Source organism: Thunnus maccoyii, chromosome 4 (genome assembly GCF_910596095.1).
Source record: "Thunnus maccoyii chromosome 4, fThuMac1.1, whole genome shotgun sequence".
NCBI lineage: Eukaryota > Metazoa > Chordata > Actinopteri > Scombriformes > Scombridae > Thunnus > Thunnus maccoyii.
Window position 1 is genome coordinate 17,980,137 of NC_056536.1, and position 115,117 is coordinate 18,095,253.

The 115,117-nt window shown below is 40.1% G+C and overlaps 9 protein-coding genes and 3 non-coding genes across 15 annotated transcripts; 6 read left to right on the plus strand and 6 right to left on the minus strand.

Moving 5' to 3' along the window:
• Positions 1-1,351: 1,351 nt before the first annotated feature.
• LOC121895448 (putative helicase mov-10-B.1) lies at positions 1,352-11,707 on the minus strand. 2 transcript variants are annotated; one of them, XM_042408604.1, is made up of 22 exons: positions 11,587-11,707; positions 10,104-10,315; positions 9,122-9,215; positions 8,750-8,897; positions 7,394-7,616; positions 7,015-7,101; positions 6,450-6,612; positions 6,196-6,350; positions 5,396-5,563; positions 5,129-5,235; positions 4,842-5,041; positions 4,349-4,452; positions 4,062-4,159; positions 3,875-3,973; positions 3,621-3,726; positions 3,345-3,462; positions 3,065-3,256; positions 2,736-2,804; positions 2,002-2,127; positions 1,785-1,873; positions 1,607-1,686; positions 1,352-1,475 (listed from the first exon to the last, which is right to left on the minus strand). In XM_042408604.1, exons 2-22 carry the CDS (start codon positions 10,298-10,300, stop codon positions 1,438-1,440), a joined length of 2,661 nt encoding a protein of 886 aa, XP_042264538.1. In that variant the 5' UTR covers positions 10,301-10,315; positions 11,587-11,707; the 3' UTR covers positions 1,352-1,437. The 2 variants fall into 2 exon arrangements, with proteins under 2 accessions (XP_042264538.1, XP_042264537.1); XM_042408603.1 differs by having other exon boundaries at positions 5,129-5,238.
• Positions 11,708-16,309: 4,602 nt separating this feature from the next.
• On the plus strand, positions 16,310-81,316 carry LOC121895445 (putative helicase mov-10-B.1). 3 transcript variants are annotated; one of them, XM_042408599.1, is made up of 26 exons: positions 16,310-16,423; positions 39,902-40,028; positions 60,005-60,216; positions 65,504-65,606; positions 68,919-69,100; positions 70,308-70,449; positions 70,580-70,826; positions 70,932-71,045; positions 71,177-71,357; positions 72,400-72,542; positions 72,638-72,814; positions 73,484-73,596; positions 73,913-74,109; positions 74,252-74,349; positions 74,501-74,598; positions 74,692-74,790; positions 74,982-75,084; positions 75,173-75,287; positions 77,581-77,772; positions 77,905-77,976; positions 78,058-78,183; positions 78,257-78,345; positions 78,489-78,601; positions 78,713-80,116; positions 80,939-81,062; positions 81,226-81,316. In XM_042408599.1, the coding sequence occupies exons 3-24, from the start codon at positions 60,145-60,147 to the stop codon at positions 78,772-78,774; spliced, it is 2,838 nt and encodes a 945-aa protein (XP_042264533.1). In that variant the 5' UTR covers positions 16,310-16,423; positions 39,902-40,028; positions 60,005-60,144; the 3' UTR covers positions 78,775-80,116; positions 80,939-81,062; positions 81,226-81,316. The 3 variants fall into 3 exon arrangements, with proteins under 3 accessions (XP_042264533.1, XP_042264531.1, XP_042264532.1); XM_042408597.1 differs by lacking the exons at positions 16,310-16,423; positions 39,902-40,028; positions 60,005-60,216 and adding exons at positions 65,170-65,406; positions 70,117-70,213; XM_042408598.1 differs by lacking the exons at positions 16,310-16,423; positions 39,902-40,028; positions 60,005-60,216 and adding exons at positions 67,651-67,828; positions 70,117-70,213 and having other exon boundaries at positions 65,516-65,606.
• Positions 26,136-39,434, minus strand: LOC121895466 (protein Wnt-2b-A). The gene is made up of 5 exons (XM_042408627.1): positions 37,197-39,434; positions 34,301-34,521; positions 31,154-31,431; positions 29,345-29,609; positions 26,136-27,017 (listed from the first exon to the last, which is right to left on the minus strand). The coding sequence occupies exons 1-5, from the start codon at positions 37,367-37,369 to the stop codon at positions 26,788-26,790; spliced, it is 1,167 nt and encodes a 388-aa protein (XP_042264561.1). The 5' UTR covers positions 37,370-39,434; the 3' UTR covers positions 26,136-26,787.
• On the plus strand, positions 81,077-83,294 carry fkbpl (FKBP prolyl isomerase like). Its single transcript, XM_042408626.1, has 3 exons — positions 81,077-81,393; positions 81,503-81,801; positions 82,570-83,294. The coding sequence occupies exons 1-3, from the start codon at positions 81,183-81,185 to the stop codon at positions 83,233-83,235; spliced, it is 1,176 nt and encodes a 391-aa protein (XP_042264560.1). The 5' UTR covers positions 81,077-81,182; the 3' UTR covers positions 83,236-83,294.
• Positions 83,295-83,828: 534 nt separating this feature from the next.
• On the minus strand, positions 83,829-83,901 carry trnaf-gaa. The gene has a single exon. It is a non-coding gene; the product is annotated as a tRNA-Phe (tRNA).
• A 2,506-nt stretch (positions 83,902-86,407) lies between these two features.
• Positions 86,408-88,829, minus strand: LOC121895475 (EBP cholestenol delta-isomerase). The gene is made up of 5 exons (XM_042408644.1): positions 88,660-88,829; positions 88,085-88,397; positions 87,940-87,976; positions 87,718-87,848; positions 86,408-86,971 (listed from the first exon to the last, which is right to left on the minus strand). The coding sequence occupies exons 2-5, from the start codon at positions 88,395-88,397 to the stop codon at positions 86,751-86,753; spliced, it is 702 nt and encodes a 233-aa protein (XP_042264578.1). The 5' UTR covers positions 88,660-88,829; the 3' UTR covers positions 86,408-86,750.
• A 788-nt stretch (positions 88,830-89,617) lies between these two features.
• trnah-gug lies at positions 89,618-89,689 on the minus strand. The gene has a single exon. It is a non-coding gene; the product is annotated as a tRNA-His (tRNA).
• A 2,195-nt stretch (positions 89,690-91,884) lies between these two features.
• On the plus strand, positions 91,885-91,956 carry trnae-uuc. The gene has a single exon. It is a non-coding gene; the product is annotated as a tRNA-Glu (tRNA).
• A 330-nt stretch (positions 91,957-92,286) lies between these two features.
• ccdc115 (coiled-coil domain containing 115) lies at positions 92,287-95,770 on the plus strand. Its single transcript, XM_042408645.1, has 5 exons — positions 92,287-92,524; positions 93,536-93,639; positions 93,754-93,869; positions 93,970-94,161; positions 95,209-95,770. The coding sequence occupies exons 1-5, from the start codon at positions 92,405-92,407 to the stop codon at positions 95,346-95,348; spliced, it is 672 nt and encodes a 223-aa protein (XP_042264579.1). The 5' UTR covers positions 92,287-92,404; the 3' UTR covers positions 95,349-95,770.
• A 279-nt stretch (positions 95,771-96,049) lies between these two features.
• On the plus strand, positions 96,050-101,089 carry si:dkey-109j17.5 (zinc finger BED domain-containing protein 4). Its single transcript, XM_042408610.1, has 5 exons — positions 96,050-96,595; positions 96,942-97,211; positions 97,364-97,623; positions 97,714-98,314; positions 98,516-101,089. The coding sequence occupies exons 1-5, from the start codon at positions 96,446-96,448 to the stop codon at positions 99,356-99,358; spliced, it is 2,124 nt and encodes a 707-aa protein (XP_042264544.1). The 5' UTR covers positions 96,050-96,445; the 3' UTR covers positions 99,359-101,089.
• A 935-nt stretch (positions 101,090-102,024) lies between these two features.
• On the plus strand, positions 102,025-105,245 carry apobec2b (apolipoprotein B mRNA editing enzyme, catalytic polypeptide-like 2b). The gene is made up of 4 exons (XM_042408636.1): positions 102,025-102,471; positions 103,363-103,543; positions 103,706-104,058; positions 104,237-105,245. Exons 1-3 carry the CDS (start codon positions 102,179-102,181, stop codon positions 104,054-104,056), a joined length of 825 nt encoding a protein of 274 aa, XP_042264570.1. The 5' UTR covers positions 102,025-102,178; the 3' UTR covers positions 104,057-104,058; positions 104,237-105,245.
• On the minus strand, positions 104,377-114,746 carry LOC121895443 (obscurin). Its single transcript, XM_042408593.1, has 19 exons — positions 114,123-114,746; positions 113,989-114,027; positions 112,924-112,971; positions 111,879-112,169; positions 111,507-111,779; positions 110,999-111,289; positions 110,220-110,480; positions 109,037-109,309; positions 108,501-108,773; positions 108,046-108,315; positions 107,582-107,872; positions 106,835-107,107; positions 106,643-106,757; positions 106,359-106,516; positions 106,170-106,271; positions 105,928-105,996; positions 105,679-105,738; positions 105,480-105,548; positions 104,377-105,333 (listed from the first exon to the last, which is right to left on the minus strand). Exons 1-19 carry the CDS (start codon positions 114,199-114,201, stop codon positions 105,269-105,271), a joined length of 3,300 nt encoding a protein of 1,099 aa, XP_042264527.1. The 5' UTR covers positions 114,202-114,746; the 3' UTR covers positions 104,377-105,268.
• Positions 114,747-115,117: the final 371 nt, after the last annotated feature.

A 115,117-nucleotide genomic window follows, 5' to 3' on the forward strand; every position in this document is an offset into this window, starting at 1 on the left:
ACATTGAACTCACAACACATTAAACGCAAATAAATTTTTCACATGTGGCCCTAATCCTCTTCCGTAGGTTTCTCACATTGGTTTGGGAAATTGTATTTTTAATAAAGCCTGTTTGATCTGGTTTTATCAGTGAAGGTAAAAACACCTCTAACCTCTTTGATAAAAGCTTGGAGAGAATTTGACTATCAACATTTGGTAGGATAATTGGACAGTGGGAGCTTCAGACATAAGGAGCCTTACCTTATCAGTGATATGTGTGCTGACTATAGTGATGGGGGGAGTGTACTTTTTTCGAGTGAGTGGAAATACATATTGGTGAGTGGAGTTTTCAGAGGATCTTGTAGAACTCAGGGCCATAATTATCCAACCCCTGGGCTTTCCCACTCTTTAGGGAGTTTATGCCATCTACCACCTCATCACTGGCATCATCAGCGAAACCCCTGACTGTTGTTTTAAGACAGACATGGAAAGTTGTGAACCTATCCTTTAAATGACTGAATGTGCAGCAGAAGATGGTCTCAGACACATTAAGTTGTAAAAAAAGGCCAATGACATAAACTGGCAAATTCTTAAATAACTGAGTTGTAACTATGTTTCTCATCATGCAGAAGATTCATAATTACAGAGTCATCATCACACTTCAGATCATTGCTTACTGTCGTGCCACAAATACAATTGCGGAAATTACCCAGCCCTCCGGAAGTAAAATGTCGACTCAAAATGAAACTTGAAACTTGATATATTTCTATATTCATTGCTTGTTCCACCACACTGACTATAAAGTGAGTCATTGTTTTTACATCCTTGTCAGTGGTCAGCAGCTGTCACTGATAGTCATTATGGAAATATGCTGTTCTCTTTGAGATTGTCTTGGTTTAGGTAAACTTGATAATCAGGCTGAATTGCCATTTTGTTTTCACTATTCATTTGAATTCATGGGTAAGCAATTCAGAGAAACAGTCAGTAGGTCAAAAATAAAGAAAGAAAGAAAATAAAACCGAGAGTGGCCCAACTATAGCCCAGTTTTACATAACTTACTGCTGTGATCAGGTTTGGGGTGTGCCATCAAAACAAGTGAGTGAGTATGTTGAAAAAAAAAACTGTATTCAACTGTATTCTATGATGGTAAATGTGTGTCTGTTAAATATGAGGCTTTTCCTTACAGAGTCTGGTTAACGGGAAACCTATTCAGCTAATATCCATCAGCTACTACATCCATATTTAAAAAAAGCCAAAAAAAACCCATATTGTGGAACACATATATTTTGGATGCATAATATACAAATACAGGCAGTACTGTCTTACATCTGTGTCCTGAATGAAAATGACATATGTTACCTCACACTTCAGGTTCAGTTTCTCATCTGGTTTTTTATTCTTACTCTTTTTGATGCCAAATACCGGAACTAAAGATGAGAGTGCCCCACATGTTGGTTACTACAACGGTGATTGCCGTGTTGTTGAATCACTCTTCGCTGTGGAGAGCAGTTCAGAGGACGAGGGAGGAAGAGGAAAGAACCCAGAGACCTGTTAGTCTTCAAGGTAATTTCTGACAAAGGAAAGACATACAGTACAGTGTGAGTGTATGTATGAATGTGCTTATTACCAGAGGCTTGGTGACTCTCTTCCTCTGCAGAGACTGTAATGCCACGGTAACCCCCTTCTTTGGCGCAGTAATGGATAAACCTAAAAAGAGAGTTCAGCATAGGAGGCTGTCCAACCCATTCTTCTCCACTGAAAGACTGTTAACACTGAAGACACTGAATTAGGACTAGTGGCCTTACTTGTTCCAAAGTTGGTCAGCTTTCAAGACTCTGGGGTCTCCCACCACAATCAGCAGAGCTCGGGCTCGGGTGATTGCCACGTTGAACCTCTGAGAAGATAATTTCAGTTTGTGCTCTACTGATGCTACCATAGTAGTTTAATAGAAATCATTAATATGCATCTGCTTTACTGTAAGAAATATATGTTTGTCTTGAGTTATTGTGTAATGTTTAATACCTTCTCATTATTAACAAAGCCCAGAGTGAATCGCTGCTTGTGCGCTGTCAGTTTAGGATTGCTGCGGACTGTAGACACCAGAATAACGTTGAACTCTTTACCCTGAAACTTTTCCACGGAACCAACCTATGAAAAACACGAATGCAAGGTTTGTTTAGTGTAAATCCAAAATCTCTCTTACACGTGTTTCACAACAAACATACAATTACTTTGTATCTCCATACTGTGGTGGAAGTAGACCGAATAAAGGAGACCAAGAAAGAGAAATTGGTCTTTTGTATATTTATTTATCTTTTGAGCAAAAGGACTGAAACCTACAAGGTGACAGTCAGCATCTGCCGAGGAAATGATCCAGAGTACCTTGTCATCAGAGTTTTTATACACATAGGAACAAAGACTCAATAGTTACACTCAACAAGAAAAACACATTGATGATTGATTAAGGCATTTCTCAATTGAAGGCTCACCCTTTGTCTCAAATTTGTGTGGGGGACAGTTAATGTTCAAGCTATGCTATATTTCAACCTTGCATCATTTTGCATGTAAAAGTGGTACAAGTCAGGCATTGTATGAGGGAAAGTCAGTTCATGTGCAGTATTAGAAGTTCGAGCAAAGTTCAGCAGAAGGGAGAGATTCAAAGGTCATGTATTAAATGATAATTGTATATTCAAGGGTTATACATTAAATGACAGGTTATGTATTATATGATACTTTAATTTTTCCTCTACACATACCAATATGTTTTCTAAGTTTTCCTTCCTGAGATCTTTGTCCATCTGAAGGGCGATCTGGATTTTCTCCACCTGTTAGCACACAAAAATTGGACGATGTGAACAAGATTGCCCTTATCGAAACCCTAATTTCCCGTTACCCGTGGTCACCATGGTAGGCACAGAAAGTACCACCAAAGGTTCAGTATTTGAACAAGATGTCGTTGCTACAAGGATAATTGCAAAGATTATTATTTTTTGTATGGCACTTGGCCTGTGGGAGGAAATGACAGCAAGCCTGACTAACAGATCCATGAACATATCCATAGATTATTTTAAGACAGTACACTCACTTGTTTTCTGTATGGTGCAATGATGCCAATTTCTCCTGGTCCAATTTGTGTGACACCCTTTTTGTGAAGATAGTCAATAAGGGCTTTTAAGTATTCCTTCAATACCTCCATCTCTGCTGTGTTGTAAACAGAGGGACAGTTGGCGGCACGTTCGTCAGTACCTGCCACGCCATGGAAGATCAAAGGGAAACCCTGAGACATAGAAAAAGAAATTAGACTAGGGGTGGACAGAGAGGGAGAGCATTGCATGTATGTTTGTGTGTGTGTGTGTCTATATTACTTTCTTGGGCAAGCGTTTCCATTTGCAGTATTGACTGCAATTCTCTTTAGGAGCATAAGGCTGAAGTTGTCCTTTATAAAAGAGCTCATTTGGAATTTTCAGAATTGCAGGATGTGACCTGAGACAGAGTGAAGAAGAAAAGAAGACCACTGAAAAAATGTGAACCAGGGACACGTTTAGAAAAAGCTTGGGCAAGTGGAGGGAGATCAATAAGTGGTTTAAAAGTAACGTTGAGGGAAAATATAGAAATAAAGTAAAGCATCACCACTACCACACCTGTAGTTCCTCAATAATTTTGTGACAAAACAGCTGTTGAACCCGTGTGTCTCATGTGACTTATACAGGTCGATGTCCCCCATCAGACGCTCCAACAGGGACACATCTGCACAGAGTAAATAGCTTCAAACTTCCACAGGTCCAAGCAATAATAAACAGCGTTCAGCAGTTAAGAGCAAATTAGTGATCATTTGAAAACTTCACACACCATATAGTGTTTAGCTGTATATTTTTAAGTTATCCACAGTGCTCACCCATGCCATGTTTCTCTGCCAACTTGGACGTGACGATGGGGCCTGACTGTTTAGGGTCTCCAGCCAGCACTACCTGGCATTTGTTTGGTTTTACTAAACCTTTGGAGCAAACACAGAAACAGTAAAAGGGAAAGCTTATATAGAATATCATATACGGTATGTTAAACAAGCTGAACTTGTTTGTCACCTGCTAACGGGATGATACACTCTGTTTCTGCAGCCTGGCCTGCCTCATCCACAAAGATATAAGTGTAATGACCTGGAGGAACCCCACCTGTCACTAGCCTGGAGAGAGAGAGAGAGAGAGAGAGAGAGAGAGAGAGAGAGAGAGAGAGAGAGAGAGAGAGAGAGAGAGAGAGAGAATGCAGCCATTAATAATAATATTAATTACTTCTGCACTACTTGTTACTGGGCAAAACTAAATTGTGATGTGTTACCACCAAACACAATAGCATAGTGCATTAACTACTGTACCGTGCCGCAGTCAGCAGTGTGGTGACCATGATATTATACTTCATCAGCTCCTCTTTAGGGGGCATCATAAGTGTTTTTGTCTTCTTGTTCAGGTTGCAGTTATGCTACAAAAATGAAAAAGCACATATGTACATATATAAACACACTTTAATGTGCAGCTGCCAGAATTAAGTTTGATAGCATAGATGATATTTAATGGAGGTGAATCTGCAGATTTCTTCATAAATCTGGTATGTGCTGGGTGAATTTGCATTTATATGTTCTGGTACAAATGTGCAACTGCAATGATGTCATTCAAGAGTTCATTCAGTTGTAAAATGTTTTAAACAATCCAGCAGAATTGAATGCCTTTGTGGAGCTACATAAATTAACCGTCTTAGAAACTATGGCATATGTGACATCTTGTCATATATTCATGTTGTCTTAATGCTGCTTCTTTAGGTTTGTTTATTTTTGAGGGAAATTACTCAAAAAATGAAAAAAGTATGCAGACCTTTATAATCTGGGGAATATTTCTCACGGAGCAATTTAGGGCGTACAAGCGATACAACTTGCGCTTGCCTATATTTCCACTCAGTATCTTTTCACAGAGGTGATCAGTTGCACTGTTGGAGGGAGCGCAGGCCAGGATATTGCAGGACATCTGAGTTTTCATTATCTGCTTGATGGCTTCCACCAAAGTCACTGTTTTGCCTGATGACCAATATATGTAAAAAATATATTATTCTAGATGTTAAGACAAATCATTAAACATCATTCACAAACATGCATGTACGCTACCTGTGCCAGGTGGACCAAATACCAGGTAAGGGGCAGGTTTTGCAGAAGCGGCTACAATGTGTTGAATGGCTATGCACTGCTCCGGGTTGTTCTCCGACTCCAACGGCCTGCTGACAGAGAAACAGAGGTGCAGAGGAGTAACATCAGAGCTGAGTCATCCTTAAGAGAGAGTCAGTGTTGACATGCACAGAGTGAACCAAATATTAGAGATATGATTAAAAGCACATGACTGTATCACATGGATTCTTGACCTTGAAGTATTCTGACCTGTGTACACATGAATGGTGCGAAGAAAAGTTTCCAGTAGGGAACAGCACCTCCTTCAATTTGTGCCTATGCACCAGCGCTGCTGCTCTATGCTGGATACGCAGAGGCAGACGGTTGACAATGAAGTTCACCTTGAACCTCATGCCCTCCTTGAAATGCCTCAAGAACCTGCATTCAAATTCAGTTAGTCATGTGTGGTGATAAGGACAGCATAACTTAACAAATACAATGGGTGAGCATTGTATAAAAAAAGAGTGATGTTCAAATAACACTGAAACCAAGAGGCCTTTCTAGATTGACAAGATCAGAAAAAAACTACTACTCCCCCTCCACCCCCTTTCCTATAATGCCTTTGAAAAGATTAAATGATCATTACTGTATCAGTCACTTTCCACTTTGAGAAAAATGTGAACATATTTAATTCCAGCCTTAAACTTGTAGCAGGTAAGTAGCTTCAAACTTGTAGTGCAGTGGTGAAACAAGTTTTTTTCCCATTTAATAAAAGTTCAGAGCCATATCTCACATTCAAAACATCTGTCTACTGTAAGTGTCAGTATTATTGTATATTTTCAGACAACTGACTGTGGAGAAACTGGTATTTCTGCCTCTTTTATGTTGGATTTCTTGCTGTTTAATTATTTAATGCTTATAGATCATATATTTAATTGAAATGGACAAATATACCACCAAACAACAAAATAAGGTCAGTGTCAGGGTCTTAGGGGATTCTTTCCTGTAAGAATTTCATCATTTAATCCCATTTGATCCCTCCTTGTTTTCACACAATGGGCTGTTCTTACTTTTCGCACAACTGCAGGTAGACCTGCTCTGCATCCTCATGTTGGATCCAGCCTTTGTAAACTGCATTTTCAAAACCTCCTGACTTGTCTAAAGGAGTCACCAGCACTTGGTTTCCAGGCAACAAGGATGAAGAGCTTCCAGTGACACCTGCAATCTGATGATACAAAAGGTTTGTGTGTAATTTATACAGTCATTGAGGTGAAAGTTCCAGCCAAAGCAATGACAGTACAGCATTTGTCTTTTGGTCTCTCACCCGCAGAATAAGAAGATTCTTGGTGTTTTTGTCTCTGAACATGGTCACATCATCCTGGTTGTACTTCTCAACCTCTGTCTTCAGCTGGAGCTCCTCGAGATGCAACAGCAGGTGGAATCTCCTGAAGTAGTTTTTCCAGTTCAGAAGTGTCTCCTGAAGGTCCCTGAAGAGATCCCAGTGACATGAAAAGGTGGATCAGGTTCGTGATCAGATTAGGGCATCATGTTTCCTGCCCTGATAGCGTATAGCGTATATTTTTCAAATCACAGCATTAGTGTGCCATGTTAGTTAAGACAGCATGTCCACTTAGCTTAAGATACAGTATTTTCTCCCAGTGTTTATGCAATGTTATGTTATGCAAACAGCTCCTTGCATAAGGTGGAGTAAGACTATTGCAAACATGAGTCATTATGCAATCACATACCATTGTATGTAATATATTGTCCTGACACGTGATTGGTTGACATGATGTCGAGTCAAAACCTGATTGACTCATAAGTAATTAAATCTGGTGCAGAGTAAACTCACATTCTCATTCAAAGTGTGTGCACATGAAAATACATACGTGTCTGCTTTTATCAAGTCTTTTGTGCTTTGGGGCATCGGATAGTCGTTCAAAGGCACTACAGACTTCAGCCACATCGATACAACACTGGAGTGGATAAACAAAGACAAAAGATGACTCGTAAAACCAGTGACTGATACATGTGGCAATCTGCAGAATTTAAATTGAGATGGGTGACAGAGTCCTCTATGTGAATGGAGACTATCAGAGGTATAAAGATACAGTAATTTAAGCCTTCGGTAATTCAGCCTTTTGTGGTAATGTATGTCTGAAAAAGCTAAGAGAGGATCATTGGATTATCTCATGAGCGATGCTGTACAGCATAATCTGCACATTAACAGATATGACATGAATATTACAAGATATTAACTTGTTATACCCTTTAGTAGACGTCGACTTCTCAGTTTGGAACTCGCACAGTGAGTTTGTGGCTGTGGATGGGAGCTCTTTATTAGAAGACGTATGATGTGTGACTTCCAAGAGGCGCATAATCTCAAATTTATCTGACGACTGCTTGCGCGTTTCAAACTTAAAGACCAGCAACTGTTCATAGAAGCCTGCGTGGACAGCGTGGAAGTGGACCTTGATTTTATAGGTCTCTCCTAAGAACAACATGAGAGTGGAGATGGTAAAGAGATTAGGCACATATGGATGGATTAATATGGAATAAAACTCAGCCTTTATGTCATTTATTAAAAAATAATACATTTATTTAACACCACATGAACTCACAATAACAGTAATATTTTCTCTCTCACATGTTGGATTAAAGCCACCTATTGTGTTGTAACAGTATCTGTGCAGAGTCTAACCCTGACACATGAACAACTTTATTCAAATGTATTGAACATGACAAATATTTTAATTATACAAAATGGCAAAAAGTACTTTATTATGACGAGTCAGTGAACCCTACTGTTTCTATTATGGCTACAGCTCAAAGTTTTTGTCTCTCTTTCTATAATAGTTATTACTTTTTTTACATTATTGTTTTATTATGTACCTTCAGCCTTTATTTTAGTCTTACAAAAATCCTCAAGTCAAAGTAAACAGTACACAGTCACTACCTATGCTGTTTATGTTCTTTTTCCTTGTGAATCAACAATTAAAAGTGGTGTGTATTGTACTCTTAAAAGGAATAGTTCAACATTTTGGTAAATATGCTTATTCACTTCCAGGCAGAGAGTTAGATTTGAAGATCAATACTGCTCTCATATCTGTCTGCTAACTATAAAGCTACAGCCAGCAGCCGGTTATGCAGCTTAGCTTACTATAATGAATGTAAACAAGGGGAAGCAGCTAGCTTGGCTCTGTTCAACAGTTACAAAATCTGTCTACCAGCAACAAAAGATCACTATATGCTGTTTGAGACCAGTTACTTCCTGAAGTCTCTGCTGGTTTCCTGGCAACTGCTCAGATTAATTTATACAGCATATTTATATTTTTCATATTTAAGAGTGGTATAATTCTTCTAATCTAACTCTCTGTAAACTGTAAAGTTTAGTTGTCTCAACAAGGAAGGACATGAGCTTGTAGCAATTTCCGGTAAACATGACAGAATGCCATGCTCGTCTCCAACATTGATGCGTGTGTTGACCATATGTTTAGAAAAATACATCCAACACATGTACTTTAATTTGCTCATTTGTCACTGGTGTCGATATCCAACAAGAACTGACAACGGTACAGACCCTCTTGCAGGTGTGGTTTATGATTGTGTGTGTCTTCTTCATACCTGGTCTAAGAGTGTGTCGCTTGATAGTCTTGACTCTTTTTCCATGAGAATCTCTGACAGTGAAAATGTTCCTTACGAAGTCAGAAGCCCGAAAACTCAAATAAACAGTTTTGACACCAGAGTTCTTCACAGTCAATGGCACAACTATCTGTTGGACAGGAAACATGTCATATTATTATCTCATACAAGCTCACACAATAAATGGGGATATTGATGTAAGCTCTTGTCTTTGCATTGATGAGACCTAAATGTTGAGCGACAAAATTTTTATTAATGTAAACTATCTGCTTCTACTCAGACTTAATGCACATGTTTAAGATAAAGGTGTTACTAAATTTATACTGATTTGCTAGTACAGATAGCACATCTTACCGTGTTTTCATATAGAGTGAGGCAGATCTTTTCCTCTGTTGAAGCAGGCTCTGAAGTTACGGTGACATTGTATTTATTGGGGATTAGCTGAGCCCTGTGTTGTTGGACAACATGGAATACATCAAGGCTTGTTTGAATTAAATCATACATAAAGTGGACTGCCACACACATACAGTAATTCTGCACACAGTCACAGAGATTTAATTACACTGAGTGAAGGGTGTTGGGCCATTACCCTTCCTGCCTTTGGTGCTAAACCAAAGTCAGCTAAAGAAATGTATGCTGCAGAGGTAGAATCAGTGTAAACGCCAGCAAGTAATGAAGACAAGTGGATGCACAATGAAGTTTGAGAGAGCAACCATTATGAAAGGAAACACTGTGACACTAGTCTTAACCACTGCAGAGGAACTTTGGTCTGGCTGGTAAGGTTTGAGGGCTTGGCAGTACAGTCATAGTTGATAAAAACCAAGGCTGAGAGAAATTACTTACTTGCAGTTTCCACAGGATACTGTTCATCTGCATAAAGATGTTACTGAGAATTTCCTACATCATGTGGGAAATTACTAATCTTGCTTTATAAAAATAATAACTTAGAAGGGGAAGTTATAAAGAAGAAATGGGACAAAGGAGCAGGGTACTTACCATTGATTTGTATTTGTTGTGCTTACTGGGTTGAAGTTTACATCATATTACTCATCTTTTGAACAGAAATGTTTCATGTGATTTTTGGGACTCATGTGATTCATGGGACATGGGACTTTTCCTTCATCAGGGTTTAACATTTCACTCTAACCAATCTGTGATGTTCTGCCTATGAGGACTTCAAATTAATAAAGATTGTGTGACTGCATAATAAATGAGTGTAATAAGCCATAGAATGTTTTGAAAGTCATGAAACCTGAATAATACGGTACCTTGTAATGTGAGTGATTCTAACTTTTAATCTGTCTGAGTTTTAGGTTCTAACTGAAGGCTTTCTTACCTGTATTTCTGGAACAACTTAGCCTTTTTCAGACGTGCTTGAATCTTTTTGCGGGCCTGCTGAGCCATCTGTGCTTCAACATCAAATGCATTTTGTGGCTCATTCAGGTGACCCGATGTACCTGGTTCCGTATTTTGGACAGACTTTGCTGCAGGCAACATCTGCAGCTGCTGCCGCTGCTTCTGGTGTTGGCTCATTTGCTCTTGATGGAACTGGTGAAGAACCAGACAGGATCATGAATCCATTGTCTTTCAATTTCACTCTCTGAATTTGCTGGAAAGTTTTTCATATCCCATAGACAGAGATTAAAGTAAAAGTACATTATCTACAGTACTGTGGAAGTACAATGGTTGTAGTCTATAATTATAGGAAAATCCCCCAGTTCTATTTGCTCATCATTCATGTGATTCCTAACACTGTGGCTTTTGATAGACTTGTTTGATGTGACATCAACCCTCCATCAAAGCTAAATCTCACCTGAATCCCAAAAATGTTATGGCCTGAGCTTACAAATTAAGTACTACAAGCAAATCCACTCCAGCATAGATATATCTGACCCTGTTGTCAGTACACTTGTTCCCTGGACAGTTAGATAACATGATTTATAGTATAAATAGTATAATAGTATTGAGTAAGTAAAGCATTAACCTTAGCTGTACTTAAATTAATCTAATTTTATTTTATAACATTAATTTAATTTAAAATCTAATGACAGAAGAGTTATGCAGTTTTTGCACATTGTGATATAAGTTATATAACTATAAATATAGGGCTAAAAATATCTTTAATAATAAAATTATGAATATCCTAATTTCAGTTAGATAATTGTTGCTACATGTATCCGCTAGGTGGCAGTGAAAGAAAAAAAAAAGACCCAGAGGGAAATTTATGGAGCACAAAAAATGACGTAAGCATAAATAAATAAATAATAGATACATTTTGGAAATGAAAAAGGATATAATTGAATTAATGTCTTGGATTTATTTGCTACCTTTCCACAAATAATCTTTTATTAAGGCTATTTCTGTATTTCTACATGTATTTATTTACTTATGTATTTCTACATTTATTTATTTATGCACTTATTTATTTATTTATTTATGCTAATGTCATTTTTTGTGCGCCATAGTAATTTGTCTTGGACACACGATGCTGCTGCTGAGTGTCAACAGAAACCACAGGCAGCTAGGTTAGCTTAAATGGAGCTGCAATTGAACCTGGAGGCAGAAATGAGGCAGCAAAGAGTGAAACTAATTTAAGTAATGTAGCTGTACACCTTAAGCGCAAAAACAACATAAGATAACAGAGTGTCTTGGTAAGTATAAGTTACCTGCTTGGTGTAGCCTGTGATTTCATTTCAACAGTATAAATGTAGCATTTAATTAATATTTGCAGTTAAATAAGTAGCATGCTAACTTTGCTAACTAACAGTAACATCGATCTTAAACAGTACACAATTTAGAAAATATAGTAGCTAACTTACTTTTACAGACGGACAGCAGGCAACAGTAACCTGTTTGAAACTAGCTCGACAAAGTGAATTTAAGTAAAGTTTTGATTTAAAGATAAACAGATGCTCAGTTTAAGTGTATCCTAGCAACCACAGCTTTACCTGTCTGTATGGAGACATGTAAAGATGAGTAAACATGAAGTGGTGGAAAGAAACTAAGTACATTTACTCAAGTACTGTACTTTAGCACAATTTTGAGGTACTTGTACTTTACTTGAGTATTTCCATTTGATGCTACTTTATACTTCCACTCTGCTACATTTCAGAGGGAAATATTTTACTTTCTACTCCACTCTGTTTATTTGACAGCTTTAGTTACTTTTTAGATGAAGATTTAACACAATGATTAATATAACAAGCTTTTAAATACAACACAGTGTTAAAGATGAAACCAGTGGTTTCCAACCTTTTTGGCTTTTGACGTCTTACAAAAAGCAGTGTGTAGTTGTGGTCACATTTCAGATGTCTATGAGTTGGTAACAGCTCCACCAAATAGTGGTTTTCCCTCAAAACTTTTCACATGGTCTCATTTCAATAAATGTTCAAATGATCCAATATTTCACCAAAAATGAAAGATTAGAGGGAAAGTCCCCTTTGTTTAATCTTCTTTCCTCTCCCATGACCACTCATGAGATGTATCAGGTGACCCTTTGGAGGGGCCCAACCCCTAGGTTGGAAACCACTGGACTAAACCAGCTAACTGTACATAAAGTATATCAAACTAGCTCCACCTCCAGTAGCTACAACAGTAACATGTTGCTTACATGCTGATGCCTCAGTTTTAATAATCTAATGACGTCATATATAATAATATATCAGTCAGAGGGACGAAATTAGTACTTTTACTTTAATACTTCAATACTACATCAAGCTGCTAAAACTTATGTACTTTTACTTAAGTAGGATTTTTCATGCAGGACTTTTACTTGTAATGGAGTATTTTGACATTGTTGTATGGGTACTTTTACTTAAGCAAAGGATCTGAATACTTCTTCCACCACTGTGTGAAGTGATGAGCTTAAGCTACTGCACAGTAAATCATTGATCCATCAATGTCAAATTTATTGCTCTCTCATTGCCACTGCTGAAAATAATATTTTCTGAGCAGCAGGTCTTTTGCTACCATGAAGAAAATTGTCAGCTAAGCATAAATCGTCCTATTAAATCATACAAGAAATGTATAAAATCTGTCTATTTTCTTTGAGCTAGTAATTTTAGATAAAGGCCTCCTCACTTTTTTGGCTTTGTCCAACAAAGTGGGTAGAGGAAATTGGGCACAGCAGGTGCCACAGAAATGAGGAGAGGGAATAGAAGGGTTTTTTTTTTTTTTACATTTCTTCTCCCTTGAGAGAAGGTGTGAAACTAGACTAAATCTCATTTGAATTCTGCTCATGTTGGCACCAAACAGAAAGAACTACGAGTCACTATGAATAACTCAGAAACTGCTGGCTTGTAGGTTTCGATGCTCATGTTTCAGTTTGGCCACTAGGGGTCAATACAGACCAATATTCTCTCAGTCTCTTTAAGAAGACACTGTTTGCTGACCTGACTGCCCAGCAGTCATATTTCTGATTAACTTGCTCTACAATCTTTTGCATCCTGGACATTTTGGTAGCCTGTATCTCTTTTGTTATTTATTGGTGAGGTACTTTGTTTGCAACCCTGAGAGGTGCAATATGAACTAAATTAAATTTGATTTGATTCAATTTGGTCTCTTTAGACTAAAGTAGCATGAGCACAGTAGCACCCATAAGCACTGTGTCTGCAATGCTTAGGGACCTTAGAATGACTATAATATAATTTTTATGGTGCCACTCTAATATTTCTGTAAGTACTAGAGTCCCCCTACACTCAAAAATATGTTTTGTTTATTGTTACTTAAGTTGGGCTTCGTCGTTCAGCATGATGTACGTGCAGAGTTTGACACTAAAAGGCCGTTTTCATGTGTATGTGCTGAAGGAGGAAAGTTTCTCTGTTCTCACCTTAAATCTCAGTTTAACGCATGCATGTATGAGCATGATCTATGACTCGTCTGGAAGCCAATTCTGGCTTTACATGAGTTTGATGTGGACATTTGAAGCCTCCAGTGCACGTTCACTGAAAATGGACTTTTCAATCAAGTAGGAGACATCTTTGTGTCCGGCAGTTAATTTTTAAAATGAACAATATTTGCATATTCATAGATTTTGTATTTTTCAATGAAGAAGAAGGAGGAGATGAATGATGAAGTAATTGAATTATGGGGGGAGAAAACATATCACACACAAATTATAATTCCAAGTAATTAATTCTGAGTATTTTTAGATGTCTTAGAAGATGTCTGGAGGGGATCTTTGCATTTTTTGTGGTGTGATATATTATTATTTATCAAGTTTTGCCTTTTTTATAAAGAGATTCACCATGTGCTAATATGTACTTGTTGCACAGAGCTTTATCATGGACATGACAGAAAGAAGAAACAGAATTCATGTAACAAATCGGGTTCGATGTGTTCAATGTTGTGACAACAAATAGTAAACAGAGGGGGGATCTAATAAGAGAAGGATTGTTCTTAGTATGTTACTGTGATTAGTATTACTTTACATAAGTTTAGCTCATATTTCAAGATTTCTTTATTATATTTATAGTCATTGTGCAAAGTACAGTACATTTGTGATTAGGTGCATAAAAAATGTAATGCAAAAAGAGCAACAATCAAACACTAAATAAGGTAAAATAGTTCTTCAGGATTCTTAAGTTCCAAGCCATAGAGGGTTTGGTAACTTTTTAAGGTAATTGTGAGTTTCAGGGTTTAGAGGGGTTAATATGTGTGTGTATATCTGAGGGCAGGAGGTGTCTACTGATGACTCAGAAGAAAGTTTGTAAGTGGCCAAATGAGGATTAGAAGGATAAGGGGTCGGGTTTGTTTGACACAAAATCTTTAGAACAACCAGAGGTGTTTGTTTATCCTGATCAATGTTAGTGCTGTGCATGTGTCTGTTTGTGTTTGTGTTTCTGTCAGCCGCCTATCTGTCTGCTTATCCGTGTTTGTGTTTGCAGCTGAATTTTGTCAGACCGAATCATGACTCAGCCAGCCAGATTCTTCTTACTGTAAGATCTGTCATCTCTCTCAGCCCTGCTGCTCCGACGGTGACTCAGTGATAGTCCTGCTGTCCCGGCGGCCATGACCCTAAATGAGCCAGAATCACATCCACACAGAAAGAGCTTGTATGTTTCTGTATATGTATGTGTGAGAGAGAGAGAGTGAGGGTGCCCCTGATAGCAGCGTGCATGTGTAACTGTTTATCGAACGACATGTCGCTGCTGCATCGTGTGTGAGTGTATGTGTGTGTCAATGACCCAGGGAGACAGCAGGGCCAAGAAATGACTTAAACGGCCGCAGCTGCCTTTCCATGGCAACAGGGTGTTTTAATGGAGGGACATTATGGGCTAGAGAGCAGGGTAATGACCGCTCTGGCCCGTCGGAATGCCTTGATCTTATCACCATGGCGAGAGGGGATGCTCCCACTTTCTGATGGTCTAATAGCCCCTGCTCTAATAGACAGGCAGCCTGGGCCATTGAGGTCACCCGGAAACACAGGACCACCCCTCCCACCCCCCCAACACACACACCCCCACACACCCAAACCCCCACAACCACTGCTCTGCCACAGAGGCTCACCGTAACCGTATTCAGTTTTCTGATGATGTACGCTGCCTTTCTGACCAATAGGCTGCATGTTGCAAGTATATTTCTGATAGAAATGTAATCAGATGGCACCTCTACCAGGAGAGCGGAGGAGAGGAGAGAGGGAAACAAGAGAAAAGATGAGGAGAGAGCAGACGAGAGATAAGGGCTTGTTGAAAACCTGTTTGCAGAAGAATGGCCTGTCACTGTTTTGGCACCCTCGCAGACTCTCGTACTCGCTTACCCTCCCGAATCTCACACAGCACAGCGGAGTGTATACATGGACAAATCCTATAAGACCATTTCAATACCACAACAGTCTTCTTCTAATCTGTTTGTTTGAAATTTGTGATTAATCTGCAATTTTCTGCAGACCTAACGCAGGCCTTATCCACACCTATTTGTCCATGTTAAGGGGTTGAGTTATTTCTCAACACGATTGGTGGGATGCCAGTGGAGGAGTATATGTGTGTGTGTGTGTGTGTGTGTGTGTGTGTGTGTGTGTGTGTGTGTGTGTGTGAATGTTGCTCTTTATCTCACTCAATGAGTGAATGGAGGTTGGCTGTAAGGCTATCTGTCCCTCTCAGACACCCAATCTGTCTCTGTCACTGTGCTTGCAGCCCCGACCTGCACATACACACACACACACACACACACACACACACACACACACACACACACACACACACACAATCTTGGTTAAGATGAACTGGCCTCCTGAGTGACATTACCCTTGCTAGATGCACCACATCACTGTTGGTGTGGTTTCAGCTATACCAACAATGACAGAATGTACTGACTAAATTTAGTTATGTTTTAGTTGGACTTTGTTGAAATCAAACTAAGAATTCTGATCTAAGTTCCATTTATTACAATCGCTCTCTCTCTCTTTCATGACAGGCAGACGTTGGTCAGCATGAGAGCTGTGCCTGTGCTGAAGTGTCCCATTGAGTTTGCTGAAGTGGACTTATCTCTCTACCATCCCTTCTTGTGTCTCACTCTCTACTGGATCCAGACAAGGCTTGAACGCCACACTCATCCTGCCCTCTTCTCACAAGAGAGGCCTCTGTCTTCTGGACTCAGTCAGACGCCCTCAACCACACATCCTCCTTAGAGTTGGCAAAGTGCCGCGTGAAGCTCGAGGTAATGATCTTGTGTGTGAGGACTAGACAGTTGACGGCGATGTTGAGGATGTTGACAGAAATGTTGATGCCACTGCTGAAGATGCGGCTAATTCTTAGTTGACAGTAAAGACACACAACCACAAAGTGAAGCATAATTCCTGAACTCTTGCTGTTATAACACCCAATTTTCACACACTGTACACATTTAAGATCGACAGCATAGTCTGAATTGGGGGGGGGGTACGTCTGTAGTTGCTAGGGGGTACGTGGAATATTGTGGAGTAACTCAGGCAATTTTAAAAATAGAAATAATAGAAAAAAATACTTGCATACCTATATTTGTGTTTAGGAGAGAAATAAACACACAGTTAGGATTATAAATTGTATGTGATGGTGATCTTTAGTATGTTTTTTCACAATAACCAGTACAGTTTTTAGGAGGGAAAATAATAACAAGACCTTACACTCAAAACCAAAATTGTCAACCTCATTTTTTGCACAGCCTAAATATTAACAATTCCAGGATAACTACTGTCTGTATGTTTTATATGAAAGATTATTGTATCAGTGTCCACTTTTACATTACTAGTACATAATAGTGTCAAATAACATCCGCTGATTGCCTGGCAACCCCTTGGTGACAACAAGACTCTGCAAGAGAGAAAATAAGTTTATTTCCCGAAATGTCTTAATATTCTCCTGATCATGAGCTGGAGGCCAGAAGAATGATGAGAAGAGGATACGTAAAGTAAGAATTAATGATCTATTCCAGAGAATTTTGATGCACATATGCATTTGGCCACCGCACACAAACAATGTTGACAGTGAAGATGTGCAAACCTAAATAATAAATTCTAGAGCCATCCGATGCAGCACACAAACTGCGTCAGACCACATTCGGTGACTCTCTGTGCTGTTTCTGTGTGAGGACAAACTGAAAAAGTTGCAGTATTTCAAACATCTATTTGTGTGTTTGTCCCATGGGCAAAAGACCTCACGCAGAGTTGCTAGCAGTTATATTTTTTGTGTTGTTTTCATCCTCATGTAAAATGTAAAATATACTGTATAATCCTTTTATATTGGTTGTACTAATTCATTCACAGAACAATCAGTAAACTGCCTTTTAAAGGGGAAAGAGTTACATTACCAACATTTATCATTTGTAAAGTGACTTTATGACTGGTTTGCAATACAAATGATCTGACAATCAGACAATCAGTTGAATATCAGTGGTAGCGGTGGAGGCTGTGACAGTGTGTGGATGGTCCTGTTGATGATAGATTATATGTGAGCGTGTGTGTTTTTGTGTGTGATGTACTCATATTCATGTAAACTTATGAATTGTTTCTGTAGCTTTTCCTGCGTGTGTTTATCTGCATGTAGTCATGTTAGGCGTGGTGAATCATTTGTGAAATGGAATCATTTATTTGCTCATCAGGAATAGGGAGCTTTTTCAAGCACGCACAACTTTCCCTCTCTAATGCTAAACTATAGGGTGAGAGAGTACACTGCAGCAGCTGGATATTCACGTGTATGGTGGCCATATTATCAGATTCCCCCCAACTGATCCAAGACACAAACCCGCGTCAACCATCACCATCCCTTACACCATGTAACTTCATCAGATTACATGTTCCTCGTGCTGTTGTTGTTGTATGCGGCTTGGCTCTCTGTGTGGTAAACAGCTGTTGGTGTGTGCTTTAGTGTCTGATAAACACATTAGACTGTTGTTTATTCTCCCCCAAACTATCCCAGTTCAAACACTTGATAGAGATGGAGCTCCAAGCCAATAATGGAGATGTGAGCATTGTTACAGCACTGTGACCAGTGAGAGCAAAATCATGCTGCCCACTCATACTTAATACACACACTCTTGTACATGTTTCTGACAATTATCGTTGCAGAAAACCATTTTTCCGAGTCTCCTATATGCAGTGATTTTCAACATTTTTTCACCCTTCCCTTCATCTTTCTATGCCTTTGCATCAAGGGATTTATGATGTTTTAAACAGCATTTAAAGCTTTAGTTTTAGTGTTTTACTGTATATGTGTGTATAGTGGAGCTTGTCAGTCAGTAACTCTACATACGCTTTTCCCTGCACAAGGAATTTTGTGGGACGGTGCAACATGTAAGACCATCACTATTTATCTCTATGTAAATGGGGGGAATAAGTGTTTGCACTCTCAGTGTACATGCATGTGTACTCCCCTGCATATATACAGTATGTGCCTGTGTTCCATGTGTGATCTATAATGTACACCCAGTGCAGCGAAGGTGGTGCTGCTGCCTGCCCACAAAGTCTCTGCACGAGAGCAGCAGTGTCTGAGGTGGATCAAAACACTGTCAACAGTTGGCTTTAGTCACTGGAGGAAGATATGGACACAGTATGCTGTGAAACAAAAACAAGGTGTGGTTGTGTCCTGGCCTTTTTCGCAATCTGGCTGTCAATGGGTATGATTAAAATACCACAATTCCTTTAGGCATTGAGACATCAGCGCGATGCTAGTGTTTCCCCTTCCCTCCTGAGCTTTTGCTAGACAGGAGGTACTGTGTAACATATGATTACATTAAATTTTTTTGAGGACATTAGAGTGTATTTTTAGTATTGCGTTGCCCGTTCTATTCTTTTACCTTTTTTCACGACCTGTTACACTGAATTTAGAGGAATTAAGTAGAATTTCATATATATATGTATGTATATATATTGTAAAAAAGATAGTTTGTTTTAACTTGTTTTTCTCTGATTTGAAGTTGCCTATTGAAATTAAAACTCTCTCATCTATTGATGTGATATAGAATAATTCTAGATATATGAGATCAGGCTCCAGATTTGGTTCCCGCAGCTTCAGTGTTTAAGCTGGGTTAAGCCTGTGTGAAAGCTCTATTATACTTGATTGAATTATCTCCTTACAGAGAGTGGGAGTCCGAAGCATAAACAAGTCATTCTGAACAGAGGAGAGGGACAGATGAGTTTCCTTCTGTTGTTTTTGTTTCACCAGCACTTTATTGTAAAACTGAAATGATATTGTTCCCGTGGCAGGTCTGTGTAAATGTTTTGTGCACAGTATTCTTCCATTTCATGCCGTGCGCCTGCTCTGTTTACCATTGTTTACTGAGAGACTGAGGCTACTGTACTGTGTCCTTGCCCTCCATCAGCTGTCTCAGTGCTGGTAGAAGGTGAAGAAGCCTTGTCAGGGGAAGTGTGGAGGCTTTTTACTGCTGAACTGGGCTGCAGGCATCAGCAGACTGATTGTGAAACAGACACATATGAAGATTTCTATGAAAATGTTTATAATTCTTTGTATGGTGTAATATATTCAGGTGTATTATAAGTGCTAAAGAGAATACTGTATATATTCCAGGAAGATGAGCAGGGAAATTGACATTGGAGAAAGCTGCACTTTAAAACACAAACAAAACAGTCTTCCACATTCCTCACGGAGAGTGTTTGTTTGTGTGGTGTAAGTTTGGGATTCATCATACGAGTAAATTTGTGTGTATCTTTTCTGGTTTGTGTTTTTAAATGTGAAGAGTCTAGTCGACTGGGAGAGGGACACAGCCTCCAGTGATGTGATAAACACATCTACTCCACTCTAAGCAACAATAAACACACAGTTGTGAACATGTTTGAGTACAGGTAGACACTCCAGTAGATGCTTTCACATTTCACCCATTTGCCACTTAAGAGGCTCCAGCTTTATGTAATTGTTTGTTCAGTGTTTAGACCCTTTAACATTTGTTCCAGTCTGAAATATCTCAACAACTATTTGATGGATTGCTATGAAATTTTGTACAGACACACAAGGTCCCCAGTGGATGAATCCTACTGACTTTGGCGATCCCTTGACATTTATTCTTCTTCACCATTTGTGGAAAGAGTGAAAGTATCTCAATAACTATTGAATGGATTGCCATGGTGACTTTGCACCACTAGCAGGTCAACGTTTTCACTTGTGTTGTGATATATCTCAACATCTGCAAGATTGATTGTCACAAAATTTGGTACAGACGGTCATGGTTTCCAGAGGATGAATCACACATTGACTTTGGTGAACCCCTCACTTTTCCTCTAGCGCAACACGTGAGATTGACATTTGCGAAAAGAGTGAAAATATCTCAACAACTATTAGATGGATTGCCATGAGGTTTACAACAGATATTTAAGGTTTCTAGAGGATATATTCTAAAGACTTTGGTGATCTTCTGACTATTCCTCTAGCAGCACTAGCAGGTCAAAGTTTTCATTTATGCTGTGATTTATCTCAACATCTACTTGATGGATTGTCACAAAATTTGGTACAATAATGGTTCCCAGATGATGTATTCTAATGACTTTGGTGATCCTCTGACTTTTATGACCAAATACCTGCAAAACATGACATTCCCATCAGCCTCCGATGTACTGTTTAGTGCTTATGAGCAAATGTTTGCATGCTAACACAGTAAACCAACACTGTGAACACAATAAACATGATACGATCAACATGCTAGCATTATCATTGTGAGTATGTTAGCATGCTGATTTGAGCATTTAGTTCAAGTACAGCCTCACAGAGCCACTAGTATGGCTGTAGACTCTTGTTTCCCAGAAGCAGAAATCTGATGAGTCTGATAGTACATCCCTTTGGCCCACCATATGCTGATTAAAAGTCATACAGATGAGCAGAGTTTTGGTTTGATTGTGCGTGCATGCTGGGATGGCTCAGCACTATCTATCAATGTCACTCAGGTAGCCATGGTATCACTGTTAGTGTCAGCATCAGTGTGTGTCAGCTGGTATCACTCACTGGTATCTATGTCTGTGAGGCCTACACAATTTGACCCTGACCCTGTATCTCTCCTGTTTCCCACACCTCTGTCTCTCGTTGGGTGTACGCGCGCGTGTGTATCAGTGTGTATTGTCAGCCCAAACCCCCAGATTCCTTGGTATGTTGGTGGAATTTCGACTATTTTTCCAGGTCACTGTTGTTTGTGCCTTGTGAGGTGTGTCTGTAAATTCCCACACAGGGAGGCAGATAAACACACTCACACTGTCACACGCATATACAAACCTCGTCACATTGCAGCCCACACCTTGTAAGGTGAAGAATTCACTGCAGCTAACCATCTAACTTTCCAACGGAGGCTCAGCACTGACACTCCTTTAATCTTCATTGCTTTAACCTTCAAGCGTTCAGTTAATGGAACCTGCTGAATATTCTGCTATCCAACACTAAACCTGAGTGAGTTATATCACGGATAAATTAGGGGTGACAAATTGGTGCTGTGTCAAGTCACACAGGCTTTCTACTCATGGAAAATTCATTGAGGTCAACCTGCATGTGTTTGTATGTGTCAGTAGTTGGAGCAATTATAGAAGCACCGGAAATGTTTTACATGGAACAGTGAGTGAGTGCTGAAATATTGCTCTGCCAGTGAGGTGGAATTGTTTGGAAAATTCTAGTTTTATTCTTTTTTCAGCAAATTTGCCAGTTCAAAGAATTGATCTGCCAGCCAGTTGCGTTTTGGAAAAATATTTTAAGTTACTTTGAGCGAGCTACGATATCATAGCATTACTGCTATAATGGCTACCAAAATGTGTCGCTGTGAAGCAATATAGGAAATGACAGAGCAAAGGGACTGGGGGAAAGGTGTTGAAGGTGGTGGGGGTCGGACATTTTTTGCTGTAGGTCTCAGCAGATAAGTGTTTTGTGTCGTAATCCCTTATTTTCCCTCAATGCAGATACTGCAATTCATACCCATACTTTCTCTACCTCTCGGTCTCGACACCCCTCGGGTCCTGGCAGGTCGCGTAAATATTAGTCTGAGCTCCCTAATAAATCTGCACCTCCTACTGCTCCCACAGCCCTCCAACTCAAACCTGTTCCCAACAAAGCTACACCACCTAATACCTAATGGCTGACACCCACCCTTCCCCCTCAGAGGGAGAGTAAAGGGATGAAAGATGGATGGAAGAGTTGACACTGCAGGCAACTATACTCTAGGTTTTAATCCAGCAGAGCAGGTGTTCTTCTGAATAAATTCACCTCATCGCTGACCAGCCAGAGAAGAGCTTAGCTACATGAGCAAGCCGTTAATGTTTAGGAGGTGTCAACAGGCGACGGATCAGTGGTGGTCGTTCATAGTGCTGAAGGTTCTCTGTTGATACATCTAAACTTTATGACCCCTGACCTCGCCAGACTCCCTCTCCAACCTCCGGAAAAAAATGACCTAAGTTCTACTGGCCCTGAGGGGTAAACCCATACCGTCCCGTCACACACACTTGTATGTTTGCATGCACTTTCTGGTCACAAGCAGTGAGTGACAGAGTAGAAAGGCTCGCTAACATACTGAGGGTTTTACCAGACAGGTGATAGGTGAGCTCAGGGGGCAGTAAGGGGGTCCCATCCTTGCCTGCAGGTATGCACATGTGAATATGTGTGCGAAACAGATCGCATGGCTGACACCCGGACCACCCCAAGGTGAATGTTACTGGGGAAACGTTGGTGGGGTCGCTGGCTAGATTCCCACCGACAGAAGCCTGTACCAGAGGCGGGGAGCAGGAGAGAGGCGTTCAGGGCGATGTGGCAGGTGGGGCGGGTAATGATGATGAATTGTGGGGAACGCGGTTCTTTCTGCTCAGATTAAGATCTGCTGATAAACATGCCTGCCAGGTCTTAAGTAACCCTATACATTTCTCTCTCCCCTCCATCCATCTGTTTGACTTGTTGTCTTTCCTTCTCGCGCTCTCACACCTCTTCGTTTTTTTCTATCACAAACTGTGGTTTAAAGCTCCCACAGTGTAGGTGGTGGACCCTGTCCTGTCCATGTACCTTCACACTATACGTGTGTGCATCTGCGTGTGTGTGTAATTGGAGTACAGTTCATCCTCTATTCTCAGGGTTGTTGCCATTTGGCAACCAGAGCTCAGCCTGACATGCTGTACATCCTGGACAAAAGGTTGATAAATCTACATAACTGTCACTACTGAGACGCAGAGGGAGTCAAGAGTGAGAGAGAGAGAATATAGACCAAGTGTAAATAAGGATCATACAGTTGGGAATAACTGTGATGATGGTGAATAAATGATTGGGGCCATGTGCGCTGTCTGCCTGTCTAACAGTCTAAAGATACTGCAGCAATGTATGTGTCAGTGTACCAGTTAGAAGTTTAACACTCAGGGCAGGTGTTGTACTCCTGGGCCTTTACGTTTCATTTCATTAAAACATAAAATATTTAAAAATCAGCAGGACCCCAGTTAAAACTACTTGTACTTGTGATTTTACCACACAGCTGCTTTGAGAGCAAAGAGCCCAGTGAGATTATTTGTTAAATTAAAGGATACTTCTGGTTTATTACAGTTTGGGCCTTATTTTGTAGCTTTGCCCTATCATTTTTATTATTAATGATAACATTGTATCCACGAAGTTAATTGCTGAGATTTAGGTGCGACATTGTTACAACGGGGAAGTTAATACAAGCAATCAAGATGATCAGACAGATCGTAAACAAACTGAAAGTTTAGCCAGATTGTCTGAACCACTTTATTTGGAGGTAAAGCCAAAAGCAAGCACACCCGAAATATAGGTAATAGTGCCACATTAACTGTGTGGATGCACAGCTACTGCAAGTGTGGCAGATCAAAGCTAAACCGCAAAGCCTGTCTGTAAACTGTGATGGATGCTAACAAAGTCTGCGTGACAATTTTTTGTTTAAAACTGGTAGGATAATCTGGCTGCTTGTGTTTCTTCCCCGTCTGACTTCTTTTGGCTATTTCAATACATTCACAAATCTCATCAATTAATTTGGTAAGTACGATGTTATCATAACTAACAGAACTGATGCAGAACCTATTAAAAAATAGTTGTAAAAATGTAGAAGTATCCCTTGAAGGCATCATGTTGCCTTGATGCCTTTTCTGTGCCCTCAGTCAGTATATCTCCTCCTCCTCTCCTTCGCCCACAGCACTGCCTGCCAGCTAGGAAGACTAATGGTTTGTCTCTCATACTCTGCAACAGGAATGCTCTCAGCCTGGCATCCAGGACACAGATAGACTGTGCCACAGGATGTTGGCACCAGAATAGTCTCAGTGACTGGAATGGCTTGATAATATTACCCTAAGGGACAATAAAGCTTATCTTATCTAACGATATGGGCCTCCTGTGGCTATTAAAAGAGCACTTCTAAGATGTTAAGGGCTCTTTTTGGGGCCGATTAAGTTTGTAGACTGAAAGGTGAATCATAAGTGGTCTAACATCTGTCCATTAAAAATGTTGATTATGAGGTAGTATCACTAGAATGAGCTTGTACTGAAGGAGGACACTCAGGAGAGAAGTTTTGTATTTTCTTCTTAGCTGCTGTATCTGAATTAGTTTCTGTTTCCTGCATCAAGGTATCTCCAGAGTAGATGCATTGCATTTCCTGCGTGTGCCTTAGCATGGCTGCTTCCTGTCCTAGGTTTGGGCAAGGAGAGATGGTCTTATCAACAGGACATAGTGACATGCAGGATTAGTATTGTATTATTGTTGTATGGAAATACAGGTTTGCTCAATAAAGAGGCAATGAAGCAATGTTATATCATTTAGTCTCTCCAAAAAGGCATCTACCTTCTGTCTTAATTTTGTCTCTTGTGTGCGAGATCCTTTTGAATTCACATTATCAGGAGTCTCTCAATTCTAATATAAGTGAGCCCGGACTGGCCTGAGAGGCTGGGGAGCAGAGGGGGCTGAAGCAGAGAAGATTGCTGGAAAGTATTCCCTTTGATAAGCCGGCCAAGAAGCCTTTGATTAAATGTGGTCCCAGCAGGAGCCCACACTAGGTCCTCTGTGGCACGACCATGGCCAATCACCAGCTATCAACAGCCCCAGGTAATTACAGCCATCTAGTCATTAGCCTGGGACCCACCTGGAATTCCACATAGCGAGGGGTGGGATGAGGCCAGCAGGGGTTGGGGCTGAGGTTGGGCCTTTAATCAAACACTTCCCTCCCCTTGTCTGATATAACGCACCCCACCCCAACTCACACAGAATCAGCCTTTGTTACTGACATAGATTGTATTATTACTGCCCCAGTCTCTCTCAACTCATTCTGGTGAGGAGCAGCGATGGTGTGTGTGTGTGTGTTAGTGAGTGAGTGTGTGAGATAGAAATAATGACAACAATACAACAGGACTTAATCACTAGCCTGATCAATCATCCTGATTGGTTCTGCTCTGTCAGCACTATCTATTCTCTTTCTTGATCTCATCTTCTGTATCTGTCTAAACAAAAAACAAAGATCCCAGTGTCATACTAATGCACCATATATTTCATATGAACATCTGTTTACATAAGGCAATATACACAATGTTATACAAGCAAGCTGGAGAGCAGAGAAGTGAAATTTGTCTGAGGTTGTGGTTATGCGTGACCATCCAGGCCCTCTTCTTCTTCTTCTTCTTCTTCTTCTTCTTCTTCTTCTTCTTCTTCTTTTTCTTCTTCTTCTTCTTCTTCTTCTTCTTTTTCTTTCTTCTTCTTCTCAACGGCAGGCAGTTTGTTGTCTTACACACTGAAAACTAGAGTACACTGTATAATCACAATAATAGGAGTGCTCTTCTCTCTCCTTGTGTCAGTCAATGTAGTGCAGTCTCATCCGCAGATGAGAAATGAAACAACACTTTAAAAATTTAAATAAATCACTTTAAACAGCTTTTTTTTCCTCTCTTTTTTTTTTTTTTTTTTACAGTTGCATTCAAAGTTCCAATGATGCATCCGTCCATTTATTCATCTGGTGTCCATCTCCCTGTCCTCTGGTAGTCCTCTGCCTGGACTTCTGTTTGACCACACAGAGCCAAACACTTAGATGTCCACTTCTCAAAGTGCACTTTTCAAGCTACTTCCCAAAGTCAAACCAAGCATTCGTTTTGGTAGATTAAAGTGTATTTCCCCCCCCAAAAGAAAGAAAATTATGTGAATATATGATGTTGTTGTAATAATACTGGATACGTTTGAAGGCTCAGTTTATGTGAAAATGTGTCTTTAAAGCATCATGAAAGCAGCAAACCATTTTTAACCCAGAACCACACGCTAGAAAAAAAGTCCATCTGGACTGAATCTTTGATAAAAGCCCAATCCGTCCAAACCCCAGAGTTTTCACTTGTTGCACTGTTCATCATCTGATCCCAGCAGTTCAGTCTCACAAACAGGGGCTAATGGGTATTTATTCATATTGATGGGTACTGAATTCTAGTGCTTTCACAGAAACAAGTAGAAAAGCCATGCAATGATGAACCGAGACAGGGGCAGGGGAGGGCGGAGATGCAGAGCACTTTCAGACAAACTTTCCCAGAATGCCACATTCCACAGGATGACCTGCAAAGGGGAAAAGGGTGGGGTTGCATTACAGGGGGCGGAAGGGGTGTGTCCTCAGGTCTGGTCCAACCATTCGGCTCGTTTGGGGGCCTTGCACGTGTGTATGTCCACAGCTTCCTCGCAGTCCTTACACTCCACAGCGCAGCACCATTTGAACTTGCACTCACACTTGGTGATTTGTGTGACTCTGGTGGTGTCGTAGCCCCGCCCGCAGCACATGACCTCACAGCCGTCGGTGCCGCGTGATGACTTATTGCAGACCCGCCCGGCCGTGCCCAGGGAACCTGCACAGAGAGTAGAAAAGAGTTAGCTATAACGGCTAAAAGTTAAACTAAAACTAAAGCTACTTTCTATTGTTTCTATTGATTAATCATATGTTTCACTTCTTTGTCAAATCTTCCATGAAACAAAAAGCAGCCAGTAGATAATTTTATAGAGAACCAAAGTCCTACGTAGAACTGAAATGGTAAGTCGATTAATTAGTCTCAATGCAGTCTCTCATTGAGAATTTTTTTCACCTGTCTTTCTGAAAAAGTGACGTGTTCCTTGGTTACCTACACATTCTAATATTAACAAATATATAGCACTTTTATATCATAGATTAGAATGTGAACCCTTCATAATTTTACAAAGTTAAACAACTATTTATTCTTTAAGATTCATAAAACTAAAGCTCCTATGAAATCTGACCAGTAGGCTTATTACACCTTATCTTAACTTTCTCCCTCCTGATATCGACCCACGCTCTTTTCTTATATCATCTTGTTAACTTTTTTGCTGTAATCTCTGCCGTCTTTAAAATATCTACACCGTCCTTACAGCCCTCCACTCGACTGGCCTCAGTCTGTGAAGCTGGCAACGTTTATACTGCATTCATATGATGTTGGCAGAATGGGATGAATATTCCAACTTGTAATTTTCAGGCATTATTCCAAGCGGGTCACCCCCACTGCTAGACTTTTCGTTACACAATTAAAATACCTTAAATGAGCTACATGTGCAGTTTGTGAACCACAAGTGAAAAGCAGATAAAAAGCAGGGTATTTCTCCTTTTAAATCACCAAATTGATTCTTTTGGTGTTTTATTCGTGTAGAGTGTGATGGTGGCAGAATTCCAGATATCTCTGACTCAGAATTACAACTTGGAGACTGATGTGTGGTTTTTCTGGCTTGACTACTCCAATTTACGGGAACACCAACACCAAGACTGCGGCAGCTTTGGGCTTGTAGGAAATGGTGTGTGTTAATTGCAACTAAAAACAGAAATTTTAACAACTTTCCTCAGTTTTGTTTTTCTAAATTTTACCATCCCTGTCCAGAAAAATGGAGTGAACAGCAAGACGTACTATTCAGCAAGTTTCTGTTCCAGGACTGGAACTTTAATTCATTTGCATTATTACAAATGTCAGTGTGGTTTTGAATTAGGTTTTTCTCAGTTTTGGAATAGAAATCTGATGTTTGACTTTCACTTTGGCACCCTATTTGGTTCGATGTCTAATCTACAGTAGCATGCTAGCCACCAGTACTGAGTGTATCATAGTGTTAAGCAGTCTGGCTGTTACCTAATGCAGAGGCATATTGTCTGTGTCTTGTGTGAATGTCATCCCCACAGAGATTAGTGCTGGTGTTTGGTGTGAGAAGCTCCCTGTTTGAACTGCTACCTATCACAACAAGCTGCCCATAGAACAACAGACCCACACACACAACTATGCGGTGTTGGTAGAGTGGCCTATAGTTACACTGCCTTTCCCAAGCCACTGCTCCCTTTGAAGCCGCTCTATTTGTGTGTGCGGGTGTGTGTGTGTATGTGTGTGTGTGTGTGTGTGTGTGTGTATGTGTGTGTGTGTGTGTGTGTGTGGGTGTGTGTGTGTGTGTGTGTGAGGGTTAAATGGACAGTGGAGCGTGACAGACAGACAGGCTCTCACACTCTGAGGCCCACTCTGCCCTCCAGCTACGCTTAGTTCAGACAGACAGAGAGTGAGAGAGACTGTGACAGACAGAAAGAAGTGATTTTTTTAAAATTAGCTGCTTGTGTCCCTAGGCTGTGGATTCCACTGGGAAGGTGAGAAAGAGGGGGAGGATGGACGAAGGGACGAAGGGACAAAGAGACCAAGGAAGAGGGAGAAGTGGACAGAGATTCAGTTTCTGAGCGATGGAGGTGTTGATCCCAGAAATTTGTCTGAGTATTTTATCCATCATCCAGCCAATCAGAAACAGTCATAACCGATTAGGTGCATTGTAGGATGGTTGATCAACACATCCTCTGACCATGGGGTGTGTATATGTGTGTATATGTGTTGACAGAGACTGACAGAGGTCAGGTGGTCACAAAACGACCATGTCCCCGGGGTACAAGGATATTAGCTTCCTCAGACATCACACGGGAGGCCTTCTGTGTTATCTGAATACCATTACACACACACACACACACACACACACACACACACACAGACTGACATTCACACACACAAACATACTAGTCATGCATGAACATACACACAACATACACATAACACAGTCGGGGCAATCCATCAACATCCATGAGAAATTGCCTCTCTGCGTCTGTCAGTCAGATCTACCTTCTTCTTCTTCTCTGCCTCTGTTGTCTTACCTGCTGCTTTGTCTTGCAGGCAATAATCCGGAGAGTTCTCAAAGTAGACCAGGTCGTTCTTGGTGGCCTTCCTGAAGGCTTTATTAGCTACAGTGAAGCCTGTCCCGTCCTGATTCATTGTCACCTCGATGGCCCCGTTGTATTTCCTCCTCAGGTAGTCACCGGTCTTCCTGAAGTCTGACATGGCCATCCAACATGTCCGCAGTGTGCATGAGCCACTCACACCGTGACATTTACACTCCAGCTTCATGAAACGCTTCACTGCCTAAATACATAGAGAGAAGTCGGGATTGTGTGTATGTTGTTTTAGCCATTATGAAATTTTTTGGGTTTTACGTGTTCTAAAAATACAGCACTAATGCAGGCAAGATTTTTAAAGGGTTGGTTTACCCAAATTACATGAAAACATAGTTTCTCACTTACTGCACCTAGTGGTATTTTGTTAGACATATTTCTGCCAGAGAGTTCTGCCTCTACTCCAATAAAATTGAGGTGGATGGATTTTTGGTGCTCAAACCAATGAAAAATAACACTAAAAGTTCATTGTCCCCATAAAAAATGTTGACAGTGAGATCTGTGGATTACCCGTAATTATGGGGACACTTTCATTTTTTATTGTAGTTTTTTTTTTTTAATGCTGTGAGCACTGCAAACAAAATTCCATTTACCTGAACTGTATTGGGGTTCATGGCACAAATCTCAGACCCAATTTACACTTCTGAAAATGTCATATGAAAATCATATCAGTAAATAAATCCTCTTATGTAGGAAAAAAATATTTTAATGCAAGGTGTAAATGCAATAGGACTGTCACTTCAAATATCAAGTTCAAACTAATTCAGAAGCAACACATGTAGCCTCTCCTATATATGCTGTAGCTGCAGTCACACCAGGTTTTGCTCCTTATTCTCTTCTATAAGGAATGGGGTGAGATATTCTAAGTGCAGGTCTCATACTGACCCCGCCTCATTTGCTGTGCGTAAAATTTAATCGGATTCAGCTCTGACGTGTGAAATCGCAAAACTCTCCAAAGTCCAGCCAGTTTAATAGTCAGCTTGTTGAATGCTCTTGTTAGCCCACTAGCCATGCTAGCTCCTGCAGTTTGTACTTACAACTCTGCCCACGCTTTTTTTCAAGTCCCACCTGCTTTTTGCCTCAGCACATAAGCAAATTTTGACAGTTCAGAGACCGGTCTGACCATGTTCCGCTCTCTTGCGGTGCCTCCAATGCCTCACTTAAGTAACAAACTAACATTACAAAGCAGTTGTGTTTAACAAAATCAGCAAACAGGCGAACAGTGCATTTTGCACTTTTACACTGACAATTTTGAATTTGAACAAATGATTACAGATCAAATATTTAAGTGACAACCTTAAAGTGCATTCAGAGCACAAATCTACAACTCTTTCCTCTACAAAGGGAAAATAACATGAACCCATACAGCAGCCTCGCTTCCTTTGAACTGAGATGAGCTATGATTGTTGTCATTCTGCCAGCTCCACCTACCTAATTTGCATATCCTAATGTGGGTGGAATTGAAATAACAAGAAAGCTTATTTAATACCTGGTGTAAATGCAAAGGCCCATGATCAGTTGTCATTATCCAGATAACATATCCAGAGACAGATTTCTTGTTAATACCAGATGTAAATGTCGTCCCAGATGCAAGTATGTCAAAAACTTTGGCAAATAAAACCAAATCTACCTGCATAGCTGGATATACCACTAGATGTAAGTGAGCAAATTTTTTTTTTCGTAATTTGGGTGAATCAACCCACGAAATAGATTCTACTGTAATCACACACTTACTGTTCGGCCACAGCGGTTGTTGTGTAGGTTCATGAGTGCCCGTGCATCTCGGACAGTCTTCTCTTTGGCATCTATGAAAGCTTTGGCAAACTTTATCCCGTAGTTGATATTATCACTGCAGCCACCCCAATCAAATTCTCCTCTCTCATCGCTGGCCCGTCCACGCTTGTGGGGATCACAGTTGCATGTCTTCAGCTCACCTTGGCTGCAAGCGCGAGTAAGCGCATACACCACTCCTGCTGAGGAGATGGCGTAGACGAACGCTGCTTCACGACTGCCTGAGAAACAGAGATAGCGAGAAAGTGCAAAAAAAAAAGAAAGAAATGTTAGACTGAGGTTGAAGTTAGAATAACACACAAATCTATTTCTCAACACCGGATTTGTAGTGACTCATATCATGCAATACAATAGGTTCTCCAAAACCTAAAGACTTGGAGCTTTGCAGCCCTCATGTTAACATGCGTACACAGATACACATAATGCCATGACCAGGCCTGGGCGTGAGCCATCAGGACATGAAGGTGCAGCTGACGGGGGCATATCAGGCCTGATGTGGAGTATAGGACTGCTCTGTTTAAATATTATCATGGAAATAATCCTCACAGCGGGGCTCTCCTCTGCTCACATAAATTGTTTAAATACAGGCACAGTGATACCCCATTAATCAACGCCAGGGTGATGTCATGACAGCATTATCTACCATTGCTGTGCTCATCTGTTCGTTTCTGGTCTCTTCAGTTCCTTAGAATATGACTCATCTATTGTGTGGCCAAAGACACATAGAGAATTAGATATAGTGTTTGGTCACAGTTGCAGCACCCGTGGGAGTGAATCCCCCAAAAAACAACATGGTAGCCAGAATTTGTTCATCTTAAATCACTTAGTCAATCTAACAAACATGTGGTTTTCACTTAGTGCCTCTGTTGTCAAAGTCAAAAAAGAAAATGCTGCACTTGGAATGAGAGTAATCTCCCCAGTGATTAAATAGATCCTGTTTATGGAATCAGCTCCTTCTCAAGTACAAGCAAGCAGAACTGTATCTTGTCCATTTTCATTGCCAACATTATGCCCATATGGCCGTGGTCGGTCGGTTGGTCAGTCAAAAACTTCTGTCCAGAGCAAGAACTATCATAAAGAACTATCAGCCGTAAAATTTGGTGAAGATATTGATTGCTTCTAATGATTTTAGTCACTCCTTGACCCTCCAACAACTATCAAGTTATCTCAAAAACAAAATTAAATTTGCTGTGGACATTCATGGTTCCCAGAGGATGAATCTTGATGTTTCTGGTGACCGTGCAACCTTTCCTCTAGTGCAACCTTTCCTCTAATAAAAATCCAATCTTGTAGAAGAAATTAAATAAAAATTGCCATATAATTTACTAAGCACATTCATGCTCCTCAGAAGATGAACTTGTTCTGTTTTGGACCCTACATAAGCTTTGCTTTAGCATCAGGCTACAGTGTCAACTCTGCAAACACAATATTTCATTATGTGATAGGCAGATTGCTGTGTAATTTGCTAATCACATTCAGCTCCCAAGATGAGAAACCACTCTTTTATGACCTCCACGTCCTTTTCTATAGCACCACCCTCAACACTTTATATTTTTAGCCCTGCTGCTGTTAAGGCTCTAAGAACATTAACATTGCAAGTTGTTGTTGTTTGGTCTGACCATTGCTGTCATATTATGGGGTGTAATTAAATTTGCATCCTTTAGGGAATTGCTAGACTTTTAATCTTGTTTTCAGATTTTGTAGATTTACCAGCACTTCAATCACCAAGCTTTCTGCTATAATACTGATTAGAAATGTAGACATTTGTATCTGACTACAAGACATTCTGCAATTCTATCTGGACCAGAAGAGTTTGTGTGATCCAACCTTATTGTTCTGTATTCACTGGAATTTCTCATTTCATCCGGGGGGTGAGGAGACGGGGGCAGTGGGCGCTGAGGGGGTTGATGTGTGGGAGGATAGAGGAGGGCATTGCTGGTCATCATTCAGACCTGCACTGTTTGTCTGACAGTGAGAATATCTCTCTAAATATTTACATCTACATTACTGTTTATTCCTCTCCACCACACACACACGCATGCACACACACACACACACACACACAATCACGCGTGCACACACACAGCCTGTATCTCCATATGTGCTGCTTTTTCTCCATGCATCGTTGGCCCCCACACATGCTTATAGGATGACTGGAAGAGGGACAGTAACAAGGAGCCAAGGAGAGTCAGTGATGTCAGACGCTAAGAACCTTATTTTGTGCAACTTGTATTCAGATATGCTACAGTGAACTGCTCTAAATGAAGCATTTACCATGCTTTGCTTGAAAAGCAACAAGGTGAAGAGTAAGGATAATTCAAGAATACCTGGTTGCACTGCATGCAACAGCGACTTACAGGTGGATCACTGCATCCATTCTCTGTATTCAGAGTGTAACAATAATCATCTACGCTGGCTATTTCAGTATCATTGCACAATATATCCATGATGTGTATATTTCTGAAGACTGTTGTGTTGTTATTCTGTGTAAGTGCACTGAGAGCCACTAAACCGGACTCAAATTCCTTGTATGTGTAAACACACTTAGCCAATATAGATGATACTAATTCTGATGGGTGATTCATACAATCATTATCATCTGATCTTGAGAGCGTTTGTCCCTCTGTTGTTTAATGAATGTTTGTGTCTGTGGTCATAAAACTTTATATGGAGGAATTATGCATTCCTTGGCTACAAAGATGGGGGAAATATGTATGTTAACATGCATGTGCACCTGTGTTCATGTGTGTATACGCAGGAATCTGTTACAAACGGAGAGGTCTGGCAGGACTGGAAAAACAAAATGACGACAAGCCCACATCCTGAAGCCTGTGTGTTTATTGACGAGGCGTAAGGCATTACAACAGTCCATTAGCGACTATAAACATGGAGCACCAGTATACGTGAGTATGAGAGGGAAAGATCGGAGAAAGGACAGAGCGAGAGGAGAAGGGAGAGATAAGAATGGAAGGCTGTTAAAGTGAAGAAGAGGGGTGAAGATGAGGAGTGAGATAATGGCAGATGGGGCTCAGGTTCAAGCTCGGTATCTGTACTCATTGGACATACATGTAGACACAGACATGGACTTACTCCGTAGCAAGACGCGTCCAAACACGGTGTGGTCACGTTCAAGTGTGCTGCAGTTCCAGCGATGGTGTCTGAACTGGTGCTGGCACTCTCTGATCCACTCCTTTGTGCCCTCACCGATGGCCTGCATGATGTCTGGGTGGCGTTGGCAGAGCTGCCGCTGCTTGTTCACCAAGGCTGGGATGTTGTCACAGATCACACGGGCGCCAAGTGCACCAATGTACCTGAAGATCCAAAGAAAACGCAGAATTCTAGGCGGTTTTGAACAGAATCCACAGAAGACGGATTCATATGCATAATCTGAATACAATACACTGCAGTGATTTATTATACATTGTTATTGAGTAGTGTGCATAGTTGCCCTCATATGTTAGGTGCCCACACTTATAGGTGGTGAATGGTGTGAAGAAGAGCTTCAGTAACAGTCCTCTGTGAGTCAGAGTTCACTACACTTAACAGTTTAAGGTTTGCGAGTAGGAGGGGAGTGGAAACCATTTACTCTGCTCTCCAAATAAATAAGCACTTAACCTCTCCCCACAGGACCTTCGTGTGTATGTGTGTTTAAATGTTTCCCAGTGGGATAGTTGAAATCATGTCGTCACAAATCAGAGCAAGAAGTCTGGGGCCTCTAATAACCCTGTCAAACTAAGACCCCATTTACTCACTTTACTCCTCTGACGTTTTTTGCTCGCTCACTCTCATTCTCATCTTACTCACAGTTCTCCCGCACGCTCCTTCCAATCCCTGTCCTAATAAAACAGACTTTTACTGTATCACATCAAGATAAATGCCGCGTTTTAGCCAAGATAAACTCTTTTTAGCGCGCACCTTATCGTGACGTGCCTCTGTGTGCACGGACGAGACCACTCGCAGCTCGGTGGCTGCTTGACTTTGGCGGGTCAGTGAGGGGAGGTCAGGGAGCGTGTAGCTGTGTGGTCGTGTTTTTTACGAGGCCGGGCGAAAGGATGGAGACTGGAGGCTCTCTACTCCCCAGAGTGGGATTAGAGAAGAGGAATAAGAACAAAGTGCTCATCAAAGGAAAGAGCCAGAGCAGCAATTCACACTTAATTTTCTCTGTCTTTCTCTCTGAGAGTCAAGAGGACTTGTGGACTTTATAGGATAGTAAATCATTGTCCGCAGGTTTAAAACAACATGCTGTAAAGCCCTGCAACTATACTGTGGATCACAGGAGAAAGACAAGTGAGGGACGACTGAAGGCCTCTGTTGGTTTCTGATGACAGCCACAATTCCTCCTATCTCAAGATTTCCTGGATCATACAAGAAACACTCAAAAAATGTGGACATTAGTAACCTGATCATTTTCTCTTCCATTATCAGTAAGAAAGACTAATTAAGTCTTGGGATTTCCTGACACATTCACTAAGAACGCACAAATTTAGCAACATATTGCACATCAGTTTGCTTTTTCCATTATGCATGAAAGAGTCAAAAGGGAACTTGGCCAAACCTGCAATTATCTGGTGCAGACATGCACACACAGCACAATGAAATTCAATATTTAACACATTTTAATCTGTTTAGGCTATTAACCTTGCTGAATAATTGGAGATTAAAATGTAGGTATTATAAACATTATGTATTTGTGTTAAATAATACATTTCTCAAATGGCCCTGAACATCCCTCAAGGGGTGTTAAAGTCCCAGATCTGTCCATATCATCACTTACACCCACAGAAATATGATAAACAGTTAGGTACCATATCTCCTACACCAAATTCCCCTCAAAGCCAATAATAGCCAGCCAAAGCCTTTACACACACTCTTCCAACTACTCCCCATAACTGCTTTTAATCTACACAAACTATTAGGCATTCCATCACCCCTACACCCGCCCACACACAGACACTTCTCCCATAAACACACTCACACACATGGACATTTTCACGTATGTTATTGCGCAGGCAATGAGATATTTTTTCACCCCTCACCTATGCTCTAGATGGCTGGTTTTGGGGTATTTTAGTGAAGTCACGTGTGTGTGTATGTGTGTATGTGTGTTAGTGTGTGTGTGTGTGTGTGTGTGGTATACCTGGTGAATTAATGACTGTTCGCTTTGTTGAATGCAGGCTCCAGCTGAGCTGAACACGCGCTCAGCCAACAGCGCCAACATAAATTACATTTATCGCTCTATTATTATTACTGAATATGGCAGGCCAACAAACTGACACGAAGAAAATGCATTTTAGGAAAAAAATCCTAAAGAAGCTCGAGTCTCATTCACAAACTCGTAATTTAGTGGGATTTTTTTTTAATACTGTTAAAGCTCCATCATGTTTCTTTTCTCTTTTTTTTCCAGGAGCAAGTCAATTGGACCTAAATTAAACGATGACAGAAAAACACATTTAGAGTTTTTCTTTGCAGTCATTACCCCATAAAAATTACAAGGCGGTGCGCTCACTCGTGACAAATAATAGCCAATGAAACTCATATTAATAAACTTGCAGCGTTTAAATCATTTGCTGCAAAGCTGCACGAATAAGCCCGAGAATAATAAAAGTCTCATTTTTTTGTCAGCGACTGAGTGCAGCAACACTGATGAGAAAAGCACTGCGAGCTTTATGTCCGCGAGAATAAATTAACTAATACAAACCCTTATTACGGCCTTTTCTGTCTGCTGCTGGAAAACCACTGTTCCTAATTAACTGGGATAGGTTTTGATGAAGTTCAAGATGTTCAAATCATGTGGCATTTCTTTCATTTACTTTTAAAGTTTGACGCATAATTTGATTTTAGTTAATAATAATATTAACGATAGTCTGATAAATATACTCTCTTCACATACATTTTACTCCAAAAGAAAATACACAAATTCAGCTCCCATAAATCTTTTTGGCAGGCAGGTAGGCCTGTAGGTGTGATGGATGCAGACACTACTCACCACCATGAAGAGTCCACTCGAGGGGTGACGAGCAGCAGCAGCAACAGACACGCACAGTAAATCCTCGAGCTGGCACCGGGGTTTTGGCATGACGGAGACCGGGATGAGAGTCTGACTCCCGGTGAACCACAGCTGCGAATCCGGGCTGCCCGGAGGCTCACAATGCCCAGCATGGCTTTTCTGATTTTTTTTTTTTCTTTTTTTTTGCCCGCCCCCCAGAAAATTAAGATTGCAGAAGAAAATGTCCAACTTTAATAGATAATATTTGATGTGAAGTAGGTTAAGCACACATACAGCAGGCCTCGTTATCCAGTGTGTGTGGCTCCATGTTGCGCGTCTGTCAGGAGTGTGAGGAGCGCTTTTTCGGTGCCATGTGCGCACCAGACTCTCCGCTGAGCACTTTTGCCTGCCGACAGGAGGTTTACCTGACCAGACCAGCAACAAGTGTCGGCTGTTTCACCTCTCCAGTCAGCTCCCCCAAACACTTATCCTCGGTTTTTGCTCAGTTCAGAGGCAGAAATAAGGTCCGAATCGCAGCTGGAGCTAGAAGTTGGTAAATGCGTGTCTGGCTGCGGTTCTGTCGGCTCTGTGCTGGATCCGATCCTCGTACCGGACCTCTCCTTTATCAGTGCGCGCTGGACAGAGTCAGAGCTGAGAGAGAGAGAGAGAGAGACATGAGGGAGGGCTCCTCTCGCCCATTGGGCAGATAGGGGTTACAGAGTTTGACTAGGAAGGAGATATTAAAGAGGGATGGATGGATAGAGGTGCGTCTTTGTGTGTGTGTGTGTGTGTGTGTGTGTGTGTGTGTGTGTGTGTGTGTGTGTGTGTGTGTGTGTGTGTGTGTGTGCTGGGGTGAAGGGGTGACGATGCTGTTCAGGTCCTAATGTGAGGAGTTCATCTGTAACCACAGACAGAGTGATTATAATTAATGCAGGCAATTTTCCTGTATGCATAAATATGTTTAAATACAATCATTAATATCAGTAGTCACACACAGGCTATAGTTATAGGAGATATGGTATTCACAGATATTACTGTCAAGTATTAGTAATTATAATTATGAATATTCTCTGTATGATGATGTTGTTTCATGCTGTTCTTGATGTGTAACGTCAACCTGCCAGGGACTCTTTATAATTTGGTGTAATTTTGGCTCATTTAAATCATATTGACATGAACTAACACATGCTGTCTCTGACAAATGATTACATAAATAAAGAAAGCAAGTAAAACAATTGACAAAATTCAATTTATTATCACAGTTGCTTATTTAAGTAATGCCTGCAGCCTCACACCACCTAAAGCACAGCAGAAGTGAAAGTCAGAGAAAAAAGCTGGGAATGTGGGACTGGGAGAACAGAGCCAAATCGTCCAGTGGAACAGCACTATGGCTTAAATATGAACCACATGTGTAAGAGGGAGAGTGCTGAGACAGCGCTGGAATACAGCATGCATACACGCACACACACAAACACTGTACATTGTCCGTGGAGCGACCATCCTTACCTTTCTTTCCATGTGTTTGTGTGTGTCTTCAGAGTTGGCAGTGAGCTGTCATCCATCATCAAATCTCTGATGTATCTCTTTGTCCTTGAATGGCTCCTGACAGAGTTAAAAAAAAAATGTTAGAGTACCCCAAGACCTTTCATAAACTCAAAAACCACCGCTTCACTTGTTCATATGCAGTTTTTATCAGCGTAGACTTGAACTTGTCTGGGGTGTTGGTGATATTGGATTAACAGTTGATTCAGCTGACCCAGCAATGCTAACAAACAAGTAAACAAATCAGGAAATTCCTGTCGGAATTGAAACTATTAGAATTAGCTATAGCTGTCGCAAACTGCTATTTCATCAAAAGCTTGAGAAAACATTTCTAGTATTTATGCCAAAGCTGCTGTTTAAAGCTAAGCTCCTTTTAGACACATTTGTATTTCTGCTTAGAGCTCGGCGGGCAAACTGCTGTCAGAATGGGACACACACACACACACACACACACACACTTTCAAACATATTCAGAAACAGGCACACGCACAAACACAAAGACTAGAGTGGGTACAGATTTGTAAGAGGCTGCGAGGTTAGGCAAAAAAGCTAAGCTCTGGTGAATATTTGTGCGCTGCAGCTTAGCTCACAATTTTCTGCTAAATCAAAAGGAATTAGGGAAGCACAAACACGGCTGAGTTATGCTTGCTCTCTCGGGGCTGGAGCTGGAACAGACTCTCTCTCTCTCTCTCTCTCTTTCTCTCTCCCAGCCTGTGAACTTGACCCCAGCTTTCTCTTCATAAACAATAACAGAGTCAAGTGCCTTCTTGTCAGTTGGAAGAAAAGTTTGCCCTGATGTACAAGGTCCAATCTGGCAACCATCTCCTCAGAGGAAAAGTACTGACGGGAGTTGCTGTGTTTAAATGCTGCACTGGGGTGAAGGAGGGATAAAGGTGAGATTTACAGAGGCAGGGGTTTTTGACTAATCCAATTGATTTCTGTGTTGATACATTATAATCACTCAGGATTATTTCTGAAAGGAAAGTTGAAGGAAGAGAGAGGAATGGGCTGAATGAACCAAGGGCAAACCAGAGGCATGCACTCCAGGTGGAAGGGTTGGACTAATGGTCCAGTAATGTGTCCCTTGTAGGGATCATGCTGTGGGTTGTCACTAGTCAGGCAGTCCAAGGATGAGCTCAGCGTGTATTCCCATCCTTTGGCAGGCTGGAGCAGGGAGGACAGCCTGTCGTCAGGGAACTGATGGGACACACAGAGGCAAACTCAACACAGTGCAGGTCCATGAAGTGAATAAGAGCAAAGAACAGGTGGAGGGAGGAACAAAGACAAAAAGTAGGTGAACTGAAGCAATTAAAGGAAAGATGGGGAGTGTTCCTGTATCCACCATTATTTACCAACATTTCATGCTAACAACAAGTGCTCCTGGCTAAACCCAAAAATAAATTGTTCATCACTGTCTTATAAAACAACTCACATGAGCATTTTCTAATCTGGTGTTCCAATCAGCAGCAGGACAACATCGCTTGTCAATGCCCTCCAAAACTGTTGATTCATGTGACTGTTTGTGGTCACGTGGAGAAAGAGTGTTCATGTGCTCACTTTAAATCTGAATTTAAGACATGCACATAATGAGCAGGATTTTTGACATGACAATTAGTTTGAAAGCCAGTCGTGGTTCAATATGTAACTCATAAGTGTGAAGTAGAAACCTCCAGTGCACATTGAGAATGGACTTTTTACTGATAGAAGTTATCATAATCTAGTAAAAAAAATATTTGGATTTTTTAATGAGGGAGTAGATTTAATTTTGAGAATTTTTAATGAGATACTTAACTTTTTTGTGGAGAAAGCATGTTAAATACAACATTCAAAAGACAAGTATTTTTAGGTAACTAAAACTTCTTTGTCAAGTTATGGCAAAGATCACCCTAATAAAAGATACCAGCATCAACTGTTGGTGTGAGTTCTCTTCTCCACAAGGTTTCGAGACACTATAACCTTGCCCAGACACGTCTGTCATGACTCGCATGGCCACAAGAGGTTGCTTGTGAGGGTAAAACACAAATGTTTTAAGTGTTTGAACAAATGACCATGTTTTCCAGATGATTGCAGTCTCCATTATAAATATTTTATTTTAATCCCTGCAGGATGACTTTTTGGTGATGGATTTAATGCTGACATAATTTCTGCGTGTTAAGTAGCTGTGAGGATGAAAGTACCAGGCCTGTGTGGCTTTTAGATATTAATCAACTGAAAATCCAGTAGAATTATCTATAAAGCTAACAAAAGGTCAGAATACAACACAAACCCTATAAATACACCGTCCTCCAGGGACAGACAAGCTGCCATGTGTGAGTGTATGTGTGCACGCATATGCATGAGTGTGAGCCAGAGCACCAGATCTGTGATAATTTATTGTCTTGTAAATTTAGATCTGCTGACAGCGATGAACTGCCTTGAACAAACACAGCGGTGCTGGAACTCCAAAAGCTTCAGAAATGATTGGCTAGCTCTCAGAGAAGGTGTCTGGGCCTGTTGTCAACTACGATCACAAATGTATAGTTTTTAACTGTGCATTTCCAGTTATTAAAGAGGTACTGCACACTAAAACATGTTTTTTGAGCTGTAAATTATATTATATGACTTTACTGTGATGAAACATATCAATGCTTGTGTTAATATTGACATTGACACCAGATTTATAAAAATCGGCATTTCATAGGTTGAAAATGGCTCAACCTGTCATCTGCCGTTAAAAATCAGCCCTGAAAAGGCGGGGCCAATGCCGACGTAGAGTCAACTGTTTGGGAGGTCTCTACGTCATGAAATTTATATAAATGGTAGAATGAAAACGCCCACCTCCCCCAGCCCTGCTCTCTATTTCAAATATATGCTGATCGAGAGAGACAGACCAGTGCCGCAGCTAACAGCGGCACTGGTCTGCTGGAGGGTGTCTCTCTGTCTGCGTCTGTCCGCAGGAGGAAGCGCTTCTGGCAGCTGCAAAAGCAACAGAAATCCTCCTCGCATCTCGCCCTGCAGCTCTTCAACTGTCCAGCTGTCTGTTCCTGCAGTTATAAACTGATAAAATCTTGTTTTAAAACGTTAAATCGCGGTGTAACCAGATCTCCACCGAAACTGTCTGGCCTGTCTGTCAGCTGACCTGTCCACTGTGGAGCAGCTCAACCGAAACTTAACCTGCTCTGCTAAAACGCCAGTTACGGTGGACAGATTCAGAGCTGCGGTCAGACAGGTTCAGTAATGGCTCCCGTTACAGCACGATTTGATTTTTTTTTAAAGATTTTACCAGCTGATAACTACAGGAACAGACAGCTGGAGAGATAAAGAGCTACAAGACAGAATGCGAAATGACTTCTAGCCCGTTTAAATGTCGCTTCACTGTTTATCTCCCTCTTATTATTTTTATATGTCCCTGAGCAACTCCTGCCCTCTTGCCTCAACTCCCCTCTCCTCTCCTGCCCTTCACTCCCCTCAACCCCTCCCCCACGCCTCAAAGGTTCAGATCTGGGGGTTCGATTACACTTTAATACTGTCTCACTCCGCTCCTCGTGCACTCGCATCCTTAAAGGGGACCTATTATACTCATTTCCAGCTCTATATTTTTTATTTTTGGACTCCACTAGAGTAGCTTTGTATGATTCACAGTTCAAAAAAACTCCTTATTTATCTTCTACTGGGCCTTTTTGCAGCCCCTCAGTTCAGCCTCTGTCTCTAACAGGCAGTTTCAGCTCCTGTCTCTTTAAGGCCCCCTTCCCGTTACCACTGATGCAGACCTAACATTTCCTACTTTACTACTTCAAATTAAAAGCTTTTAAATGACTAAATTATGGGAGACTTTTATTGTGAAGAATTTACAGGAAATGAAATGTGTTCCTCATTAGCAGAGCTTTGTTAGAAGTGCTAAAAACCGGTAGAAACAACAGCATATGGAGATATTTGGAGGTATTTGCTCAGAGAAATAATGAAATAATGCAGGGAGGAATAGTACAAGCAGAAACAGCCACAGTGATGGTGATGTTTGATGAAGAGCTGCAGACAACCAGCACACCTCCAACAGGTAAACAACTTATTTTACTTTGCTGTGCTGTGTAATGGAAAAACGCTCACAGCATGCCAGCTCGACTTGACTCAAAACAATGGAAAAATGCAATAATGTTAGTGGAGCAGATGACCATATAAAGAAATCCATCATGAGCCAATGTCAGCTCAGGCTGAAAGCAGAAAAATCATTGGAAACCGAGTGTTCATAGCAGTCTGAAGCCAATGTTTTTTGCTCACAGGGATTACTTCTACATATGTTTACCTCATTATTTGACACTTTGTCCACGTTTAATGTGAACATCCAACATTGTGGCATTATATGTATGACTGAAAATAAGGAAAAGCACAATAGGTCCCCTTTAATGAGCAAAGCATCTCAAAGTTCTGTGCATTGTTTGATTGTCAAAGCCTACACCTGGCTGAATATTCCCACACCAATGAACTGGCTGACCGTTTCAATTCAATCTGCTTGTCTTCACTAAATATTATTGCACCTCTTAAGTCCTCAGAAAGAAAGCAGCCTTGGATAAACAACAATATTCGCAGCTGTAAAAGGGAATGTAGGAAAGCAGAGCGCAGATGGAAAAAATCTGGTCTCCAAGTACATTACAATATTATGAAGAAGATATTATTACACTATAACAATATGGTTAAGGATGCGAGAACACACTATTTTTCCAAACTTATTTCTGTCCGTCAACATAACTAGATTTTTATTTAGGACTGTCAATCAGGTGGTAAATCCAGCCCCTCCTTGTGTCACAGCTGAAAGTGATGTTGATTATTAAATGCTCTTACCTTTTTTAATGATTAAGTGGAGTCAATTAAAGACTCTCTTACCCCCAATGCCACTTACTCTGTCCTTCACTCGCAACAAGATAGTTTTAACCAGTTTTATCCCATTACTTTGTCTGAACTTTTAGAAACAGTATCATATATGAGAGTGTCTTCCAGCCTTCTTGATGTAATATCAACAACGTTTTTACTAAAAGTAATGGAATCTGTTGGGCCCTGTTTGCTTTCTGTTTTTAATAGTTCCTTATCTAATGGTTTTGTCCCTGATTATTTTAAAACTGCTCATGCACATTCATGGTTAAAAAACACCTGGGCTGGATCCCTCCCTCAAAACTATAGACCAATGTCCAAGTTACCTTTTATATTAAAAAAAGAGTCTAAGCAATATCTCTCTGCACTGGAAAATAACATTTTTGAAAAGTTTCATTCTGGTTTCTGGAAGTATCACAGCACTGAGACTGCTCTGCTCAAGGTTACCAATGACCTTTTAATGGCTGCTGATGATGGCATGTGCTCAGTCCTTGTACTCCTGGACCTTAGTGCAGCCTTTGACACAATTGATCACAGCATCTTGTTAGACAGAGGCACTGGGTGAGGATATCTGGCACAGCTTTAAAATGGTTTTCATCTTACCTGTCGGAGGTTCTGTGTCTCTGTGAACAACTATGTCTCTTCATTTTCTTCTGTTGAGTATGGTGTGCCTCAGGGGTCGGTTTTGGGACCAATTTTATTTTCCTTATGAATAATGGGCACATTGTTCGTAGACTTGGTGTCTCTTTTCAGTGTTATGCTGATGACATGCAGATATACCTGCCCGTTAGATCCACAGACCCTGGCATACTGAGTACACTTAACACCTGCCTTTGTGATGTCAAAAACTGGATGTCAAAAATTTTTCTTCAGCTGAACTCAAACAAAAAGAGACCCTTGTCATTGGGTCCCAGCACATGGCAAAAGAAAGTCTGCCATCTGCTGGTTCCCTATTGGATCAAATCAAGCCTGTTGCAAAGAATCTTGGCGTCTGGTTTGATGGTAATTTAAGTTTTGAGCAGCACACCACAAAGCTTGTGCAATCATGTTTTTATCATCTTAGAAATATTTCAAAAATACGGTCTATTTTAACTTTTAAAGACACAGGGACCACATGCCTTCATCTCATCATGCCTGGATTATTGCAACAGCCTTTTTACTTGCCTGAACCATAAATCTATTGGTCGACTCCAGACTGTAAAGAGCTCAGCTGCCAGAGTTTTAACCAGAACCACGAGACGTGACCACATCACGCCTGTTTTAGCCTCTTTACACTGACTCCCAGTATGTTTTAGAATAGATTTTAAGATCTTACTGATTACTCTTAAGGCTCTTCATGGCCTCTCTCCCTGCTATATTTCTGACCTCTTATTACCGTACTTGGCGGTACGTACTTTGAGATCCTTGGACAGAGGTCTTTTATCTGTTCCAGAGGCCTGACTGAAAACTAAAGGGGACAGAGCGTTTGCGGTCAGGGCCCCGAGGCTCTGACTCCGAGGCTCTGTAGTCAGGGCTCCGGGGATCTGCCTGAGGAAATCAGGTTGGCCGAGTCAATGTTCTCTTTCAAGTCTTTTCTTTAAACATACTTTTATTGGAGAGCCTTTCCTGATTTTCTTTGTACTGTCATTTATTTCTTTTAAAAATGTTTTCTTTATTCTTGCTTTTTCCTACACTGAATTGGTTTTTTTTTTTTGCTGCTTTTGTGAAGCACTTTGTAACGTGTATTTTGTATTTTTAACGTGTAAGTTCTCTATAAGTAAAGATTATTATTATTATTATTATTCTTATTATTATTATTATTATTATTATTATTATTACTCTGCCTCTGTGCAAAAGGTGCATCAAAAGACATGGGCATTGAGAGAAAGTTTGTGCTTGCGCAGATGCAGAAAATGCTCGCGCGCGCACACACACACACACACACACACACACACACACACACACACATTCATAAGCACTGCTACACTATGTACCCTGATGTTACATCATGGTTGGCCTCTAAAGAGCTAAGCTCTGCATACTTGTGACCCTTTCTTTCTTTATCCCCAGGATAGCCTGTCAATAATAGATTTTATAGCTGCTGTGAACACACAAAGTGTCCGTAGATGTGATAGTGATAACTCTATAATAAAATGTTTACTGGGTCATTGAGGGATGCCGTCATGCTGGACGAATTCACAGCATTCATGCACATGAACGCGCACTGGCACACACATACTGTAGATAGACATACACTCAGACTATGACTGTAGAGCAGGTGATACAGATGAGATCAAAGGGATATCCGGGACAGCATGGCCTCTTTGACGTTTAACACATCTCAGACACTTCTTAGGAAAAAACAGGCAAGCCCCACTGGCGATAGATAGACTGGGACAGTAATACACACAGACAAAAATAATCAGGCATACATCATCCATGTTAGATGGGATAGACTGGGATAATTTTTAATCCCACTGCTTTGATTTCCATTTCCACTTAAAACATTTACATTTTACAGAGTGATTTTTAAATTTTTTTTTTTTTTTTTTTTTTTTTTTTTTTAAATTTTTTTTAAATAATTCAAATTGAAATTTACCTTTATGGATGCTGGTCATTTTTACAGCACAGTGTCTCCCTGCTCCCTCTGAGTGGAACTTAGTTTGTGCTGAGTAGTTTCCTGTTTTACTAGGGAACTGTCTGTGTGACGTACACTGCAGGTCATGGGCAGCCGGTCACATGGTGGCTAGCTGTGATAGCATAGTGAACAGTGAATTGAACAGTAAAACAGTGAATCCTTCTTTTCTGTCTTTCTAATTTTACACAGGATAAAGAGTGAGTCAACCTCTAAAACAAGATTGAAATCATAGTGGCAGAACAGCTACCTACGTTTCTATAGGCGGGAGCTTGTGTTTTTCATTTACTTTTAGGAGTTGAAAAAGTCTATGTGTGTTGTACAGTATGTATGTGTAATGTTTTATAGTTATTCAATGCCACGTCTGCCTTTCATATTGGAGGCTGCACCAGAACATGGACTGTAATGAAGCCTGAAAATGACAGACGTTTAAACACGCAACTCCCATGTGGTGCAAAAAAGCTGATCTAAAAGGTTCACAATTTATTTTACGATTAGACTTGGGGTGAGAATCATGTGTGTGCGTAAATGTGCATATGCAGATGAAAAAATTAGTTATTTTGTCAGGGTGGCTACAGTCTGTCAGCAAAATATTCTCAAAATAACATATTACGTCAAAATCTGTTGCATTTAAAACTGAAATAGTGAATAGACAGTTTTAATGTTTCTCTTTCCTTTTCCTAACACACACACACACACACATATCAGACCATGGTCACTTCTGGGGACATTACATAGACTTACATTAATTTCCTGAAGACTTACCCTAACCTTAACCACTGCCCCAAAAAAGCTTTTTTCCCAATTGGGGACACAGATTTTGTCGCCAGTTGGACAAGCCATCCCCTATTAACTGGTCTTAAGTCTGAAGTTTGTCCCCAGAAGTATGAATTTCAGAATATCAAATATAATATATTTGATATGGCCCCCTTTTGCTTTAACGATAGCATGTACTTGAGCTGGCATGGACTCCACAACTTTGTGCAAACCTGATGACCCATGTTATGATTTGACAATGTTCCAAAGAGCCTCATGTGATGATACATAATGATTGGTTTTCTCAGTCTTCAAGTGTCCCCATAAATGTTCAATGGGGTTGACGTCAGGTGACTGTGGAGGAAAGTCCATGACAGTTAGGACTCCTTGGTCTTCTTTGGTCTTCAAGTAGTTCTTGCAAAGCTTTGAGGTGTGTTTGGGGTCTTTATCCTGCTGCAATAGAAATCCTTCCCCACAAAGATGCAAACCAGAGTGTACAGCATGTCTCTGACAAATGAAGTGGTATTTCTTAGCCCACCCCAAGCGTTTGGCCTTGTTTCGCCTCCTGAGAAGTGGTTTAGAAACTGCTGCTCATCCTCTGAGACCACTACAAGACAGCCTTCTTTTGACAGTACGTTTGCTGATTGGAGTCTTTTCTTCTTTATTTAGTAAATTCTGTATCTGTGATGAAGTTGCTTTTCTATCTCTCAGGGAACTAAGCTTGATGTATTGATTTTTTATTGGTGTGGTCACTTTTGGTCTGCCTGATCTTGCTTTGGATACAACTGATCCAGTTTCTGCAAAGCGTTTTAGAGCTCCATGCACTGCCCCCTTAGAAAGCTTTAGTCTAGCCATGATTTGACGTTAAGAAAGCCCCTCTTTGCTTAGAATAACAATTTGACTTCTCACACTTTCATTTAGTTTTGATGCCATGTTTCCCACTATCACAATGGTACTTAGTAAGCAGTGATCTGCTGGAAACTTGAGGCACAGTCATATTTATAACAGGTGAACACTGGCTGCAAGTTGAGTTACTTGAACAAGCCTCTGATGAGTAGATCAAATCCACCTGAGTGTCGTCTGAATGCTTCAATGGAAGTGACAGAATTCAAGGAAATCTGACCTTTTGTTCAAAGGAGTTAAGTTTCAATGCCACAAATTTGCTTAACTTTGATTGTTGACCTAGAAATAGGACAGAATATTTAATATTTATTCTTTATTTTACATGTCATTACTTGTGTTTTTAATGTTTATGGACCCTCAAACTTTCTGACTATTTCCAGGTTTACATGAAAATATTTAATGTGGTCTCAGACTTTTGGACCCCACTGTGCATATATAAAGCTTCTCATATAATGTTTTTATACTAACAATGGATAAAATGATTATGTGTGGTGTGATAGTTCATCGTAGTGACGAACTCCTCAATTTCGCTGTTTTGGTTCACTCTCACTACTCTCATAAACCTGTTTCCAACCGGAGCAGGAACCTGGTTTCAGTGTACGCTAACTGCGCATCACCGAGCGGCAAATAAACAGTCAGATATTTCCCTTAGAAGTTAGTGGAGACCAAAACAGAGCTAAAACGAGAGTGAATATTCATTTCACATTCGTCAGGTAGCCAGAAACACGACTCCAAAAGAAAGTTGATGTTGCTCCTTGTCTGCTCAATGTGTAATAGGCAACTGTTTGCCTGCAATTTTGCAAGTTTTTATGTCACTGTTGTCTTAACAGCTTGTTTTGTTGCACTCAAATTGTAAAAAAAACAGTACATCAAACACATCAGAGAGAAAACTGTTTGACTTGTGTCCAGAGGGTCAAAGACAAAGGCATCCTGGGAAAGAGCTATGTTGGCTACAGCATCAAAGAGGGCTTCAGGCACAGTAACTGAGAGCTGATATTGGTTTTGTCTGCATGTGCATGTTTGTGCTTTGATTACTGTATAGCCCATAGAAGAAACTGTGGTCCAGATTAATTTCGAAACCTCTTTCGTGTTTATTTAGACTCGTAAACCTTTCCGTCCTTTCACATTTCTCTCCTTTTATGGTGCATTAAGGCAGGCTGAGTCCTTGAAAAAAGTTCCATCCGATCCTGAGAAAAATAAAAACTTGACAGATGTGATATTAAAATTCATCTAAGGTAATGTTATCAGAACAGGACAGATTGCAAATGTAAATGCATCCAGTGCGAATCTAATCACCCACATCACTCTCAGATATGGTCAGGAACACTTTGACCACACTCTTAGTGTAGTGTGAATGAATATGTTGTATATTTTTAACAACATTGGACCACATTTCTCATCCTTGTGAGCCACACTGAACTGTTTTCAATGAGAAGCACTGTGCTGCAGCACGTTTAAAGTATTAGGCTATCTATCATCTTGAGTAAACAAGCTTGTCAGATGCAAACTATGGTGAATGACCTGCAATTTATTTTTTGAGTTGGCCAAAATGAAAATACTATGAAAGTGAGAATACATGTATTTGCATATTGAGAGGGAAGTAAAACCCTTGATATTGGTCATTGCATTTATTGAATTTATTTTCCAGGTGAAAATTGAATCAATTTAAGACATTTGGATATTTCTGGATAGAAAAAATGACTGAAATTTCTCTTTTTAGTTCTACAAATTAGAAATTAAACAGAACACAAGAACAAAACAAAAGCACTTCTTTAATAGCTCTCTGTGTGACTAATTTGTATATATTTGGAGGTCCATGAAACCCTCAGTCTAGACCGTATGGCGGAGGTTATATGAGCCCTGTGTGACCTGTGATGGAGGTGGCACAGACCTTGTGGTTGAAGCAGCAGGAGCCCTGCTGTGGATGTTCTGTGAGCACTCACACTGTATGATTGACGTTCAACTCTGTCGTGAAAGCTGTATGGGCTACCTGGTGTTTTAGGTTGAATTCTTGAGCGCGGGCCATTACGGCCCTTTGGCAAAAGGCTGTGTGGTGTGGGCTTCAAGTTGTAGGAGAGGTCCCTCCACGCCCTGAGTGATGAGAGCAGGGTTTAACCGGCTGCAGGTGTGCTCGAGACAGGCGGGTAGGGCCTTTGAAGTGGAAGCCAACTGGGACCACGGCCCATCTCTGACCAGCAGCCAGCACAGACACATTCGCTTTCAATTAACACTCTCGATCGCTGCTCTTTTGCTTTTTATCATCCCTGCTCTCTTTTACAGTTCTCATCTACAGTATGTATATGTGTTAGAAGAGAAACTTGAAAACTGTGGTGCTGTAATTTCAATATCATGTTTGTAATTACTAGTGAATGACTTATGAATGCACTGCAATCGTGATGCCAGGGTTATTTTTCAGAGGGATTTGGACCATATAAGTGCATGTTATTCATCTTTGTGTGTGTGTGTGTTTTCAGCTCTTACTTCACCTCTCACTTCGGTTTCATGAATCTTTTTGTCTCAGGGCCAGGTTGAGCGTCCAGAGAACTGCGAGTCCTCAGAGCTCTGACACCCTGATCTATTGTTTCTCATTTATCTTTATGTGATGAAATCATGGATCTCCTCACTCTCACGCTCAGTCATCTGAACAGGACACATCCTGTCTTTGGCACAGCTAAACAAGCAAGCAAACTCATACCAGTTCTAGATAAATAATGCAAATTCTGTTGTGGCTTATTGGCTGTTTTTACTCAAATGTATATACACACACAGAGAAGTACGTACGTAAGCACGCATGCACACATCTCATTAAAGAGAGCGAAAAAGAGAAATAAATGGCTGTTTCGATGGTAAGCTCCCTGGAGGCAGCTACATCTGGCTCCTGTTAGCCACAAGCGTATAAAAATCAAATGCGGTTTAGTCGCAGGCATTCACAGGCACACACACATACACACACACACACTGGGAGGTAGGACTCCAGCATGGTGGTCACCCCCACCAGTCCCAGTCTCTCTAGTACCAACCCTAGTGAACTCAGCAGACATCAAGGGGCTCAGACAGGGACTAGTATACCTGGCACAAACAGTAACAACAACTCATATACAGCCTCTATACAAAATATTAAAACTTAAAACCCTGTGGATAACTGTCTGCCGGGCATCTGTTAATATGTCTAAGTGAGAGTGGGGGGTGTCAATAATAATAAGAGTAAAAAAAACTAAACGTTTAACTCATAGCTCTGTCTGGACGAAATGCTAGGAAGAATAATTATTTTTGTAATTATTAAACAACCACAATTTTTAAATCTATTTTGGGGACCTATACAGTGTGAATTTAGTGGTTAGAATTTTTATATTTCAATTCAAATTTAACTGTTAAGCCACAAGTCCGTGACACAAAATGAAATGTGAAAATATGCTACTGTACAAATTGAGGATACTGAGATGAGTTCATCAACAGGATGTAAGAGATAGTTTATGTGGCGTAAACAGACACTCATGGACAAGCAAAGGACCAGACTACCTCTACATCCAGACGTCCAAACAAATCTCCGCACACTCTGTTACACATGGCGGTGCAGTGTTATGCTGAAATCGTGAGTCATTAATCGGGTCGTCATCGTCATCATCGTTGTTGCTGGTGATAGTGAAATCGCTGACACACACTTGAAGCATGTGCTCTCAGTGTTTAATCAGCGTATAATTAATGTGTGTCGAGTATAACAACATCATTAGGAAAAACTGTTTATCATCTTAGAACTCAGGCTCAGAAGCAACACGCAGGCAAGCGAATGGAGAAGCGAATTCATGATAAAGGCTATCGCATAGTTTCAGTCACTGAGGTCAAAGCCAGCTCATCCTGTGTGTTCCTCTGAGCCCAGCAGGCATGTCTGAAAGACTCTGAAGCCCTGTGAATCTGTCTCTGGCCTTCAATTTCCTGCCATGTTCAATCCTGGACAAAGCAGCTGTCTTGATTTCAGCTTGGGTGGGATGGACAGGACTTCAATAACCTTTGTATTACTGATATTAGCATGTAATGTTGGTGTAATATCACCAAAAGCTGAAAGCTTTGATTAAAAACTCGCTCAGAAATGTACACATCACAGGCAGGATAGTGTATGTGCTTTTTTTCTTGAGTGTTTGGCACTATCTAAAACTCTACCCAGCGTGAAATAGTGACACAGGTTTACCAGCTCTATATATAAGCCTTTATGTCTGCCAGTCTGATGTCAAAAAACAGTAAGAGACTGTCAGAATCAAAATGAAAACATTTTCTTGGTGAAGAACAGCCGACTTCACGCCATCTTTTAACAATAGTTGTGTTGTAGCTGGCTGTAGCAGCCCAGTAAAAGCTGGCATATCCTTGGCAGCAAGCTGGCACTTGTCCTGGACTGTCAGAGTGAAATGTTGCCCTTGTGTCAGGTCTCAGTAAACTCTGCTATCTCTGACTTTGATGGACGGGCCCTCTCGTGGTTCCTGGAGATCTAACACACAGCGAGATACACAGAGGCTTAGATCAGCCTCTGGACTGTTTTAAGAGCCTGGATGCCTCTCCTGGGTTGTCGCTGCCAGGTTTCAGTTGAGGATCAGAGCTTGAGGACTGGTTCTTTCGCCTTGTTGTAATGTACTGTAGGCAGTTGGGGAATAAGTACTCAGCTCCTTCACGTAAGTAAATAAAACCATCTAAAAATACTTCATAACGTGTGAAAGACCTGCATTTAATCTCCTACTTGAGTAAAAGTACAAACATTATTAGTTAAATGTATTTAAAGTATCAAAAGCACAAATACTCAGTCTCCATAAAAAATGGCCTCTGTGACTGATATGTAAACATTATTAGAGAGTTAATTTTGAGGAGTTTACATATAAAGTAGAATGAAATGGAAATGTTCAAATAAAGTACAAGTATCTCAAAGTTGTGCTTAAGTACAGTAGTTGAACTTAGTTACTTTCCACCCCTGACTGTCGGTTCGAGGGGTATTTGTTGATGTTGAAGCCCACCCTCCCCTGAGAGTCTCCTAATGCATGTCCGACTGCTCCAACCAACTCTGATCCTCACACAAAAAATGTTTCAATGCCTGGACGTCTCGCCATGTGCTTCTAATCGAACTCCAACGTCCTCTTTGGTGGTCCTCTGTCTCTCCATTCTCCTACCCTGAACACTCTTACTCACTGAGACTCCTTTAGCATCCTGCCCCCTCCTCTCATAACCCCACCATCTTCCCAAACCTCCCAGCTTTGCCCCATAACCCTTATTGCACCTGACACAAATTCATAAATTTCTCCAACACACTTCACCCACATTTACCACAGCTACAGAAATGTATGATCCTTGTGATTATGCTCTGTATGTTATACTGCAAAATATATCAATTCTGAATTTAGTCTAATATTCATTCTAAAAACATGTTTATTGAAATCATTGGAAAAACGGCAATGAGTGTAGGAATTGTAGTTGTTTAAAGTTTGACATTTTGGGAAATGCTCTTATTCGCTTTCTTTTCCAGAGTTGGATGAAAAGATTGACACCTCTCTCATATCAGTACGTTGAATATGAAGCTGAAATCAGGAGACAGTTAGCTTAGCTTAGCATAAAGTGTAAAGTGAAACAGTAAAAGAATCCACTTGCCAGCACCTCTGGCAAGTGGCACCTCTAAACTCAGCTGGAAGCATATTCCAATGTTTGATGGCCGCAAATGAAAAAGCAGATTTTGCAAAGGCAGTCCGCTACATTAATAATGAACACATTGTATCTCATTTGTTTACAAAAACCAAAGTGTAAAAATGACAAGTTGCAGTTTTATGCAGGATGCATATATTTACTATTTTGGCATCATCTTTACATTCTGTTTTTTATACAAATTAAACAAAGGAGATATAATGTCTTAAAAAGTGAACTTTAGGGCTTTTTCAAACCTATAGTTTGTTTGCTCTGTTCCAAATCAGTGGACGAGTTGGTTTTGCCCTTAGTTCGGTTTCTTCTCACACAGAGAAAAATAAAAAAAGAGAACGGTCACTCCACTCATTAGTCAGATATGTGTGGTACAGGAGCAAGAACATAAACACAGGAAAACAATCCTATCTGCCAAAAATAAAAAATGCAACATTCTTTGTTGCACTAGTCCAGGTCAATTCACTCTCTGGCTAGCTGCTAGCAACTGTTAATTTTGCTCATCTGCATTATGCAGTATGCAAAGCACATCTGATCCATTTAGCTCAAACTTGTAGATGGGTCGGATCACATTCCTGCTGCAAACAAACTGCTCCAGTGTTCATTTGGGACCGGACCGAGACCACATCCTCAAAGGGACTCAGTAGGGTTGTTTTGTACAATTGCTCTGCTCAGACCTGCCCAAACAAATCGTACCAATGTAGAAGACGAACCAGATTCAGCCGGACGAAACAGTACAGGTCTGAAAATGCTTTTTAGAGATGCTGGTAGGCAGATTATTTATATACCAATGGACAGTGCCAGGCTACTTCAAGTATTTATGCTAAGATAACTGTCTCCTGGCTTTTCATCAAACTCTCAGCAAGAAATTTAAAATTTGAATTCCTTTAATTCCTGCTCATCATATATTTATCATATATTGCACTGTGCACTGCACAGGAATTAAAGTTTGAGTGCTTGATTTTGATGTTAATCATACAAAATATAAGTAATTTTCAAAGCATAACTTATGAAGTTACCAGGCCTTTTTAAGTTATTCCGTCTTCATCTGGTTAGGTCGAGCAGCACGAGAGAACCAAGATGACAGTGACAGAATTTACATCATGAGCGACAAATGAAAGGTCTCGTAAATCCCAGAATGCCTTATCAGCCTGCTCTCTGTGGGATTTGAAACAGACGCTCTCTTACGCGCTCAGCGTGTACGTGTGCTTATGTGTAGCCGACTGTTAGCAGGGGGAAACACACGTTTTCACTGATCATGCTGATATGACTGGAGATGAGAGAACAGAGCGGCCCCGGTGCTGCTGCTGCTGCGAGCTGTGTCAGCAACAATACTCACTGAGTCTGCTCATGTTATCATTAAGACTTTATGTCAGTTTAACACTGCTGCATACAAGGCAGAAAGAAATACAAGGGAAAGATGATTACAGTAGATATCATTGATTTGCATGCGGGAGTTTTTGAAGCATGTGATATTAATTCCATTTTCAACACAAAGAACTTCACAAGGTACTGTAAACGTCTCCAGAACGAGAACAATGAAACAGGAAAGAAAAGGAAGGAGGAGAGCCGAGGAGTGACTGATTGCAGGGCATCAGACCAAATGGGAACCAGAGACTGTGAGATGTCAGAACTGCTATAGATTTATACTTTACCTGCTCCCCTGAGATCTGCCACACATACACCCACTCAGAGCAGAACAAAAGAGGAGGGAGAGATGTGAAAAAGTATGGGCACAGAGTCAAAGGTCAAACGGTGCGAGAGAATTTAGTAAAAGAGGCCTACAAAGATGAGTGAGAGACGGAGGACCAGAGAGAGAAGAGGGTTGGGTCTGAGGAGAAAACAGCAACATCAGCTGGGTCTTATTTAGACCAACCTTTTGTACTCTGAAAGGAGCCCTGTACGGCCGCCTGTACATCTGCCCTCCGCATGTTGGACTCTGATGGGTGGGCTGCCCTTTTCTGCTTTCGCCCTCTCCTCACACTGCCCTATAGTGCTCTCTCTCTCTCTCTCTCTCTCTCTCTCTCTCTCTCTCTCTCTCTCTCTCTCTCTCTCTCTCTCTCTCTCTCTCTCTCTCTCGAGGGTACAGGACTGATCAGACAACTCTGTATATATTGAAACTGAAATGGTATATTCATTCTGATTATTCCAGAAGGATTAAATTATGATTTCCTTCAGAATTATGTTCTGAAACAAGAGGGTAGCTCTGGGATACATGCATTGGATTTCACAAAAAATCAGTGTAAATGAATAAAATGTGCACATAAAAACTCAATTTTCTCTTTGTTCAACAGCTCCTCCACTACTACTGTGGTGGACAACGTGACTAACCAAAATCTATTATATAATAAAAGCCAGTATCCTCCCTATCGATACTGTATATTGGTCTGGCTGTACTGACTATATTCAAATCATTCCAGTGCTGGTATGCAGTCTTTTTAAGCTGTCGTCCAGTGGGCAACTTACCGCCACCCTCCAGGTAGAAGACAAAAACAGGCCATGGTCTGATTGACGCGGTTTGTCCCACCACAGACAGCTTGTTGAGAACACTGCATGAAACCACCAAGTGTAACTGACAGGCACACATGACATGACATGCCAGCTAACAGGCCGCAAAGCTGCTAACTGTTACTTTGACTGGAGGCTGGTCTGAATTAGAGCAAGAGAATTAGAGCCCCTCCTCAGACCTTAGACCCCAATCCTAAACCTAGCTTCTGTATAAATCACAGCAGGCCAGGTGATTTTTGAATCCTGACATTTGTTTCCTTTCACTGGCCACCTTAGCCTATCTCTCACTCTTTTCTCCCTATCGCCGCCGCCGCCTCTTCCACTCTCTCGTCTCAACCCACGACGAGTTAACTCGCTTTTTAAGAAGAGGTGCGAGTGGGCGTGCCCCACCTGTGCAGTGTTAACTCTGAGCAGCTGATACATGGCTACGTTAAGCCTTCAGCCCTCACAGACAAGGTCTCTCCTAAACACAGCTGTAAAATCTTTATGGATATGTCAACCAAACTTTAACATCAAGCCCACTCCTAGGCCGCATCATCAGAGATGGATACAGTTTCTACTGATTACTCTGTTAAACAGCCGACGGTATATCGGCTATAAACAGATGACTATCTAAATATTCTCAGTGAATCGTCTGCAAATACTGAGCACATAAATTTGTCATGTATAGGAAATTGTGGACGTCAAGCGTGCAAGCAGGGTGACATGACGTCAGCAGGTGGCAAGTGTGTGAGTGTGTGCAGATATCACTCACTCTTAGTGATATATACCAGATGAAAGGTCTGACTGGCTTTATCTAAAAGTGCTTAGTTGATATTAAAAGGTCACATGGACCGCCAGACTGTATGTAGGTATGACTGTTAAGGAGAAGCATATCCAGATGTGTGTTAGTATGCATGCGTGCGGAGGCCTAATGGCCCACAGTGACTTTGTCTGATCACAAAACATACACACAACACACACACACAGCACAAGAAAAGAACACATAAAAGCTCTGTCAAAAGAAACTCCTGAGGCCCCCTCACAGGAAGACCCCATTACAGCGTGTGCATCGATAAAAATGGTCCCCCCATCTGCCCTGTGGCTCCCGATAGCCATCTCCTCCCCTCAGTGGGTGCCTACTCAGGCTGTGCAGGTCTGACTGCATAACTGGCCCCCAGAGAAACAACATAATGGAGTTGAGGACCATGCTTATGCTCCAGATAAAACAAATTTACCGTTACTTAATGCCAGATCCCCCATATTGCTGGTGGGCACAGATATATTAGCATACTTTGTTTTAAATGTGTTCAGTAATGGCAGAATAGTGGCACATTTTGTGCTCATGTGTCTGTGGGAGGGAGCAGATTTAATAAATTCATGTGGTCACACTAAAGAACAACAGGCGAGAGAGTCTGTTTTGTTTGCCTCAAACACAGCATCAGATGTTAAACTTTTCTCTTTTAATGTAAGGTGAGACACCGTGATATGAATTTGATACTGACTTGATTTAACACAGGCACAAGCACACACCACAGTGTTTTGTGAATATTCTGCTCATGTATTGCAGATTTAGAGCACATATAAAACAAAATGTACGTAGGACTACTATCAATAACGATGAATAAGGCTTGACTTTTTTTTTCTTATGACCATATTAAAAAAGCAGCTAAGATATAAGATAAAACTTCATGTATCTCAAATATACAAATATATATAGAACATTGTATAGATATACTACATATACAGTACATACAAAGAAACACATACAGAATACAGGGAGGTGCAAAGTACACATGAAAATGCATGAATGAAAATGTCAAGTCAATTTATTTATACAGTACATTTAAAAACAACAAAGTGCTTTTAGATGAAAGATTAAGATTACAATCAAATTAAAATACAGACGTAATTATGAGGATCAAAAGACAATGAATACAAATGTAGAATAGAATAAATAAAATTTGGATAAAATCATATTAAAAGGAATTTAAAAACTGTACAGAAAGGTTCATCTGTGTTACATTATTACTATTTTACTATAAAAAATATAATGTATATATAAAGTGTGAATGGAAAAGAAACATGACAAACAGTATGAACTAAATTACGAGGTGCATCACTCTGCAAGTAGCAGATGTGATTAAAAAAAACAGCAGTTAACAAAAGTGGTGCACTTTGGTGATTTTACGTTTATTGACAACACTCTAATATAATATAAAATACAACATATCAGATTTTATCGGGGATAGAACAATAAAATCTTTGACTTTTTTCCATCATTGTCCCTTTCACAGTCCATCAACCATTTAACAAGATGGAGACAGGCTGTCACTGTCTGACATGAAGAAAAATTACAAAATAAAGACACAAAAAAGCCGTAAAGGAGGTGAATCATATGTGGTACATAATGCTCCATAGTCTGAGCAATGAGAAGTGCTGAAACATCATTTAGGTTCCCTCTCTGTCCTAGAAAATAGGCAACAATCACTTAACATTCTCAGACTGTAACGTGTCAGCCTTTATGCATGCAACACTGCATCTAACACATAAGGATGCAATACTATGATGTCTTGTTACCCTGGGAGTTCAACTGGGAGCCTGTTCTTTCCCTTGCAGTTGAGGCAATCTCATCATGACATTATAATGTAGATGAATGGCCCTCACCTGGCAGACTCTGTTCCATCACTGCTAATGGAAGAGAAAAGACATATTTCACTGCTTGTGCAACTCTGCTGGCAATCAGTCTGAATTACAGGGCTGTGTGTTTTTTTTATTGATCGGTCTAAACGCAATACTCATATGACAGTGATAGACTGGTGGATAATGGACACAATGTGCCATATATGTCGGCGCCACAAGCGGTAGAGTGATACCTTTCCGCCCTCCTTATATCGGTCTCTCTTGACCCTATCGTTTCAGTGGCTCTAATCAGCCTCAGGATCAGCCTTGATCCCCACTTGACCTGGAAACCTCAATAAATCAAACACCTCTGGACTGGCAGCTCATTTGTACAGTACAACATTTGCCCCAAACACCTCACAACACAGTATTTCCCTCAGATGAATTCAGATAACCGCAGATGATAACCGCAGTTTTAAACTGTAAAGCTGTTGTTTGGTTTGAGCTGCTTTGGCTCAAATCTGACATTTCATTTTTGAACAAGAACACACTGAGGTGGAGACGTTTTATGGTCCTCTAGTTTATCTAGTTTATCTCATCTACTAATGCTGAATGTGGGAACCACTTAGGATTAAGCTTCTGCCTTCACACTAAGTTTACATAGTGAAGTCTGAGCCTGTTGTCAGTGTCTCTCAGTATAAACAACAAACAGCCTCGAGGGAGTAAAACTAGAAACAGTTTAAGTGCTCAACACACTCACACATGCAGACACAGACCACGTTATGAGCGACGGTCCCTCTCACTGTGAGGGATAAACACCATGTAGTCTGGCCCGATCTGTTTACCAGTTAGCCTCTGGCCGGCCAGGGTCGTGGAGGTTGTGTGTGTGTGTGTGTGTATGTGTATGTGTGTGTGTTAGTGTCTGAGAGTGTTAGGGAATGTGTGATAGAGGGATTACAGGCGAACTGACGGCCCCTTTCACAAGGAAAAAACAAACACAAACACAGGCCGAATGTTAGACAGGCTCAGTGTTTAGGGTTTTGGTGGGGGGAATATGTTTTCTTGAAAGTATCTCGCTGTCTATTCCTATTAAGATGATTGTTTCCATATTAAAGATTAAAAGCTAATGCTGTCAGTCTCTCAGCCAGTAAATTGTGTTGATAGTCTTTGTGGTTAGATTGACATTCTTGCTTTGTTCCACTGTGTGATCCTGCTTGTAGTCGGTCCATCTTTAACCCCGTCTATCTAGAAAACACTGTTTCCTTTGTTCTGATTTTCCCTCTTATCTCCTTTTATTCTATCTGGCATATTTCTCCTTTTTGTTCACCTGTCATACTCCACCTTTTCCCTGAATGACGCATGTTGAACCCCTCAGAGAGGGTAGCAGAGGTCGTACCAACCCTCCAAGTAGTGCAAAGCCCTGGCCACTGGAGATGCAGCTGTTCCCTGGACCCAACTACTGGCAGGTTGCAACGACCTTCTGGCAAACAGAGCAGTCCACAAGCCCTGGGATACATGCTTCTGAACTTACCCACTGGGATGTTTCACAAGTGGCCAGCTGGGAAGTTGTCGGGAGCCAAGAGGAAGGTGAGGGGGTTGAAAGAGAGGGTAGAAGGGATGAGAAGAGATGATATGGGTAACACATGGAGAAAGATTAAAGAAGTGGAGGTTCGGGTCTGTGTGTGAGAAAGAGGGGAAGACAGAGAGCTATAGGAAGAGATGGTGGGTCAGTGCGGGTGGAATCATGGATACAGTCTAAGCAGAAGGATGTTGCTTGTGAGATGGATAGAGACACACTCTTTCCTTCCCCTTATTCTCATACTTCTGTACTTTTAGTCAAATGTGTTTAAAAGCCCTAAATTTGAGTATCTTTTGTTTCCTAAATTCACTACAATTAGAAAATATAAATAACTGGTAAAAGCCAATTGCAGACATAACTGTTAAACTGAATTAAATTAAATTGAAATTAATTAAACTGATAATTACAGGAAAGTAACTAAATTAATTACATTTTGATGACTTCAAGCACGTGACAACAACATACTCTATATACAATGATAATGCAATTGATGCGTGTTCTGTGTCTTAATTAATTGGCTGACTTTTCCATCGCACCTGTATTTAATAAAGCAAACATCCAACATCATTGGATGGAAATGTCGGTTTATGACTGAAAAAGGGAAATGCGTGTGTTTTTTCTTGAGAGAATAAAACATTTCTCACAGAGAAAATACAAAAATAAAAAATAATAAAAATCACTGGCTGATGTTATCAAAAGGCATCTTGAAAACAGTAAAGTTTGGCTGAACTGTATGATGAAAACATTATTTAACAAATTGCTTTAGTCAGTTCAAGAGAAAAACTCAGTGACCAGGAAAATACGAATCTCAATAATGCAATTAAATACAACAGATCTGAAATAAATACAACCTTTGTCGAATGTAAAATTTAAAAAAACCAACAAAAAAAACAAACCAGAGTGACAGAAAGGTTTTGACTTTTAATTCTAATTTTAGTGGCCATAGTTTTTGGTGTTGTTAGACTCGACCGCGTTACTCAAGTTTTTTTGTTTTTTTTGTTTTTTTTTTAACATAAATAAGGAACCATAATATGAACAAAGATTTGAATAATAAAAGTTAAACAAAAGTCATATTTGCTACAAGTATTATTTATTACTTTGTATTACATTGTAAGATTCATTTCATCCACAACGTCAAAAGTTATATTTTTCAGTTAATTTATTTCCAAACTCTTGTATATTATATATATACACTTAAAATGTTCCAGTAAAATATCAGGTTTTCAAAAACTGTACCATCACCAGCGTTACTGAATTAATTATAAACTGATTTACTTGAAATGATTAAATTAACAGTTAAGGACTAACCTTGAACTCTCACTTATTAACTCCAGACAAAACATACTTTGCTTTAATTAATAAAAGGCTTGAGTCTACTGTACGTGTTCGCTGTACCTTTGGGATTAACTGTTTGCTAGAAACATTATGATACACATGTTGCAAAGATGCTAAACTTTATGTAGATTTCAGAAACTTCATTTTGAAAAACAACTGATATTGGGTTTCATCACCCAGCCAGAGATACTGACTACATTACACAAGCTGCAGTATGTACCTGTCAGTTCTGTCATATTACTGGGGAGTGAGAGACCCCTAGTGGAGAGATATGTAGGTTACGAATGGCACAATATTCGTTATTCCCAAATGCTGACTACATGAAAAGAAGTGAATAATTGTTTCACTGTATATAGAGTTTATGGTAGTGACAGTGTAATCCACAACAAATAGACTTATGTTTAAATGCAGGCTTTCAATTTCACAATTTCCCTTTTATTTAGTCAAACTTTCCATCACACAATTACTGACTGTCTCCTCATTGGGTAAGGTTGGGTTAGATTAACCACTAGTTCACAGTCTTTCCCATGAAAATATGAGGGAGCCGCATATCTCCTCATATTTAAGATTGCTGGGTAGCTGCAGGTTTCTTCAGTACTTGTTCTTGGTGATTTCTCTTTAAAGAGACGCCCTTTACTGTAAGATGACCTCAATGACAATAATGGTGATGACAACTAACTGAGTAGCCCTTGATGCTCCCAAACCAGATCCAGATGTTTCGATGCAGTTGCACTTTTGTTTTGTTTCATTATCGCAACATGCTCTACCCCCTCTGGACAAAAACCCAACTGTTGTGCAAAACCAGTAACTCTTTGTTTATCATTTTACAGGCATATATATGTTCATTTTTTCCTGATGAGGTTTTCATGGTAGTTTTCATAATAAGTATAAAAGAGAATAGTTATGTTTCACAATGTGATGCATGGGGACTCTAATCAAGGAATGATTAAGGATGACTCAACATAAGTCGTTATTTAAGAGAGTTTCAGTATCAGTATACTCACACACAACAAATTCAAAGACCTGTTTGTGAAACGGTTCCTCCATCAACCCCAGTTTGAGATGATTACAAGTTTTGATTTATTCCAGACTTCTTATGTTCACAGTAAGTCAGGAAAGTAAAGCTATGATCAGTTATTCTTACACTGTTCTGTTACACTGAATGGCAAAAAGTGTAGTGCTGCTGATTTTAATTGGAGCTTCATGAACCTTTTCATGAACTCCTGGACACATGACATTCACTTCTGTTTACCTGATACTAAAACATGCATGGTTCTCGTTATCCAATAGTGTTGCAGGTTTATTACCTTTTCTCATCCTCATCAACGGACAAATAGTCCCCATATACCAGGACAGATTGCATCTCAGACGACCCACTTCCTCTGTCTGTTTCTCTCTCTGTAACACACACACACACACACACACACACACACACACACACACTGGGCAACACTAGTGAGGTATTCCTCTGATAGACCTAATGGTTTTTAGTGTTCAAAAGATAGAGCCCTAACTCACACTGACAGGACAGATTAACACACAGGCCTTAAACACGAGTGGTACAAGTCAAAGGTCAATACACACACACAGATGTAAACTGAGCGTGTGTCTGTGTGTGAGAATCAAAGCTTTAGTACGTTGTTGCAAGGTATAAATGTGTTGTAACCTAACAGGTTAAGAATATTTTGTGGTACACTTCACTTAACAAGCCTATATGTTACAACTTGTAGTACAAATTAAAGCCACCTGAGCTTTTTTTTTTCTTCCATCTATTATGTTTTAGTCTGTTTAAGAATTGAGGATACCGACTGTGTGGATTTGCTTATAGATCATTTTTCCACTCACTATCTGTATCTTACCCACTACACCCAATACATGTACAGACACAAAAACCCTTAACAGACATGCATTCATATTGAATACATAAATTAGACCTCATATTTTTGCATGTGTTGAGTAAACATTTTCTTTGAAAAGGTGTTCAGTAGTAACACGGTTGGCTCCACCACACTATTTGGACTCATTTCAGTGATCTTTAAGGGCTTCTCAAGAGAAAAACTTTCACTTGCTACACATCATAACTGTACTGTATGTAGGAATACTGAAGTAGAAATTAAATAAAAGTTAAAAAAAAACAAAAAAAAACACACATGTTGTATATTAATGTAGCCAGGTCAACAGACAACAGTAAATGCCATTAATTTATAAGAATTACAACTTTCCTTTATGGTCCAAACATTTTGAGCTTTCATTCATTATTTAAACATCATTATTAATATATTATTATTATTATTATTATTATTATTATCACCAGTAACAAAAACGTTGCTTAATGACTTTAATGACCCCTCAATTAAAAATACTCCTAGGAGAAGGAGACAGGGCACATGTTGCTGCGCAATATGTGTCAACCTGCCACAACCTGAGACACACACACACACACACACACACAGGATATACTGTACACACAATATGTATATATATATATATATATATATATATATATATATATATATATATATATATATATATATATATATATATATATATATATATATATACTGTTATATATACTGTTTGCACAACAGTGTGTATATATATATATATATATAATTACAAATAAAATAAAATAAAATTACAAATTTGAATTTGAAAGAACATGAATTTGAATTTAACAGATTATATGCATCATACAGGCAACTGATTTTCTAGTCGCATAAAGGAAAACATGAAGTTATTATTGCTGACCTGTTCACTGACTGAACCATCCAAATTAAATGATTTTATGGCTTTCTTCTGTCAAAATTTGTTTGACGCCGAGGTTACGCATCATTGGAGACAGCTGGGGGGTAATCCCCACTAAGGACAGCGGGGGACGGGTTTCAGGGGTTAACCGCTGACCCTGGGTCCATGTCAGCCCATCGTTGAATGAGCAAGCGGCAGTTCATAAAAATTAAAGGCCAATAGCAGCAGTTAAATTTAACGTTAAGTATGGATACATGACGGTAAGAAGTTCTTGAAGGATCATTAAAAGGAAATTATGAAAGGCTCGTACAACACTGTGAGAAGGTGGAACCAAAGCCTGTCTATTCTCAGATATAATCAATACTCATAAGAAAGATAAATACACACTAGAGTTGCATAAAAAAGCTAACACATTCATTGACTGTTTTACAAGTACTGTGTAAGTTCTAAAAAAAAGTTTCATATTCTTTGATAAATTTCCTATGTTTGTTGTGATTGAAGTTGCGACACATTATCTATCGATAATGCCACAATAATGTACCATTGATCTGTCTGCTCCATACTGCAACACACACACACACACACACACACACACACACACACACACACACACACACACACACACACACACACACACACACACACACACACAACAGTACAGAAAGTAAGACAGTTTTTTCTTATGCAAATTTAGTGCTATTCCTGGCAGAATTTCGCGTGACCAATTGAATTATTCCCCCGATTTGTTGCCTAACTATATGTAGAAAAACAGTAAATGGAATTCCCCCCGAAATCCTCATCTCAACCAGCACGACAGTTTCTGTGCATCATCGGAGACGGTGACACACCGCCCACCTGGACTGTCTAGGAATATAAATCGAGCCGTTTCTTGGCTTTTCTCTGAGACGCGGACACACCTTCGTGTTTGGATGAGCGACATATCCATATTCAGGTGAATAACTTTGAACATACGGATTTTTAAACATGGTTAAGAAGACGTGGTACTCTCTCTGCCATGTTGGACTCGACTTTTTTGAGTTTTTGAAGGAAACTGATCGAGCTTCCATCACTGACAGAGAACGTCTCAAATACATTTACGACAATGAATTCAGGGCCAGGTAAGCTGATCATGTAGCTTTGTAGCTCTGTATGTATGACAGTTTTATAAATGTGTCCAAAATGATATGTTTCTTTGTGTGTTTGTGTGTGTTTTAGGAATGCGGGAACCAAAGATCCAAACTTTTGTTCAGTCCTTTATGCCTTGAAAGTCTCCAACAAAATAACAAGAAGAGGAGACACTATTCACTTCAACTCTCTGGTATGTGCACTTTACATCATATTTTAGCAACATGAGCCAGTTTCAGTAGTTCAAGTTTATTCATCAGTAGTTTGTAGTGTTTGAAGTATGATAAAGCAGAGCTAGTGTAAATCTTTGGCTATCATTGTCTTTTAAAGACAAGAAATTTAAAAATACAACTTGATAATGAAAAAACATTATTAAATTAGATGAACTTAAGTATTATCACTTTATTTAAAGTCACTTTTCTCTAGCAATGGCTGTTGATTAAGTGGAAATACAAATTCATCTTTGTTATTTTCAGGTCTGAATTTGAAGCGATTTGCCTTAGCCTAATTGACACTGTTAAGGTGTCCAACTATTATGTGCCCGAGACACACCCCACCCAAACCTACCTCTAAAATAATTCTCTGAAATGGTTCAATTAAAACTGACAATTAACTAATATATGGAAACACTGTCAGTTAGAGCTGATCTGTAGCTGAACTATTGTGCAACCCAACACTGCTGGTAGAACAGCAGGAAGCTTATGGCCTGCAAAGCAAGCTGTGGTCTCTGCACCTGACTGACACCTTTCTATCTTTAACCTTTAACTGTTAAGAATAAAAATATCAAAATACAAAAATATGTCTTATTGTTCTACGAATTATGATGTGCGGTCCAAACAAAGAAATATAGTTTGTTGATGTTCTGGCCTTAGAGAGGGTGTTTTTTTTCCTTTTTGTAACTTTGCATTTAGCTTTTGTACCAGCCTAAATAAGCCTGTAAAAGCCTAAATAATACATTCTGACCAAAGTTCCTGTTTTGCTCATCTCTGAGGTCGTCTGCTTAGTCTCTTAAAGGCTGGGAAAGGCTGACAGTAGAAATTAATTTGACTTGAATTCTAAGAACAATGATGAATAATTACTAAGGATAAAAATGCATTGCTTAGTTCGATTTGACATTTTGGTCAGGTTTAGTTCTGTTGTCTGATGTTCTTCTGATGTATTTGTGCTTGGAGTTGCAGATGATATCAGGATACAAGCTAAGGTTAAACATATCTGAATGATTTATGTACAGTATGTGTTGGATTGGCATTCAATAAGATGTTAGGGTTAGGGATCTGAAGCCGCCCTATAAAACCAGACGAGTGTCCTCATCCGACAAGAGGGTCTCCTGGAGTACTTCCAGTCTCCAGTCTATCCAGTTGTCTGGTATTCTATCGAGTCAAATCTTTGGATCTCAGTTGAAAAAATTTTCAGATTAGCTCAAGAAAAAACTTCTCTTGGGTGTCTTAAAAAGAATCATCAGGAGTCAGAGTTCTGAGCAGCAAAATGTACTTTAATGCCGGCAAAAAAGGAGAGCGGTTACAGTGTACACAAGGTTCACCAAACTCACTCTGGGGGGCTGGGATCAGCACCTCTTCTTTTATACCATTTGGCTTATACAGGGCACACCTATTGTCCAACTTCTTCATACTTGACCAATTACACCATTATAATCTCTCTACATCACCTGTTGCAGACCCAAAGTCCTAAAAATAGGTTTTGGGCAGAACTGGACATGCCTGGGCATGTCCTGTTTTTGCCCAGTCATGTCCTTTTTTTTAATAATTGTTCAGGTTTATTTTACACCATTATTTCCAATTCTTCTTCTGGCTTTATTTTTTAAAAGTTATTCTTGCCACTTTACACCCTTATTTCTCGATCCTTTCTTGAGGTTTAATACAAACACACTTACAATTTCATCCAGTGCTCTTAGTGTGATTATCTTTAACATACTTTGTGCCTATACATCAATCACAAGTTTCTGTGAGGTATACATACAATATGATAATAATTCAGCACATTTCCACTCAACGCTTATCACCGTAACAGTAATCATTTGCATTGCATTTTTATCTTTCTTCCAGCACGTCATATGTCTTGAAAAATTATACCACAATTCCTGACATGATAGTGTGGAATAATTTTCTTGTGTAAATAGTCATGACAGTGAATCATCACAGGGACAGTATACAGGATAGTTAATCATTAAGAATCATGGAAATCATCATTTACACAAATCTCTCTGATATTTGTGACAGATGCTCTCAGGCACCGGCAGACTTAACTCATATGTTCTGGTCATGCCTGAGCTTGGCAGAATACTGGAGGTCTTTCTTTGATCTTCTGTCAGAGATATTGGAACTCACTCTGGACCCATCACCTCAGATCTTCGCTGTCCCTGAGGAGGGAGTTAGAATGACTCCTATACAAACTAATGTAATCTCCTTTGCCTCTTTCATTGCCTGTCATCAAATTCTCCTCTTGTGGAAAAATCGCTCACCCCCCTCAAACACTGACTTGCAGAGTCACTGTTTTTGTAAGGAGTGGGTGGTTTCACTTTCTCACACACGAAACCTTGGGTCTGAGAAAACCCCCTTTTTAATGTCTTAAGACAAACCTAGCTATTAAATTTACATATAGGCATATATCAGACAGATAGATGGGTGCAGATTAGGTACCTTTAAAAACAAGTGAGGCTACCATTATGTCTACAGGACATTCAGTAACTTGATAGTATCGTGTCTAATCTTTCGATCTCAGTTGAAAAAAGTTTCAGATCAGCTCAAGGACAAAACTTCTCTTTGATGTTCAAAAAAATAAAAGAATCATCAGGAGTCAGAGTTCTGAGCAGCAAAATGTACTTTAATGCCGGCAAAAAAGGAGAACAATATATAGTGCACACAAGGCTCACCACATGTGTTCTGGCAAGCTGACCTTCAGCCCCCAGTTTTATATCTTTTGTCTTATATAAGGCACGCCTATTGTCCAACCTCTTCATACTAGCCAATTACACCATTATAATCTCTCTACATCACCTGTTGCAGACCAAAAATAGGTTTTTTGGGCTGAACTGGACATGCCTGGCATATCCAGTTCTATCCAGTCATGCTCTTCTATTTTTTATAACTGCACCTGGTCACTTTACACCACTATTTCCAATCCTTCTCCTGGCTATCATTTCTCCACATTCTTGCCACCCCACACCCCCATTTCTCGTTCTTTTCCCAAGGCCGCTCTTTTTAAAAAAAAACGAGTATACTACAAACACACTTACAATTTTATCCAGTGCACTGAGTGAGATTATTTTTAACATACTTTGTGCCCATATGTCAATCACAAGTTTCTGTGAGGTATACATTCAATATAATGATAATTCAACACACTTTTACTTAATGCTTGTTGTTATTTTAACAGTGTATTGTATTTTACCTTTCTTTCAGCACATCATAAGTCTTATAAAATTACACCACAATAGATGTATTTTCCATCCCAAGACAAGACTGACTTGAAGTGATCTTCTGCACAGGTCAGAGCTCTCTATCTGGACCAGTGGCACTCATCCAGGGACCGTCAGCCAGCGTGGACCCAGAATGGAGTGGCCAGTCCTGGGTCAGTACTGATCTTTACCTCAGCAGAAGAAGCAGTGACGGGGGTTCGAGCCAGGAGGAAATTAGCCAGTCTATTGATGAACAGGCTCAGGACAGACAGGTAAGAGGATCAAATAATGAGTGTCATTTTTTTGTCAGAGTGTTTGTTTTGAGTGCTGCAAGAGCAGTTTGTTTTGTTTTTTTAACATTTTTGACAAATATGAGGTTCTTCTGCCATTTCCTTTGCAATGCAATCCTCTCAAGTCCAACATGTGTAATGGTTTTTCTAGGCAACTGGAATTTGTTTTAGTGTTTCCGCTAAGTTGAGTAGTTTGGCCTGGCACGGGGGGGGGGACACACCAAACACAAACTAACGTTATTTTCTGATTGTTTCAAAGCGGTTACGTTCCGGAGGACAATTAAACACACCCACACACTTCCGCTGCAATGCCTGATTTGGTCTGAATACAGTCTTACTGTTAACCTTTTCCTCTGCTCTGCTCACATTCACCGTCACTTTACTGACGTTCACTCTCTTGCTTAACCACTCACTCACTTACGCTCTGCCCTATTCCTTAAAAGGAGCTATGCAACCTGGAGTTTCCCAGGCAACGACACAGACGTTGACTCACGTTTTGAAACTGCTGCTCAGAGGCTCCCAAACACTATTGATTTCCGTATGAATGGATATTTGGCGTTAGTTTTGGCATTTAAAAAAATATTTTTTGGCCTGCCGGGGGTTCTTGTCAGTCTGTTTTTACTTTATAGATAATAAGTAATGTAAAAAGTCACATTAAAAAACAAAGTTCCTCTTTGGAGCAAGGCACACAACAACAGGGTTAATTTACTCATGTGATGTGGCAAAAAGCAGATGGGACAGAGTGAAGCGTTGGTAGGATTGTAAGCATAAACTGCAGAAGCATGGCTAACAGGTTAACAGCAGCAGTCCTCAATGTTGTGAATTATACAGCTTCTTTTCAAACATTTACTTTTCATTACCTGTGTCACTGGCCTTGCATTCACTCTGCTGCTTGTATTTCTCTGCACATATAAAACAAGAATATAATTGAAAGGATTAGACTTGAATCTGTGATTTAATGACTGTAACACAGAGTATCACTACCTTTGCACTCACAGGGCTCAGTTCATCTCTGACAAACGTGGTGTCAGGATCACGTCTGACCCTCAGTTTGAGGACGGGAAACTTTGCTTGTGTGTGGAAAATACATATGAGGTATTGATGTTATTTATAGAGGTATTTATGGTTGTGGTACAAATGTGAAGCTCCACTGCATTGATCTTTTTTTGATTTTTTTTTTTTTTAACAGTACGTGGTAAATCTGACTGTGGAAAACACGGGAACAGAACCTGTGTATTTCACCTACTACACCCCACTGCACTGGCTCAAATACTTCACTCTAAACGATGAGCGCAAAGTGACCAAGACAAACCCTCTCACTCTAAACCCAGGTGATGCGAATATCAAATTAAGTTTTCTATTATTTGAATGTGTGATGTGATATTTTGCTCCACTGAGAGATAATAATGGGTACAATAAAGCTCTATGAATATACAAAACATTGTCATGTTCTATTCTCAGGTGATGGCTATGAAATCCAGGTCCGATTCCACTGCAGTTTGGTTGGTTTCTATCCAGCCACACTGGCCTTTGAGTTTCAACCAGACCTGCACTCCACTCCATTCCACATCGTGCGCTTTATTGAGGCTCAATGTATGACCTCCTTAGGACTGGAGCTGGCACCTGTAGCCCCTTACAAACCCCGCTCCCTTCCTGTCTTTATCCCTGAAACTTGTTGCACGATTGTGGACGGGCAGCCACCTGAAGGGTATCAAAGTTTACTCAATACACTGTTGAATATAAAAGGTTTGTAAAATGAATGTTGTCTCATTGTGATGCATCCAACTTTTTTCATTTTGTCTCCTCTTACCAGGCTCTCTGTGATGCACCTAAAAAATGAAGTTATGCTAAGAGCGTACAAAATACCACCATATATGTACGAGCTCATCCAGTCACTGAAGAAGTGTACTCCTTACTCTGATAGAAGGTAAAGTCACTTCAGTTTTTAAGTCTTTTCCAGCTACACTGTTGGTCAGTAGTGATATATAACAGTCCAGTTTCTGTTCCACGATACATATGCTGTCGTACAATTTGTTTCTTCTCATTTACTCTGTTTAGAATCGCCTTGCTGGAAAGTCCCTTAAGCTGGGAGAACTACTCAGAGAAGTTCCAGCTGCTGCTGTATCTGGAGGAGCTTCAGATGGAGGTGGACATCAGGAGATACAACATCCCCAACAATGACAGAGAACACGCCTGCATGGTCAGAGATCGGATCAACAAGAAACTTCTCATTCTGGAGGTCGCTCATTCACTCACTCACATAATCTGTCTTTCCTTCACTTTGCTTCTTGCACAATTTTAAAATGCTCTACACCTGTGAGGAAAGCATTGGTGATTGTTGATTTAAACCAGAGCTTTAGGTTTAATTTAAAGGGGACATATCCTGCTTTTTGTGATTTTCTGTTATTTTTCTACTGTCATGATGTTAGATATTTATGTTAAACACGGTCAAAGTTCTAAAACTTGAGGTGAATGTATGTAAAAATGCTCTCTGAAAGTCAAAAGCCAGGGCCTCAGCCTGCTCTGTTTGCAATGTTACTTCTACTTCCTCCTTGTGATGACATCAGATTGTTTTCACATGCCCACAAACAGCCACCCGTTCCTTAGCTTTTGTTGCTAAGGTTGTTCCATTGATTGTTCGTGTTGTCCACTCCCATATTTCAGATTGGATTTCAGCTCAAACATGTACAGATTTTTTTGAGAAGTTTACATTTCAAGTAAGGAACAAGGAAAAGACGTGAAATCTGACTACTATTGTTTGTTAATGAAGCCTCTGAGGCTGCCGGCCAGCCAAGGGGCAGCTTCTGAAAGCTGGCGAATCAGAACAGAGTGGGCTCATCGGGAGGGGGGCCTTAAAGAGACAGGAACTAAAACAGCCTGTTTCAGACAGAGGCTGAACTGAAGGCTCCATAAAGGGCCAATATAAGATTAATAAGAAATGTTTGAACTGTAAATCATACAAAGATATTCCTGTAGAGACCCAGAATAAAAATATAAAACCTGGTAATGTGCATGATACGTCCTCTTTAAAGGCCACTCTGATATCCACAAGTGGTTCTGTTCACCTGGTCAGTTTTAGGGAAGGTCGGACATCATTTAAAAGGGCTGTCAGAGTCCATTACACATTAATATCAATAAATACACAATTTTTAAAGTTTATTACATTACAGTACTTGTCCAACAACTGAAGTCTGATATACACTGTATTAAAATTATTTAGATTAACACTGCCGATATATTCACCTGGATTGTCACTGACATAGATCTTGTTCACCTGTCAGGTACCTGGTGTGTCTGAGAACCGTCCGTCTGTGCTGCGAGGCGATCAGCTGCTTGTGTATCCCGCAGGAGAGACAGGGGTGAAGTACCGCGGCTACGTCCACAGTGTGCAGCTGGACAGCATCAAACTGGGCTTCGGCGCAGAGTAAGATCAAGACAACAAAGTGACACTTTTTGACGACATAAATGGTCATTCTTAGTATCAGCAATTCATATCATGTTGTGTGAATTTGTTTGCAGATTGCTGGATCGCTTTGTAGATGGGATGAAGTTCAATGTTGAGTTCACTGTCAGCCGCCTGACTCTGCGTCTTCAGCACAGAGCAGCAGAGCTGGCAGCTACATACAGACTGGGAGAGGTGTTGTTCCCTGCTGCACCCACATCCTCCTCTCAGCCATCTGAACTTCCCAAACTGAGGTTAGACATGCTACAACACACAATATACTGTGTGTATCTGTAAATTACTCTGACCCTCCCTCCCTCTTCATATGAATGAATAATATAAGACAGTGATTGAGCTGCACATATGATAACGCTGCACTACTGAGGCTGGAAATATGTTTCTCTGAAGATACAGGTAAATGTCTCTGTAGGTCGATGTAGAGAAGGATGTTAAGGATAACTGCAGCTTGGAGAAGCTTGACGAGGAGCCGCAGTGCACAAATCCCAACAACACGTCATGTTGATCTGACCATGAAGCAAGCTGATTGGCTGATTGAACTCATGGCGGGAGGCAAATTTGAAATAGAAAAGAAAAATATAGAAATATTTTACTCAAAATCCCTACAAATGCAGGGAGGAATAATGAAAAATGGTAATAGCAGAAAATACTGCAGTATTTGATTTATGTTCAATCAAAACTTAAGGATAAAAATATTTACATACCATAGTACTGTGTTAAATATATGATTCATGAAGGCATTTTAAAGGAGTTTCTCATAATCTCATTACTTCTATAAATAAGCTTTTTTGTTGTAACAGCAGTGGTCCAAGCTTGAGTTAACTGATGAGTATATGATTCTCTGTGCATATAAACATACCTGCTGCCTCAGCTCCGACATCATATCTCTGTTCCTTTGTCTATAGGCTGTTTGACTCTCAGCTGAAGAAAAACCCGGAGCAGTTTCAAGCTGTGCAACACATTGTAGCTGGCTCATCCAAACCTGCTCCTTATCTGGTGTTTGGCCCTCCTGGCACAGGTACATCATGTACCAGCATGCTACTTTCTCTTTGTCCTTATTAGATGCACTGTTTAAGCGATTTAGGTTTGACCATTTATTGTTTCAACTGCTCACAAAACCAGAAAACAAAACAAAAAAACTTCTTGGCTCACAAAATCTCTCCTTACAGAACCAAACCTTTACATTGAACGACTTAATTTAAAATAGAAGTCAGTACAGATTCATGTACCATGTAAAATAAACCTAAATAAATCAATTTGTCTTGTAGAAATCGAATGACAAAGTCTCTTTTCAGCACAACTCACTTGACTTTACTCTGATGATGTCTGTTAAGGAAAAACGGCCACTTTGGTGGAGGCCATCAAGCAGATAGAGAAGACTCAGACCTCCTGCCACATCCTGGCCTGCGCTCCCTCCAACAGCGCTGCTGATCTGCTCTGCGAGAAGATTCTAGACCACGTGGACAAGCACAAAGTGTACCGCATGTACGCCAGCAGCCGGGACCCAAAATGTGTCCCTGAACGATTAAAAGTCAGTGTCAGGCACTCATGTATTCCATGTGATTATGATTGATTGATGCTTGGATGTGAAGCATTTCTGCTTTATTATTTACTACTAAGCCTCTTTAGCCTCATTTAGGTTTTTTTACACGGACATTGTGGTACTTTCACAGGCATGCTCTAACCTGGTAGGGGAGTGTTACGTTTATCCTGCTAAAGAGGAGCTGATGGAGTACGAGATCCTGGTTATGACCCAGTTTACTGCTGGAAGGTAGTGAATGACCCTCACAATGCTCACCTGCATGACACCTGCACTTTCACTTTTGCATACTACAGTATTTGTATCTTGTTTATACAACTCTACAAATGAATTTCTGTGGGACTAAGTTTGCTGACATGTATGTTCTCTCTGATCTCTGCAGGCTGGTCACAGGAAACATTCCCACAGGACATTTCACTCACGTGTTTGTGGATGAGGCAGGACACGCTGTGGAGCCTGAATGTTTAATCCCGCTGGCAGGTGAAGAACACAAACAACAATGTTTTTTCTGTAATTGTATTGAACCTGCTTTGTGTGTTGGTTGATTTTTTCTTTGTTATTTGTGCAACGAAGGGCTGCTTCATGCAGAGTCTGGTCAGGTTGTTCTAGCTGGGGACCCCAAGCAGCTCGGACCTATTCTCAGATCACCTTTTGCGCTGAAATACGGCATGGGTAGGTACAGACACACTCAACTCAACTCAACTTCGCTGTAGTTTTGATGAATAAAGATACGTAATTCTGCAATTCAGTTCTTGTTTAGACTTAAAAAAAACTTAAAAACATAGCCTTGCCCCACTTGTGTTTGCAGTATATGATGTTGTTTGACTAGTTTTTAGAGGTTAAAAAAGCTCCGCTGTCTGCAGGAGTGTCCCTCTTGGAGCGGATGATGAATGACTTCACTCTGTACCAGAAGGAAGAGGGTGTGTTCAACAAGCGCTTTGTCACCAAACTGCTGCGCAACTACAGGTGTGGTAGATACGGTTATAGGTCACTCCTTAAAAGGTATGATGTGTTTGATTTTCCTGGACACATCATTTCTGTTTGTCCTCGTGAGGTCCCATCCTGCCATTCTGAAGATTCCCAACGAGCTCTTCTATGACGGAGAGCTCCAGGTCTGTGCAAATGAATTACGCAACTCCTACTGCAGATGGGAATACCTCCCGAAGAAGGTAAGGATTCTTCTTTTAGCACACACATACAGTGCATTGCATGTGCAGAAACTGATCATGTAGAAATCACAACATGAAAAGTAATTTTAAATATACCTACACCTACAAGACTTTATTACTGTATGTCTGTGTTATTCAAAATATAATGAAGCCATATCAAGATTCAAACTACTACTTTTAGGTGCTGTTTTCTCCTTTTTGATAAAGATTAAAGTCCATATAAAGGAAAATTGAATCTGAATTGTGGAATTAGATCGTTAAACTGTTTTTCACCATTTCTGTGTTCCCAGTTTTGTTGGATGTGCCTAAAATGGCTGCACCGTGACAAAGAGGCGTTACTAGCATGTAAACTCTCTGGGCATATAGAAAGGTCTACACTTAACTATGAGATATTCTAGGTTAGCAGAGCCGTGCTTCTCGATAATGGCATTGTCCGTGCACCAAGATTTGTTAACATAAATGCATAGTCCCCCATGCCCTTCTGGTCTTACCGGAGTCACTAACTATTGTGTCCGCCCTGAGGATATAGCAGGCCGGTAGCTCAATGGCAAATCTGTCTGCAAGTGGTTCCAGGCTGCAGTGCAAACTTTAGGGAAGGACAGTAAGAGGGTGTCATTTGAGTGCAAACAATAAGTGAGATATAACCTCAAAGGTAAGAAGGGAGCAGACCAAGTGATAGGGAACATCTTGTACTTGTTGAATAATTGTTGAATAATACTTTGATGAAAAATAGACCTGAAGAGTCTCCACAGGCTCCAGTTGATGCTTACTTGAATGTATGAAGTTTATTGAACAAAAAAATCTGGCATCAGAGAAGCCTTTGGCACAGTGTATACATGGATACAGTCGCACCAAAAACTTAGCACAAGCAGGAAAACAATCACTTTTTGTAGAGTTGCTCAGGTCACATTACCAGGGAGGGGAGAAACAGAGACACGTAATTACAGAATGAACTCTCATTGGAAAACAATGTGGGAAGCTGTTGTTACCCATCCAAGGTTACCACCTTATCTCCCATCCTGGCGCCATGAACATAAAACATCTCTTGTATGAGACCTTGGAGGCCAGAGTGACTCCCTGTAGATTAAGTCATCATGTCAAGGCTTTGATTAGCACATTCTTTTGAAACGATGTAGCTCATAATATGAACATTTCCATAAATTGAACATTGAACATCTCTCTCTCACAAATGAGCATTTAATTTCTCTCACTTCAAGGATGGACTTATAAATAAATATGTGCCAGTGAGTAAGTCTGCACAAGGCCAACGAAGGCCACTGAACTATGGCATATAGGGTGCAATAGTGAGTGAGAGCTTTGTAGCTTGTAACAAACCTCAGAGCACTGTGTTACACAGTATCCAGCCAATGCAAGCATTGGGCAGGGGCATGCATGTACAGCAGATCACCACAGTCAAGCAAGGGAAGAAATGTAATCTCATCCAGTTTTTTCCATGCAATATAGGAAAAGCAGGATTTGTTTCTAAAATAAAAACCTAGCTTAAGCTTCAGTTTGTTTACTAGGTTTTCAATGTGAAGTTTAAAAGTTAAATGATCATCAATTAAAATACCTAGATACTTTTGCTGTGACACTAATTCGATCTGACTGCCCTGCAAGGTTACAGTGTTAGGAAGAGAAGCTAAAGCCTTCCTGGCATTAGAAAACAGCAGCAATTTAGTTTTTGTAGCATTTAATGCAAGTTTCAGATAAAACAACCATGACAACCTACAATACCAAAGGCAAGAGTAAGGGTGGCACCAAAGCAGTATCATCGGCATAAAAATGAAATTGTGCATTAGGAACATTTTGACCTAGGTTGTTAACATAGATAGTAAACAAAAGTGGACCCAAAACAGAACCTTGGGGGACCCCTGACGTAACATGTAGTACATTGGAGGAAGGTGCCATCAAATTTAACACATTATCTCCTTTCAGAGAGGTAATTTTCAAACCTGCCAACAGCCTGTGTAGACAACCCAATATTGAGCAGCCATTGCTTCAGGATAAGGTGGTCAGGCCTTTGAAAGATCGATAAAGATCAATAAGAGCAGCACGTGTTTTTTCTTGTGATCTGGTGACTCAATTATATCGTTAACAATCTTTGAGGATGCTGTGATGCTACTGTGTTGTTTCCTGAAGCCAGACTAGTACAATGAACTCCTTTAGTTGATTAGTTGTTAAAGCTCTGCATGTCTCTAATATATAAACTGCTCAAAATAATTTCTCTAAAGAATATATAAGCAATCAAAAACATTTTCTTTCAAATATAAAATACATCTCACATGTCTCTCAGGACTTCCCAGTGATTTTCCATGGGGTGACAGGCATCGATGAGCGTGAGGCCAGCAGCCCTTCATTCTTCAACAGAGCAGAGGTGGAGGTGCTGATGGATTATGTGAAGAAACTGTTGGAGACACAAGCAAAGAAGGGCCTGGCTACCATCAATCCCGGAGACATAGGCATCATCGCCCCCTACCGGAAACAGGTCAGAATGAACTTCCATCCGCAGAATACAACAATTCAGCTTCTTGTTTTACAAATGAAAGCACTTTGAAGTGGAAAAATATATTTATATCTAGATTAAAAGTTGGAGCTGTTTTTTTCTGGTGTCACATAGGTGCAGAAAATCCGTAAGGCCCTGGAAAAAGTTGGGAAAGACCTCAAACGTACGGACATGGACAAATTGAAGGTGACCAAATATTTCACACTGAAGTAATGTGAAACACACAATAGAAGCTGTGTCCTAAGTGTGTATTCATGTGTTTGTCAGGTTGGTTCGGTGGAGGAGTTCCAAGGTCAGGAGAGGAGAGTGATATTGGTGTCTACAGTTCGGAGCAGCCGTGACTACACAGAGATAGACAAACAGTTCAACCTCGGCTTTGTCAAGAATGAGAAGGTATACGTTGCAAAACACATACACTGTACATACACACAAAGTATTATTCTGACACTCTTATTTCCTTCAACAGAGGTTCAATGTGGCTGTGACTCGAGCTAAAGCCCTTCTGATTGTGGTGGGAAACCCCAGAGTGCTGAACACAGATCCTATCTGGGCCCGGTACGCGCCACATTGCTACTTCTGATTTCTGCAATCACTGCATGCATATATTAATTAGCATTTTAATATAAAGTTCCTCTTAATCTAATGCCATAATGTATCTTTCTCTCACTCACATTTTCCCCCTTTCTGCTCGTCTGCAGGTTCATCCAGTACTGTAGAGATGAGGGAGGCTACACTGGATTTATACATGCAGAGGAAGAAGAAGACATGGTGGCGAGACTTGCTGCCCTCTGCATCCAGATTGTGCCTGAAGGTGACACATGCATATCTTTATTTTCACTAGTATCCCCCTCACAATGAGCTTTTTGAACAATGTTAAAGTTTGTCCACCTTGCTTTCTTCCCTGTGACTCTTTTCTCCCCAGTGGAGACTGCCGAGAGTGTTGTCCAGCAGCACCTGGACCCCGAGTGGAGGAATGACCTGTGAGGAAAAGGAGAACTCCTGTCCTGAACACTTGAAGGAACTGATTATGCTCTACATTTGGTTTATGTCACCACTCGATACTTGAAGCAGAGGTTCATGAAATGGTTTCATTCACATTTGTACTCAAATTCTCCTAAAAGGGCTCAACGGCACCTTTCCATCTGGAACACAGCCTTTATTCAGAAAATAACAATAACCAATTACACATAATATCTTGTTAATGTCAGTTTATCTTTTTAAAACTTAACCAAAGACCATGAAGGACAGGGAGTTGATTCATGTTCAGACAGTTTGTCTTGGGCTACCTCAGCAAGCTGCACTTTTCAAACTGTTTTACTTGACATAGCTGCAAATGCTACTGTTGTTCAGCTCAGATCACTCATTGAATCATGTAGTTTTATGATAATGTATTGATCCAGCTACACAGCAGGTTCCATCTATGTTTAGTGTACACTCTATTTTTGAATCACCCTTTTTAATCATATTTACCAAATTAAAAATATAAGTGTTTGGTATTTTCTGAATGAAAAATAAAAGCTCTTTTAAAAACAAGAAATTGAAAAGTTTCTTCTATCAGATCATCAAAGCCAAAGCTGGAAATAGTCTGGATCATTTAGCACTTGTTGGTTTTAGTCTTCAGTGGGCTCTGGGCTTTGGTTTTCTGTTAAATGGCAAAAATACAATTTTATTTTAATATCGAAGGGAAATATATGTGAACTAATTCTTGCCTGGAAAAACACAAATGTTAGACATAGTGATATACTTTGGAAGTGTCAGTAATTTCAAGTAAACACTTATATTATTTACAATAAATGAAGCATCACTTATATGTTCCTTCATCCCTGTTTGCTAATGGAGAAGTTAGATTATTATGTCAGATTATGAATTTAAATGCATCAAACGCATTTGCAAGACTAACAATATTGCAAAAACAAAAAGCTACCATGTGTTTGTAGGGAAAAATGTAGAATCTAAGCAAAACGTAAAGATTACTTAGTATTTCAAAAATACTTTATTAACACATTTGTCTCAAGTCTTCAACACGTCCCACTCCTGCTACTACCGTAGCAACATCCACCTGGCCATTCTTGTTCTATTTATTTTTTTTATATCTATCTATCTATCCATCCCTCCATCCATCGCTACATAATATAAAATCATGTGCTTTGACCCTCCGGTACAGTGGGTGGCGGTAATGCGTCTTCAAGATGGCTGCCACCCGCCAATAAACAGGAGGGAGGAAAAAAAGCGAAGAAGAAGTTCGGAAGTGCTGAGTGTTTGTTTATGTTCTGACCACCCGGCGGTTTGGGACACCCAGTATTTAATATCGCACTTATTGATTTAGGTGAGATAGACGCCTTCAAGTTACGCATAGCACTTATGTAGAATAATGAAATATAACTCAGTGTTTTGAGAGGTATCTGATGCTATACAGCGCTAGTTTTGTTATTGTTAAACGGTGTTTTTGTTAGCAATATGAGGTAATTCATTTAGAGAATTAGCTTTACTGTCCGCTGTAGCATAGTCAAACTGATACTAGAGAAACCTGCCCCACTGTTAGATGTACTGCAGTTAAATTTCCCTGTCTGGTCGACACATTGCTCTGAAATTATGACGCTAGCTTGTAATGTTTAGTTACACGGTTGTAGGTTGACACTGCTACCAGGCTCAGCTATCTCCTCTGGTTACGTTTAGGTGTGGACTGTATATCTCATCATGGTTAAAGTCAAAACGTCATTTTGTCATATTGACGATTTAAAATTCAAGTGTCTCAGCTTGTGGTCAGAAAGTTAAGATTCTGGCGCTGCTGGAAACCAGACGTTTCTTTTTTACATAATTTTATTGCTGTGATCGGGAAGCATGTCTTTATTAGGCAGGTTAAATATTGATACTTGTTGACATGCACAAACAGTTATTGTGGCATGTTTTACTGCATATTGTATACAAACAAACTGATAAAAGGAGAAAGAAAAGAGAAACCCACTTCTCCCCTCTAATTATGTTGAGTGCTATTTACCACTAAATAAAAGGCACTTATCCTAGCATGTGTATTAGGACTAGTGGTGTTGTTGAGTGTATAGTTTCTTTCCAGAAGAGACAAAAAGATATAGTTTATCAAATTCTTAAAGCTTCGGTATCAAAGCATATCTGATTTTTTTTTTTCCAGGTGTAAGGTACTGGTCATGTCTGCAAGCCACTGCTTTAAGTGCTCTAGCTTTGTCTGAGAATGTGCTTAAGCTTTGATTGTCCCAAAGAAGACATTTTAGTCTCAGTCCCAAACACAAAACAAGGTTGTATTTTAGTCTCCAGAAACACTCCCTAGAACCATGTTTATTTATGACTTTCACATGTCACTGTATGAAAACTAATATGTATTGTCATGTTCATTAAAACATGTCTGAAGAGTAGATATGCTCATCTTTTATTCATGTTTTGATATTTTTATGACCCCAGCAATGGATCCCGTTCACCCTCTAGAACAACTGCGTGGTAATAGTGATCATGACGGCATTGATGTCACCTCCTGGGTGTCAGTGTGTCCCAGAGGCCTCTGGAAGGTCCAGCAAAAGTGGACACGCAAAGGGAGTCAACAGACTGTTTCTAATAGTGCAGATGATGCATGTATGATGCTTTTCTGATATTACTTTATTCCTCAATATACAGTAAATTTCCAGTCTGTATTTTTATACTTAGTATATATGTAATCATAATATCTCATTGTCTCTTCTAGCACGGTCATCCAGTTACTGTCCAAGGATGGGCTCACTGTGTCGTGTCCGAGTGAGGCTGAAGGCTGACGTGGATGAAGCAGAGAGTTCAGTATCTGAAAAAGGAGACGAGAAGCTGTCAGATCAACCTGACCAGTTAGTTACTGACCTTACAGAAGCAGTGGCCGCAGCCTTTCCTAGGTGTCATGACTCTGTGCTGCAGGTCCCGCTGGGTGATTGGACTACACTGAGGCTGGGGGAGGGTCAGTGCGATATCACAGAAGCATGTGTGGAAGGGATGAGAGCTGGAGAAAAATGTGAGGTAAGAGTGTGAAGAGCACATCCTGGGCAGCATGTCAATATTGTCGTATGTCAACTTTTGATGATATGATTGTGATGTGTTGTCATTTTACAAAATTCTTTGCAAATTCACAAAATCAGTAATTATGGTTTTTATTGTACATGTGTGAAAAACACATCTGATGTAATACATTACAGTGGAAAGAATTTCATCACACTGAACATTAATTTGATTATTTAATGTGATGTTTTCATTATTGTGACATACAGTATATTGATACTGATAAACATTCTTATCCATATACTGATGTTTATTTTAGCCTTTCGCCCAGCACTAATCCATATAAGACAGTTAATACATTTACAAAAATCCCCTCTTACATTGATTTTATCTTTTCAGTATACTTCTTTCTTTCATAATCAGCCTTGACACTGAACAGGCTCCACAACAGAAAGCAAATATTTCATGTGAGGATGTTAATCTGACAGAGAATATCAAATGTGGTGGTGAGGAATAAATGCCTGAAAAGAAACCTCAGTAGAAGAGTGAGAAAAATAAAACAAACCCCAGTTGGTTACCATTTTGCCGGTGCTCTCTAGCAATAAAGATCAATGGGTAACAGCCATTTCTCTTGGAAGCTGTTTAAGTAATCTGTTTTTTATTTACCTTGATAAAAGCATAAACTAAATGCTCAAACAATTGAATATACATAACATTTTTGTCCATTTTTTTGAAGAATGTGAAAATAAAAATGTACAACAGGTCTACTTATTGTGTTTTGCTACTCAGATTCTACTTTCTCCTGTGGGAAATGGACCAGATGTCTCAATTAACCAGCCTGCAGAGGAAAAACTGCCTTTATGCGCCACCATTGAACTCCAAGTGTTCACACCAGGCAGGGAATCCTGGGAGATGTCTCCTGCTGAAAAATGGGAGTGGGTGAAGTCACACAAAGAGAGGGGTGGAGTGAGATTCAGGAGTGGGGATGTGTGGGGGGCTGCAGACAGCTACAGCCGGGCCCTTAAACTCCTCATCACGCTCCATGGTCGTGTCAGAGAGGCAGAGAATAAAGGACAAGAAGCAGAGGAACAAAAAGACACAAACACCAGTGATGAAACACAGCACCTTCCTTCAGCTAATGAATTCAAAACCATCAAAGCAGAGCTCCACTCAAACCTGTCCTTGTGCCAGCTCAAACTGAACCAACCAGAGCAGGCAAAGGCCAGCGCTGCCAAGGCCACACAGCTGGAACCCGCTGGGGCTAAAGCTTGGTACCGGCTGGGCCAGGCCTGCCAGATGTTGAATGAGCTGGAGGAAGCCAGGCAGGCATTTAGGGAATTGCTGAAGCTCCAGCCAGAATCAGCCTCTGCTTTGAAGGCACTTAAACACATAGCAAGTAGAGAGAAAGAGACAAACGCACAGTTGGGACTGAGACTTAGCAAAATGTTTAGCTAGGACTAAATGTTATGTGTCAAGTATCAAATATTATCAATAAAACTGTATGCTCATTTTCACGATTTCCCCTTTTTCTTCCAATTCTATGATGTTTTCAAGGAGTCATATTACCACAATTACATATATACTTTTCAGTATCAAATGCCACCTATGAAGTAGTTAAATTGTGTTTCCCAGCTTTGGTGAAATGGTAGCATAAATCCACAGGTATTAAAACTTTAGATGAATAAAAATTAAGGTTGAAAAAATAGAAAAAAGATAAATAAAAATAAAGAATCTAAGTGTGAAAGGTGGCATTGGTACAGGCATTGAGAAACTGTGGCAGTATTCATGAACATGTTTGTGTGTGAGTTGACTGAATATAATTTCAAAGTAAAAAAAACACGTGGAAAGTTTATTTTGGAACAATGAATGTAATCAGATAGGACTAAAATCACAATGGGATTGAAAACATGAAAATAAACCCACAAATGAGCGACGCAAATGTATTTCTTCCAGTCGACCACAAGGTGTCAGGCTTTAGTAGTCAACCTCATACAGTCAGTGGTCTATCACCATTGTGCACAAGTGCGTTGTGAAGTGTCGAGGCAAAATGCCGAAACCCGGGATCGAACCAGGGACCTTTAGATCTTCAGTCTAACGCTCTCCCAACTGAGCTATTTCGGCGAGATATCGGTCGAAGATATCGGTCTCATTATATAGCTGGTGGCGCGATATCGTGTCTAATGGGAACACAACGCGTTTGAAATCTATGCAAAAATTTCATGCTTATAGTATATATACTGAATATATGAAATTAGCGTCCCCCTGCATATTTTTGTTGTTTAAAGCTATATTAGACCACGTACTTGTGTATAAACGGTGGTTCGTTAGACTTTTTTATTGACTTCATTTCAATCCAGAAAAGACGTTTCAGTCCTCTCCTCGTTTAGTTTAATTTCAATTTGAATGAAATGAATGGGAAAAATAGCAGGCTGATAAAAATCGAAAATCCCATATTGGAAAACGGTTGACTATTGAGACAGAGACGAACGGACCTCTGATGGCCAAGAGTAACATAATATACCTTGTTTGTAGTGAACTGTGTAAAAACATGATCAGTGGTAATGGATCCGTCAGAATGATTCCCCTCAGATTAAACATACAATTTGCTAATTAACAAATAGCATATCAACTAGAAAATGCATTTCCTGCAGAAAGTCTATGGTGAATACTGACAGCTGAAATAAATCGCAAAGCACTGCTGAAAATGCTCCAGACTTGTTCAGCACCCTCATCTGTACAACTTTGCTAAATTTGGTTACCGTGGAATATTACTTAAGAAATATATATATTTCTTACGTGAGTGAACCTCTCTCTTAGCTAGTCACGACATCTAAATGAACAACCAAATACAATATGCTTTTCAATGGTAATACATATTGCAGCGCATTACACAACTTATTACACAGCGATCAGACAATGAATTACATTTAACTTTAGATGAAATTTTAACTTCTTTACGTTACTTATCCAATAAGACTGCAAAACTTTAACTAACTTATAGCCTGGATTAGAAAATTACTGTAATGATGGGGAAATCAAAGCAGGAAAAAAAAACTTACCCTACTGATCCGCGGCACTCTGGGGGAACCTGAACCTGAAGTAGAGACCGGTTGTGCTGTCAAATGGTGCTGTTTCAAACTAATGTTAGCAGTTAGCCTTAAGGTTAGCCGTTAGCCTATATGCTACTGGCTACATTCCTATGAGCAGCTAACGTAACGTTAACAGATAGTAAGATGCGGATGAAAAGCAAGTTGTGGGCAACATTGGTTGTAACATCACTAATAACAAACACAGAGTTGTTTATTTATTATTAATTCTAACTAACTTAGCTAGTTAAGTAAGCTAGCCCGGCTAAAAAGCTAGCCGTTGCCGATATTATATTATTAGCAAGCTTAAATGGGAAGTCAAAACCTTCTGAAATTATGTTAAGAGGCATAAAACCACTTTAAATACTGTTTTGCCACAACATTGTTCGCCTTACCGTTATAAAAAAAATTCCAGGGCTGGAAGAAAAGCCGCCGACGGTCTCCTGCTTTTCCTTGGTCTGTTCTGATACAACTGAACAAAAGGAAAAAGAAAAAAAATCGCGCGCTCGTTTCCGAATTTCTCGAGTCAGTTGTTATCTGGGAGCAGTTAACTAGTATGGTGGTGTTTCACTAACGGCCACAAGGGGGTGCTATTTCTGCCATACAATATGCCGTGCACATTGTCATGGAGAGCAAGTCTTATTTTAGTAAAGACAACAGGATTGTAGAAATATCATGTTATAATATTACAGTAGCGCCCCCTATAGTTAGAATTGTATCAAATGTTACACACCTGTGCAGTGGGGCTGTATGTACAACATTTCCAAATTTAGTTGCAATCAAATTTAGCATTGAAAAGTTATGGCCTGTAAAATGCACCAGGCCACACCTTTAAAAGTTTGGTAACCAATTACAGACAAATGGTGAGTGATACCCAAAAATGAACTCATAAGTTTTATTTAAGGTCATCTAAATATGGCATGTACCAAGTTTGGTGAAGATTAGATGAAATATGTGCTAACAGAAGCAAAAAAATGTGTTCCAAAATGGCGGAATTTTTTTTTTCCATTTTTTTTATGTCAGTCAAATTGGCATTGTCCAAGAGGCAAGTTATGAGCCAAAACGTAAAACACGTGATAAATGACCACATGGTGGCGCTATTGGTATTTTAATGTTTAGCATTTCCACATGGGACATTGATATCGACTTTCAAACATTCCTCCCCTACATTTCCATATTTTAATATTAAAAATATACATAAAATCACTGGAATATGCTAGGAAGAAGGAAAATAACAGCATAAATGTCCTTAAAGTGCTGAACATTTTGGTGTTTGAATGGTTTCTGTCACTGAAAGTATGTAGAAGTAGTTAGCGATTGAAAACGTACAGAAGAATAAATTAAAATTTGAAGAACAAACTTGATTGGATTATAGCTACAGCTCATACTACAGTGAATCTTGACAGTAGTTTTGTGAACAACAAACACTAATACCTCAACCAGATACTTAGATCTCGGTTCCAGGTGAGAGAGAGGCACCTGATGCAGTGTTCAGTCCTATTATGAGGTTGTGTAAAAATATAAATAAAATGAACATAGTGTTGAGAAAACAGATTTATTTTGGTCCTTTGTCTGAGGCTCTTCAAAGTCATTAAACATTCAAAACATGTTTGTCTTATGAACAGAGAACAAATTGCACTTATTGGATATTCGAATTTAAAAGGCAGGCACTTAATTCAACAGGTACAAAATGACACACCATACAGCATTTCCAACTTTAAAAAATTAAACATTTTATTTGCATTATGAAATCGTTTCTGAACACTGCTGTTGAATAGTACAGTGTATTAGTGTATAAGTGTATGCCCTCCTCAGTTGCATTGTCCCTTGTATCTCCTGTAGTCAGTATCCTAGAGTCCCACAGTCAGTTCTTCCTCCGGCTCCTCAGTTCCTCTTAGACTTGTGTGACTTTGTGTTGTCTGTGTGCATCTGAGCTGCCGACAGCTGTTTCCACGCGTCCACAATGAGCATCAGTGGTATGACGATCCACAGCACATTCATGAACACAAAGTAGAACCAGAAGTAGATCGGGTGTCCCAGCTCACTGTGAGCGTAGCCATCTCTGTGCTCTGTGTAGAAGTAAAGCACTGCTCCGTACAGCTGACCTGGAATGAGATTATATAATAAGGCTTAACATATAGAGATAAAGAGAACATATGGAGTTCTTTGTGCTTTCTCATCCGCAGGAAACCCCCAAGAACCAGACTCTGGCCCGTGGCTGTGGGGACGTCCTTCTCCAGCTGTCACTGCTGTTTGTTGTTGCCAGTCATGTATCTGTTGTTGTTGTTGTTGTTGTTCTGCTTCTCTGCCCCCCCCTTCTCTTTCTTTCTCTCTCAATCCAACCAGTCAAAGCAGATGGTCGCCCACCTAGAGCTGGGTTCTGCTTGAGGTTTATTCCCATTAAAGGGGGAGTTTTTCCTTACCGCTGTCGCCAAGTGCTTGCTCACAGAGGAATTGTTGGGTCTCTGTAAATTAAAGAGTACAGTCTAGACCTGCTCTATGGAAAATGCCCTGAGATGACTTTTGTTGTGATTTGGTGCTATATACATAAAATTGAATTGAATTGAATTGAATTGAATATAGACATGATTAATAGCAATTTATTGGATTCTGAGAAGTTGTGGAGATGGACCAACTTTTTATGAAAAACTGTAGGTTTTAATGTAACTACTGTTTTACTGTGAAGTCAAGAGATGCTAGTAGAACTGCTTGGATATTGACAATTTATCTGTCAGACTAAAGACGATTTAACCCCAGTGTGGCCAGTAACTCATCCATACTAGAATCATTTCCCTTTAGAGTTTAACAGAATCATAAAGTGACCAATTTTGTAGTAATTGCACCTTCTTACCTAATGAAATAATGAGTTGCAGAACAAATCTGTAGGGCTTGTTAGTCAAGAAGGCAAACACAGCCCAAAAGCTGAATGGTCCCCATAACAATGTAGTGACAGTCTCCATACACACAGTGAAGTTATCCGCTCTGCATAGAAAAGAAACATGCATGGTACAATTAGTCACAGCTTTGTTTTTTTGCAACACTTAAACATAATTATGTGCAATGATGAACTCACATTACATATCGACTATCTCCTTTGGAATATTCTTTCCCTGTGAGAGAGAAATATGAAATATATTGATAAAACAAGCACTTCCAGCATACAGACTGACAATTTAATAACATTTTTCTGAAAACATGTTGTTCTTGTTTGTACTCACACAATTGTGAGAGGAAGCTCTGGTCTCCTGGAATAATATCATAATACAGCGAGAACCAGCCCTCAATGACGCTATGGATAAAACCACAAACGGCAAACCAGCACACAGCCAGACGCCTCCATGTCCCCAGCCTGCCGGTGGCCCCTTTCCGGCCGGTGATCAGCCAGGTGACGAGTAGAAACACCCCAGACACGGAAAACAGGAACACCAGGATCTCTGACATAGATCGATCATTAGCAACATAGGTGGGAATCAAAAGGTCTCGTGGCCAGTAGGGGTGAAGAACTCCAGTTGCTGAAGCAGTGTCCATCATCTGTTTAAGAAAGGATGGTCAGCACTCTTAACAACACATTCACAACAGGCCTAAGTTACAGTTTAATTAGAACAATTAGATATACTCAAGACAGTATGAATAAGACAATTTAATGGCTGCCTGTCTGTGCACTACCTAGACTGTGCTGAAATTCATTAGGTATTTGTCATATATTTAGGTAAGTTAGTTTATTTGAGGATCTCAATAATAGGCAAAAGCTTCTTTTTATGCATAATGCTATAAGTGTGTCTTTTGTCCTTACCAGTGATGTTATCAAAAGGTGAGTCCAGCTGCAAAGAGTTTAACCTTTGTATAGAATAAAGAGTATTAAATAAATGCAAAAATATTAGAGATCAAAGTGTTCGTTGCTGTCTGACTATATGCTATGTTGATCAATGAGATGAACTCAAACGCGGAACTCACTAGAGCACAGGGCGGGTACTTAAGATTGCAATGACCAATCAGATAACTGTATGCATAGAGCCAGCGCCACATGCGATCTGCTGGCTTGTTGATTGGCTCCTCTTCTCGGAACATGATGTCGTCGTTGGCAACCACCAATGAAAATGTGTCTTCTGTATCATTACTTTGAATGACCGTCCTCAGCATGCATTCACGGTCCCCAATCATAAAACGTTTCACCAGTTGGTGAAGGGTGAATTGGGGCACTTTATGTGAAGATATTGAATTTAAAAATGTATGTTTTTACAAACAACTATTTCTAATAATTAAGTCTTTCATTTTCACGTGGCTCTGGGTGACAAAGGACACATTATCTGAAGATTCAAGAGTTTTTATTGTCACATGCACAGCAACACAGTATATGTGGGGAAATGGTCTCAGACTTTTGGACCCTACTTCTGGTTAAAAAAAAATATATATATATATACTTAGAAATAATGAGTGGTGTATTTAGGTACTCTTCTAATAGATTATTATGTGCAGATCTTAAGTACAGCGGGCCCATGAGATAATGAGATACGACAGACAGCTAAATTATATTAATAAATGTCCAAACAGACTGTTAAATGAATCAGTGAACTGAAATACAAACCTAACTTACTGATGGGAACTATCATACATTTTTTTAGAGTTGACTGTTTAGAACGTGTTCATTAACATTTACACAAAGTACATTTTCGATGAAATAATACCTACTGTCAGGAAAAAAAAAAGGAGAAAAAAGTGTCCTCCCAAGCCGTGTCAGGGATTTTATTCCCTGCCGTGACCCGGATTCGAACCGGGGTTGCTGCGGCCACAACGCAGAGTACTAACCACTATACGATCACGGCGAGCTACTGGGAGTCATGCTGCAAATACTGGCGGGAGGCTTTATAAACCAGTCTGGAGTATGAACTCATCTTTCACACTGGTAGAAGTATGTCTGCGAAAAGCAGTCGACCGTCAACTAGGTCCATATCCAACAAAAATACGTTTGGATGATAGTAGACGAACGGTTATCATCCGCCGTTGTCACATTGACTGCAGTGACGTTAATGGTAATTTTTAAAATGGAGGGCATCTTCGTCGCTTTCCAAACCTTGTCTTTGGTCAAATAACTGGCGAATATTAGGCAGGTTTCTGACTACACGTAACTTTGATGTATTTGTAACATTAACCCTTACGTTAGCTAACGTCCAGTTGCACGAAAAGTTTAACGATTTAAAAATTTAAATAATTTAAATTAAAATATTAACTATTTTGGAATGACATCCATGTCTGGTTATCTTTGAAAATTGGTTGTGTCTCAGTATTTATTATTTTAAATGAGAGAAAAGGGCTGCCCTTGATGATGATAATAATTTGACTGGTTATGAGTTCATAAAAAAGTTGGCAATATCGTGCTACTGTATAGTAATTGAAGTAGAGTTAGCTGGTCCACCTTAAAGGTCGGTCCACCTTAAAGGTCAGTCCACCTTAAGTGAGCCTGATCAGGTTCCATTCGTTCCAGTGAACAGCTAATTTATGCTCCTCTATATATAAACCAGGCAAACCCCTAGACTGCAGACCCTGACCCTCATCCCGGTGGTGGGTTAATCTGAGGTATTTATTTGAGCTGCTTTTGTTTCTTTTATTTGTATTCATTGTGATCTTGTAGTTCAAGTCAGTGGTTCTCAAACTTTTTCACATCAAGGACCCCTAAACTGACAGAAATTAGACGATGAACATCCATTTGATAAGATTTGTCCCAGAGAATTTTGCTTTTAGATGTTTTATTACAGAATATGTATGAAACCCGTAACCAAAAATAGTCACACATTCTGTCATTGTGATACTTATGGATGGCATTATAGTGAAATAAATTATTCCCCCTTTTGCTGTGGACCACCTGAAACCCCCTCAAGGACCCCTGGGGGTCCCCAGACCCCACTTTGAGAACCACTGGTTTCGAGGGTTGACTGATTGTTTTAATGATATAGGCCAGCGTACTCCCTGGATTGTTTGCAACTGATGATAAAAAACTGAATGAGAGCTGATTTAACCCATATCATGACTGTTAAGGTAAAACTTAAAAAACCCGCCTTTAATACAGATTTAGTGGTTTTGGTCATTGTGTAATTGTTTTTTCTTTCTTTTGTTCTTTTCTTGCAGTGCTGACTGCTGTTTTGCCAGGGTTTTATCTTTGTCTTTTATTTCTGTGTTCAGTTTTTAAGATGATTTTTCTTAATATTAGGAGACGTGTGTATATTTCCCATCTGCTCGCCCTAATGCTACTTTCTGTGTTCTAGGCCAGAACTTGATCCAGGAAGGTGGTTGTGAACCTGTTCAAGCCAGGGCGTAGTACACAGAGCAACCAGTCCTTCTATTGCAGGGCTGAGTGTTGTTTCCTGTGTTTGCACCTTGCACTTTATTTGCACCTTTACTTTTGTGTGTTTGTGTGCGTGTGTGTGTGTGTGTGTGTGTGTAATTTCACCAAACTTCTGCATTTGTTTAGAGTGTCTCTTCCTCTAAATTTTCCCTGGCTTGGTAGACAGTGACTCCCCCCCTGACTAATACTTCTTACTTTAGACACTGGCCCTTTTTGTATTTTTGGCTGTGGCTGCTCCTGACATTGTTTTACATGGCTTTTATTGTCCTCAACATAATTGTTCCCATACCTTGTTTTTAGTAATGTTAGTGTTTAGGTTGGTACATTTAATATACATAAGCTATTTGTTCTTAACCTCAGAAACCTTGTGTCTACTATCTTCTTCATGTTGTATGGGTTAAGATAACTGTCATTCCCTGGTCACATATTCACTGTCGTCCCCCCCCCCCCCCACCAATATGTACATCATGGGTTTAACATTAAATAACGACAGCCTTCGCACTAGTTAAATTTTCATTGAAGCTGCCGTCATGTTTCACCCATCATAGCGTTAACTGAAGTATAAAACCTAAGGAGGAGTGACGGTTCTGAGTGAAATATACAGCTACATATCAGCATCAGTAAAGATTATACGTATGAACCCTTTAAAAATACAGCTACGTAAGTAGTGTTCAACAGTCCCATATGGTCTAGCGGTTAGGATTCCTGGTTTTCACCCAGGCGGCCCGGGTTCGACTCCCGGTATGGGAACTATCTTTTTTTGTTGTTTATGCATTGTACTTACTTTTTTGTTGTTTATTCATTGTACATTTTAAATTATGCACCTCTTATAATAATTTGTGTAATATCTTTACAAGATATAGCTCCAAAGAAATAGCGAGGACACCAAGAATTCAGGATGAACTGTTCGTCGGGTTTATTTACAAATGCACAGCTGGCCTTGTTACTTTTGACTCAGAAATCACTTAAAATGATCTAAAGTGATACCTTAACATTTGGAAATACTGATACATAATGATATTATTGTATTCGTTGCTTAACAGTAAAAAAAAAAGGATATGTGACAATCACGTGACGTTATATGTCACATGATGCTATACGGAAGTAGCAAACGTCTTATGTAGTCAGTCTGTGCAGTCTATTTTAACGACTGTAAAGTCTATATAAGAAAGTACATTAACCAGTTCAACAAGCAGACATGGGTGTGACGGAATTGGAGGAACCTTCTCTGTTACTGGACGAAAAGCTGCTCCGTTTCATGGACCAGCTGGAGTTACTGGAGGAGAAACGAGCCTCTCTCAACTCTCTCATAGAGCAGGTACCACTGCAAACATTACAACGCAAGAACTTTTACCTGTAATTTCCTCTTTGCAAGCTTGCCATCCTCAGACTTCCATGTCTCATTACATGTGTGTTTAAGAATGTATGCAAATCCTTTTGAAACAGAATTGAAACAGGCTGCTGGAGGACAGATGGGAATCTGGGCTATAAGGAAAGATAGATTTAGAGAAATCTAATCAACTTTTGGCGAATAAAATGTCACAGATATGTTAAAAATATACTCAGTATTTATTTTTTTTAAAAAGAATCAAAAGGGGCCATAATCCCAGATCTTTAATTGCTTGCAAAAGTCACCAGTTTCAGCCTCTCAAATGAAAGAATATGCTGTTGTTTGTAGTCATGAATGGTAATATACTGAATATCTGTGAGGTTTGTACTGTTTGTCAAACCGTCAGTCAAAACAAGCAAATTGAATTTGTCAACATGGGCTCTAGGAAATAAGAGATAGGCGAGTTTTCACTATTTTCTTTTCTTACAGACTGCACGATTTACCAATTAATTGCAAAAATAATCTTCATATGAATAGTGAAAATAATGTAAAGTATACTCTATAAGCAGGAAAAATTCTTCCTATAACAACATGCATTTACCTTGCTTAAGTTATTTTTCAAATGTCCGCCCTCAAATGTATATACATGCATTCTTAAATATTTAACATAATGTATGTTTACTTTATAATTTCTGATGTGCTGATGAAGGCAAATCTATTCTCCACAGTCAAGTTTGATTAATTTTCTGCACCGGAAATAAAGGCAAGCATTGCTGCTGATATTTGTCAAGTCTCTATCTTTTTTTAACCCAAACCTGAATTTATATGTTCAATCATAATGTGTCTACTCCCTCAGCAGGATACCATTTTACTGATGTCACAGTATTATTCTGACTCTATCATACTATAGTTCTTAAATTTAGAAGCCTTGTATTTTATCCTGTATCCACTTCACCCACTTTAGCACCTATTTTTAATAGAAAGTTATGTTCCCCACAGGGATGGTTTTCCATGTCCAAGGCACGATATTCCATGGGAAACAAACAGGTCTCAGCTCTTCAGTATGCAAGTGAGATTGAGCCTCTCGTCTGTGTCCATGCAAGGTGAGGAATACAAAATGTTTCATGATAATAAATTCTCCCAGGTTGATTGTTTTCCACAGCAATTTCATGACTTTTAGTTTTAAATATTTTGTGACTTATATTTATGTGTTACAGATCACTGGACAATGGGAAGATGGAGTTCTGCACAGAAAGAGTGTCACAAAAGTGTAGTAATGAGTCTGGAAAAGATGGCATGAGGTCAATAGAGGATATTGGCCCTCAAGAAGAAGGTGAGTCTTCCATGGTCCATGTAGTGTTAAAAATGTATGTTGTTTACATCCACCTTGAACTAATTACACTTTTTATCCATCATTTTATTTCATTTCACAGGTGTCAGGAGAAGAATAAAATCAAAAAAAGATATCACAGAAAAAGAGGCCAGTGAAGAAGCAAGTAGTGAGAAAGCTCCTGAAGTTCCTCCTGTAAGAAAAAGTGACCAGAATCCTCAGCAAGACCCACTGAAATGGTTTGGGATTTTGGTGCCACAATCCCTAAAACAAGCACAGTCGTCATTCAAGCAAGGTATGATACTTCCGAATGGGTCTATACTTTGTTTTGGTTTTCATTTAAAGCAGTCAAATCTTCACCAATATTGCAACACATGCAGCCTTTAAAAAACAAAAATACTGCAAAGATATAAAACAGGGGCGGATTCACCAATTTGACAACACAAGTGCAGCATAACAAAACACACTGCAAACACAAACAACACAGCCAAATACAGAAAACAAATAGAGATAATACAACCAAATACCGCAAACGCTCTAAAGTTGACTGCCCATCCGTGGTGTTGGAAAATGGGCTAACAGTTAAGTTTATTTTCATTTCAACATTCTGATTGCATGATTCAGATATTATTCCAGATATTTTCTATACACCAAGTGTTAGCTTTCCTTCAAATAGACTGAGTACACACGATTAATGAGTTCATGTTGGATACAGGCTAACATGGCCCATATCAGGCTAATTCATTGAGTAAATTGAGCATCAGAGCGTGTTCATAAGTTTTTTGTTTGCCTTACAAACTTAAATTGTAATTCAGTTCACTTTTGCTTTGTGCAACTTGCAGAACTTCTATATTGGCTTGTGTTTTCTGTCTTTGGCACATTTGTTATGCTGCATATGTGTTTGTCTGATTGGTGAAAATGTTTTCTTCATTTGATTGTGTTTTGTCTAATTGCATGTGTTTTCTTTAGTTGTAGTCTGTTTAACACTCAGGGCTACTGTAGATTCTTGTATAATTGATTTAAGGTGTGAGAGAGCTCATATTTTGTCCTGCTGCCCTTATCAGTTACCACAGATAGTAATTTATTGTAGAGACATACTACATAAAAGTATAAGATTAGATGAAAAACACTTGATTTGAGAGCATAAGTGTACAACATGGACAACCTACATATAACATGGCACTTTCTATTCGGCATATAAGAAGAACAGTGAAATTTTATTGGTGACAATAGTATTTGCGATACATGCGTTAGATGAAACCTCAAACACAGTTCTTAGTGTACTACTGTTAATCTTTCCCCTCATCCTTCATCTTCCCTCCTGTTTTCTGACACGTTACAGTAATAGAGCTGTCTGCTGAGATTGCAACCCTTCAGACTGCAGTTTTGAACACCAGACAGGACCTGATGCACAGCATGAAAGACAAACACACTCTACAGGAGAAAACCTCAGCAGCCCAGTTGGACAAGGTTGCAGACTAAATAACTGTCGAATGGAGGCTGGATGTGATCTGATCTGCAGCCCCAGAGAGTGACAGACTGGAGTCAGTAGTTGCCTGATAGCCGGCAAAATTGTCAACTCGACTTGGTGGAGTGGGCGGATTCAAAGGTCTGGACCAAGTCAGTAGGTTATGCTTCAGGTCCCATCAAACTCCAACTGGTAGATTTTGAAGTGAAGATTGCTGATGTAGCAGTTCGTACTTGACAATTCATTTGTAATAAATTATATGTGAACTTGTGCTGTTTTGACTGAATAATAAATGTGTAGTAGATTGATGTGTTTGTGAATGGATTTACTCAGGCTCAATAAAATCTGTGTTGTACTCTGTAATTGATTAATTCATAAATATGAACAGAAAGTGTTTGAACCAATTCAATAAATGGTGCTTGTTGTAATATTTTAACATTACAGTACAGTATGTTTCATTTTGTATAGATATAGCAACCACTCAAACATAAGTAGCCTATTTTTATTCTCTTGTCAATACAGACATCTGGTCTTAATAATAAACCCTCTTGGAAATGCTATCAGAAAAAACTGCCTCCTCTTATTATAAGGACACGAGCATAATTGAGTGCCACCACCCTCTTATCCAAGCAGCCTGACTGGGGACAGCCGAACATTACCGGGAACTGTCGAAATTGAGAACGAAACTCCCGTTTATTGTGTGTACTTCCTGGTCCAATTATAATACTGTCTATATGCCTCCATGAAACACAGCGCTCTGCCCCCTTCACTTGCGTCCGAGCGGCGGATGGCAGCGTAGAAACAACGGATGTAGCCTTGATTATATTATTGATGTTCCCAGACATCCGCAGCAGCCCGTGTATCCTGATTGTGGCCGATTTGTGCAAGCGACGCAACTCCTGCTTAGAATTCAATTTTTTTCTTTTGTCTGCGCATCTGGCATCAACATTTTTTTTATTTATTTTTTTTCATGTGTGGTCAGGGATTGGGACGTAAACACGCTGGCCTGCGCTCATGAGAAGAGGCGAGGTGAGATTGATACCTCAGACTCAAGATTGTCCTTGATCGCAAGTTGATTTTTTACTTCGGAGCAGGCGAACTGTTGGCTCCAATGGCGTCAGTTTCGAAGGTGTCTATTCTGGATTACTTTAATATTGTGTTTGAGGGTGAAAATGGCAAAATCGAGTCCAACTGCAAGGCTTGTGGCACGAGAATCCAGGCGAAGCGGAGTGTCACGTCCAACTTCGTAACGCATCTCAAGGTAATGCTTTCAAAATGAATTGGATGATATCCTTGTTGACATGACGGGAGTAAAATATCTACACGTATTCTTGGTGTTGTCATATTTCTGCCACCATCAGCTGAAACTGCTGGTCCCACAGCATCTTTTTTCATGTAGGCTAGAATACACAGTGTCAGCTGATTGTAAAGACAGTCTGTTGCTTCTCCACAAGGGGGGATTTGCTCATACTTATCTATATCTCCTCCCACAGATATTAAGACAAGGCAGTATGGTGCAGACATGTATACAAATTAACAGTGAATCAAGTGTTTTATGTGTCAATAAATAACATTGTTGTGTCCGTCTCTCTTTTTCTCCAATCCAGCGTAAGCACCAGGCTATGTATGATGACTTTGTGAAAAGGAAAGACATGAAGAGAGAGGGTTACTCCTCTGGTTCCTTGCACAGTTTCACCACCACCAATGGAGGGAATACCCGCTATACTCTCCCCATCAGTACAGGAGCAGGAGGAGGAGGAGGTGGAGGAGGAGGAGGAGGAGGAGGTGTTGGAGGAATGGGAACTCTGGAGGGAGGAGTAGGAGGAGGTTCTGGAGGAGGAGGGGTGACCAAGTTTGACAGACATGACCCACGTCAGGTGTGCGTTATAGTCCATCATCGCTTGAGATGCAAATAACTGACCTACTTTTGTATGAAATCCTACAGCATTAAATTATGTGTTGTGGTATTGCACTGAAATCATCCCCTATAATAAAGGTTATTTATGTAGGGTTTTTTATGTCACCATAGGTTCTGATCTCTGAGGCGATAGCTAAGATGATTGTGCAAGATCTGCAGCCAGTTTCCATAGTGGAAAATCACGGCTTCAGAGAGCTGCTTCAGCTCCTGGAGCCGCGTTACACTCCAGAGCCCCAGCACTACATCCAGAGCCAGCTCCTACCAGCCTATGCCTACCAGGCCCAGCTGGCAACCCGTCAGGCCCTGGCCTCAGCGCACGCTCTCAGTCTCAGCTTGGATCTCCGGAGGGGCTTATCTGGAGCCACTTCAGGGTAAGAAGAGGTGAAATCAACCAAAAACAGAACAGTGACAACGAGGTTGTTCTCCCTCGCTGATTAGTCCACTTCTCTCTCTTTCTGCAGGTACCTCGGCGTCACCTGCCACTTTCTAACGTCTGACTGGCAGATGCGTTCGGCTCTCCTGGCATGCCTTCCCCTGAGTGGGGGCAGTTCTGGGAGTCGTGTTCTTTCAGATTTTGATGAAGTATGTCACTCTCACGGCGTGTCAGGAAGAGCATTTCGTGTTGTTGCAGACCCTTTCCTGGTCACAACCACAGTAAAGCCATGTTGTCTTCCCGGTTTCCTGGTTTCACCACCTCTTGCTGACGAGCAAGATGATGACGACGAAGAAGAGGTGGAAAATGGTAACGATGCGGAGGAGGGCATTAGGAATGGCCACGGTGACAGAGGAGAGGAAGGAGCATGGGAGGACTCGTGGGAGCAGGGTCTGGGTGTTTGTCGTGTGGACTGTTTCTCTCGCTCTCTTGAACAGTGTGTCAGGGAGGGGTTGCGCTCCCGTTCACAGCTCTCCTCTGCACTGACCAAGGCTGCCTGTTTCTACAACTACATTACCTCTGCTGTCCCACCAGAGAAACTCAGCCAGGTGTTTGATGTTCCAGGGCTGATGATGGGGGGACCAGGTAATACCCCTCCTGCAGTAAGAGACTGGGCTGCTCAGCTTAAGGTATGTAAAATAACTGTACTAAGACATATTTACTATACAGTATATGTCCACAATATTCATTGCATAGACTGATTATGTAGCTGTTTCAACTGAGAAATGGTCGATGTTTTGCAAGAACAGAAGTAAGAGAGTGTTTCCATGGTTTGACAAGTGAGTCACTGTTTTAGAAATGTTAAACTTTTGTTGTTTGTGTTGATGCAGGTTCTTCGACGGCTGCTGGACTCAGTGGAGTTCCTGGAGGAGATGAGTGGTCCAGGGGAACTGGCACTGGGTGGTTCAGAGAGAGCCCTGCTGAGGGAGCTCACTGACACTTTGGAGCCCTTCACTGAGGCCTGGGACATGGTGCATGGAGACCGACAAGCAGACATACACACAGACAGACATGTGTCCATCAGCCTGGCTCTGCCATGTGTTCTGGGCCTTCGTAAACATCTCTCTGAGACATCCACCCCCCACTGCCCCTCTCTCCTGGTGGGACTCAGCCAGGCTGTAGAGCGTCGGCTGGCCCCGATCCTGGAGGACCCCCTCTACATCACTGCTACCACCCTGGACCCCCAGTTCAAGCTCACTTGGAGCAGCAACCCTGACTGGCACAGACAAGTTCTTATAGAGGAGTTATCCAAACATTCCACAGCCTCCAGCCCCACAGACCCCAACACAGACCTACATCCTCACTCCCAGACTCCCCCAGCGCCAGCTCCATCTCCGGTCTCCTCACTCTCTCGGCCCTGCAAGCTGTTCTCTTTCATCAAGCAGAGACCAATGACACAGGCCAAGAGCTTAGAGCAGGAGTTGGCCATCTACCTGCGAGAGGAACCCACAGACGAGGAGGCCTTGCATTACTGGCGGCGTAAAGCAATAGACTTTCCTCTACTTGCCCAGGTGGCCAAAAGGGCGTTGACCATACCTGCTTGTGGCACTGTGGTGGAGAGCATTTTCACTAGTGCTGGCCGCTATCTCCGGCCAGAGAATGGCCGCGTCTTACCAAAGAACCTGGAGACTCTCATCTACCTCAAAGCCAACTACAGATTATTATGGACTTAGAGCTAAGAGTGAAACATTTCTTTGACCTTAGTAGCAAATGGAGACTCTAAACCTGCAGTAAAGTTACTTCTTGGATACTAATGTCTATTTCCTCTCTAAAGAAACTGAGCTAGCAACATAACATAGTCCTCATAATGCACATCTGTTGATATGAGATGGAATTACCCAGAGTTCAGAGCCGAGGCCCCATTCTTGAGAAGGGTTTTCTAGACTTCACTAGGTGTGGATTGCTATCTGTTTACCATGTAGCCTGCATACGGACTATCAAAACACATGTTCTGGACCAAGGAGACTAGAAGCAGATCAATACTAAAGCCTTTACTTAGACTTTATTTTGCCAAATCAGCATCATCAGACAAACACAAGACCACAAAGCCCCCACTCTCTATCCTCCCAACCCCAAAGACAGCCTGTGTCTGTACTCTACCAGCCAACAATTAACCCACTGACAAATGAAGCGGCCAATCATCGCATACTATAGCATATGGTTTATTTTCACTGATATATAATGACCCTACAGGTTGTGATTGATTCGTTTGACATAGTTTTTTAAATGATTGAGAAATGGAAGGCATCGGCTGCTAAACAATATGACAGTGCATCATCCACTTCTTCTTTTCTCTCTCTGTATTTATGCCTCATCACTGAGACATCATAATAAATGAGTTTCACTTCCTACTGCAGAGGTGTGTGCAGTTTGCAGGCATGAGTGCACTCATGCATGTGTGTACGTTACATACCTTTTTTGCTATTGGAAAAAAGATAAAATCTGCTTCAGATCTCTCTCTTTTTTTTTTAATTCATTTATATTTTCCGCTGTCAGTCCTCTATAACTCCACATGTGCTCTGTCAGAGTGGAGGTCAATTCCATTTCATTTTTTATTATCAGCACTTTTATCTTTTTTCAATTTCATGTCCGTTTCTGCCTCTGAACTTTGAGGAATTGAAATGGGTTTGACCCTACTTCTGCCCCAGAAAACTAGCAGAGGATGTGTGCATGTGGCACAACAGAAGATTCTGCTTTGTCTGACCTCCCTGAAATATTTTAGAACCACTTTACAGGGCATCGCTTTGAAGGAGAAACTGTGAATGTTGCAGTGTGTGTTTGCCTTTATTCAGGGACTCTGTAACTGTGAGTCTGGGCTGGTGGGGAGGCAGGGTAATTGCAAGTAATTCCATTACAGTTAAATTTGAGTCAGCAGGCAGGCAGCAGTCACATCCTACATGGTTCTTTATCTCACAGCCAACTAGACTCACAAAACCTTGTTGCTGAAGGACTTAGATAACAGAAAAATATATGCAGCTACTGTACTTCTTGTTCTCCAAAGTTACAAACTGCCTGAATGCACTGATAAATGTTTTGTGATTAATAATGAACTAGAATAATGAGTAGAAAACAACATCAATCAATTTGGAGATGACTGGATAGATCTGATTACAAGGACTGTCACAAGGATTACATCTCCTTTTCACCATCTGCAGCACAGCTTCCATCCAAGTGTAACTGTTTTTGTTGTTGTTGAAAATCGCTTCAGAAGAAGTGCCTCAATCTGCGTGAGATACAATGAGATTTCCCTCATAGATCATAATTATCAAAGACTGCTGTGATCTCAATGATTATCACCCCAGGATGTCTCTATGGATTTAGATGTGTTGCCAGATATCCGTGTGGATGTGTCAGTGTGTTTATCTTTGAAAAGTGTGTTTGCCGCTCATCCCACGGGTGTGTTGTCGTTTGTGAGTATGTGGAGCAGCTTGAAGCGTCTCTGTCTCTCCCTCCCTCCCCCCCCCCCCCCCCGGCTGTGACAGTTCATCCATTTGAGTTAGACAAGCAGGCTGGGCTGCGGTGGTAATTGCCTCTGAAATGAATTACTTGGCAGAGAGTGAGACTGAAGGAGGGGAGGAAATTGTAATTGAACTGCCCCCTCCTTCCCGCCCTCTCCCTTATGCCTCAAGTTATTACATCTGCAGTGCAGAAAGCCATTTTCCATCCACACATAGACACACGCACACATAAAAATACACACACTGTTACAAAACCAATTTTGCCCTCCCCCACACAATGGCCTCAACAGAGGACCATATTGATGCAGGGTGATTTCATAGATTGATTGTTCACGGGCACATGCACACTGGGCCGCACTACACTCTTGCACTCTTATTCATTGCGCAGAGACAAACACTCCAACACACTATGTGTTTGTATTTGTTTGTTCTGCACGGCTCCCAGTCTTGCTCTATTTGGGGAGCCCTTTAGCTGGCCTTGGTGCATTGCTAAGCACCAAAGGGCTGCAGGACATCAGATTTGGCACAAAGAAAAGCGGTGTTCAGTATCAAGAGAACCCTGGTCACCCCATACACACACTCACATACACACTCTCACACACACACAGCTAAGCATCGTTATTAATAACCTGCCTGTTGCTGACCTTCTGACAGTTAGAAAGTCTGGTGGATTAAAGAGCTACTGCTTGTTGTGTTGCATATTTATACACAAAATAGTAGTAGTTTCCTTTCTTTATTTGGCAACTGTATAAAGTGTGGAAGAAATGTATGTCCTTCGTCAGGCAACACATGGGCACTTACTCTTTTGTCATCCTTTGGCCTTTCAACAGCCAGGGCATGGAAAGAGGAGGGGGGGGTGAGTTAACTGAGCCACCTACCCCCTGCCCCAGCCAGACATGCACACGTTGTGACTCAGACCACGGCACACAATGGGATCTATTTCTGTAACAGCACTAGGGTTATCACTCCACTTACACCAACTCTCCCGCTCTCTCTCCCTCCCTCTCTTTATCTAACACTCATTCACACAAAATCATGGCCGACAGAAACAGCCGGTTAAGTGTTAAGAAGAAAGAGAAGAAGGTGGAAAACAAAACGAATGATGAGAAGGATAAAGACAAGGAAAAGGGGAAGGAGAAACTTGTGAAAAAGCCTGACAAGCTCACAACTCAGAGGAGCAAACCAGAGAAGACCCCCGAGAAGCCCAAGGCGGATGAAGAGAAGAAGAATGGGGAAGGTGAAGGGGCAACAGCGGCGGAGGCGCAGAACAGTGAAGAAAATGGAGAGTTTCAACCCATTGAACTGCCACCGTTCGAGATCGTCACAGGGTTTGTAAGATTATATACATACACCACAAAGATGTCAGAGTCAGTGTGTCCCACTTACATACCTGTTTTTGCTCTTTCACACATCCATATTTTGGTTAGGTGGATTTCTTTTGGAGTAAAATGTGTTTTTCTTGTCTTTCTGTATGCCTGTGTACTATATTTGATTTCAGTGAGAGAGGATACTAATGACTTGCACCTGCCATCATTATTAACCCAGCAGTAAGAATAGGAATGAGTCACAGAGTTGACACAGATGCCGGCCTGCTGTATCTGTCTGCTTAGCATCTACCCCCCCAGTTGTTGTCCTTTTAGTATTATTTATATGATATCAAAGCTATAATAGATCTATTTGTGTTATCCATGTGGCTATTCACGTTTTATATGTCAATAGATTAACAAAGAAAGGCAGGTTAAGTATGTGTTTGTGCCTGAATCATGAAAGGCATGGCACATCCACAGTCCATGGGATGATTTGAAAGCCAATAATATTTATAGAAACGTCAGTTTACTCAGTGGTATCCTCGTTAATATTCTATTCACTGTGTCACCCTTGTTGAGATCTTGCTGTCATTACTCTTTTATTATTGTCTTACTGTGTCTTTGATGGTTGACAAATTCATCACAAAATAAGTGACTCATACTCATACTCATAGTGCTATGCCAGGAAGTGAATGCCTTTTCACCTGGATAGTGTTGTCATGCACCACGATTAAAGGTCACAGATAAAAGTGAAAAAAACGTTGAAAGATGTATCATGCTGGTAGGGTTTTTCACTCTGAGTTGCCAATCTAACCTTTATGCACTAAAAAACCCTAATGGTGATGACAGCACTGTCAAAACAGGCTGCTTAATATTAGATTTATGGAAACTCTCAATTTCACTCTCCACTAGGGAACAGATGAGCCCGTTCTACTTCAAGTTTCAGTTCAGGAATGTGGAATACTCATCAGGGAGGAACAAGACCCTACTGTGCTACAGAGTGGATACAGCAGGAGGCAGCACAGAGCCTCTGAAAGGTTATATGGAGGATGAACATGCCACAGCTCACGTCGAAGAGGCCTTCTTTCAACAGGTAATGAATGCTCGCACAGTCAGCTGTTCTTACTGTAGCATCATGTTGCACATATGTGAACACCATGGTAGGTCTTCTTTCTATGTTTGCAAGCAGTTGCACTTCTCTCATGATTGTTATAGCTCTTCTATACCTCAATAAATCCTCACTCTTTTGTTCCAGGTGCTTCCTAACTGCAATTCTTCTCAGGAGTTTGATGTCACATGGTACGTATCATCCAGTCCCTGCGTGGCTTGTGCAGACAAGCTGGCCAAGATCCTGCAAAAGAATAAAAAGCTCCATCTCTGCATATTCTGCTCTCGTCTCTTTGAGTGGGAGCAGCCAGAGATAGTACAAGGGCTGAAGGCCCTGGTGAGTGCCGGCTGTAAAATGAGGATGATGAAGCCGCGTGACTTCCTGCTTGTTTGGGAGACGTATGTGGAGAAGGAGGAGGATGAGACCTTTACACCCTGGGAGGATTGTCAGGAGAACTATGACTACTATATGGAGAAACTGGCTGATATCCTCAAGTAGATGTGAGTCTTGTATCTACATGCCTTCTGTGGGCCTTTTGATTTTAAGATGTGTATGTGTGTGTGTGTGTGTGTGTGTGTGTGTGTGTGTGTGTGTGTGTGTGTGGGTGTGTGTGTGTGAGAGAGAATAATTACTCTCTTCTTCTTGTGTCTCTTGTCCACTGTCTTGTTACTGTCACAGGTCCACTTGATGGACGAGATCTCCCCACTGACTGAACCACAAATCGGCCTACTTGTGAAATTCCCACTGGTTGAAAATGTGTTTCTTGCAGTCACATGTGATGGTGCAGATCAGTATTAGTTTGAATGAACACTCGTGGCAACATTTTGTATTTTTTATTTTGATAATTTCATAGGCAGACACAAATGCGCGAATGGCATTTCTATAGCATTACTTATTGTAAAAAAATATACTATATCGAACTGGTCACTTTAGAATAACAAAGTAATAACATTCATTGCAGAACCATTTACAGCGTTTCAGGTTTTGGAGAAGCCTGACATCTTATATCTACTGACATCTGGTGTTTGTTCTAAGAATTGAAACACTAACTGAAGGAGAAAGTCATACAGATTATCACATATGTACAGTATAATAACTAACATTGATTTATATGAAAGCTGACATTGTATATGATAGATTGTGCTAACATAAATAATGTTTCATATTTTATCAGTGCCTTAAGTAAATTCATCAGTGCTGTGGATTAAAAAATGTACAATTTCAAACAATATTGTGCAACCAAGTAATGTTTTATACAGAATAACAGTACATAGTTGTATGGTCCAGCATTTTGGTCTGGAGAATAATATTTCAACAACTATTTGATAGATTCCAAAGAAATTTGTCATTGTTAATTACAGTAAATTTAGTGATTATTTGATTTTACATATAGCCCCACCAATGGTGCAAAATTTCCATCTGTCCACACAAGTCATGACATGATACATCTAAAACTATTGACATTTAAAACTCATGACTGAATTCTAATCAGCATCAGCTTTACTTTAACACTAATGCAAACATGGCAACAGATTTATATTTTCTGTCCCACTAGTTGTAAGCATTGCGCAATTGTTTCTCCAGTTTTCATACATACAAAAATTCAGTTTTCTGATGCGAAATGACTATTAAGGCCTCGCAGGGCTGTTGCAAGTCTAAAGCCTTCTTAATAGTTGCCTGCTAAAATGAAGCAAATACATCTTCAGTGACTTATTGTTTAAAGGAAACCAGCCCACCACCGTTTTCTGCTGTATCAGGGTTCTCAGCCGTCGCAGCTAGAAAGACAAGAAAGAATAAGATGTGGATGAGCAAGATGGATCAGTAATATATTATGCCTTAGCTATAAGTAACTGGCACCGCACCCATCATCATAGAGAGTATGTTAAATTGGAAAAATGTATATGTATTATAATAATATTACCTTCGTCCTCCGGCGAGGTTATTGGTAGTGGTGTTGATTCACTGCAAATCTTGCCATTCTCTTCACCTTCTGCAGGTCAAATTGTTTGTAAAAAAGCAACAAAGCAAAGATAAACAGTCAGTGAGGAATGAGTCCAGGGAACGTACGATATAGTAATCATTCTTTAATTATCTGCATTTCTTATCTATGGGTTCTTTACCTTTAGATGGAGCATTCAGTGCTTCATCAGTGACGTAATCAACCATTGGACTGGGTGCATCTGTAGGAGGGAGGAGGGAACTTAAATACAAGAGCACCACCAGCTAATGGCAAACTAGGAAAGTCAGACCTCAACTTTAAAATATCAGTAGGTGGTTTCACAAACTGTCAGTTCAAAGAAAAAAAAACTCAGAGGGCGGGCAGTATGTGCAGCATATGAGGAAATGGCTACCAGCTTGTGTCAACATACCGCCACGGTCCTTCAGTTGAGCCATGGTGAGAAACAGCTCGGCCTCCTCTGGCTTCTCGTACTCATCCACTATATGATTAGAAAAGAAACAAGGTCACGTCATTGTAACTAAAAGAGACATTGGCTTAGGTTTGTCACTTTGAGATCAAATATATATTCTGAAGCGTCAGGATGCCATTTTTAGTAATGCAGTTTTTTAAAGAATGCATGCACTCAAAAAGAAACTAAAACTTAAGTAAAACCTGGTTTGTGGAAGACTCTGAGGGCAATACATCCAATGAAGACGGCAATGATGCCAAAGAAGAGACAGCCAGAGATGGAAAGAAGCACCCTCCTCTTCAAAACTAGAGATAAAAGACAGAGAGAATGAATGTGAGAGAGAATACTTGTAGGGTAAAAATTCAGAACTTCTAGACTTTGATTGTACTCACGAAGGTTCTTGGTTGCGAAAGACTGACTGTCTTTTGAGTAAAACGGTCTTGCGGTGCGGACACCCCGGCACGTGTACAGGCTCTGCTCAGGGTTATTGTGGGGTGTGACGGTATATTTCTCGGAAAACGTTTGATTGATTGGTTCCCCCTCTTTGGACCTGTTTAAATTTAGTATGTTTTAATTTTCACAAAGAAATGCACATAGTATATAGTATAGTATACATGCAAATACATTTAGAACACTTAACTACATAGTATAAACTGGTGTTTTTGATGTGTATTACCATGTGTAGTTCCATGCGTACTGGCCTTCCTTCACCTCACATTTGAGTATCAGGCTGTCAGTAGAAAAGACCTCCGACCAGCCAGTTAACAGGACTATAGCTGTGCTCGGGCGTTCTGCAGAAACACAATGAAAACTTTGATAAACACATTCAACACTTGCATACATACAGAAAAATGAAATGAAAACTTACCTTCAATGTCAAGCCTTGAAGCCTGAGTCTCATCTATTTCAAAGACTTTCTCCTTTCCTCTTTTAGCTTTGCATTCATATGATCCAGTGTCTGTTGTCAAAACAGACCTGATGGAATAATTGTTTCCAGATGCAACAAGTGGATTCCCATCTTTGTAAAACAGGTACTCCCATCCAGAAGAGACATTGACGTGACAGCTAAAGAAGACTTCATCTCCAGTGTGCATCACCTTGGAGTGGGGTCTCTGCATCAGTTTGATACTGGGTTTTGTATCTGAGGGTTAATAATAATGGAATAATGTCATTGCTGTTATGATGCTGTATGACAGCATTTTAATGTAAATCAAACTGCACAGCCCAGAGTAAGAAGAAGCTTTAGTAGATGCTTTCAGTGACTATTTTGATATGCTGAAACTATACTTCCTCACCTGATTGAAAGCAAGTTTGAGCAAGCAGTTTGTTAAAGGAATAGTTTGAAATTTTGGGAAATATGCATATTCACTTTTGTTCCTAGAGTTACACGAGAAGATCAATACCACTCTCATATCTGAGAGTGGTATCAATATTCTCATAGGACTATTAGATGAAATAAGTGTATTTCCCCAAATGTCAAACCATTCTTTTAAAATAATGTGCTTATGTAAAAATCCCACAAGCCACATCTATCAGCGTGACAAGATGCAAGATAAAACAATTTTTAAGTATTTATCTTTAAAAGTGAGTCAAAAAAAAGGGAAAAAACACTCACCGTAAACACGAAGTGTTACTGTACGACCGGGGTTGCTTGTGACATTTCTGCTCTTGAAATCTCCTGAGCAGCTGTACTGTCCACGGTGTGAGGCTGAAGCAGACCTGATGGACAGAGTTCCATCCGGGTCCGAAGTCACAGCATCATCAGACTGGATCACCTGACCATCACGGTACCATATATATGTCCATTCACTTCTGATCTCCGACATCCCACAGGTCAAACTTACACTCTCATTGGGGAACACATCCAACCACGGGCTGCCTTTCTTCACCAATGGAACAGGAATTTCTAAAAATAGACACACACATTAGCCCCCTTTCAGTACCTTTAGAGATATGCTCTTTTTATGTGATTTTCACCACAACATTGTACAGCATCAAAAAAACATAAATACAGATTATGACAGCGGTAAATAATACACATCACAACACGACAACACAAAGTAACTTTCTTTGGCTCACCAGATATACGTAAGATCTGTTCATCACTATGCTCTGATTGAAACCCTGTTTTATCTCTTGTGGCATTGCACTTATAGGTCCCGTTGTTCAATGAAGTGGCATTATGAATCTCAAAACTGCTGTTAGTGTGTGGTAGGTGTTCTTCATCTTTGTACCAGGAATACCGCCAACCCGATGGGATTTCAAGTTCACATTTGAAGGACACTGACTCTCCGGTGTACACATTAGCACCACTTGGCTGTCGAATCACTGAGGGCTTCGGCTTATTCTCTAAACACACAAAGAAGAAGAAATGCATGTGTATTATGTGATATCAGCAGCTGTTAACCTGTTCATAAAAAAATCTGACCAGCCAGATAGAGTAATAGGATCATAACTGACCAGAGATGCACTGCAACTCATTCAACGCCTGCACACTACAAATAAATATTAGGAGGAAGTCTACAGAAACTTACCTCGAACTTCAAGTTTTATAGCCTGACTGAAGTCGACGTGGAATTCTTTATCCTTTCCTCTTTTTGCTCCGCATGTATATGATCCGCTATTTGCTTTTGCAACAGAGCGAATCGAATACTTGTTTGAAGTTTCGTTGAGTTCAGTGCCATCTTTTAACCACTGGTACTCCCATTCAGAGGGGACATTAATGTGACAGCTGAAAGAGACTGATTCTCCTGCGAACATCACCTTGTACTCTGGATCCTGTGTCAGAATGACGCTGGGTTTCTTAACTTAGGGTACACAAACACACCATTGACATCAGTATTGTTTTTAACTACACTGCATACAGTGTAAAAAGAAGCTTCAACCAGATGTGTTTAATCAGATATTTACTCCAGACCACCACCCCTTCCCATATCGCCCAAAATGTAAGAAAACATTCCTAATTATATATCCCCTCCCTCTCTCTCCACCTGCATACTCTTCAGGTGTGCCACGTTAGCTAGTTACTGTAATTTTTATGTCAATTTTTTAAAAAAAACAAAAAACTCACCATATACTCTGAGATTAAATCCAGAACTATAGCTGCTGTTGACAGACCTGCCGCTGAGATGTCCTTTGCACTGATATTGTCCTGCATCTGAATCTGAAGCAGAGTTGATGGAAAGAGTAGCTTTTCTATTATCAGTCTGGATCGGCTGACCGTCTCTGTACCATGTATGTGTCCAGTCAAGGTTGTTCTGCATCTTACAGCTGAACTTCACACTCTCAGTGGGGAACACATCCAACCACTGGGTGTTTAGCTCCAAAGTTGGAACAGGAATTTCTAAAAAAGAGACAGACACATTAGCCCCTTTTTAAACCCTTGTTGATATCCTGATTGTATTTGAATTTACTATACAGTATAAATCATTAGATAAGCACAGTCAACATAATTGTTGTATCTGCTTCTATCATACACAACTTTAGTGTATCTTAATCAAGATGACATAAAATTGTAAAATATTTTTAAAAGCTTGCTTAAGCCAGGATTAATGGGATTAAACCTACTTAAATACTGATAAACAAAAGAAAGATTAATTGAATCTGTAAAAAAAGGAACTAGCTACAAAAAAAGGTATTTTTTCAAAACAAAACAAAAAGTAAAAACCACCATGGTGTTTTTTAGAGATATAGGAGCACAACCAGACAAAAGCGCCGACTTAATAAAGTGTTGACATGAAAGAAGACGTCAGGATTGTCTTAACAGTTGAAACACAAAAGAGCCCAAAATGTTAAAGACTGAACTGACGCAATAATTCTGTCTGACACAATAAGTCTTTTGAACTTTTAAATGAAACTGTGTAAACTGTTAAAATGAGTCATTCTGATGTTTTTTCACTTTGTTAACAAGCAACAGCACACCTCCCCTCACACAAAACCTCATCTCTCTCCTTAAGCGATATTCCACCGCTACGTACATACCACACACTTCTATCCCTCCCTGTATTATGCTTCACCACAACATCCTGTTTCAACAGAAAATGCATCAATTGACGAAAGCAAAATGATATCAAAGGGCTGTTTCACTGACTTGAAGAGCAGGTTTTTAAGGCTTTAGTAAAGGTAGCGGAACAACAGAAAATAACTCATTCACATATAATAGATGATATGCATCTTACACATTTAAAACAAGCAATTGAACATTTTCTGAGATACAATCTTAAAATAATATTACTTTGCTGTTTTTAACTTACCAAGAACATCTTGAGTCATCAGGTCACTGTGGGCTGACTTAATACCACCTCTAGAGGCTTTGCACGAGTACTTCCCCCCATCAGAAGGACCAAGACGGATGTCGATGGTTTCACTGGTGTCAGTGAGCTTCTTTGCATCTTTGTACCACTGATACTCCCAGCCAGTGGACACATTAACTTTGCAAGTAAATTTCACGTTTTCTCCAACATACATCGGGTTTAGACCAGGATCCTTGCTCAAAGTTGGTTTGGGTGTGTTGTCTAAAACAGAGAGACAGTTCACACCATATAATCGCTACTCTTTACCTCATAGCTTGAGAAGCAGTCTTACAACACTTGGCCACCTAAATGAAGTGCTCAAATGTTCTTTTGGAAATGAATATCTAAATTAAGAGGTAGTAACAGTATTTCTGAAAGAATAATTCGACATTTTGAGAAATAAGCATGTTCACTTTCTTGGTGAGAGTTGAGGAGATACCACTGCATTCAGCCAGCTCAGTTCAGCCAAAAACCCAGTTTACCAGTCATAATTACATCGTGAAGGCTGACATGAACGCCATTTACAAGTTGGAACATTGTAATTACGGGAACTGGGATATGACATGAACGCGGCATTTAAGCTTCCTATTATCTACTGTACACAAATGACACCAACCTTCTCATCTAACTCTTGGCAAGAAAGTGATTAAGCATATTTCACAAAATATCAGACTATTTCTTTAAGCTAACTGAATTCATGTAAAGTTAATTTAATGCTACCCAGAGGCATGAGAGCTTACCATAAACTATGACCTGAGCTGGGTTGCTGTCTCCAGAGGTGACACTCCCGGATTCGAGCTGAGCTTTGCAGGTATAGACTCCTTGATGGGTTTGAGTGGCTGAAGTGATGTTGAGAGATGATCCGTCTTCCTCCAGTTCCAGGTCATTGACGTCATTGACATGTTGTCCATCTCTGAACCAGATGAATGTCCAGATGAATGAGCTCTCAACTTCACAGCTCATTTCTACATTCTCAGTGTAGAACACATCCAACCAGGGAGTACGCACCTTCAGAGACGGTGTCGGTGGATCTGAAAATACGCATCGCAAGGAAATCTTCAAAATTTTTGAATTTAAGATAAAACCTAATGAAAATAACTTACTTCATCAGAAACAAATAGGAGAAAAGAGCACAGAAATGTTGAGTGCATAATTTGTACCATACACATGTGCATAAAGGCTCACGAATTAAGTGGTCAAACTGTATGTCGTGCAGCAGTGTGACCTAGTTAGTGGTCGTATGCGTACCAGAAACCTGCAGAGTTGTTGTTTCACTCTCCTCTGTGAAGAATGGCTCTTTGCCTCTTTTAGCCTTGCAGCGGTACTGTCCACTGTGAGGATGAGCTATAGAATTAATTTTATACGTATCACTATTAAATCCTTGAATTTCACTTCCATTATGGTACCACAGATATTCCCATGCAGAGAACACGTTGACCGTGCATTTGAAGGTGACAGACTCTCCTGGAAACAACTTGTCTTTCTGCGGAGTTAGGACCACAGTGGGCTTGGGCTTGTTTTCTAATTATAAAGAAGAGAGAAAAGGGGAAGCATGTCAATCTACATCTGCTGGCTAGACACACAACATAAATATGAGTGATAGAGGATAATAAAACTTACCATAAACATTGAGTTTGAGTGAGTTGCTATCTGCAGTGGTAACTTTGTTTGTTGTGTCATGACCTTGACAGACATAACTTCCAGAATGTGCTTGTGATGCTTTGATTGTAAGCTTTGATCCTTCCCCATCTAAAGACAAATTTGGGTCTGCATCGTCTACTGGCTGTCCATTTACTTTCCAGGTGAAGGTCCACTTAGAGCTGCCGCTGACACTACAATTGAACTCCACTTTCTCAGAGGGGAACACATCCAATGGTGATTGTGACTGCAGAGATGGTACGGGAGGAGGCCCTGGAGGTTTATTAGAATATACTCTCAATTATATTCATAGAATTAGAAATAACATACGGCTGAATTATCCATGTACATTTAAGTCAGTTTGCATTAGGAGCCTTATCGTGGAATGAGTTTTTTGAGTTCTTCTTGTTATGATTTATGCATTTAATGCAGTTAAAAATTAAATGCATGCACCTCCAAAATGACAATTGATTCCTTCTCTTATGAACTATTCATCGATTTAAATATTCATAATATTAAAAAGGACTACAACATCAGAGGGAAAATATACCTTGAAATAGAGTTAAAATATATTAATAATGTAATAAATTATGTCAATAACAGCTCAGTTATATTCTGTGAATTTTAACAAATTTCTTCTAAAAGGAGAAGAGACAAACCACGTTGTGATGTTATCTATATATAAACCAGCACAGACAGTAAAGATAACCGCTAGAACACTTTTGACAACACCCCTGATTTTGCATTTGCTTGTTCAAACCTTGGAAGTCCTACTGTCAGGTATAATTTGGATGTAATTTATTGAGCTCTGATTTCTTGTTTCTCATCTGTCTTTTTGATTTTGGACAGATTTTACTGTCCAAAATCAGTGGAATCCGATGATGTAAATATCAATCAGGCCTTACAAAAAAGAAACACTTGATTTCAGGAAGTAAGAAACCCTTCAGAAAACTGAAGGAAGCTGCATGATTATTCATACTGTTTTACATTTTTATTTATGGCGCAACAACTGATGTTACAGTCTCACCAGTTGGAAGCACCGTCGACTCTGGGGTCTTTCCATACGCTTTGGTGACTGGTGGATAAGAGGAGAAGTGTGGAGAACAGAATCAGAACAACCGACATTTGTGCTTTACAAATATATCTAGATTTAAACAGCAGCAGCAGTAATAGTCAACTTCTGTGTTTATGCATGAAAGCTTGATAGAAAAAAAAATCCATATAGGTGGACACTCGGTTAAATTTGAACCTAATTAAATTAGACATCATATAATTTCGATAGGGATTAACATAGCTAATGTTATAGTACAGAAGAGAGTGACAGGAACACCAATAAAATGTAGTTCAATACAATCAAAAACTGCTGTTTCAAAAACTTCCAGAGTTAAACCACCTCTGAGATATTCTCTAAAAAATGATGATCATAAATTACTTTAAGGTACCACACATAACAGGACTATATTTTGGATTACATTGTACTGATTTTAGCTTCTTTTTATTTCCAAATGTAACACTTTTTAATGTATTTAAATGTCTATTTACATTGCCTTGTGTTGCTTTTATATTCTTTTATGCTCTATGTAAAGCACTTTGAATTGCCTTGTTGTTGAAAATTGCTATACAAATAAACTTGCCTTGCCTTGATTACATTATTTTGTCCACCACATGCACTATTAGATGACATAAGAGTGGAGTCACTACATTGACAATACAGTCTATATGATAAGACAATCATGACCATGTAAAAACGCAATAGTACTGCCACAGAATAAGGAAATCTAACCTTGCATCAGCAGGCGTCTATGATTGTAGGAACTGCCAAACTTATTACAACAAAGTACTTCATGTTCCTCATGTTAACTCTTCTCACGTTCTACTTCCTAAACTTTGTTTTAGTCTGCTTTTCATTTAATACAGGCGATAAACACATTTAAGACATAAAATGTGGAATAGGTAATATAATTTTCAGTTAACAAGAAAATGTGATTAAACTAGCATTAGAAATAGCTTTTAATTGTTATTTCAAATCAGTGCAACGCATAAAACACATTGTATTTGCATGTTTTATCAGTGTATAAGAAATGTTTCTCACCACTACTGGCATCCTGAGCTGCACAAACAGCAATGAAATCTGCCAAAATCAAATTATGATGACTGTTATGAAAGAATAAGAAGAAGGAAGAATTTTTTTGACAAATCACAAAAAATATACATATAAAAACTTACATATGACACTGAAAACCTTGAGATGCCACATTTTCCATTGAGTTGCACATGAAGAGGCTGTACTGCTGAGTTGAGTCATATGTAACTGCTGTGAAGTGACGATCAGCAAAGGAAATAAGACTGCAGACTAGATGGGCGTGTGCGTGAAGTTCCTTTACACTCACCTCAGGACAACAGCTTTCCTGTCTCTCTGACATCTGCTTTTTTTTTGTCAAAGCAACAGGAAATGTATTGGTCAACCACACTCAGATGTTTGCGCTCTCAACATGAATTTGAATTGCTGGTTAGTGCTGAAAAGCTGCAGGGGGGTAGAGTATTGAAACATTGTGCAGAAATGTTAATGTGTTGACAAGATTTGCAAATTGTGTGCAAATATTGTGTATATTATGGAGCCTACTGCTTGTAAAGATAAATGTATATTTAAAAGTATTTTTTCCCTTTCAATGTGAAAGATGTCAAGATAGTCTCAAACTATCTGTCACGCTATCCAGTTAAGTTCTAAGAAGAGGTTAATTTTCATTTGAGTTATCAAAACTAATTCCTCATATTTTCAGCAGTGACAGAGTTAAAAGTAGAACAAAAGCTCTCAACCTCTCTAACTATTCTGTCTTAACAGTTTCAGAGTAGATCTTTTTTAACCTGCGATGACGTGATTTTGGGAACATGAGCGGAAACTACAGGTTTTTTTTTACACTTCTGTGAACCGATCAGCCTATCAACCGCAAACATCATTCTGACAGCCTTTTTACCTTCAGCTGAAAGTCACTCCCTAGACATACAAATGGAAAAGCAGTTTATTCACAATGTGATCCTCACTGTAACTCATATAGGCGTACTGTACATATCTACAAAAATCAAAGATTTTATACATAATCATTGTAGTAGTTACATACAGCTATCAAGAGTGATTATTTCAGCAGAAATCAAGCGCAGCAGTTGTCGCACTCTCTGTGGTAAAGTATGACTTCCTGCATGACAAGATGTATCACATGGCT

Coding starts and splice junctions, on each gene's coding strand:
- LOC121895448 (XM_042408603.1), bottom strand. CDS start 10,300: ATGAGCCAACACCAGAAGCAGCGGCAGCAGCTGCAGATGTTGCCTGCA. Junction 2,128..2,735: donor AAAACTTAGAAAACATATTG/GTATGTGTAGAG, acceptor TGTTTTTCATAG/GTTGGTTCCGTGGAAAAGTT. Junction 1,476..1,606: donor AGAGAGTCACCAAGCCTCTG/GTAATAAGCACA, acceptor TGCTCTCCACAG/CGAAGAGTGATTCAACAACA.
- LOC121895466 (XM_042408627.1), bottom strand. CDS start 37,369: ATGCTGGGCATTGTGAGCCTCCGGGCAGCCCGGATTCGCAGCTGTGGT. Junction 34,522..37,196: donor CGAGTGGACTCTTCATGGTG/GTGAGTAGTGTC, acceptor TTGGATCTTCAG/GTACATTGGTGCACTTGGCG. Junction 29,610..31,153: donor ACAACCGCTGTGGCCGAACA/GTAAGTGTGTGA, acceptor CTATGTATTTAG/GCAGTGAAGCGTTTCATGAA.
- LOC121895445 (XM_042408597.1), top strand. CDS start 65,273: ATGGTTAAGAAGACGTGGTACTCTCTCTGCCATGTTGGACTCGACTTT. Junction 72,543..72,637: donor AAACTGGGCTTCGGCGCAGA/GTAAGATCAAGA, acceptor ATTTGTTTGCAG/ATTGCTGGATCGCTTTGTAG. Junction 74,599..74,691: donor ATGTTTAATCCCGCTGGCAG/GTGAAGAACACA, acceptor TGTGCAACGAAG/GGCTGCTTCATGCAGAGTCT.
- fkbpl (XM_042408626.1), top strand. CDS start 81,183: ATGCTCATCTTTTATTCATGTTTTGATATTTTTATGACCCCAGCAATG. Junction 81,394..81,502: donor TAATAGTGCAGATGATGCAT/GTATGATGCTTT, acceptor TGTCTCTTCTAG/CACGGTCATCCAGTTACTGT. Junction 81,802..82,569: donor GAGCTGGAGAAAAATGTGAG/GTAAGAGTGTGA, acceptor TTTGCTACTCAG/ATTCTACTTTCTCCTGTGGG.
- LOC121895475 (XM_042408644.1), bottom strand. CDS start 88,397: ATGATGGACACTGCTTCAGCAACTGGAGTTCTTCACCCCTACTGGCCA. Junction 87,977..88,084: donor GAGCTTCCTCTCACAATTGT/GTGAGTACAAAC, acceptor TCTCTCTCACAG/GGAAAGAATATTCCAAAGGA. Junction 87,849..87,939: donor GGAGATAGTCGATATGTAAT/GTGAGTTCATCA, acceptor TTTTCTATGCAG/AGCGGATAACTTCACTGTGT.
- ccdc115 (XM_042408645.1), top strand. CDS start 92,405: ATGGGTGTGACGGAATTGGAGGAACCTTCTCTGTTACTGGACGAAAAG. Junction 93,870..93,969: donor TATTGGCCCTCAAGAAGAAG/GTGAGTCTTCCA, acceptor TTCATTTCACAG/GTGTCAGGAGAAGAATAAAA. Junction 94,162..95,208: donor ACAGTCGTCATTCAAGCAAG/GTATGATACTTC, acceptor GACACGTTACAG/TAATAGAGCTGTCTGCTGAG.
- si:dkey-109j17.5 (XM_042408610.1), top strand. CDS start 96,446: ATGGCGTCAGTTTCGAAGGTGTCTATTCTGGATTACTTTAATATTGTG. Junction 97,212..97,363: donor ACAGACATGACCCACGTCAG/GTGTGCGTTATA, acceptor ATGTCACCATAG/GTTCTGATCTCTGAGGCGAT. Junction 97,624..97,713: donor TTATCTGGAGCCACTTCAGG/GTAAGAAGAGGT, acceptor CTCTTTCTGCAG/GTACCTCGGCGTCACCTGCC.
- apobec2b (XM_042408636.1), top strand. CDS start 102,179: ATGGCCGACAGAAACAGCCGGTTAAGTGTTAAGAAGAAAGAGAAGAAG. Junction 102,472..103,362: donor CCGTTCGAGATCGTCACAGG/GTTTGTAAGATT, acceptor ACTCTCCACTAG/GGAACAGATGAGCCCGTTCT. Junction 103,544..103,705: donor AAGAGGCCTTCTTTCAACAG/GTAATGAATGCT, acceptor CTTTTGTTCCAG/GTGCTTCCTAACTGCAATTC.
- LOC121895443 (XM_042408593.1), bottom strand. CDS start 114,201: ATGACTCAACTCAGCAGTACAGCCTCTTCATGTGCAACTCAATGGAAA. Junction 108,774..109,036: donor ATTTAATCTCAGAGTATATG/GTGAGTTTTTTG, acceptor GTGTACCCTAAG/TTAAGAAACCCAGCGTCATT. Junction 108,316..108,500: donor TATAAAACTTGAAGTTCGAG/GTAAGTTTCTGT, acceptor TTGTGTGTTTAG/AGAATAAGCCGAAGCCCTCA.